Here is a 141365-nt window from a genome sequence, read left to right on the forward strand (position 1 = left end):
CACTGCAAAAGCTACAAATGTTCAATCCAGATACTTGCTCTGTACAGTAGTGTCAACCAATTCTTTTATTTATTCCTGAGATGTGGCATTGTTGGCAAGGTCAGCAATTATTGCCCAGTGCAAATTGTTCTGGAAAAGGTAATCATGAGTTGCCACCTTAAACAATTGCAGATTATTTAATATAGAAGTGTCAACACACTGTTAGATAAGGATATGCAGGAACTTGATCCAGCCATGATGAAAGAACAATGGTATATTTCCAAGGCAGGATGGAGTGTGAATTTGGTGGGTCTGTGCAGCTAGTAGTATTCCCATGTGCCTGCTGCCCCTCATCTTCTAAAGGTTGTACATTTTGGCAGGTGTTGCTGAAATAGCCTGTCACATGCTGTTGCAACTGCTGGCCAGTCAATATTTAATATGGTTGATGCAATACCTATTAAATGAGCAATGTTATTCACCCAGTCACTACTGTTTGTCCCATTTCTACCTACAACTGACTATCTGAACCTATTGCTTCAGTCCACTACAGACTATATCTGTCAGGCATCTGTCCCATCAATAGACTAGAGTTCCCACGTCTTAGAGCTGTAATCTCCCCATCTGGTGCACTTTGCTAAGCATTGCTGCGTTGCTTTGGCAACAACAATAACTATCAGGTTTGTTTTTGTGTCATATGACAAATTATACAATTTTTAACTGGCATAGTGTGTTTCAAATATTGGAACCTTTAAAAGGAGAATGTACTTGGAGGAAGTGTATTAACATTGAAGGCAGATATTGTGTAAAAATCACTCGATTTATATCACGCCTTTAATGGAAGGAAATTAATGATTCAGAAATAGGCTACTGAGTCATCACAATTGCATTGTTTCATATTTCAATTGGTGAATATCAATTAACTCAACAAAGACCTTGAACCTTTGGGCCCATCTAAACTAATTTCCACTTTGCTCCTTTTATGTGTTCATTGTGGGTATTTGTATAAGGTAATAGTTCTGAAGAGGTTAAGGGTGGAACTTAATGTAGTTTCCACCATATGTGGTGATGTCATGGTGGGGGGGGGGGAACAATTAATGTAGTTTGAGATCTCCATGGAGATAGATGTGTCAACTGTGTGTCCTGATAGACTGTTATCTTATCTAACCAGCCAATGCAACTTGTACTACTTATTGTCATGTAATAAACTATGACTCATTTGGACAAACTCTTCTTCTCAATGAGATTCACTAATGTTCACCCTTTGACGCTGTTAAATAAATGGGTGCTAGACTCTGTATGGTGGCAGCACTATAATCATTAGCTGGTTGGTTCCGAACCCCCACACTAAGCATTAGATAACAAGGTATGGAGCTGGAGGAACACAGCAGGCCAGGCTGCATCAGAGGAGCAGGAAAGCTGACGTTTTGGGTCTGGACCCTTCTTCAGGGAAAAAAAATATACTTTAAGCATTGTTGCTTACCTACCACAGGTAACAATGCTGGGTGAAATCAATTGGATCTGGAAAAAAAATTTCAGGAGACAAATGAATATATTACTTTTAAGAATATTCCAGATTTAAGAATGCTCAGGTTGTGCAAGTGACGATATAGTGGTGAGACTTACTGGCCGTCAAGGATGATGCTTAAAAACAAAAGGCTCAGTAGTGATTTTACACACAACTGTATATGGGTCATCAGCCTATTAATCCAAGATCCTGGGCTAATGTTTTGAGGACAAGAATTTTTCAATCTCACCATAGCAGTTAGTTAAATTTGAGTTCAATAAAGTTCTGACATCCCACACCAGTCTAATGGGAACCATGTAACTAACCCCTATTGGTGGTTGTTCTTTAAAAAAAATCTAGGTCATCAATGGCCTGTAGGGAAGAAAATTTGCAATCATTACCTGGTCTGGTGTACATATAACTCCAGCCCCACAGCTGCCCTCTGGGCAATAAATACTGGCCCAGCCAGAAAAACACAAGCCAGTAAGCACCGACAAGAGCTTGAACAAACAAACAGCAGAACACATCGCTGTTTCTGCCTTCTTGTTTCAATGTTTCAGATCCAGTAGGAGAGCAGGGGAAATAACGTGGGCTGACCAGAGCTTTAAAGATCTGGTCACATTTGGCACTTACAAGTCTTTTAAAGAGGAAGGCTCTTTAGGAGCAGTAACTTGAGGTTTGATGGGAAACGACTGCTTCAGAGTAGAGTCAAAAATCCCTACTAGGCAAGATAGAAGCTAAGGAAAGACATAAGTTCACAAAGCACTACAACCATGAGCAATGGTTGTGGTAAAGGGCCCTACTTTTAAGTCATAAAGTGACCACAGAATCATGAACATCGTGAGGCTGATTTAATGAGGTAAAAATAACAGATATTAGAAATAAAGAAAGCCGTGCCAAACAGAGGCAGTTGGAAGATTTATAAGACCGTTATAGAAATGGGTGATCAGTAATTTTCCTCTAAAGACTGTGGTAAGAATTGGAAATCGATAACTGAAACTGGAATTTTGGCCAGAAGATTTGTTAAGGCCGCTGTCATAATGCTTTGTTGGAGAATTTGGAAAGGGACGTGCATTGGAAAGGTAGGTTAGTGTCGGTTTTGATGATGGAAATGTAGAAAATTTCAGTTTGGCTGCAAAAGACTGAAAACCTTGCTTTTTTTCCCCCTCAGAAGGTAGGAAATTACAATTTTTACTGCATGCAGGTAGAATCACCTGCAAGTAGTAGAGAGTGGCAGGTGGAGTTTAATCTAGATAAATGTGAGGTGCTACACTTTTTGCTAGGGCAAATCCAGTAGGACTTAATATATTTACCGGTAGGTCCTGGAGTGTTTTCAAACAAGGGGACCTTGAAGTGCAGGTTCATTGTCCCTTGAAAGTGGAGTTACAGGTAGATGGGATAGTGAAGAAGGTGTTTGGGATGCTTACCTTTATTGGTCAGTACATTGACTGTAGGAGATAAGAGGTCATGTTGCAGCTGTACAGGACATCAGTTAGGCCACTTTAGGAATACAGTGTTCAGTTCTGGTCTCCTTGCTATAGGAAGAATGTTGTGAAACTTGAAAGTGTTCAGAAAAGATTTACAAGGATGTTGCCAGGGTTGGAGCTATAAGGGAAAGGCTGAATAGGTTGGGGTTATTTTCTCTGGAGTGTTAGAGGCTGAGGGGTAACTTTATAGAGGTTTATAAAATATTGATGGGCATGGATAGGGTGAATAGTCAAGACGTTTTTCCCAGAATAGGGAAATCCAAAACTAGAGAGCATAGGTTTAAGGTGAGAAGGGAAAGATTTGAAAGGGACCTAAGGGACAATTTTTTTTTTTTCCCCCCTCCCCCCACACAGAGGGTGGTGTGTGAATGGAATGAACTGCCAGAGGAAGTGATGGAGGCTGGTACAATTAACATTTCAGAGGCATCTAGATGGGTATATGAATAGGAAGGGTTTAGAGGGATATGGGCCAAATGCTGCTAAAGGGACTAGATTAATTTGGGATGCCTAATCGATGTGGACAAGTTAGACCGAAGGGTCTGTTTCTATGCTGCATAACTCATGACTCTATGATAAGAGTACAAGGCTTCTTGGATTTAGAGCAGAACCCAAAAAGAACAGTTTACTTAGGTTAACAATGATGGCATAAAAAGAATTTTTTATACGGTGGAAGAATTGGTACAGCAGATTTGACTTTCATTAGATGATGAGACATGTAAGTTCAGAAGCAAATTTCAGTCATTCAACTTCCAAGGAACAGCTATCAGCACCAGTGACAGAGATAACACTAAAGCAGCAATCTTCCATCACCACAACTGAGGTTAGGATAATTTATCAGGAAGACATCCATGAGCGTCAATGAAGACGTCAGCCCATTCACCAGGCTGAAGTGAACTATTTAGGTTCTTCAACACAGATATGTCGGAAGATTGAGAATGAAGATTTGCTGGCACAAAATGATGAAGAGCTCCAAACAACTGCATGAAAATCAGATCAACATTCACAGATTCAGCATGCAGTTCAGAAGAAATAAACTGGCTCATATCTCCAAGATACTGTAAAAAGAAAGTACTTGTTTTAATGGAACAGCCATTTTCCACGATACATCAGATGGAAAAACTGGTAACAAAATGGTAACACTTGGAAATCAATATACCAGTCATACTGGTGCACTGTTCTAAAGTATACAAAACAAATCTGACCAGTGTGTATTAGTTACAAATTAAAAACTGAAAGAACTGCGGATGCTGTAAATCGGGAACAAAAACAAAGTTGCTGAAAAGCTCAGCAGGTCTGGCAGCATCTGTGAAGGGAAAAACAGAGTTATGTTTTGGGTCTGGTGACCCTTCCTCAGAATTCCTCACAGTTCTGGCATCCTTCCCCTGTACCTTGTCGTAAGGTTACATTAGTTACAAGTTTGGCTGGTTTTTCCTTCTAGGTGGACATTCATGAGATTAAACATCCCCAAGATAATCTTCTGAAGAAACAGCAGAGTTTCGCTACAAGGGAAAGTCATTAGATTTAGGGTCTTCCAGGAAAAGTAATGGATTGACTACTGGGTTTAGAAAGAATAGGCTTCGCAAAACACATCTGAGAGATAAATGATTTACGGACTAATCAAGGTCCAGGTCATCAGTCTTCAAGACAATGACCTACCTACCAGCAAGGTTTGAGGGGAATGCATCCTGGAAGAATTGTGAAATCCTCAGACAATGTGAGTTTGTGAAAGTAGAGATTTGGAGGGAGATGAGGTAGTGGTAAGCTTCAGCATAGTTTTATACCAAAAATGTCATCTTGCAGAAAAATAAATCTTTGACTGGTTTGTGAAGATGAACTCATGGATATCGCAGTGTGTAATCTGCCTATGTGTCTGTTAAAGAATTGAGTTTGGATAGTGCATGAAGCGTGAGATCATTGATAGAATGTGCAGAACAAGGATGCCAGCAAAACCTATGTTTATTAATCTCTGTTCTGACTTACTTTTGTGCAGTATCTTGTCATAGTTTCACTGTGCTGTCACATTATTTTGTATTGAAAGTGAACTGCTGCAATTCCTTGACACTCCAGTGTTAGTCCTCTGCAGGTTGACATTTGAAGGCTTTAATGCTGCTTATTTCCTGAAAATTTTGAAGGGTGTGAACACAGGATGGGCGACTCCAACCAGATATTTGTTGATGTACCTAGTCACAGTGTAATAGCTGTGAAAACTGCGGGTTGCTGAACAAATTGATTTTGTATGACTGCTGTTTTTGAGAAGGTAAGACACAAGGAGTTACTGTCAATGAAAACTCCTTCTTTCTGTAATCCTTTGAGAAAATATTTGGGCAGATCATCTGGAGGAATTCAAAAGTTTAAAACATGTTAATGATAAAAATAATATGCACAACAGTCCTATGATATCTGTCTGGCTTTGGTTATATCTTTCTGTTTCTGTGCACCTTTCACTATCTCTGAAATCTTCTCAATGATGCCTGTTGACTCCCACCATCAGAGATACCAGTGTTCAGACAATTTCATTCACTGCATGTGATCACAAGAATTGGCTGAAAACATCATTTCCAGCAAAGACCGTTGGCCTGGCTGTAGTGCTGGAGCCTTGCCATAGGTAGCCGCAACCTTAGTCAAGTTACTCTAGTACGGCTAGAACAGAGTAACAGAACTACTCTCACAGATCTGTCCCATGCATACAAAATCAGGGCAGATCCAACCCAGCCAACTAGTGCCACGTTAGACTTCTTTTGAGCATCAGCGAAGAAACTGGAAGGTAAGCAACAATCACATCACACAGGTGTTACACATGGCTCATGCTCAACACATGAGAGTCTCATCATTTCTCGTTGACATTCAATGGCATTACCATCGTTTCACCATTTGTGTCATAGGTTTCTAGTCATTGGCAATCCCTAACTGGATCAGTGATATTAAAACTGTGGCTTCAAGTGCAGGGAATTATTCTTCAAGTAACTCACCGCCTGATTCCCCAAACCCTATCTACTATCATAGAAACACTTTAGCAGAATGATAGAATATTTCCATGTCTTCGAAAGTTCCACACAAAAAGTTCAATGTCCTCCAAGAGAAAGCAGCCGACTAGACCGGTGCCCATACATCTCTTTTAAACATTCACTCTCTCCACTACTGTCTACGAGCTTACCAGATATTTGGTGATGTACCTAGTCACAGTTTAATAGCTGTGAAAACTGCGGGTTGCTGAACAAATGGATTTTGTATGACTGCTGTTTTTGAGAAGGTAAGACGCAAGGAAATACATTCATTGCTTCCACAACGTGATGAAACTTCAAGGCAAAAACCAGATTTGTAGTTTGGCCCAAGCCAGAGCTGCCCCTATGTTCTAGATACCTCATTAAAGACCCAAACCATTCATTGCGTGAGAAAAGCTTTTCTCATGTCATTCTTGCTTCTTTTGAACATCCCACTAAATCGATGCTCTCTCATTTTTGTTCCTTTAATGAACAGGTACAGTTTTCCCCTATCTACTCTATCTAGCCCATTTATGATTATGATGACAAATCGCCTCTCAGCCGCCTTCTCTCCAAGGAAAACAGTCCCAAATTCTTAAATCTAACCACATTACTGAAGTTTCTCAGTCCTGGAACCATTCTTGTAAATCATTTATGCGCTGTCTCTAATACGTTTGCATCTTTTCCATAATTTGGCATCTACAACTGTACACAATTCTCCAGAGCTCTCCTGTGAAACAACCTCTATGTTGACTGTACCAAGTCCATTCATTCTCCTGTATGTTTCAATAAGATCACCCTTTATTTCTCTAAACTCCAGAAAATATAGTGGAAATCTATTTTATTTAGCCTTTGATCATTGGTTCCTGGGGTGAGATGGTTATCCAATCTAATGAATATCTTGTGTATTGCTTATAATGCAGTATCCAATATCCTTCCTTAAACATGGAGAGTGAAACTACATATGGTATTTCACACATGGCCTCACCAAAGCAAGACTTCTTTGCTTGTACACTCTAATTCCCCCTGCAATAAAGTCCAAAGCATCATTTGCTTTCCTAACTTGTTTGGTGTAAATGCATGCTAATTTTTTTGTTTTTCTTGTACAAGTATACTCAAGTCCCTCAGAACATCAACATTTACAAGTTTCACACCTCTTAAAAAAGATTCTGCATTTCTGTTCTTATAATCAAACAAAATAACCCCACACTTTTCCATATTATACTCCATCTGCCAGCTTAGGCTGTTTAAATATTTTCATACACTGTACTCTGTCGCCTTCGTGTTTGCATTCCTAACCAGCTTTGTATATCAATAAACTATGATGCATTATATTAGATACTGTCACCACGCCTAACTCAAAGATATAGACTGTAAATATCTGAGGCCTCAACACCAGCACTAAGCTGTGGAAAATTGTGTACAGTTGTAGATGCCAAATTATAGAAAAGATGCAAATGCATTGGAGACAGCACGTAAATGATTTACAAGAATAGTTCCAGGAATGAGAAACTTCATAATGAGGTTAGATTTAAGAAGTTGGGACTGTTTTCCTTGAGAGGAGATTTGTTATCATAATCACAAATGGGCCAGATAGAGTAGATAGGGAAAAGCTGTACTTGTTCATTAAAGGAACAAAAATGAGGGAGCATCAATTTAGAGGGATGTTCAAAAGAAGCAAGAATGACATGAGAAAAACTTTTCTCACGCAATGAATAGTTTGGGTCAGGAATGTACTGAATCACGAAATCCCTGCAGTGCTGAAAAAAACCAATTTGCCCATCGGGTCTGCACCAATCTGCCAAAGAGCAACCCACACAGACCTAGCCATTGACACTATCCCCACGACCCCACACTTACCATGGCTAATCCACCTAGCCTGCATACTACAGGGCAATTTAGCATCATCAATCTACCCGACCTATGCATCTTTGGACTGGAAATGCCCACAGACATTTCTACAGCATGGAAATGTAGTGGAGGCAGGTTCAATTGAGGCATTCATGAGGGCATTAGATGATTATGTGTATAGGAATGGTGTGCAAGGATATGGGGAAAAGGCAGGAGATTGGCACTATTAATGGTGCTTGTTTGAAGAGCGAATGTATTTGACACCACACTTCATCATCATTAGCAACCCCACTAGGTTACATGCTCAAAAGTTCAAATGAATTAATCAAACTTGATTTCTCTTTTGAAAACCATGTTGGCTAATAATACTATGGTTTTCTAAGTGTAGTATTAAACTTCTTTTTTAATAATTTCAGCACTTTCCCAATGACTACTGCAAAGCTAAATGACCTGAGTTCTCTATTGTCCACCACCCTACTTTCTAATTTCCAATCCATTGGGATCATTTCAGAATCCAGGGAATTTCAGAAAATCCAAGTTGCTTTATCCAACATCTTAGTAGCTCTCACTTTTAGAACCCTAGAATGTTGGCCATCAGACCCTGAAGATATGTTGATTTTAGTCCCATAATTTATTCCAGATCTTTCACTCTGATATTAATTACCTTGAATTCCTCATTCTTTTTAGTCAGTGTTATTCTCAACTTCTGACAAGTGATTTGTAGCTTCACAGGGATTACTGCTGACACCTCAACTATTTACAACTAAAATTAAAGGTATGGATAAAGGTACTGAGTGTATTGCAGACAAATTTGCTGATATTACAAATTAGGAAAGCAAGCCATGACAAGGAGGCAAAAAGCCCGCAGATGTGATACAAACATCCAAATAGGGTATGACTTGGCCCTTTGAACCTGCTCCGCTATTCAGTAAGCCTTAATTTTAATCTCAATTCTACATTCCTCACAAACCTCTGTGAGAAAAACAGTTTTCTTCATCTGTCTTACATGAGCAACCTTGTATTTTAAAATTATGACTCCTTGTTCTAGCTTTTCCCACAACAGGAAACATCCATTTCACATCCACCTGGTCAAATCCCCTCAACATCTTATTTATCAGTTAAGTCACATTTGACTCTTCTAAATCACAGAAGATGCAGGCCTAGACTCGCTAGGCTCTCTCCTCATAATGTAATATGCTCATTTCAGATATTAGTTTAGTAAACCTTATCTGAGCTGCCCTTAATGCAGAAGGAGTGACCAGTACCATACAAAGTATTCCAGATCTGGTGTCACCAAAGCCCTGTGCAGCCGAAACATGGCTCCCTCCTCTTGCATCCAATTCTCCTTGCAATAAACCATAATATTTGATTAGCTTCCCTGATTACTTGCTGTACCTACTTACCAACATTCTCATGCACTAAGACACCCAGATCTCTCTGCATCTCAGAGCACTACAACTTCTATTTAGAAAACAGATTCTATTTTATTCTGTCTGCCAAAATGGACAATTTAACACTTTTCCACATTATACTCCATTTGTCAGATATTTGTCCACTCAATTAACACATCCATATCCCTTTGTAGGCTCCTTCTGTCCTTTTCAGAACTCATTTTCCTTCCTAAATCTGTGCCATCAGCAAATGTACTTCTCAAACCTTTCAACAAATTACTTGTGTAAATTGTGTAACATTGACACCCTAGCACAGACCTCCATTGCACACCATTCGTGACATCATGCCGTGACAGCAGTGACTGACGGTAACTTGCCTGCCTGAACCACCACATGCCATGTGGTTTCGGTACACCTACAATGCTGGAAAGAAGGGAGTTCTAGAAATTTGGCCCAGCAACAGCAAAAGAATAGTAATATTATTCCAAGTCAGAATGGCGAGTGCCTTGGAAGGGAATTTGCAGACAGTGTTACTCTGGTGCATTTGCTGCCTTTGTCCTTCTGAATGGCGGAGATTACGGGTTTAAAAGGTGCTGTTGTTAATACTTACCATTCAATATTCTGTATTTTTGACTGTGGACTAAAGTAGAAATAAGGACTGTACTAAAACCGAGGGTGTTGGAAGAATTTGCAATATTTTTAAAAATGTCACTCAAGCTCACTGTGTGGTGTTTATATTGCTGCTTTGTTCAAACAGTAGGGGGAGCTGTTGTAGACAGCAAAGCACTACTGATCTATGCAGAATGAGATTTGGCTAGTGCAAGTCGCTGATTGGTTTGTACAATTGTGACCGGTCATGGATATCAAATGGCATCAACCTGACAACAACTCTGCATACTTTGAATAAATCATTAAGTTTTGTGGTGACCTTGGGAGCAGCAGGGCTTGAGATTCAGCGCAAATTCCCAAGTGGGTCATAACATTGTCTCATTATGCACCTAACACATCACACCCTTATTCTTCAGGTCTTTCTTGCCTCAACTAACCCATGCTCTACAATATTCATCAGCTCTGTCTCCTCGAGTGCCCTCTTGTATTTGAGTAAAGGAGCCTTGGTGAGTTTCTACTGTTCACCTTGGAGATAATACGTACTGCTACCATACAGTTGATAATGCAGGGATGTAAATCAAATGAGTTGCTGCACTCTGAATGGTGTTGAATGTCTTGAGGCTCGTTGAAGCATTAATTCAGGCAAGAGGACAGTATTTTCTTACACTCCTGGCTTCTCCTTATCAATGGTGGACATGCTCTGAGGAGTCAGAAAGTGAGGTACTTACTGCAGAATTCTCAGACTCTAACCTCGTCTTGCAACCACAGAATCTATATGGCTGTCTAGTTCAGTTTCTGGTCAATGGTAGAGTGGGGGATACAGCGATGATAATGCCATTTGGATGTCAATAGGAAATGACTAGATTCTTGATTCTGTCTTGTCAGAGATGGTCATTGACTGGCACAAATGTTATTTTTCCCCTCTCATCCCTAGCCTGGATGTTGTCCAAGTGTCACTGCAGATGGCTTCTTTATCTGAGGAATTACAAATGCTTCTACCATCAGAGAACATCCCCAATATTGACCCTATGATTGAAGAAGGTCGCTTATGAAGCAGTTGAATATGTTTGTGCTTCAGACACTATATTGAGGAACTCAGGCTACAGCAAACAATGGATTGTTAACTTTTATTGAAACTTGCTGAACTAAATAAGGGGGAAGACCTGCTAGAACATATGTATGGTATTATCAAAAAGAAACCTTAACAAACTTCAATTCAATAAAAAAATCTGGAATTAAGAGTCTAATAATGACCATGAATCCATTGTTGATTGTCTGAAAAACCCATCTGGTTCACTAATGTCCTTTAGGGAAGGAAACAGCCATCCTTATCTAGTCTGGCCTACATGTCACTTCAGACCCACAGCAATGTGGTTGATTCTTAAGTGCACTCCAGACAATTAGGGATGGGCAATAAATGCTGCCTTGCCAGCAAAGCCATCATCCCATGAGTGAATTGAAAAAAAATGTGACTGCTCATAGATTTAGATTCATTGTGTACAATGGAGTTTATTTGGCTGGAGGTAACTCAGAATGCTAACTAGATTGTTTCCTGGGATGAAGGTGTTTTCTTATAAGGAAACACTAAGTAGGTTGGGCCTGTACTTACTGAATTTTTGAGAAATGAGAGGTGTTCCTATTGAAGCTTTGCTGAGTTGCTGGAAGTTTAGAACTAGGGGACATGGATTTAAAATAGATTCTGCCATTCAAGATGGAGATGGTAATTAATTTTTTTCACATAGGGTTGTTGATGTTTAGAATTCTCTGCCTTATTCAATACTGGAGGCTGGGTCAATTGAAATATTTAATGCTTAATTAGATTTTTGGTTCTAAAAGGTTACGTGCGGAGGGGTTCAAATAAGAAAACAGAGAAGAAACATGATCAGATTATCCATGATCTTACTGATTGGTACAGCAGGCATGATAGGGCCAAATGACCTACTATTGCTCCTATATCCCATGTTATGATTTCCTTTTGTCCATCTTCAGACCAAAGCTGTAATGACAGAAACCAGCAGAACCTGAACTGAGCAATCAGTATGCAGGTAATTGCTAAGCGAGTATCACTAGTCATCAATTGTGTTATCATCTTTTGTTGTTTTGTTGCTGATTGAAAAAGAAAGATAGGGTAGTAACTGACTGGACTGTATGTGCCTTACTTTTTGTGGGCAGGAATTAGCTGGGCAATTGTTAAGCATCTCTGTTTTATAACTAACCTACAACGACTTGGCTTGGAATGCAGTTAGAACTGTCTTCAGCACTACTTCCAGAATGTTGTCATTAGCCACATCTTGTGAATTCACCATTTCTTGACATCACATGGAGTGAATCAAAGTGAGTGAATCACATGGAGTGAATCAAAGTGAGTGAAGACTGGAAACTGTCTTGTTTGGATCCTGTGGAGGAAACTAAGATCATCCATTCTGGCTGAAGATGGTTGTAAATGTTTAAGCCGAGTCTGTTACATTGACATGCTCAGCTCTGCTATTATCAGGGCCACTCATGTTTTGGGGGCTCCTCCTCCAATTCATTGTTTAGTCACCTCCACCATTTATGACATGACAGATAGAGCTTTGATCTGATCCATTCATTCAGGGATTGCTTTACTTGGTTAAATGGTGTATTGTTTCTGCTGTCTAGCCTGCATGCAGTCCTGTGTTGTGGTTTCACCAGACTGTCTTGGTCTTTAAGTATGCCTAGTTCCTGACATATTCACCAACACTCCTTATTGAGCCAGGGATGACACCTTGGTTTGATGATACTGATGGAGGGAAAACAGTGACGCTGCGGTGGTCCAATACAATACAGCAGCTAAACGTAACCTGCAGCTCCTTGCAGAAGTCAGCATTTGAGTTGCTAGATCTGTTCCGAATCTATCACGTTTAGTACAATGATAATTTGGAGGGTATCCTCAATGTGAAGACTGGGCTTTGTCTTCGCTAGGACTGAGCAATGGTCACTGCTAGCAATGCCATCACAGCCAGATGTATCTGTGACAGACAGAGTGATAAGGACATGGTCAAGTAGGATTTTTTTCACTTTTTATTTCTCTCGTCATCTGCCACCGGCAGCCTAGCAAAGATATCTTCAGGACCACCTCAGTCCATGTTGTACTTCTGAGCTATATTTGGCAATGAGAATTGAAGTCTCCTGTGCAGAGGACATTCTGGGCCTTTCTCACCTTCAGTATTTCTTCTTTCGGGTGGCATGGTGGCTCAGTGGTTAGCACTGCAGCCTCACAACGTCAGGGACACAGGTTTGATTCCAGCCTCAGGCAACTGTCTGTGTGGAGTTTGCACATTCTCCCCATGTCTGTGTGGGTTTCCTCCGGGTGCTCCGGTTTCCTCCCACAGTACAAGGATGTGCAGGCTAGGTGGATCGGCCATGCTAAATTGCCCGTAGTGTTCAGGGGTGTGTGGGTTATAGAGGGATGCTCCAAGGGGCGGTGTGGACTTGTTGGGCCGAAGGGCCTGTTCTACACTGTAGGGAATCTAATGTAAATCAGGTTCAACATGGAGGAGCACTGTCAGGAGCTGAACAGAAGTGCCTATCTTGTCCTTATGATTTTCTGAATGGGCATTAAACTGATGGTTAATGGTGTTAGAAAATACCTATTCAAGTGTTAAAGATGGACCAGTTCTCCATAGGCCTTGGGCATGTTGGCAAAGGACCCCGACCATTGACTCACAGTAGTCCCACCATAAGACCGTGGAATATAATATTTAATGTCCCGAGAGTACGAAGCCATCTGTAGCATTCTGCAACCATGAGCTCATGCGGGAATTCCTTGTACTAAATGAAAAGAAAAATTAACAAACATTTCAGCCAGTTTTATATGCCAAAAGTTTGTTGGCATATTTCTGAATCTATTCAACACTCAAACAACTAAAATAAACTGTACCATGACTAATGAAACTGTAACATTTATCTTTATTAAAAAGCATAAGTATCATTTTTTAAAAATCAGTAGAAACAGCAGCAAATGAATTAACCTAACAAGCTTTATCAACATTCAGATGAACCAGCGAAAGCAAAAAATACCTTGCTGTTAGACTCAACAATTCAATCATTTCCAACTACTGTAAGATTTTCACTGAGAATAAAATAGATTGGAATCTTCAGTCTAGAGTAGCAATGTAAACACAGACTCACCTCATTAAACAAAGTTACTGCATGAGTGATTTCACACAAAACAGGCCAAGTCTGGTAGTGACTGCCCTCTGCTGCCCAAAACTTTTGATTCCAATCACTATTTGTTCAGCTGAAGAATCACAGAATTTGAGTTTCTGCTGTGTCCTTAGTTAAGTGTTAGTCAAGCACTTGCATGTACATGTTGTACAAAGCCTTGGAACTGACCTTACTGCATTCAATTTTGCACACTGTAATTTAGGAAGGATCTACTGGTCGTAGAGATAGTCACCAGAATGGCCTACAGTGTTAAACAGGAGAACAGGTTCAATAAATCGGCTTGTACTCCCCTGAGTACAGGAGTTTGATGAACGATGTGATCAGGATGTTTAAAATGTTAACATAATACAAAAAGATAGATGTAAACAAAATATTTGCTATGGTAAGTCAAATAAGAATGAAGATAGATAATTTCAAAATGAGAGATAAGTCACTTTTCCAAACAAAAGGGTTGGAGAAATATGGAATTCTCACTTCGGAATGGCTATGGCTGCTGGGTAAATTGGAGCTTCAAGACTGAGATCAATAGAGTTGTGTGCGATAAAGGTATCACCAGCTTTGGAACTGAGGTGAGTAAGTGGAATCCAAGTGCAGACTTGGTCTAACCGATCGTAAGAAATAGAAGCTGCAGTGGAACATTTGCCTCCTCAGTTCTGCTCAGCCATTTGGATATGATAACAGATTAACTTCCACACCAACTCCATTTTCCAACATACCCCTATATTCACTCATTCTCCAAAATCCAACAATTTCAGTCTTGAACACACATTTTAATGAAGCATTCTCAGTCATTCGGGATACAGAAATCCAAGGATTCAGACATTTGAGTGAAGAAATTTTTTCCTCATCTTAGTTGACCCTTTATCCTGAATCAACCAATGCCCCCTAGTTCTAACCTCTGTAACCAAGGGAAACATCCTCAACATCTACTCAGTAAACCTTCTAAGAATTTTAACATTTCAATGTGGCAACCTAAATGCCAAAGGATACAGTTCCATACTACATCTCCTCTGAAGCCATCTTTCTCATCCCAGGAGTCAAACTAATGAAACTTTTTTGCATCTACTTTAAGAGAAGATATCCCCCTTTAGCGAATTGAACATTATCGCAAACTCAATGTGTTGAATGGCCTACGCCTTTTCCAATGATGCACTGGGGTTTGGAGCTTGGAATTTCCTGGGAAGAAGCAAAACATGTGCTTGTGTTGATTCTTAAAGCAGCACTTACACTTCCTGTTGGTGTCAGAGTCTGAAACTGGACACTTTCTGTTGCATTTTGTGCTGAAAGGTGCAAGGCTGATTACTGACTGACTGGCATCTACAGCACTGTGTGCAAGGTGTGATCAATGGCAGCAAGAAAAATGAAAACCTAATGATAGAAACCCAATGGAGATCCAGCTCAAGAAAAAATATGGTCACGTATAGAATGAGCTGCCAAAGAAAGTGGTAGAAGCAGGTACAATTTCGACATTTGGACAGCTACATTTTCAGGCAAGGTTTAGCGAGAAATGGGCTAAATCCAGCCTAATGGGACTAGATCAGTTTAGGAAACCTGAACAAGACTAAGGGTCTGTTTCCACGCTGTATAACTCTATAGCACCAATCCATAGAATCGCCACAGTGTAGAAACAGGCTAATTGGCCCACCAAGTCTACACTGACTCTCCAAAGAGCATCCCACCCAGACTCACGCCCCTGTCCTATAACTCTACATTTCCCATGGTTAATCTGCCTAACCCACATATCCCTGAACGCTATTGGCAATTTAGCTTACCAATCCACCTAACCACCCTGGACTGCAGGAGGAAACTGAAGCACCCAGAGGAAGCCCACGCAGATACGGGGAGAATGTGCAAACTCCACACAGACAGTCGCCCGAATCTGGAATTGAACCCTGGTCCCTAGTGCTGTGAGGCAACAGTGCTAACTAGCAAGTCACCCTGTTGCCCCTGCCAAGAAAGGTCTGACTGTGTAGTTCTTAAGATATTACTTCCAGTATGGAGATACGTCATATCAGGGCGAAAGCAGGGGCTATATGGATAAACTTCTCCCACAGGTTTGTTGGAATGTTCCCAGAAAGTAGGGTCTCTCAGCTGGGTGAGCAGGTCAGCAGGTTTGATAGTCTGACAGTGACATACACGATTGTAAATCACTCAGACTAGCAATGCACTGGTCTATTTGAGTCTTGGTAAAGAAATTTACTAATGCTTCAGAAAAGCAAATAAAAGCACCAATAATTTTAGCATGATTATAATTAGGATCCAAAGAAACCTTTAACCTATGCACCATTCATCAGTTTTAGCATATTACATCTTTTATCACAATTTAACCTCTCGACCCCAAAGCTTTAAAGAATAATTCTCCAAACAAACTTAGATGTTTTGCCATGCCAGTAGCAGATCAGAAAGGAATTTTAATTTGTGGGCACTCTCTGTTATTCTGCTGCAGGGTGTGGGGGCAGTCTTTGAAGTCCACTTCTGAAAACTGATGTGTTAAATGCCGGGAAACAGATAAAACTTCTTCATCAGTGTGCCTCTCTCCTTCACAGGCAGCTGTCTGGCAAAGTTATGAAATGACTGTTGGACCTGAAATGGGAGATGCCACAGAAATCCAGTTACTAACTAAGATTACAAATACAGTGCCTAACGGAGCCAACCAACCTGTAGATGTGCTTTCCTACAGTTTATATGACACCCGACACACAGGCGCTACTTCAAACACTTCCCTAATCCTTACGTAACCCTGCTGCACATTTTCAGTATTTCACCAATTTTTATTATCTTATTGCTGATTATTCATACTTATCCAGTCTTACATTAACATCCTCATGTTTTCCCTGCTTCATGTACTTCTACTGTTTGCTGTCACTCTACAGTAACGTTGCTGTTTAAACGTTAGTTTAAAACTAAAAGGCGGACATAAAATAGAACGGAAACTACATTTTTCAGTCACTGAGAGGAAGTTCAGATAAGTGAGAGATTACACAGGCTTCTCTGTCTGGGTATCCCACTTACGACACATGAGGAAATTGTAATTTTTCAAATTATTTTGAGTATGTGCGGTAATTAGCCATTTTTTATAACATTGTACGGCCATGGGCAAAATTGGACAGTTTGTGTGCATCACAGCAACACCTTTCCAATGATTCCATAACTGTCTTTAAACATGAACATACAATAAACACTGACAATAGAAGAAAGGATTGCAATGGGGGCTCTGATTAAAGGGTGTGGGATTCTTGAGAAATCCTGCAGTAAAAAGGGGGAAGTTGTGAGTCACTAATGCAGCCCTACGGAGCCACTGCTGCAGCAGTCAGGAAATCTCATAATTTCCTACATTGATGTTGTACCCAGAATTGCAGTTATGCACCTGTGAGGCAAAAAAATAAGCCAAACGGTTAAAGAGTAGCTTTTATTGCTTTCTAAAGCCATGTGAAACCCAATGGGAAGCTGGGCTATTTAGTCAAAAATTAACTAATTCCAGCATTAAGATTCTAATGTTGGATTCTGCAGGGATCAGATATGGATTTTGGACCAGCATATAATGTGGGTCAAAACTACTTACTTCAACAGCATCTTTGGCTGATATTCACTGCAGGTTTGGTAGGGAGCAGTGGAAGTTCACATATTTTCCTCCACAAGTAACCTCTCTGTCTCACCAGTCATGCTGATGGTGGATGCTGTGACTGGGAAATTTGAGCATATAACACAGGTGAGGTGAAACTCTCCTCTGGCAAGTGATTAGACAGCAGCATTGGCAGAGCATGAAGCAGAGTCCGATGTTCTAGAACAGGGAATGCTCCATGACGTACAGGGGCGCTTCCTGCCTCCCAATAATCCCTTCAGCCCTTGTAATAGCTACCTTCACTTTCTTACCTGGAAAAAAATCTCCTCGACGTCATACTTTGCTGCATTTCGCCTCATTAAATCGACTAATGATTGGATGAATATGCTGCCATTTTGTACATGCCTTAGGGATACATTGTCTGTAAAGCAAAAACGAGAACAGCTAATTGATAACAAAAGCAGGATTCCTGTCACCCATAAAAAGAGAAAGCAATCATGATATTCAATTGACTTCTGAGTTTGACACTTTGAACCTATTATTCAAATTATTGGTAAGCCCTTCAGTCCTGTAGACTTAGAAGCATTCCATTTGTTGCCAGTACATTTGTGACATCTGATTCAAGAACATGCACTAATACCAAAGACAACTACCATGCAGCCTGCACTGCCTAATACAGTCATTTTACAGCCATTCCAATTTACCACATCACGCACTTTCCCAATTTATTCTGTCCTCTAAAGAAAATAAAGGTGTAAGCAGAAGCAAACATGTTCGAAAAATCTTACTCATTTTTTCACTTATTCCTTCACAGGATGAGGGCATCACTGGCTAGACAGCACTTATTGCCCATTCCTAATTGGCCAGAATGCAGTTAAGAGTCAACCACATTGCTGAGAGTCTGGAGTCACATGTAGGCCAGATCAGGTAACCATGGCAGTTTCCTTTCCGAAAGGAGATTAGTGAACGAGATGGGTTTTTCTGGCAATTGGCAATGGATTCATGGTCATCATTAGACTGTTAATTCCAGATATTTACTGAATTCAAATTCCACCATCTGTCCTGGCAGGGTTTGAACCTGGATTCCCAGAACATTATCTGGGTCTACTAGATTAACAGTCCAGCAATAATACCACTAGACCATTGCCTCTCCTCAGGAACACCTAAATCTCTAAACACAAACATTATTATAATTAATAGTAAACTGTTCCACCTAATGAAAAGAATATAACTTGTACTTTCACAACCCTTTAAAGCATATCAAAGCCTTTTACACATAATTAAGTACTTTAAAAGTGTAAATCACAATTATAATGTAGGAAACATGGCAGCTAATTTACATACAGCAAGGTTCCACAATGAGATTAATTAATTTTTCAATGGCTGTAGCGATTTTCAAATAGTGCGATGAGGGGTTGGCACAGTTTTGCTTCAAGAGGAGCTTATATCTGATGCTCTAGTCCAAATAATCTGTCAGTGATGCTAGTTGAGAAATAAATACTGGTTAGGTCATGGAGAAGAACCTGATATTCTTCTTCAAAAGAATGCTCGGAGAAATTTTCAATTGGTTTAAGAGGGGAAGCTGACGCCTCAACATCATGTTTTTGCCATGGCTCGAGCACAGTCTCCCTTCCTTTGCTCTCAAAGTAACAGACTCATTTCAATCTTGAAAACTGCTGTTGTAATGGAGGCTGATCATGAGTGGGCATGAGCAAATCTCAGCCCTTGTGTACAATCAATCAGTCTCTCAGATCTCTAATACTTCTCTTGAACCCAAGCCATCACTGTCTCATCTCTACATTTCTCTCAAATTGTTGGTGTCTCACTACAACAGCAATTTTGCAGCACCTTTATCACAGTAAACTATCCAAAGGCACTTAACAGAAGGAAATCACAAAGAAAGGGAGATTTAAGGCCATGAAGAGATGTGTAAGAAAGGCTGAGAATTTAAAAATTAAGCCAATGCTTAAGGGGGAGGTAATGTAGGTCAGCAAGCAGAGAGGCAATAGATGAATGGGACGTGGTTCAAGTTAAGATACAGGCAGCTGAAGTTTGGATGATGACGTTTACTGGGGAGGAGAAGAGAATTGGAAGTTGGTCAGCAATGTGTTGGATTAATCAAGCCTAAACAAAGGTGTGGGTGAGTGTTTCAGCAAGAGATGAGCTGAGACAGGAACAGAGTCAGGTGTTAGGGGAGGCAAGATGGCTTGGTGTTCAGTATTGCTGCCTTACAGTGTCAGGGTCCTGGGTTTGATTCCAGCCTTGGTGACTCTCTGTGTGGAGTTTGCGCATTTGCCCCATGTCTGTCTGGGTTTTTGCCAGGTGCTTCGGGGTCCTCCCATAGTCCAAAGATGTCCGGGTTAGGTGGATTGGCCATACTAAATTGCCCTGTAGTGTCCAGGGAGGTGCAGGCTAAGTGGATTAGCGATGGTAAATGCAGGGTTACATGAATTGTGTGGACAGCTGGATCTAGGTGGGATTCTCTTTGGACAGTTGGAGGAGAATCAATGGGCTGAATAGCCTCTTCCCACACTGTAGGGATTCTAAGAGATGTTATAGTGGTGGAAATGGGAGGACTTAGCAATGGTACGGATACGTGGTTAGAAGTTCACATTAGATTGAATATGACACCAAAATTATGAATAATCTGTTTCAACTTCAGGCAAGGAGATGTTGAGGGCTATGGAGAAAAGTTTTTGGCGGGGTTGAAGATAATGACATCAGTCTTTCCATTTCTGGAAATGGAAAAGCAGACATTTTTGCTAATCCAGTGCAGGATGTTAGATGAACATTCTGACAATTTAGAGTTAGAGGAAGGGTCGAGAGAAGTAATCGTTGGGTAGGTCTGTGTGTTGTCAACATGCAACTGGCAAATGACACTGCCTTTTCTTAACAACCGGACCACATTGTCTGCTATGAACTGTTGGCCATGACATTGAGAATTAGAGCTTGTTTGCACATTCAGCATAATTACCTGGGGTGGTGGAGCAGAAACAGATGAAATCACTCTCTTTGTGTATTTTGTAAAAGGGTCCCTCTTCCTCATAATCAGCGACAGGCTCATCATTAGCAGAATCATTAACATAGGCGTAGCCAAGGTTTGCTGCAAAGAAACAGCACTGATTATTCAAAGATGCCAACTCACTTCAATTGCACAACACCCAATTCATGGCTGATATTACTTTTCACCTCTGTTTTAGTATCTAGATCTTTGCTAATCAACCTATTCAGAGGTGGCAGTACACACCTCTGGAGTAGGTGGGACTTGAACCTCAGTACAAAATGCCAACAAATTAGCTGTGGCTATCATGTGATAATGTTATTGATGACCCTCTCTCCTGGTCACTGTTTACTTGGTGTAATATTGAATTTGAATGTGGAATTGAGTATTTACAAAGGCAGTAATAATTTTGAATTTATTTATCAACATTTTGAGGACCAAGAGACACTTCAATGAGACAAACAATTCAATGGTGCACCCACTATTTCATACTGTAGGCGCGGTATCAGAAGTTTTCACGTGCACGGACTTGGAAAATTGAACGCGAGCCTCTGGAGGAGATTAGAAGAATGGACGCAGTCTCATCACTTAGGGAAAGTGACATTGCTTCCCTAAAGTACACCTCACATCTTATCACGGCACACAGGTTGAAAAGCACTGCCCTGTGTTATGCCCTGAACTTTATTTCTGCAGAATCTGCAATACACGAAGGAAGGGAGAGATGAATAGGGTGATTGATGGCAATGCATTCAGGTAGTAAAGACTTCCAGGGTGGTCAGGATGGAATGTTCCACTAACAGAGCAGGTGGGCTCACGTTGCCCAACATGCCATCTTTGTAAAAAGCTTGAAGCATGCACTAGGATTGTCTGTTTGGAGGTTCTTTCAAGGACTGTTTTCCATTTAAAATGTTTGCTACTGATCATTAAACAGGTGTCACTAGTTATCTAGGAGTAAACAAGTTACTGATGTGGCCTTTGAACAATACTTAACAGGATATTTACCAACTCATCTTCACTTGCTGCCACTGGTCTGAACTGAAACTCTGAAACAGAATGGGAGGCTCTTGGGCATTTTGTTAAGGCTTCATGATCACTCTAGCAATATTTTAAGCCAGAAATTATTTGAGGGCTTAACATAAAAAGAGGAAGTGTAGTGCTACTCCATCTTTTAGGGGTCATCAGGAGAAAGGAAGTGCTTCCTCATAGACACCCAGCAAAGGGATCCTTAGTCTGGATGCCGAATAGGAAGGAGGGTTTGAGGCGAGGAAGAGGAGCACTAACTGCTATAGGAAGGGGACAGGAGTTTGTGGAGCATGAGGAGGTATTAATTCCAATGTGGAGACAAGACATGCTTCCTTCTCAGAACCTCTTCCAGCAGGACATCCAGTACTACTAACCAAGAACGTATCTATGTAGTTTAAAAAAAATGTTGTGTATATGATCGGGAATAGGTGTTCTATTTATTAAAGAGAGAAGCCAGGTCTAGTCAGTAAGACAGTAATTTTGCTACATCACCTAAGATTCCACACCTTCAGTGAAAGCAAGTGTAAGGAGCAACATATATGACTCCTACTACAGTAAGGGTGTCGATATCAACACTTGAGTGCTGAGCCTGGTTTTGCAAGCAGTGGCAAGTTCAAATTGTCTGCAGTTAAGATCAACATGGTGTGCTACATCCAGACTTTCACACAGGCGCATTTTATTTGTGTCACACGCACTTAAGTATCTGTTCAACATTTGTCCAAATTACTTGCCCTGATTTTATAATGCTATATTCTGTTACACAATAATGCTGCTCTCTGTATTAATACAGAGCTGTTATTCTTCAGATCACACATATGATCTGCTGTGCCCTATATGTACTCTCTAACACACACAAGAGCTGCTGCTCTTATATACACATCAGTTTTCATAATGTAGGAGTGGTGTATTGATGTGTAATTTTCATACATTTTTAATTCAACATTACCCATTTTTTAATATCCTGTTCAGCATTTCCCTGCTAAATGCTGATTTGTCTAGTATTGTCATTGTTTCTTGCCTCTATATGAATGTTTAAATGCAAGCTACACTGCAATTTAGCTTTCCTGAATAAATAAAATTACATGAAAATAACAAAATTATTTCTAATATACCTAGGACTGGCATCGCTCTTTAATATATAGGACTTCTATTCCCTATCTTATAGATAACATTTTTTAAACGAAAGAGAAGGGCTTCTGTTCTCAAATGTATACTTAGGAGTTGCAATTCTCTAACAGATATACAATCTCTGCTACAATCTAATGACCAAACCTGTTACTTCATTTTATTCACACATTGTAAAAGCAGATTGCATAACGGTTTAAAAGGATGCTCACATCCTCGACAGGCCTGCACGATGATAATTTTGGGTTTTCCTCTCAATCCTTTGCAGCTCTTATTGTTTAAAATATTAAAGACATCGTCAATATGAAGAGTATCTTCCTTGGATTCGTTGTGAAGTCTGCCACAGATTTTATCTCGGAGCCCATGGGACATGAGCACAACAAAGGTGCTATCGTTCTGTGAGTGTTCCTCACGATTTGAAAATGCACTCAGTGCTCGCTTCATTTCCTGAAACAGATTTTATGATACGTTAATTTTTTTTGAGCAGTGATACAGTCTGAATTCCACTGGATCCCATTTATAGTAAAAAGACTTTGTCATTTATAATAAATATTAACTAAGAGTTATTGAATTTTTGAGGATCAATTTGATTCATAAATATGACTACTACAGAATAGTAATTGTGCCATAAACTCTCAGTCTTATCTGGAACTCTCAGAACATTTGGCAGAAGAATTGCAGGGATCACTTTGTTCAATACTGAATGCCAAAAGTAAGTCCATTCTGTGTATCATATTGTTCTGTATCTGTGCAACAGGACTCTATGTACTGCAAATTTTTATGGCAGGTAGGTAAATGCCAATTACAATACTGGATGACAGAGATTTATTCATTTATTGTTTATGCTGTGTGTAATTAGTTACCCAGAGAGTGACAATTACTGGATGTTCCTCAAAGGAGTGCGGCTATATGTGCCATGAGTTAACATAGTGATGGAAGGTCCTTTCATCAGAAGAACAGGATCATAATTTTGTCATTGTATCTATTCTTCTGCTGGAAACAGGCTGGTTTAGGGAAAATTACCTAATGAATAACTGTCAGCCAACTGGGGCCAAAGTTTTGTCAGCAGTGTTACGTCTGCTTTTACAAAAAAGGCTGTAGCTGTTAGTTCCAAGAGTCAGGTAAAACTAAACGTTATTTCTCTTTCCAGCTTCAGTATCTATCAATAACATACATTAAAGCAATCAAACACCAGCTCTAAAAAGATTCATATCACCAATGGGAAATATCTAGTCAATGATGCAGAGGTTATAATTACAGCTTAAGACAAAATTTTCTATAACATCCTATTAACATTCTTGTTGGATCTAAGTTCCAAAAGGCTAATACTAAAGATAATACTCCATAACATGACTATTTCTGTCACTGTCAATCTTTGCATCTCTTTGTATTATCACTGCTAAAGGAATGGATTTGAAAGCTTACTATGATAAATATCCAGTATAATATATTTTGTTGTTAGATGGAAGATTCAGAGTAAATTATACAAGTTCCCTATCAGTTTTAGTTTGCCTGCTGTTCAAAATTGTATTTTGCAGAACTCACACGCTGTACAAAATTCAGTTTTCAGTTCTCTATATTACTCAACAGATTTGCTGCTGGAAGACTATGATGGCCAAGACTGACATCAGCATTCTTGTGGGCTTAGGATTCTGTCTATTGGCTTCATGCCTCCACTTAGGACATTGGATGTGAGTTTGCTCACTGAGCTGGAAGGTTAGTTTTCAGACGTTTCGTCACCATTCTAGGTAACATCATCAGTGAGCCTCCGACGAAGCGCTGGTGTTATGTCCCGCTTACTATTTATCTGCTTAGGTTTCCTTGGGTTGGTGATGTCATTTCCTGTTCTTTTTCTGAGGGGATGGTAGATTGGCTCCAAATCAATGTGTTTGTTGATGGAGTTCCAGCTGGAATGCCATGCCTCCAGGAATTCTCGTGCATGTCTCTGTTTGGCTTGTCCTAGGATGGATGTGTTGTCCCAATCAAAGTGGTGTCCTTCCTCATCTGTATGTCAGGATACGAGTGATAGTGGGTCATGTCGTTTTGTGGCTAGTTGATGTTCATGTATCCTGGTGGCTAGCTTTCTGCCAGTTTGTCCAATGTAGTGTTTGTCACAGTTCTTGCGAATTATTTTGTAGATGACGTTCGTTTTGTTTGTTGTCTGTATAGGGTCTTTTAAGTTCATTAGCTGCTGTTTTAGTGTGTTGGTGGGTTTGTGGGCTACCCTGATGCCAAGGGGTCCGAGTAGCCTGGCAGTCATTTCGGAAATGTCTTTGATGTAGGGGAGAGTGGTTATGGTTTCTGAGCCCGTTTTGTCTGTTTGTTTGGGTTTATTGCTGAGGAATCGGCGGAATGTGTTCATAGGGTACCCGTTCTTTTTGAATACGCTGTATAGGTGATTTTCCTCTGCTCTGCGTAGTTCCTCTGTGCTGCAGTGTGTGGTGGCTCATTGGAATAATGTTCTAATGCAGCTTCGTTTGTGGGTGTTGGGATGGTTGCTCCTGTAGTTCAGTATTTGGTCCGAAAGTGTTGTTTTCCTGTAGACGCTGGTTTGAAGTTCCCCATTGGCTGTTCGCTCTACTGTGACATCTAGGAATGGCAGTTTGTTGTTGTTTTCCTCCTCTTTTGTGAATGTTATGTCAGTAAAGGGTATTATTGATGTAATTTTTCAATAACAAAACCTACAGACAAACCAACGGTACACCCATGGGATCTCCGATATCAGGGTTCTTAGCAGAGGCAGTAATGCAGAGACTCGAACAAACAGCTCTGCCAATCATCCAACCCAAACTTTGGGTCCGCTATGTGGATGACACCTTTGTCACCACTAAACAAAACAAATTAGAGAAAACCTTCAAGACCATCAATAATACCTTTACTGGCATAACATTCACAAAAGAGGAGGAATACAACAACAAACTGCCATTCCTAGATGTCACAGTAGAGCGAACAGACAATGGGGAACTTCAAACCAGCGTCTACAGGAAAACAACACATACGGACCAAATACTGAACTACAGGAGCAACCATCCCAACACCCACAAACGAAGCTGCATTAGAACATTATTCCAACGAGCCACCACACACTGCAGCACAGAGGAACTATGCAGAGCAGAAGAAAATCACCTATACAGCGTATTCAAAAAGAATGGGTACCCTATGAACACAGTCCGCCGATTCCTCAGCAATAAACCCAAACAAACAGACAAAACGGGCTCAGAAACCATAACCACTCTCCCCTACATCAAAGACATTTCCGAAATGACTGCCAGACTACTCGGACCCCTTGGCATCAGGGTAGCCCACAAATCCACCAACATACTAAAACAGCAGCTAATGAACTTAAAAGACCCTATACAGACAACAAACAAAACGAACGTCATCTACAAAATACCTTGCAAGAACTGTGACAAACACTACATTGGACAAACTGGCAGAAAGCTCGCCACCAGGATACATGAACATCAACTAGCCACAAAACGACATGACCCACTCACTCGTATCCTTACATACAGATAAGGAAGGACACCACTTTGATTGGGACAACACATCCATCCTAGGACAAGCCAAACAGAGACATGCATGAGAATTCCTGGAGGCAGGGCATTCCAGCTGGAACTCCATCAACAAACACATTGATTTGGAGCCAATCTACCATCCCCTCAGAAAAAGAACAGGAAATGACATCACCAACCCAAGGAAACCTAAGCAGATAAATAGTAAGCGGGACATAACACCAGCGCTTCGTCGGAGGCTCACTGATGATGTTACCTAGAATGGTGACGAAACGTCTGAAAACTAACCTTCCAGCTCAGCGAGCAAACTCACATCCAATGTCCTAAGTGGAGGCATGAAGCCAATAGACAGAATCCTAAGCCCACAAGAACTTAGATTTTCAGAAGGAATTTCATAAGTTGCAAAACAAAACAAAACTTTATTGCAGAAAATAAAGGCCTGTGGCGTAGGGGATAACATATTGGCATGGTTAGGAGAATGGTTAGCTAACAGGAACTTAAAGAAATCATTATGGGGCTTTATCGGTTTGGCAAAATGTAATGAGTTGCATGCCATAGCCATCAGTGCAGGCTCTCAACCTTTTACAATTGATGTAAATAACTTGAATAAAGGGAAGGATAGTTGGTTACTAAGTTTGCTGATGACACAAAGACAGGTCAGAATAAGGTGCACAGAGGACAAAAGGAGGGTAAAAAGAGGTATAGTTATATTAAGTGAGTGAGCAAATATCTAGAAAATGGAGTATAATATGGAAAAATGTGAAACTGTCCATTCTGACCGGAAGAATAAAAAAGAAGCCTGTTATCTAAATGATGAGAGTTTGCAGGGCTCTATGCAACAGAGCGATGTGGCGACCCTTGTACATTAATTACAAAAAATTAATATGCAAGTAGAGCAAGTAATTAAGGTAGTTGTACTTTGGTAGTGTCACTGGACTGGTAATTCAGAACCCCATGTTAATTATTTTGCGTCTTGGGTTCAAATTCCAATTTGGCAATGGTAGAATTTATTGAATTTAATAAAACAAAAATCTAGAGTTAAAAACTAACTAGCCTAATTGCGGCCAAATAATCTTGGTCAAATGTTGCAAAAACCCATCTGATTGGCTAAAGTCTTTGTACTGTAGACAGCAAGTGTCCTAACATTGGCCTGTACATCATGATCTTTGAAACTGCTTTGAAACAGGCTCGATTCTAAATTGAACAGTGCAATGCAATGCAAATATCAAATTGTAGTTCAGAGGTTCATTGAAACTCATGCTGTTTGAAGTTGATATTTATTCCTGGCCTACACTTAGCTTCCCACCTGCTCCTTTCTCCAAAAGCCTAAATGTACATAATAGGGAAATAAAATAGCTGATTCCCAGTAGTAGCATAAGTTGCATTTTGGGTGAAAAAGCATAAAATATAATTATGGCAGTTGGTTTCTTGCAGTAAACGGTGTCTGGACTGCCATTTTAATTTAGTTTTCAGTTGAAACTTGGCCACCTTGTCTTTTGTTTCTGGAACTTTATACAGTATTCAAAGAAATATATCTGTGTACAAGGTAATGAGAGGCATGGATAGAGTCGATAGCCAGAGACTTTTCCCCAGGGCAGGATTGACTGCCACAAGGGGTCATAGTTTTAAGGTGTTAGGAGGAAGGTATAGAGGAGACGCCAGAGGGAGGTTCTTCACCCAGAGAGTTGTGAGCGGATGGAATAGTTTACCAGTGGTAGGCGTGGAAGCGGAGTCATTAGTGACATTTAAGCGACTGCTGGACATGCACATGGACAGCAGTGAATTGAGGGGAATGTAGGTTAGGTTATTTTATTTTTGGATTAGGATTATTCCACAGCACAACATCGTGGGCCGAAGGGCCTGTACTGTGCTGTACTTTTCTATGTTCTATGTTCTACGTTCTTTTCGGGAAGAAAACTTGCTATCCTTAACTGACCTGGTCTGCATGTGATTTCAGACACACAGTTATGTGGCTGACTCATAGCTCCCTCTGAAGTGACCTAAAAAGGCAATTAGGAATGGGCAACAAATGCTGGCCATTTTCGGCAGAAGGAGAAAAAGAATGATATAATTTATTCTGAGGCAAATTGCATAAGAAAGTAGTGAGGTTATCCTCTAGTTATACTGGGCACTGGTGAGACCAGATCTGGAATACACTGTACAATACTGGACACCCCATTTAAGGAATTATGTAAATGTGTTGGAAGCAGTCCATTTCAGTACATGAATTAGGAATACAAGTAGACCATTCAGCCTCTCAGTGCTGCTTTGCCATTCAATAAGATCATGGCCAATTTGTTTGTGTTTCAAATCCAGTATTCCCACCTATCTCCTCATAATCTTTGATGTGTCTGCTTATCAAAAATCTATCTGCTTTTGCCTAAAAATATTCAATGATCCTGTCCCCACCACATTTTGAGGCAGATTTTCAAAGTTGCACAATCCTCAGAGAAAAAAAATTCAACTTATTCTGTGAGGTGAGCCCTAATTTAAAGCAGCATGCCACCCTAGTTCTAGACTGATGCACAAGACGAATTGTCCTTTCCACATCTACTTTGTCAAGACCATTCAGGATCTTACATACTTCAATAAAATTACCCTTCACACTTTTAAACTACAGTGGAAACATCCCAGCCTATCCAACCTATCCTGTGTCAATGTAATAAACCCCTGTGAATCAACTCTAATACATTTACATCCCTCTTTAAATGTGGACCCCAGAACTAAACACAGTTTTCAACATGTTTTCTCCATATAACTGAAGCATAATATCTTTATTTTAATGTTCAATACCTCTCATAATAAAGAGAAGCACCCCATTAGCCTTCTTGTTATTTGTTCTGCTTGCATTCTAACTTTTTTGCGATTCATGCACTAAATCCATCCGCAGCTTGGAATTTCACAGTCATCCTCCAAATAAGTGATACTCTGCTTTTCTTTCTTTCTACCAAAATCAACAACTTCACTTTTCCCCCATTATACACCATTTATCAGATTTCTGCCCACTCATTCAACTTATCTATATCTGTTTGAAACCTTCTTGTGTCTTCTTCACAGCATACTTTCCTACTTATCACGGTGCCATCTGTGAACTTAACTGGCATGCCTCCTTTCTTCTCATCTAAGTCATCGATATAACTCATAAGAAGGTTATAGCCCATCACAGACTCCTGTGGGACTCCAGGCCTGTTAGACAAAGAGCCACTTAATTCAGAGGTTTGCTAGACTAATACCAGGAACAGGTGAAATGAGGAGAGGTTGGACAGGTGGGTTTATCTATTCAGTGGAGTTTTGCAGACTAACAGCCAATTTGATTGAAACATACAAGATCCTGAAGGAGCTTGGCAGGTTGAAGCATATGTTTCCTCATATGGGAGAAACTAGAACTAGAACTAAACATCACAGTTTAACAGCAGAGGGTCACTTATTTAAATAAGAGATGAGGAGAAATGTTTTCTCTCAAACGGTTAGAGACTTTGGAACTCTCTTCTCGAAAGGCTGTGGAAACAGACTATTTGAATATATTTGAACCGGAGGTGGCTAGACTCTTGGTAAGCACGGAAGAGAAAGGCTGTAGATGTCATATACATGGACTTCAGTAAGGCGTTTGATAAGGTTCCCCATGGCAGGCTGATGGAGAAAGTGAAGTCACATGGGGTCCAGGGTGTGCTAGCTAGATGGATAAAAAACTGGCTGGGCAACAGGAAACAGAGGGTAGTAGTAGGAGGGAGTTTACACATTGGAGACCTGTAACCAGTGGTGTTCCACAGGGATCTGTGCTGGGACCACTGTTGTTTGTGATATATGTAAATGATCTGGAGGAAGGTGTAGGTGGTCTGATCAGCAAGTTTGCTGATGACACTAAGATTGGTGGAGTAGCTGATAGTGAAGGGGACTGTCAGAAATTACAGCAGAATATAGATAGACTGGAGAGTTGGGCAAATAAATCGCAGATGGAGTTTAATGTGGGCAAATGCGAGGTGATGCATTTTGGAAGATCAAATTCAAGGGCAAACTATACAGTAAATGGAAAAGTCCCAGGGAAAATTGATGAACAGAGAGATCTGGGTGTTCAGGTCCATTGTTCCCTGAAGGGGACAACGCAGGTCAATAGGGTGGTCAAGAAGGCATATGGCATGCTTTCCTTCATTGGGCGGGGTATTGAGTACAAGAGTTGGCAGGTCATGTTGCAATTGTATAGGACTTTGGTTCGGCCACATTTGGAGTACTGTGTACAGTTCTGGTCGCCACATTACCAAAAGGATGTGGATGCTTTGGAGAGGGTGCAGAGGAGGTTCACCAGGATGTTGCCTAGTATGGAGGGTGCTAGCTATGAAGAGAGTTGAATAGATTAGGATTATTTTCATTAGAAAGATGGAGATTGAGGGGGGACCTGATTGAGGTCTACAAAATCATGAGGGGTATAGACAGGGTGGATAGCAAAAAGCTTCTTCCCAGAGTGGGGGACTCAATTACTAGGGATCATGAGTTCAAAGTGAGAGGAGGAAAGTTTAAGGCAGATACGCGCGGAAAGTTCTTTACACAGAGGGTGGTGGGCGCCTGGAATGCATTGCCAGCGGAGGTGGTAGGTGCAGACACGTTAGCGTCTTTTGAGATATATTTGGACAGGTACATGGATGGGCAGGGAGCAAATGGACACAGACCGTTAGAAAATAGATGACAGGTTAGACAGAGGATCTTGATCGGCGTAGGTTTGGAGGGCTGAAGGGCCTGTTCCTGTGCTGTAGGTTTCTTTGTTTCTTGCTTCTTTGATACCAGAGTAGATATAAATGTGGAGTTGAGGTCACTCCCAGATCATCCATGATCTTATTAAATGGCCAAGCAGGCTCGAGGTCCAAATGATTTATCCCTTCATATGTTAATGTCATTGTGTTCACGTTTAAAATTTGACAATAACATTTGGTTTGTGTGATGAAGCGCTGCATCACTGATTGCAGGCATAAATCTGTCACATGGTAAGAGCATTTTTGCTCCACAATGCAGGTCTGCAGAGTTGCTACTGTCTACAATTGAAGAAATAAGACATTGTGGAGCACTTCATACCTTTAAAACATTGTTATCTATTCTATAGAGCACAGAGTGTCTATTGATAGTCCCTCATTTGTTCTCCTTTTAAACCATAAAGGTAACTCAACACAGTACAAGGGCAAAATGAAATAATACCAAATTAGTATAGCCATCAAATCAGTCTTAATGGGCAATATAAATTGTAGTCGTCCAACAGTGCCTTGTGAAATAATCTCTTTTTGTTTACAGTTGAGACTCTAAGGGAGGGAAAGAAAGGATACTGTGGAATGCAGTCAAGTCAAATTCAGAAGGCGATTTACTGTGAACAGAGAGTTGAATAGAATGTTCCAAATATTAACATTCACCTCGCCTGTTAAATTATTGTGCTTTTCCACTTGGTAGCCAAAGCCATTTAGCAGTTTCTGCATTTGTTCTTCATCTACCTCTGCACCCTTCCTCTTCATTTCAGGTTTCTCAAAATCAATGTTATTAATCAGTATAGCCAAACGTTTCCTTCCCTGTTTTGGCAATATCTGGTATACCTGGAAAAGAAATTACAGTTGTATTTTGGCTTTAAACAGAACGGAACTATTCACTGACATGAGAATGAGTGCTACGTCAAATGAGTGCTACATAACCCAATCCAAAACTAAACCAATTCAATCACAAATTTCAAAGATCGGATAAATTTAGGCCCTATCCAAGCATCTATTACATCATCCAGTTACATGTGCCAAGTATCTGAATAATCCAATCACAGATCCCAGTTATTGAACCAACCAATTTCATAAACAAACTCGAATCAATCTAGTCATACATCCCAAAAATCAACCCGACTACATCATGCGTCTCAAACCCTAAACCAACTAGTCACCCAAGCCAAACATGGGATCCATTCAGTCACATTACCTAAGTATGCAGTAAGGGATTTCCTCTTGGAAATAGATTGGCAAAAATCTCAACAATCAGAAAATACATTGTATAAAATAATTATGAATAAAGCAAATTCATATTTTAATGTCTCATTGTTAAAGCTCAGATATTATAACACAACAGAAAGCACATGCACTGGTGCTCAATCTTCAACAATATGGTAGCTCAGGATATCAGTATAGTACCTCGTTTGTCTTCTGAGAAATCTCCTCATAGTACCGTTGTGTGCACGGAGTTATCCACTCATGAGATGTGGGTAATTCTGGTGTTGTTAAAGTGGAAGTGGTTGGGACAACAGATCCAATGCCTGTAGAGCACAGAAATGGAGTAAGAGATTCTATGTTACCTACAAAATGTGAGCACACATATACTCAGACTTATCCAAAGATTTATTTCAAACGAAATATATGAATGTCAGTACTGTGTATGCAACACTAATAGATGTGTAATAAAAAGTCCACAGATGGCAGTTGTGTAAGTTACACTTCAGTCCATAATGTACAGAGGTCTTGGGACTTTGTACATAATGCATTTGCTTCTTAGCCAGAAGCTCCGGATTCAAGCTCTACTCTGTGGCTTATTGGCCACAGAAAAAATGTTCATCACAGGCTAAACATGTTAACAATCACCCTGCTAGTCCTTCCAACACATCCCTGGCAAACAGATGGAGTAGGAAAGATTTCAGGTCAGCCATGCTTGATCCAGATGGGCGCCCCTCAGGCTTATAACTACTTGTAGCTCTCTAAAGTAAGAGAGATGCTGTTCGTCACTTGTGGACTATGGCTTATGATTTTAAAAATGTGCTGCATCTCATTCATAATTTAACTTGTTAATTTGTATGTAAAAGATGTTTTCTCAATCATGGCCATAAATCAATGCAAAGAGACAAGATATAGGAAGAAATTCCATCTCTTACAAACATTTAGGTGCAGCACAGACAGCAGCACTTTGGTTAGAACTTGTCATTCAGGGTGAAAGCAGCCTGGAAGAGATAGGCAGCTGTACTGGGCAAGCACCAGGCCCAGTCAAAAACCTAAGTGGCCAGGAGAGATTGGTTGTGTTTTTGTGACAAACAACAATAGTTTCATCAGCATCACTACTGATAACTAAATTGCAATTGCAGATTCTTTAATTAATTGGATTTGAAGCCCACCAGCTGCTGTGGTGGGATTTGAACCCATACCATGGAGTGTTAGGCTTTGAATTACTCTCCAGTGAAACTAACATTAGTCTACCATCTTCACAAGCAAGTAGTGTTTCATTAAAGAAAGACACCAGAAAAATATAAGATACAGCACCTGCTGAAGTCTCGGAGGTTTGCTTTGAATCAGAACTCGATGCATCTGCTGAAAGAACAGAAATACCACCAATACGTAATTCACAATATGCCTGCAACAGAACAAATCTCCATTTTTTTTTGCATTCTCCATTACCACTAACTGTGTTAAAAATTCAACCTCACAAACCCACTGCATCTCGTACCTAAAATCCTAACTTTGTCATCTAGTCCTTGTACGTAGAGCTATTGGGAACAGTACCCCCTTGTCTACATTCTCTAAGCTTGTAATAATCTTGTACACCTCTATCAAATCTCCCCTCAATTCTGGTGCATCAGAAAGAACAATACTAGTCTTTCCACTGAGCATGTAACTAAAACCTCTGGTAAATCTCCACAGTGCTAACATGAGGACTGACATATCATTCCTAAAGTGTGGTGACTAGAGCCAGATGAAACCAGAACCTTATAAAGGTTCAGTGTAACTTTCCTACTTTGATACTGAATGGTTGTACTATATTAAGCCCAAGATCTCTCACTACATCTTGCTACCTTTAAAAATCAATGTACATACAACTCTGGCCCCTCTGATCCTTCATCCTTCTTTGGAATTGAACCATTAAGTCTCTACTACCTAGATCATAGATCATAGCATCCCTACAGTGTGAAAAAGGTCCTTCGGCCCAGCCAGTCCACACCAACCCTTGCAGCATCCCACCCAGACCCATCCCCCTATATCCTACCTAATCTACACATCCCTGAACACTATGGGCAATTTAGCATGGCCAACCCACCTAGCCTGCATATCTTTAGACTGAGGAAGGAAACCAGAGCACTTGGAGGAAACCCACGCAGACACAGGGAGAAAGTGCAAATTCCACACAAACAGTCACCCGAGGGTGGAATCGAACCCAGGTTCCTGGCGCTGTGAGGCAGCTGTGCTAATGACTGTGCCACCGTGTCACCCCTCTTGTCCTGTCTTGGCTCCCAATTCAGCAGGTAGGATCCCACCTCTCCTCATCCACATAAATTTAGTCTATATTTCATGTCAGCGTAGGATCACTGATGTTAAATGTTAACTCAATTTCTGGCCTTGCAGGTACTGACAGACCTGCCGTGTATTAACAGTATCTTGAGTTTCAATTTCTGTTCTGTTTGATCTGGTCTTGCTACTGGGTGTAATTATCAAAATTTTGTACAATTCCCAATTGTCAGCGTCAGTGCCCCTTAATTGGGGATTGTTAGTATATGAATATACAACAGCCTGTTTGGAGATTGTTCGTTTCTGAGCACACAGCCCCATGGTTTGGTGATGGTTAGTATACGAGCACAGTTTCTCTCGTTTCCTGGCAGCTGGTTGAATATACCTTCCCATCTCACAATGTAATTCTAAGTTCTATTCCTATCTTGAACGTGTTAGTCATGCTTCTTCACCACTCCCATATTCTGTTACTTACTTTTTACCAGACAAAGGCTCAGTTTCACACATAGCTCTTTGTCTGCTTTGTTCAGACTGTCAATAAATTTTTCACTGGCTCGGGGTCCCTTTCTTGAAATGGTGTCTATGAGACATCGAGCCTTGTTTTTCGTTGTTGCTTGAGCTTGGAGAATTTCTTCTGATTCTGACGTGTTGATCACGCTCGCCTCTTGCATTTCATCCACGAGATCATCAATGACTCCCTTGGTGAGTCCATTCACTAAATCTGTTCTCAGGAGCTTCAGTCTTTGGTCTGAAATAAAGTCAATGAACTTTGATGGTTTTTGTTTTTCTACGTATAGGTGACTTCAATCCAGGTGAGTTAGATACAAGTGTGCAGGTCAATGTATAGAATATTACTAAAGTGTTGCTTACTATATAGGAAGAGATGAAAGTGATCGTGATACCATACTGGATCAGTGATTGGAGGACTTGTACAATGCTGTGATATAGAGTCAGTGAACCCAGGATTTGTAAAGTGGTATTGTATGGTCTCATACAGGTCAAGCATACAAATAATGCAATGTCATCAAAAGTTTATCTACAATGCTAATTAGACGGACGTATGTTGTAGAACAGCATCCTTCATCTGACACTCACTGCTCTCAATCAACTTCTTGTCTCTTTTTTGGCATGACCTTTGATCCTGCTTGGGCAACGAAGCTGAGCCCCACTCACATATCACTTGTCTCAATCATGCTCCTTCATTTAGGACTGGTTTAGCTCCACATGTACTCTGTCTTTCTGTATTTATAAATAAGCATGCTAGGCAAGCCAATCTAAGCCTGTCCTCCGCGTGCACATGCACACATATTTCACAACCAGAACAGTAGCAAAACAGTCAGCATTTAGTGTGAAATTGTACCCTGTGAAATTGACAGCAATATCTAACAAATACACAGTTAGATACAGAAATTCAAGTGCTGCTGTCAATACTTCCCTGCTCTCTACAGGATTAGCTGTTAAATTCCCCACAGATTGTGATCTTTTGAAATTACTGAACTGATTAAACTTTCTGCTTTTATATTGAAATACCATTGCAAAAATCTTTGGGAAAGTTATGCCTTGCTAATAAGATGTAACTGGGATTTTGATTGCATGCTGAGTCAGAACTTCAGCTGAACAACCTTGTCTCGGAAAATTAATTTTTAACTTTTGTTCAAGATCAAATTTTTCAACTGATGAAACAAAGGAACACAGGAACAGGAGTTGGCCATACAGCCAATCAAGCTTGCTTCTCCATTTCACGAGATTGTGGCTGATCATCTGCCTAGGTACTACCTTCCCATGCCATTTTCATATCACTTGGTTATCAGCGCTCTCCAGAAATTTCTGCTTTGAACATGCTCAACAGTAAAGCTTCCACAGCCATCTAAGGTAGAAATTCCTAAGATTCACTATCTTCCAAGTAAAGAAATTCCTACTCACCTCAGACTTAAATGGCCTGCTTTTTAAATTTTTAATCATTTGTTTATAATATCTCAGCTTCTAATGTCCTAAACTTTACTTTGCTTCACACAGAATTTCTCCAAGTGAAGGATAACTAGCACATTTTATTTCCTGGTTTGATGTCTGTGGGAATGCTGCAATTAGATTGGCAGCTTACACTGATAATATTATTGTTAATGGATACTAGGAGATTCCCTTGACCTGACTCCAGATCCAACTTAACACCAAGAAAAGGGGAATCTGGGGCACAGGGACTACTAGATCATGGTAAACAACTTAATTTGAGGTCAGCAGCAAGTGCCATCACTTTGCTACGTGTTATGATCCAAATTTATGGTGCAATCTAATAAACAACCAGCAAAGGCTTGTTTTAAATGGGCAAAGTTTAAAACCTAGATACTTTTTGTTTCATTTTTCCATGGGATATTGGTGTTGCTAGTTCCTATATGCCCCATCCTAAATTGCCCTTGAGAAGGCAGTGATGAGCTGCCTTCTTAAACCACTGCAGCCCATGGGAAGTAATTATATCCACAGCACTGTTAGTGCAGGGGATAAAAAAAAACAAAAGAACTGTGGATGCTGTAGATCAGGAACAAAAACAAAGTTGCTGGAAAAGCTCAGCAGATTTGGCAGCATCTGTGGAGGAGAAAACAGAGTTAGCATTTCAGGACCAGTGACCCTTCCTCAGAACAATTCTGAGGAAGCGTCACCGGACCCGAAATGTAAACTCTTGTTTTCTCCTCCACAGATGCTGCCAGATCTGCTGAACTTTTCCAGCAACTTTGTTTTTGTTACTGTTTGCGAGGGAGTTCTAGGACATTGACCTGGTGGCAGTGGAGGCATGGCAATACATTTCCAAATCAGAATTGTTTTAGGCTTGGAGTGGAGCTTCTAAATGGTGCTACTTCAATATATCTGTTGCTTTTGCTCTTTTAGGTGGGATGTCAGGGGTATGGACAATGCTGTCTAAGGAGCCTGGTTGAGTTGCTGCTGTCTACCTTGTAAATGATGCACATTGATGCCAATCTGCAACAGCACTGGAGGTAGTGAATGTTGAAGATGACAGATAGGATGTCAATCAAGCAGCTTGCCTTTTCCTTTATGTGTCAAGCTTTTGAGTTATGCCAGCACTGCACTCATCCAGCAAGTGGAAAATATACCATCACACTCCTGATTTGTGCCTTGTGGATAGGTGCTACAGATTTACTCATGACATGAATCCAAAACTTTGACATTCTAAGAGAACAAAACCACAAGATTCCATAATTTTGAACACAAAGAAAATAAATGTTTCTGTACAAAGTCAGATGATAAACCATCTACCATATCTCTCCTGTACTATAATATTCAGACATTATAATGTAAATATACATTACCTGGGAACCTTGCTCATTGAATGACAGATGTATTCAAGATAGATCCCACAGATTAATGAGATGTCAATGATCATTGTGTGTCACAAAATCTTATTCACACTCGGTCTTCTTGCAATGGATTTCAGCACTTTATTCCTGAAGATCCAGACTCTGAAATTCTCCCAATAGCTGGTCCAACTCCAACTGCCTCAGGGCCTGCTCAGCTTCTAGTGGTTCAATCACTACTCCTGATACTGTGCTCACCTGAAGATGCAAAGCTGCTTTCCAGCACCAACTCGTGCATTCCCAGCTTTTTATCCACTCTTAGTGAAACACAATTTCTTCAAATGGCCACACTAGCCCAGCACTCCTCCACTATCTTCTCTCTACCTGATGGTTTGTCTTGGGTCTCAACCAGGCCAAATGCCTTCTTTTGCATCTCCTGAGCATAACTGCCAGAATCTGCTGCCAGCAGCTCTATTGATATGGAGCCTTTTCCACTGATCGCTCAGTGGGCTGACTCTTGGTTATGCTATCAGAGTCATTGTGCTCTCTGGTCTTCTACAGATAGAACTACCCCTTTATACAGCCATACTTAGTTTTGCCATCTTCATTTGTTATGTAATTCCACTACATAGCTGCTTTGTTCCCTTTAAACAGTTAAGTCCTTCAGATGTAAAATTAAACCTGCACATCCTGTGACGCTGTGGTGCTCTGCATATGAGTCATAGAAGTTTTACAGCATGGAGAAAAGCCCTTTGACCCATCATGTCTGCACCAGTGATCAAATGCCCAGCTATTCTAATCCCCTTTTCCTGTATCGTATGCTGTGGCATTTCAAGCATACAGATAAATGCTTCTTAAATGCCTTGGGGGTGCCCGCCTCTATGATGTTTTCCGGCAATGAGTTCCTGACTTTGGGTGAAAAATCTGTTCCTCAAATTTACTCTAAACCTGAAAACTCTGACTCATAGTCACTGACCCCTCTACTATAGGGAAAAATTACTCCCTATTTACACGATCCATAACCTTCACAACAGTGTACACCTTAATCTGATACCCCCACTCAGCCTTCCCTGCTCTAAGGAAGACAAGCCTAGCCTTTCTAGTCTCTCTCTACAGCTGAAGTGCTCCAGCCTGGTGCAGCCAGTTAGTGAATCTCCTCTCCACCCTCTCTAGTGCAATCACATTCTTCCTACAGAGTGGCAACCAGAACTGTACATTGCTCTGGCCTAACTAAATAGCTCCCATTGTAAGCTCCTATCTTTGCTTCAATGTCTCAACCAAGAAAGACAAATATCTCATACATGTTCTTAACTAACGTATCTACCTGTCCCGCTGCATTCATGGATCAGCCTGCCATAAGGGACATGGTGAAAAGCCTTGCTGTCAGACACATATTTCCCTCCCTTCCCTTGTCCACCTTCTGCAGGGACTGTTCCCTCCAGGACACCCCAGTCCATACTTACTTCACCCCCAACACCTCCCCACGGCCCTACGGCTGTAACCAGCGAAGGTGCAACATCTGCCCATTTACCTCCTCCCTCCCCGGTATTCAAGGGCCCAAACATACCTTCCAGGTGAAGCAACACTTCACCTGCACTTCCAAGAAACTAGTCTACTGCATTCGCTGCTCAGAATGTGGTCTCCTCTACGTTGGTGAAATGAAGCGTAGACTTGGCGACCACTTCGCAGAACATCTACGTTCTGCTCGCAAAAAAGACCCTGAACTACCTTTTGCCTGCCATTTCAAAGCACCACCTTGCTCCCAGCCCAATATCTCTGTCTTCAGCTTGCTACAGTGTTCCAGTGAAGCCCAGAGCAAGCTGGAGGAACAACGCTTGATTTTCCGCTTGGGGACACTACAGCCCTCCGGACACAATATTGAGTTCAATTATTTTAGGGTCTAAACTCCCCTATGTCCCAGCGCCCCCACCCCACACACCAGGCCTTGTTACCACATAGACTGCCACTACACCCCTGCAGTTGTTAGCCACTAACAGTCCCCATTAATAACTATTCACCCTCCCAGCCTGATTGTTAGCAACTCCTTTGTCTTTCTCTCTCTTTGGGCTCTATCCTATCGTTTACTCCCTACCCCACCCACCTCCCTATTTTCTGCATATAAAGTGACATTTTCCCAGCCACCATCAGTTCTGAGGAAGGGTCACCAGACCAAAATGTTAACTCTGTTTTCTCCTCTACACATGCTGCCAGACCTGCTGAGCTTTTCCAGCAACTTTTTTTTTTACCTCCTCCTGTTTGTGTTGACATCCCCCAGAATATCAACATCCCCCTCCCAAGACTCACCATCCACCATGTCTTTCACCATTCACCTTTGTGAATACTGATGCAATATGTTCATTAAGAATCTCACCCACTTCGTCTAGCTTCACGCATAAATTCCCTCCTTTATCCTTGAGGAGACTACCCTTTCCCTAACTACCCTCTTGCTCTATAGAGTTGTTTCCTTCTATCTTTGTATTCTTCAAGAACTCCGCTGTCTTCAGTTTCCTGAACCTTATGCTTGCCCCCTTTTTCTTTTTGACTAAGCTCTCAAATTCTCTTGTCCTCCAAGGTTCCTGAAACATGGCACCCTTATCCTTCATTTTCATGGCAACATGCTGATCCAAATGCTAATCGACTGGCCTTTAAAAGATTCTCACATGCCAGGTGCAGATTTACCCTCAAACTGCCGTCCCCAATCTACATTCCCCAGTTCCTGCCTAATGTTGTAATAGTTAGCCTTCCGCCAATTTAGCACTTTGACCCGAGGACTATTCTCATCCTTATCGACAAGTAATTTAAAACTTACGGAAATATGGTCACTCTAAGCAGCAGGTGACCAACTATCAAACCCTCTGGTATACCACTGGACACAGGCTCCAATCATAAAAGCACCCTTAAACCATCACCCTCTGCCTCCTGCTACTAAGCCAATATTGTACCCAGCTTACCAAATTTCTCAGATCTCACCGACTCTTAGTTTCTTCACCAATCTACCATGAGAGAAACCTTTACTGAACTCCATGTGGGCTACAAAAATCTCACCACCCACCTCAACATACCAGGTTGATCCCTTGAAAATCCAATCAAATTTGAACAATATGATCTCCTGCTTACAAAGTCATAACATCCTTGATTACTCCTTGCCTTGCCAAGTGGAAATTATTTCTGTCCCTCTGAACCTTTGCCAATAGTTTCCCTAGTACTAATGTTAGACTCAGTGGCCTGTAGTTTCTTGTTTATTTCTACCTCCCTTTTCGAATAATAACACTAATCGTCCTCTGGTCATGCTCTGAGCTCTGGTGCTTTTGGGCTTACTGGGAACTGAAAGTCCCTACCTGTAATGTTCAAGTTTTATAACACACTGAATTCAAATCGGGCCTTTTACTCAAAGCAATTAACAAACGTAATTCATCATGTGTTTGTTTTTTTATATTTGCTTTTGAATTTGATCCTCCCCAAACTACACATTCATCACCTTCCCTCTGAATCAGCTCACAGTGATTGATTTATTTGCTGTCATAAAATCCCTTTGGGCCTGCCCTCTTAATATAAATTTACACATGTAATCTCTTTAAACAGAGTACACTTCTGTCATTCATTCACTCAAATGAGATCCAAACTTTCAGATCTGCTTTCTCGTAAGATTTCTGAAACTAATTCAATGATTGAAAGTCTGAAGTTTTTCCAATTAGGACTGTTACTTTGATCATTCCCTGCAGGAGATCCCCAAAAATCGATTCTAAACAAGATCCTCTTGCAGCAGCTCTCTGACATCCCCTCAGAATCACACTCTCACTGACAGACCCTCCAACATACTGTCATAGTTTGGGAATATTTTCTCTCAAAGAAAAGACCTGGTCACAAACAGTTTCCTTATGAGTTGAACAGGTTTGACCAAAAAAGATTGTTTTTCTCAACCAGTTTCATAACCAGTAATGCATCAACAGACAGGCAAGTGATTCCTTCTCTCAGTCAGGACAGGGTGATCATCTTGGTGTGAATATCCCACTATGGCACCTTGGTTCATCAACTCCAACACCAGCTGATTCATCTCATGTTATTCCATCTTTGCGGTCCCTGAGGCAGTCCTGGGTGAAACAGGAATTTACTCACAGTTCCCTTTACCCAGTGCACAAAATATGCTTTGTTCGTAAAATATCTTTATATACATAGTCCCTAAAACATTTCAGTTCTGTACAAAGCATGTGAAGAAACAAATAAACAACGATTTGCGTCTGACTCTATCCAGCAAACTAACGACAGGCATTTCTTAAGCTCAATGCTGTCTGTAAGGATGACCCTTCCTCCAGTCGTCGGCTACGTTAGTTATCTAACATATGCCTCTTCAACCTGCCCTCTTACAGTAAGGGTTATGCCTAGAAGTTTCATTCTTTCATATTTTCACTACTTTTGCAGATTTAGAAGATCTTTTATCTCTCTCAAATGCCATATTTATCTTTATTCCGCTTTCTATGCGTCAATTGACATTGAATTAACCGGACCAACGAGCACTTCTTGCTTCAGACTCCGCTGGATTTATTGGGAGCGCTTCAGCCTGAGTAGTAAAACAGTCACGTCCATCACTTAAGGCCACGCAGCACCACAGGAGCAGGAAAGCTCAGTTCCTCTGATGCTGCCTGACCTGCTGTGTTCCTCCAGCTCCACAGTGTTTCCTCAGACTCCAGCATCGGCAGTTCTTTGACGCCCATCACTTTGTCAGGTTCACACATGTCCCAGCATACCTCTGTGTTTCGATGTTTCATAATAGATTATAGTGCAAAAGCCGACGGGAAGCCTGTACTAAATCTACCTGGAGTGCACGCCTGGCCAGGAAATCAGTCAGATTTCCTACAGAAGAACACCCACGTTCTCAATGAGATGCCTACGAATGTTCTCTCGGAGTTCAGAAAAGCATTAACAGATCGCTCAGTATTAATGGAATCCGTGCGCTTATACAATGTACTAAATTGACCCGTGGCGGAGCTCGATTGGGAGAAATCCGAGACCGAGTATAGTTTCTACGCTAGTTACATTTACCTGCTGCCTCCATCGTTCGCCGTCAGCACACTTTGTACTGAAGAATTCGTCTCCTCAAGCTTTTCCGGTCTCGATCGACAAAGCGAACTTTCGATTTTGCTCCCATTTCTGATTGGCTAAAAGTGTAATGTCTCAGCCCAAACAGGTCACAATACGTGCAGCAGTTGCCTCTTTCTCAAAAAGGCATTTTTAGCACTTCTTAAAAAGCAAAATGTTGACAAAAGAGGGCGTTGACCAACCGGACAAATTTCAGGAAATGAAAAGGAACTTCCTACAACAAAAGCAAAATGAGCATGACTTTTGTCTTCCTTTATGATTACACATTCCCCCCTCTAGCCCCAATTTCGCTGGCTTTGCTGGACCCATGCTCTCTTGTCATCTCCACATCTTTTAAATCTCTGTCGACTTTACCTCCCTCTGCCTTTCGCTCTAAGCACCCCCATAGTCTGTTCCACTCTCACCAAACCTTTGCTCTTCCAATCAACAGCGTGAAAACACAATTTTTCAGCCTTTTTTAACGCCTAAAGACGTCAGACTCCAAAAGCTAACTTTGTTTCTCTCTCGTGCTGAGTTTCACCTGCATTTTTCCAATTTTATTCATGTTTCAAAGGACAGTTGCCGATTGAATTCAAGGCTGCGAGGCAAAACGTAAGAAATGAGGGTCGAAAATGTAGCAGTAAGAGAGAAGGCCACAGTGACGCGCCCCAATGTCAGAAAATGCTATTTATCAGAAAGAGTTTAAAACAGCATGGAAAGAAACGCTTTGGCCCATCTATTACCAATTTTCCAGCGCTTTGCCTTTAGGTTTGTATACTGCAGAGTTTCAAGTCCTCATTTAAATAGTTCCTATATGCCTTGAGGGTTTCCATCTATATCAGACTTTAAGGTAGTGGGTTTGAGGCACCCATATCCTCTGGGCGAATGTTTTCCCCCTCAAATTCCATCTAAAGTCCAAGGGAACACAGTTCCCACTACGACCTAAGCAGGTGCTGGCTGCAATCAACGCTGGATTGGTCTCTGCTATCTTATATATTTTACAGTTCAGGAAATTTGAATCCAGATTTAATCAAGATAACAAAGTGTAGAGCTGGATAAACACAGCAGGCCAAGCAGCATCTTAGGAGCACAAAAGCTGATATTTCAGGCCTAGACCCTTCATCAGAAAAGGGGGATGGGGAGAGGATTCTGAAATAAATAGGGAGAGAGGGGAGGCAGACTGAAGATGGATAGAGGAGAAGATAGGTGGAGAGGAGAGTATGGGTTGGAAGGTAGGTAGGGAGGGGATAGGTCAGTTGGGGAGGACGGACAGGTCAAGGGGGCGGGATGAGGTTAGTAGGTAGGAAATGGAGGTGCGGCTTGAGGTGGGAGGAGGGAATAGGTGAGAGGAAGAACAGGTTAGGGAGGCGGGGACGAGCTGGGCTGGTTTTGGGATGCAGTGGGGCGGGAAATTTTGAAGTTGGTAAAATCCACATTGATACCATTAGGCTGCAGGGTTCCCAAGCAGAATATAAGTTGCTGTTCCTGTAACCTACGGGTGGCATCATTATGGCACTGCAGGAGGCCCATGATGGACATGTCGTCTAAGGAATGGGAGGGGGAGTTGAAATGGTTCGCAACTGGGAGGTGCAGTTGTTTACTGCGAACCAAGCGGAGGTGTTCTGCAAAGCGGTCCCCAAGCCTCTGCTTGGTTTCCCCAATGTAGAGGTAGCCACACCAGGTACAGCAGATGCAGTATACCACATTGACAGATGTGCTAGTGAATATCTGCTTGATGTGGAAGATCATCTTGGGGCCGGGGATAGGGGTGAGGGAGGAGGTGAGGGAGGAGGTGTAGCACTTCCTGCGGTTGCAGGGGAAAGTGCCAGGTGTGATGGGGTTGAAGGGGAGTGTGGAGCGGACAAGGGAGTCGCGGAGAGAGTGGTCTCTCCAGAAGGCAGACAAGGGTGGGGTTGGATTGTAGATGGTGGAAGTGTCAGAGGATGATGCATTGAATTCAGAGCTTGGTGGGGTGGTATGTGAGGACTAGGGGGATTCTCCTTTGGCGGTTATTGCGGGGGCAGGGTGTGAGGGAGGAGGTGTGGGAAATGCGAGACACACAGTTGAGGGCATTCTCGACCACTGTGGGGGGGAAGTTGCGGTCCTTGAAGAACGAGGACATCTGGGATATGCGGGAGTGGAATGCCTCATCCTGGGAGCAGACGCTGCGGAGGCGAAGGAATTGGGAATATTGGATGGAATTTTTGCAGGAAGGTGGGTGGGAGGAGGTGTAATCAAAATGTGTTTGATAGATCAGGATCACACGTAGGATTCTGACCCTGATTATGAAATCTAAGCCATTGGCTTTATGGAGATCTGACTCACTTACCTGGATAGTTAGCCAGGAAGTGCTAGAGGAAAGACATTTCTAACACCTGAGTGTGGAGCTGGATGAACACAGCAGGCCAAGCAGCAAACACAAAAGTTGACGTTTCGGTCCTAGACCCTTCATCAGAAAAGAGGGATGGGGAGAGGATTCTGGAATAAATAGGGAGAGAGGGGGAGGCAGACCGAAGATGGATAGAGAAGGTAGGTGGACAGGAGAGTACAGGTGGGGAGGTAGAGGGGGATAGGTCAGTCCAGGGAGGACAGACAGGTCGAGGGGGCAGGATGAGGTTAGGATGGAGGAAATGGAGGTGCGGCTTCAGATGGGGTCCTCCCTCAAGCCGCACTGCCATTTCCTCCCTCCTAACCTCATCCCATCTCCTTGACCTGTCCGTCCTCCCCGGACTGATCTATCCCCTCCCTACCTCCCCACCCATACTCTCCTCTCCACATATCTTCTCCTCTATCCATCTTCAGTCCGCCTCCCCCCTCTCCCTATTTATTTCAGAATCCTCTCCCCATCCCCCTTTTCTGATGAAGGGTTAAGGCCTGAAACGTCAGCTTTTATGCTCCTAAGATGCTGCTTGGCCTGCTGTGTTCATCTAGCTCCACACTTTGTTATCTGGGATTCTCCAGAAAATGCAGTTCCCATTATCTCTAACTCCTGAGTAACTTTTCAACTGAAAAGGGACTCTATTGACTCCTAGCACCCTCTGAAAACTCAGCTTCACACCCCTCCATCACCCCCTACTAGTCCAACCTCCCATTCCTTCAAGCCAATTACTTCTCTGCTCCTGACCCCATCCTACCAATGTGACCCAGCTATTACCCTGACACAATGACATATCAGCCTAGCCTCTCATCCACTTACCATACAACTAAACTTCTCTCCATAGCTTCCCAAAGTGGCTCCATGATACTTAAAACACTAGAATATGTCAGCTAGTGCTATAAAAATGGAGCATGGCTTCAATAAAGATTTTTGGCTTCTGCAAAAATTACAGATAAGTAACTGTGCATCCTTGAGACTGACCTGGGTTAGAAATAAGAATTTCAATTGACAATGGAAGATTTGGACCATTGTGTTCCAGAGCCTGGGACTTACACAACTGATGATGTATCCACCAGTGGTGGAGCAATTATTAGAAACACAGGAGCAGGAATAGACCATGAAGCCCATTGAGCCTGCTCCACTGTTCTGTTTGATCACAGCTGATCATCTACTTCAACTGCTTTTCCCATATTATCCCCATAACCATTCCCATAATTAGCATTTAGAAATCTGTCCATTTTCAAACATACCCAATGACTGAGCTTACCAAAGAATTCCAAACATTTTCAACCCCCTGAGTAGAACAGAAGTTTCACCTTATCTCTATCTTAAGTAGCATTTTGAAACAGTGTCCCCTCACCAAGCAAAACAGCTTACAGCATTTACCCTATCTGTCCTTACATATTTTGTAGGTTTCAATGGGATCACATCTTATATTTGGAAAGTCTTGAATATACAGATCCTCTTTCCCCAATCTTCCTTCATTGGTGAGTCCAACCTTTCTAAGAACAAATCTAGTGAACATTTGTTGTAGTTGCTAAATGGCACTGAAATCGTTCTTAAGGAAAAGCATCCATAACTGAACACAATGTACTCCAAGTGTGGTCGACCCAGTGTTGTGCACCACTGAAGCAAGACTTCATTCCTTGTGCACTCAAATCTTCTTGTGATGAAGGCTAACATGCCATTTGCCATATCTGCTTGTTAGCGTTTGTTAACTTATTTGACAAGAACACCAAGGTCCCTTGCTACATCTGTATGTTCCAATATCTTACCATTTAAGTAACATTCTGCGTAGCTGTTATTCCTTTCAAAATAAATAATCTCACATTTTCCACGTTATTTTCCATCTTCCATGTTTTTTTCCTATGTCTATCTAAATGTCTCTGAAGCTGCCTTGCATCTTTCCCACAGCATGTTACCACTTACCTTTGTGTCATCAGCAAACTTGGAAATATTACATTTAGTCCCCACATCTAAATCATTGATATATATTGTAAACAGATGGACACAAGTACTGATCTGTGCAGGACCCATTAATCACAGCCTGCCAACCTATGACCTATTTAGTCACCGTATTTTCTGCATGTTAGCCAATTTTTAATTCCTGTCTGTCTATTACATTCTATCCCATGTATTTAAATTTTGGTTACTAACCTTGTAGGAGTTTTTATTTAAAGCCTTCAGAAAATGAAAGTTTATTACACCCACCAACTCGTCTTAATCAATTTTGTCAGTAACATACTCAAAACACTGCAATAGGACACTCAAACACGATTTCCAATTCATAAAGCCCTTTTGATTGGGCCCAGTCAGATCATTATAATCCAAGTGTTATTTATCATGTCCTTTATAACAGATTCTAGCAGTTTTCCTACAAATGATGTAAACTAACAGGTCTGTCATTGTCAGCTTTCTCTCTCCCTCCATTCATAAATAGTCTGGTGATAATTGCTACCTTCCAAACTGCAGGGACTATCGCAGAATCTACAGAATTTTGGAAGATAATTACTAATGTGTCCACCATATCCATAACTACCTCTTTCAGTGCTCCAGAATGTAGAATATTAGATTATTGCCCTTTTTAATTAAACAGTACACGTAAAATAGCTAATTCTCTAGAGATAATAGGAAAGCTTTTCTGCTCCTAAGATGCTGCTTGGCCTGCTATGTTCATCCAGCTCCACACCTGGTTATCTCCTAATAGCTAATTCTCTAGTTGGGTTCTTGAACATAATCAGAAATTGCTGGAAAAACTCAGCAGTTCTGGCAGCATCTATGGACAGAAAGCAAAATTAACATTTCAGGTCCAGTGACCCTTCTTCAGGTGCGACTGCAGCTTGGAAAAGGTCGGTACATGTGCTGAAGAAGGGGTAGAGGAGAGAGCGAAGGAGTAAACAATTGGTGGAGATGGAGCTCAGAGAGAAAGAAAAACAGTTGGGCAGACAAAGGAATTGTTAAATGTCAGCCTGGGAGAATGAATAAATGCGAATTAAGACCATGCTATACCAACTATTTTCCAACTACATTCAGTTCTGAAACTGTAAAGGATACTGTGAAGATTGCATTTTCTTAAATTATTTTTGATTGTGCACTGAGTCGGAAAAAGGACTTTTTTTAAAACAACAAAAGTGAGGACGGAATTGCTGTACTTTTACAATGAAAGTTACTGGAATTAATTGTAAGTCTTATTTATGTTGTTGCTCTGCAAACAGTGGGGAAGGAATAAATAGAGGCATGTCACCAAGGTGTGTATAAGAAGTAAGATCCAGCGAGTTTGTGAAACTGCTGAGTTATGAACGGCAGAAGATTACTCAAATTGGTGCCTGAGTAACTGACTAATTTACGGGTGTGAACAATACAGGAGAAGCCCAAGGACCCCGGGAAGGGCAGGTAGTATCTCTTTCTCCAACAAAATACCAAAGTTGTTTTCTCCCACCAGTTCCTCTAAACAATTGCTTTTAACCAATAAGTCTCAGTTGCTCTGTGCTCCTGCGAAGTGAAAGAACCCAAAGGAAAAGTTCACAAAACTTAAAAGGGCTTGGAAAGCAAAAGGAACTCTTCCACTGAACCCTGGGGACTGGTAATAATGAACACTTTTTCCCTGGTATCTTCTTTTCCATTCATCCATAACACCAATGTTTTTTGTCCGTATGTATAAAGCTGTAAGATATAGAAGCAGAATTAGGCCATTTGGCTCATTAAGTCTGTTCAACCATTTGATCATGATGAATATATTTCTCAATCCCGTTCTCCTGCCTTCTCCCCATAACCCATGATCCCCTTAATAATTAAGAACCTAGCTATCTCTGTCTTAAATACATTCATTGACCTGGCCACCAGAGCCTTCTGTGGCAATGAGTTTCACAAATTCATCACTTTTTGACTGAAGGAATTCTTCCTCGTCCTAATTCTAAAGGGTTGTCCCTTCACTCTGAGGCTGTGTCGTCAGCTCCTCGTCTCTCCTACCAGTGGAAACATTTTCTCCACATCCACTCTATCCAGACCTCTCAGTATTCTGTAAATTTCTATCAGATCCCCCCTCATGCATTGAAATTGCATTGAGTACGGACCCAAAGTCCTCAACCACTCCTCATATGACAATCCCTTCATCCTCAGGATCATACTTGTAAACCTCCTTTGGAACACCCTCAATGCTAGCACATGCTTCCTAAGATACATGCCCAAAACTGATTACAAATTCCAAATGCGGTCTGCTTACAGCCTTATACATCCTCAGAAGTACATCCCTGCTCTTGCAGTCTCATCCTCTTGAAATGAATGCTGACATTGCGTTTGCCTTTCCTACTGCCAACTGAACCTGGATGTTAACCTTAACAGAATCCTGAACTAAGATTTTTTTTTCAGATTTCTGAAGCCTCTTCCTATTTAAAAAATAGTCTTCTTCCTACTGAAGTGCATAATCTCACATTTTCCACATTGTATTCTATATGCCACTTCTTTGCCCTCTCTCCTAGCCTGTCTAAGGCCTTCTGCAGGGTCCCCACTTCCTCATCATGACCTGTCCCTCTACTTATCTTTGTGTCATCTGCAAACTTAGCAACGGTGCTCTCTGTTCCTTTGCCCAATTGTTAATGTATAATATTGCGGTCCCAAAACTGACCCTGCAAAACCTCTGCTGGTTACCAGCTACCATCCTGAAAAAGACTCACTTTCTGCCTTCTGCCAGTCATCCAATCCTCTATCCATGCCAGTACCTTGCCCCCAACATCACGGGCTCCTATATTATTTAGTAGCCTCCTTGGCGACACCTTGTCAAAGGCCTTTTGGAAATCCAAATCAATCACATCCGCTGGTTCTACTTTGTCTAACTTGCTCATCAACTCCCCAAAGAATTCTAACATATTTGTCAAGCATGACCTCCCCTTGACAAAGCCGGGCTGACTCAGCCTTAGTACTCTGCAATCTTATCCTAGAAAAATGGAATTAATGCCTTCATAATCTCCTCAGCTACCTCCTTCAGAACTCTGGGATGTAGTTGATCCAGTCTGGGTGATTTTTCCATCTTCAGACCTTTCAGCTTCCCAGCACCACCATCTCAGTGATGGCCATTCCCAACCCTCTGACTTTCTTGAAGTTCTGGTGTGCTGTTGGTACCTTCTATAGTAAAGACTAATGCAAAGTACCTATTCAGTTCCTCCACCATTTCTTCATTCCCTATTGCTAATTCTCGAGCCTCATTTTTTCAGCGGTCCAATGTCCATTCTTGCTTCTCTCTTACCTCTTATATATCTAAAAACTCTTGCAATCTCCTTTTATATTATTAGCCAACTTCATCATCTTCTTCCCAGTTACTGCTTCTTTAAATTATCCTGTTTGTGTGTGTGTGTGTGTGTGTGTGTGTGTGTGTGTGTGTGTGTGTGTGTGTGTGTGTGTGTGTATGTTTCTGAAGGGATTTTTAGAAGGGCTTAGTTTTAACTAGTGGAGTTATACATCAACAGTTCATTGTTGTTTACCTGTGATTCAAACCTATTTATTTTTAACAAATAGTAATTATTTTCAAAGTACAGAAACTTGGTCCATGTTTTCTGTTAATCTGCATCTATCAGACAGATAAATTGGCAAAGTGTACTTCCAATAAAAATTTTAAGTTTTGAGATGGTGAATCTTTAGTTTCAGTATGCTACCCCAGTGCAGCATAAGCGAACAAACGTAGCATATTTGGATTTCCAGGAGGCATTTAATAAGATGCCACAGAAAGGTTATTGCACAAGAAACAATTTTGGGAATAATCACTGGGACCGAGGAATGGTTAACACAGAAGTGACAGTCAAAATTAATGGCTCCTTGCAGGTTGGAAACATTAATGACTAGTTGATGTGCTCAAAGATTCTGCAAAAAACCTATTTAGTAAGTGCCTCACAACTAACTTGGTGATATTCAACAAACAGGAACCACAATGTGCACAACACCGAGAGTCCCAGAGTCATCAAGTATGGAAACTGAACCTTCAATAAATACTCACCCTTCGACGCCAACGGCCATTTTGAGTGCGAGCAGGAGCAGAGGTAAGACGGACCCGGAAGACTGCAGCTAAGGTAAAGCAGTTTATTTTTAAAATTACTTACCGGTAGCGGGCAGCGGTGTTTTTCCTCTTTCAGAGAAGGAGCGGGAGCAGCAGAGGAAGTGACGAGGACCAGAGGAGCAGCCGGGAAGGAAAGCAGTGACCATATATATCAGCAAGGCGGCTAAACCCAAGACTCTACAACTGTAGTGTCTCCCACCCGCCCTCCTCCTCTATCCTAGTTAATAAGGTAAGGTTCATTCTAAACTTTCTCTATTGAATATAAGTTTGTTATTAAGTTGTTATTATTACTTGACGTAAGCTTTCTGCTTTAGTACTGAGTGGGTGTTCAGATAAATGGAGTATGGATGCTAGGGCAGTTGCTTGCTCCTCCTGCAGAATGTGGCAGGTGGGAGACATGGCACACGTCTCCGCTGGCTACATCTGCGGGAAGTGCACCCAGCTACAGCTCCTTGAAAACCGTGTTAGGGAAATGGAGCTGGAGCTGGATGAACTACGGATCATTCGGGAGGCAGAGGGGGTAATTGAGAGGAGTTATCGGGAGTTGGTCACTCCTAAGGCTCAGGACAAGGATAGATGGGTTACAGTTAGGGGGAGGAAAGGGGACAGACAGACAGTGCAGAGATCCCCTGTGGGCATTCCCCTCAGCAATAAGTATACCGTTTTGGATACTGCTGGGGGGGATGGCCTACCAGAGGAAAGCCATAGTAGTCAGTTCTCTGGCACTGAGCCTGACACTGTGGCAAAGAAGGGAAGGGGGCAGAATAGAAAAGTACTCGTGGTAGGGGACTCGATAGTTAGGGGAATCGACAGGAGATTTTGTGGTCAAGATCGGGATTCCCAGAAGGTATGTTGCCTCCCTAGTGCCAAGGTCCGGGACGTCTCCGATCGGGTGTATAAGGTTCTAAAAGGGGAGGGCGAACAGCCAGAAATCGTGTTACATATTGGCACAAATGATATAGCCAGAAATAGGATTGAGGATATAAAAAGTGATTTCAGGGAGCTAGGATGGAAGCTGTAGAGCAGGACGAACAGAGTAGTGTTCTCTGGTTTACTACCAGTGCCACAAGATAGCGAGGTGAGGAACAGGGAGCGGGCACAGCTAAACACGTGGCTACGCAGCTGGTGTAGGAGGGAGGGCTTCAGATATGTAGATAATTGGGATGCCTTCTGGGGAAGGTGGGACCTGTACAAGAAGGACGGGTTGCATCTGAACTGGAAGGGGACCAATGTCCTGGGTGGAAGGTTTGCTCGAGTAGTTCGAGAGGGTTTAAACTAGCATGGCAGGGGGGTGGGAACCTGAGCTGTATACCAGAGGTGAGCGTTGATGCAGGTGAGGCAGTAGCAAGAGGTAGACCAGCTAGTGGGAAGGATTTTCCTGGGAAGGAACCAAGGGATCGGTTAAAGTGTGTTTGCTTTAATGCAAGGAGTATCAGGAATAAAAGTGATGAACTTAGAGCATGGATCAGTACCTGGTGCTATGATGTTGTGGCCATAACAGAGACATGGGTTTCTCATGGGCAGGAATGGTTGCTGGATGTTCCAGGGTTTAGAACATTTAAAAAGAATAGGGAGGGGGGAAAAAGAGGAGGGGGTGTAGCACTACTAATCAGAGAGGGTATCACAGCTACAGAAGCTTCCATTGTCGAGGAAGATCTGCCTACTGAGTCAGTATGGGTGGAAATTAGGAACAGCAAGGGAGTAGTCACCTTGTTAGGGGTTTACTACAGGCCCCCCAATAGCAGCAGGGAGATTGAAGAAAGCATAGGTCGACAGATTTTGGAAAAGTGTGCACGCAGTAGGGTTGTTGTAATGGGTGACTTTAACTTTCCTAATATTGATTGGAACCTCCTTCGAGCAGAAGATTTGAATGGAGCTGTTTTTGTAAGGTGTGTTCAGGAGGGTTTCCTAACGCAGTACGTTGACATGCCGACGAGGGGAGAGGCCATTCTAGACTTGGTGCTCGGAAACGAGCCGGGGCAGGTATCAGATCTTGTGGTGGGAGAGCATTTTGGTGATGGTGACCATAACTGCCTCACATTCTACATAGCTATGGAGAAGGAGAGGATTAGGCAAAATGGGAGGATATTTAATTGGGGAAGAGGAAACTATGATGCGATTAGACATGAGTTAGGAAGCATGGACTGGGAGCAGTTGTTCCATGGTAAGGGAACTATAGACATGTGGATAATAAAATGTGAGGCTGGATGAACACAGCAGGCCAAGCAGCATCTCAGGAGCACAAAAGCTGACGTTTCGGGCCTAGACCCTTCATCAGAGAGGGGGATGGGGGGAGGGAACTGGAATAAATAGGGAGAGAGGGGGAGGCGGACCGAAGATGGAGAGTAAAGAAGATAGGTGGAGAGGGTGTAGGTGGGGAGGTAGGGAGGGGATAGGTCAGTCCAGGGAAGACGGACAGGTCAAGGAGGTGGGATGAGGTTAGTAGGTAGCTGGGGGTGCGGCTTGGGGTGGGAGGAAGGGATGGGTGAGAGGAAGAACCGGTTAGGGAGGCAGAGACAGGTTGGACTGGTTTTGGGATGCAGTGGGTGGGGGGGAAGAGCTGGGCTGGTTGTGTGGTGCAGTGGGGGGAGGGGATGAACTGGGCTGGTTTAGGGATGCAGTGGGGGAAGGGGAGATTTTGAAACTGGTGAAGTCCACATTGATACCATATGATACCAGGAACCCTGCAGCCATATGGTATCAATGTGGACTTCACCAGTTTCAAAATCTCCCCTTCCCCCACTGCATCCCTAAACCAGCCCAGTTCATCCCCTCCCCCCACTGCACCACACAACCAGCCCAGCTCTTCCCCCCCACCCACTGCATCCCAAAACCAGTCCAACCTGTCTCTGCCTCCCTAACCGGTTCTTCCTCTCACCCATCCCTTCCTCCCACCCCAAGCCGCACCCCCAGCTACCTACTAACCTCATCCCACCTCCTTGACCTGTCCGTCTTCCCTGGACTGACCTATCCCCTCCCTACCTCCCCACCTACACCCTCTCCACCTATCTTCTTTACTCTCCATCTTCGGTCCGCCTCCCCCTCTCTCCCTATTTATTCCAGTTCCCTCCCCCCATCCCCCTCTCTGATGAAGGGTCTAGGCCCGAAACGTCAGCTTTTGTGCTCCTGAGATGCTGCTTGGCCTGCTGTGTTCATCCAGCCTCACATTTTATTATCTTGGAATCTCCAGCATCTGCAGTTCCCATTATCTCTGATACTATAGACATGTGGAGACTGTTTAAGGAACAGTTGTTGGGAGTGATGAGTAAATATGTCCCTCTGAGACAGGCAAGAAGGGGTAAGATAAAGGAACCTTGGATGACGAGAGCGGTGGAGCTTCTTGTGAAAAGGAAGAAGGTAGCTTACATAAGGTGGAGGAAGCTAGGGTCAAGTTCAGCTAGAGATGATTACATGCAGGCAAGGAAGGAGCTCAAAAATGGTCTGAGGAGAGCCAGGAGGGGGCACGAGAAAGGCTTGGCAGAAGGAATCAGGGAAAACACAAAGGCATTTTACACTTACATGAGGAATAAGAGAATGATCAAAGAAAGAGTAGGGCCGATCAGGGATAGCATAGGGAACTTGTGTGTGGAGCCTGAGGAGGTAGGGGAAGCCCTAAATGAGTTTTTTGCTTCTATCTTTACGAAAGAAACGAACTTTATAGTGAATGAAACCTTTGAAGAGCAGGTGTGCATGCTGGAATGGATAGAGATAGAGGAAGCTGATTTGCTGAAAATTTTGTCAAACATTAAGATTGACAAGTTGCCAGGCCCGGACCAGATTTGTCCTCGGCTGCTTTGGGAAGCGAGAAATGCAATTGCTTCACCACTTGCGAAGATCTTTGCATCCTCGCTCTCCACTGGAGTCGTACCTGAGGACTGGAGAGAGGCAAATGTAATTCCTCTCTTCAAGAAAGGAAATAGGGAAATCCCCGGCAATTATAGACCGGTAAGTCTCACGTCTGTCGTCTGCAAGGTGTTAGAAAGGATTCTGAGGGATAAGATTTATGACCATCTGGAAGAGCATAGCTTGATCAAATACAGTCAACACGGCTTTGTGAGGGGTAGGTCATGCCTTACAAACCTTATCGAGTTTTTTGAGGATGTGACTAGAAAAGTTGATGAGGGTCGAGCTGTGGATGTGGTGTATATGGACTTCAGTAAGGCATTTGATAAGGTTCCCCATGGTCGGCTCATTCAGAAGGTCAGGAGGAATGGGATACAGGGGAACTTAGCTGCTTGGATACAGAATTGGCTGGCCAACAGAAGACAGCGAGTGGTAGTAGAAGGAAAATATTCTGCCTGAAGTCAGTGGTGAGTGGGGTTCCACAGGGCTCTGTCCTTGGGCCTCTACTGTTTGTAATTTTTATGAATGACTTGGATGAGGGGATTGAAGGATGGGTCAGCAAGTTTGCAGACGACACAAAGGTCGGAGGTGTCGTTGACAGTGTAGAGGGCTGTTGTAGGCTGCAGCGGGACATTGACAGGATGCAGAGATGGGCTGAGAGGTGGCAGATGGAGTTCAACCTGGATAAATGCGAGGTGATGCATTTTGGAAGGTCGAATTTGAAAGCTGAGTACAGGATTAAGGATAGGATTCTTGGCAGTGTGGAGGAACAGAGGGATCTTGGTGTGCAGATACATAGATCCCTTAAAATGGCCACCCAAGTGGACAGGGTTGTTAAGAAAGCATATGGTGTTTTGGCTTTCATTAACAGGGGGATTGAGTTTAAGAGTCGTGAGATCTTGTTGCAGCTCTATAAAACTTTGGTTAGACCGCACTTGGAATACTGCGTCCAGTTCTGGGCGCCCTATTATAGGAAAGATGTGGATGCTTTGGAGAGGGTTCAGAGGAGGTTTACCAGGATGCTGCCTGAACTGGAGGGCTTATCTTATGAAGCGAGGTTGACTGAGCTCAGACTCTTTTCATTGGAGAAAAGGAGGAGGAGAGGGGACCTAATTGAGGTATACAAGAAAATGAGAGGCATAGATAGAGTTGATAGCCAGAGACTATTTCCCAGGGCAGAAATGGCTAGCACGAGGGGTCATAGTTTTAAGCTGGTTGGTGGAAAGTATAGAGGGGATGTCAGAGGCACGTTCTTTACGCAGAGAGTTATGAGAGCATGGAATGCGTTGCCAGCAGCAGTTGTGGAAGCAAGGTCATTGGGGTCATTTAAGAGACTGCTGGACATGCATATGGTCACAGAAATTTGAGGGTGCATACATGAGGATCAATGGTCGGCACAACATCGTGGGCTGAAGGGCCTGTTCTGTGCTGTACTGTTCTATGTTCTCTATGTTCTATGTAATCCAACTAGTCCCATGCTGACCATGTTCCTAAATTAAACTAGTTCCACTTGCTTGTATTTAGCCCATATCCCTCCAAACCTTTCTTATTCATGTACTTATCCAAATGTCTCCAATGGTGTAATTATACTTGCATCCACCACTTCATCTGGCAGTTCATTTCACATACAAAACACTTTGTGTAAAAACATTGCCCCATGTTCTTTTCAAAACTTCCTCTCACCTTAAAAATATGCCTCTAGTTTTGAACTCCCTCACCCTGGAGAAAAGACCCTTGCTATGCATCTTAAGTATGCCCGTCATGATTTTATAAACTTCTATAAGGTCACCCCTCAACCTCCTACACTCCAGTGAAAAGTATCCTAGCCTATTCAGCTTGCGTTTACAACTCAATCCCTCCATATCCAGCACCATCCTGGTAAATCTTTTCTGAATCGTCACCATTTTAGAAATATTTTTCCAACACTAGGGTGACCAGAACTACACACCATACCCCAAAGGAGGACTCACCAACATCCTGTACAAGTTGGTTTGCTCTTAAATCTATTATAAATACCACATGCGAAATGACTCGAATTCTCTACCAGGAAACATCCAAGGCTGATTAGAAGAGAACAACCAGGAGATCCAGGAGTTACTAAATCACAGGGTGCTCCTGAACTGAAATATAAAAAATATGCAAGCAGGTCCACACCAAAAATGGTTGAGGTACAACAAAACAAAAATGAACAAAAGAAAGGATGGATGGTTTCAAGAGCACAGGAAACCATCAATTTGCTGATAGCCATCACATATCTAATTTCTTCAGCGTAATGTGACAATCTGCCACCTAAGAACATACCGAAGGGCCACTGCCTCAGCACAGCATTAACCCAACATGTTTTACACATTAACATCCATACATAGAATGAGAAAGCAAAATACTGTCTGGGATTTGCAAAGATTATTGTAAATCTATAGTACAGTGAGCAAAGTTGCTGTAGTCCCAAAGGAGCATAGACTTGCACTCTCATTAAACAGGTGAGTTTAGAGTGGTGAGTTCAAACTAAGGATGACCATGTCTCAGGCAATACTTGAGGTTGAGTAGATGCGTCCTTCATGGTAACCACAGCCAGTACAGGAATTAAACCCAGGCGGTTGATGTCACTCTATAATGCAAACTAACTGTACTGCCAACTGAGCCAAATGACCCCCAAAGTCACATGCTGAAGGAGCCATTTGTTGCCTGCTTTTAAAATATTGTGACCATACAAAATGCAATACTGCTGCTGCTGTTTATGTGAAATAACAGTCAAAAACATTTCATGGCCACAAGACAGGTTGCAGGAAGCATGTGCATGTGCTAATAACATCACTGCATTCAGTGCATAATGAGTGTCATCAGCACATGTATGGTTGATAAAGGTTTAGAAAGGTGGAGGCTCAGGCCCCAGCTGGAACAGGGCATAGTCCTGCATCAGGAATGCAGAAGAGGATCTGTGGAAGTAAGGCCAGAGTTGAGAGGCACTACTCAGAGACAAGCTGAGTCAGCCCGTATTATTCACACTCTGCCAGCCCAATTTCCTCATGTCACTTTTGTGACACTGGGTCAGGACAGAATGCAGGTGCACTCTTTGATCCTCCTGATGGTGGTAACGACAATAGATGCAACCTTTAAAATATGGAGTAATTACTACAAATACCAAAATAGCCAATGGGCCCTCTGCATTCACAGACAAGGTCAGTGACAACAGCTGGCCATGAAAGTCACTGATTTCTACTCATTACAAGTAATTACACTCTAATTACAGGTAAACAATTATGAACCATCAGTATATAACTACTAAATACAGTAAATCTCTAACGCCTTTTAACTACAGTGCCCACATACTTTGGGAGGAGTTCCCTCAGAAAGCCATTCAACCAGCTGCAAGTCAACTGAGCATCCACATTAATAAGAACAATACTTTGAAGAGGAAGTAGAAATCATCACACCCACAATCTGTTACAACTTCATGTTCATGAAGAACAAATCTCCCATAAATTCATCTACATAAAGCTGCACCGCTTACTGGGAATCTTTTGTTTTACTAGACCTGTATTTCAACTAAAACACCAAATGATTTCAGAAATTATAGGCATGCCACAAAAGATATGGAGAAAATCACAAACTGTTTTATCTTGATCTGTATGTGATCTGTTGTGTGTATTATAGGGTATTTGGGATGAATGACAATGACAGTGCATTTTAAAAATTCAGCATACGTATGTGTTAATAATTAAACTGTCCATTTGAAAACCCTCAAGAAGCTTGCTGCTGGAAATTATTTGAGATAATCACTCTGAGGGTATGAATATACTAATCAATTATATGTCAATGTACTGAACAAAAACTGACACATAGATATTGTCCATGACACTATCACCTTGCTCTGCAAATGATCACTCTGGCTATTAAATTACTAAAATGTCGGTCGTGTTATACATTACTATTTTAAAGTTTTCAATACAGTTAGGATATCACAGCATTTAGGAATGCTTCTTCCTCATTCAGGGGACAGTAATAACAGCGGGATCTCCCAAGATCCCATTTTAAGATGCTTCATTCAATGTCATTTCAGTGTCACAGTTATAGTAGGGCCTGTATGCACACTTAACATTGAGACTTCCTTGTAGCATTGTTTTGCTCCAGGACCAATGTAGTATGCATAAACCATTTTGGAAACATAAACCATTATGCAAACAATCAAAACCATTTTGAAGTAGTCCCTCCTGCTCTCCAACTCGCTGTTGTCAACTAATTCTCACCCATTCGCTGACTCTCTTGTACTTGCTGCCCCTTCTCTTTCCTCAGAGGTTTGCCAAATTCCTCCAATCAGCAACTCTAAATATAGTCCCTTAAGCTCTCTGCATGCTGGCTTCTCCTACTTCCTGACTTGCTCTCACTTTCTGGAATAAAGGAGGCAATAGGGCTCAGTCCATTGGCTGGAGCTGTCATCGCTTCTTTTGGGAAGTTATTGTGCTAATACCAGCCACAGTAACAAGATACGTTTAACTTGGTATTAACTGCTTACTTTTCAAGAATTCAACTACAGTCTAACCAAGGAGTCATGGTACTCAAGTTCCTGATGAGTTGAAAAGGGTGGGAGCGCAGGACATTAAAGAAAATGTTATTACTATTTCAAAAACTGAAAAGGTGATTAATTACACAGGTAATTTAAGTGCATTGTTGTGAAATTACACAGTTATGTTTATTGCCAAACTTTATTTTCACTTGTGCACATTACACTGCCTGCGGCCAGCTAGCTTGGAGTCAGTCCCCTCTACTGAGGAGACCAAACTTATTTTTAAGCTTTATTTTGATTGCCTGACAAAACAAGGTATCTATTAAAATTTGTTGAGACATACCTTTTATAATTTCATTGGTTCCATTTTAAGTGCCCAATTAGGTGGCTTAATTGGTGATAGTCTTTGCACTATGGTCATGCCCTGTCATGGTGGAGGCAGGCAGATGGCAGGGTTCCCACTTGACACTCTCCAGCCTGATTAATTTACCCCATGCACCAAACTTACTACTGGGGAGGGAATTAAATGTATGCCCTAAACTCTTATGCTCCTCAACCTCCCATTCACTGCCTGACTTCCCAACCCTGCCCTGCTCATTATCTCCCACGTCTCTCCACCCATGGGCCAACCACTCACAGAAAACTTTCGAAAGAGGAGTGATGCAAGAGAAAGGCTATAATCATGATGGTAGGCCAGCAGCACTGAGTCAGGTAGTAGGAGAGGAGACAAGCAGTAGAGATGGATAGTGGATGGTAACAGAGAATTTTAAAAAATATTTTCAATTCCATTTAAATTTAGCTTTAAAATGATTTTATTTACAGAAATAGAAATTTAGAAATGTACAGTATTTCAAATTAGAGGGTATAATTTCTTAAAGACTTCTTTGGGTCTTAAAACCTGGTTGTAGATTTTACCTTGATTGAAAAGGGTACATCAGATTCATTTATTCTTGTGTCACTTCAAGGTGCTCTTCTCAGGAATGCCACTACAAGGCTAAACATTTCTGATCCTTTGGGACGTGTAAGGGCACAGGTTTTAAAGAAAATGTTATTGTTGATATTTCAAACACTGAAAAGATAATTGTACAGGCAATTTAAGTGCTTTGTTGTGAATTAAACAATGTTTCTATATTTGTTGCCAAACTTATTTTTAATTCTAACACTAGACAAAAAACTGAAAGAATGGTGGATGCTGGAAACCTGAATCAAAAACAGAAATTGCTGGAAAAGCTCAGCAAGTCTAGCAGCAGCTGTGGAGAGAAATCACAGTTAACGTTACCGGCCCTGTGACGCTTCTTCAGAACTTGTTCTCCAGAACTCCAGCAATTTGTTTTTGTTATTTTTAGTTCTATTTGATTGACGAATGAAACAAGATGTCCATCAAAATATACCTTCTATAATTTCATTGACTTCATTTTTTCTTATTAACAGATGCTTCTTTATTGGCTGGTTCAGCATCTTCTTGGTACATTTTCATTCAAAGCTTTTGTTCCTGCTCGACATCTGTTGATTTCTTACTTGCTCATTTAATTTTCTCGGCCTTGAGAAATGAACATCATAGGCCTGGTCAACATTTATTATTCATCTCTAGTTATCTTGATAATGTGATAGTTTTGGAATTATTTTTTGATGCAAATGAGTAGCTTCCTTAGCCATTTGTGAATCAACCACATTGCAGGGGATTGTAGGTAAATATATGCTAAACAGCAGCTAAAATATATTAAAGGACAATTTGATAGCTCTAATGTCACAATCACTAATTCGGTTTTTTAATTCCAAATTTTTAAAAATTTAAATTCTGACATGATCATAATGGGATCTGAAATTGTTTTCTCTGATTCATTACTCCATTAACAATCACAATACTAATTTGATTTGTTGCTGTCTTGTAAGTAATGTTTGTCACGTTTAACTTAGAGGTGCACGTAACATATACAAAATACCAATTGTGTGTGGTGGACTGGTCTGTATATTTTGCCTTCATCTCTGCATCATGCAGTTACTGTTACCACGGCTGTTGTTTCCAGACTGCGTTTTATTTAATTCAGGCAAAATTAACTGCTTTGATGTTTTTGCTTATTATGTGCTCGTGAAAGGATTTGCTATTTACTATCAGGAAAGACTGTACAAGTGATTCTATTATTCCATTACACCAGCAGAGGGCTGCACCTGCAAGCAGGACTATCTCTGAAGTCAGTGACAATGGGAACTGCAGATGCTGGAGAATCCAAGATAAAAGTGTGGAGCTGGATGAACACAGCAGGCCAAGCAGCATCTTGGGAGCACAAAAGCTGACGTTTCGGGCCTAGACCATTCATCAGAGAGGGGAATGGGGAGAGGGAACTGGAATAAATAGGGAGAGAGGGGGAGGCAGACCGAAGATGGAGAGAAAAGAAGATAGCTAGAGAGGAGAGTATAGGTGAGGAGGTAGGGAGGGGATAGATCAGTCCAGGGAAGACGGACATGTTAAGGAGGTGGGATGAGGTGGTAGGTAGGAAATGGAGGTGCGGCTTGAGGTGGGAGGGACGGGTGGATGAGAGGAAGAACAGGTAAGGGAAGTGGAGACAGGCTGGGCTGGTTTTGTGATGCAGTGGGGGGAGGGGAAGAACTGGGCTGGTTTTGGGATGCAGTGGGGGAAGGGGAGATTTTGAAGCTTGTGGAGTCCACATTGATACCATTGGGCTGCAGGGTTCCCAAGTGGAAGATGAGTTGCTGTTCCTCCAACCTTCGGGTGGCATCCTTGTGGCACTGCAGAAGGCACATGATGCACATGTCGTCTGAGGAATGGGAGGGGGAGTTAAAATGGTTCGCGACTGGGAGGTGCAGTTGTTTGTTGCGAACCGAGCGGAGGTGTTCTGCAAAGCGGTTCTTGCATACCAACCCACCAACATCCGGATACAATGCATCATCCTTCGACACTTCCGCCATCTACAATCCGACCCCACCACCCAAGCCATTTTTCCAACCCCACCCTTGTCTGCCTTCTGGAGAGACCACTCTCTCCACGACTCCCTTGTCCGCTCCACACTCTCCTCCAACCCCACCACACCCAGCACCTTCTCCTGCAACCGCAGGAAGTGCTACCCCCACACCTCCTCCCTCACCCCTATCCCAGGCCCCAAGATGACCTTCCATATCAAGCAGATGTTCACCTGCACATCTGCCAATGTGGTATACTGTATCCACTGTACCTGGTGTGGCTTCCTCTACATTGGGGAAACCAAGCAGAGGCTTGGGGACCGCTTTGCAGAACACCTCCGATTGGTTCACAATAAACAACTGCACCTCCCAGTCGCGAACCATTTAAACGCCCCCTCCCATTCCTCAGACGACATGTCCATCATGGGCCTCCTGCAGTGCCACAATGATGCCACCCAAAGGTTGCAGGAACAGCAACTCATCTTCCGCTTGGGAACCCTGCAGCCCAATGGTATCAATGTGGACTCCACAAGCTTCAAAATCTCCCCTTCCCCCACTGCATCCCAAAACCAGCCCAGTTCTTCCCCTCCCCCCACTGCATCCCAAAACCAGCCCAGCTCGACCCCTCCCCCCACTGCATCCCAAAACCAGCCCAGCCTGTCTCCACTTCCCTAACCTGTTCTTCCTCTCACCCATCCCTCCCTCCCACCTCAAGCTGCACCTCCATTTCCTACCTACCACCTCATCCCGCCTCCTTGACCTGTCCGTCTTCCCTGGACTGACCTATCCCCTCCCTACCTCCTCACCTATACTCTCCTCTCTAGCTGTCTTCTTTTCTCTCCATCTTCAGTCCGCCTCCCCCTCTCTCCCTATTTATTCCAGTTCCCTCTCCAATGAAGGGTCTAGGCCCAAAACGTCAGCTTTTGTGCTCCTGAGATGCTGCTTGGCCTGTTGTGTTCATCCAGCTCCACTCTTTGTTATCTCTGAAGTCATTTAGTCTTCAAGTGTAGCTCCCTGGTGGCACAGGGTAGAATTACTGAATTAACCTTACATGGAAATACACATGATGAACAGATTTCTGCCATTTTTTCTACCTAATTATGTTGAGATCTTCACCATAAAAAATGAATACATTACCCAGCAATCCTTTTGAATAATAGTACCTTACATCAGGGTTCAACAGCATCCTTGAATCCATTTTCTGGTTTTGAGTAGAAACCTTAATCGATTTTCAAAGTACCAAATCTTCCAAAAGAAAAATGCATCACAGATTTCTATAACATGAACAAGAGATTTTTGCCTGTAGATGCAGATTAAGGTCCGTTAAGCCTCTCAAGGCACACAATCTGAAATACAAGTGCCTTTCAAGAGTACACTCAAATCCAAATGTGTTATCCAATAAAAGTGATCAAATTCACCATCAACAGCAACCACTAAGCTTAGACAATTAAATTGCATAACTAAGAAAATCAAATGGGCACATGTAGAAATCTTTATTCCCTGTTATTACTTATTTTAGGTAGACACTGTATGGGCACGTACATTTTTTAACATCTGACAAATCAATGACCACTCATGCTGTAACTAACGCACATAGTCATCAATATCCCTGGCAAATTTTCCACGAGAATAATATTCATACTCCCTTTTCTCCCTTTCTTCATCTAATGCTTTTCTGGTTCTGTGCACACGTTGCTTAGATTTAGTTTTTGTCTCCTCATAATCAATATCGGAATCTTCGTCATCATCATCATCATCATCCTCATCCTCATTATAGTCCTCAATGCCATCTAAATTCCTCTTTGCCTTCTCGTGATAACCACCAGCAGGAATTCTTTCATCAACAGCCCTCTTTGTCTTCTCATAATAGTCTTCAATATCTTTTATGGCTTTCACTTGGAATACTAGAAAACAAAACATGGTGATCTAAAAACTATAAACAAAGCTCAAATGTATTTTATGATTTTAAAAAAATCCTGAAATTTCACATGATGCCAAATATATTTCAAGATATTTTAACATTATGTTATAATTGAGGGCTTGCACGCTGTGGCAAAGTCCCTCTGTCTGTCAGTATTCTTATGTTCTGAGTCTTTCGCTACTGAAAATGCAGACTTTTAGCAGCTTATAGTTTCACAGGTACTAATCATGTATTACTGACAATTTTGACACTTGCTCAGAGTTGTTTTCAACTGGAGAGCATCACAATAAACATCAATCCTTCTCTAATTTAACATCCATACTTTCTGACAAGTAATACTGTAATATTTCAAAGCAGTATTCTGAAAAAGGGTTATCCTAACTTGATCATAACTTTCTCTTCATACATATCAATCAACCTATAGTATACTTCTAGAATTTGCTTTTAAGTTCCTGAACACATTGAAATATGCAAATAACACAAGGTCAAAGTCTTGCCACATAACACAAGTGAACAATGGTTAGAAACTAAATAACAGGGCAGTGGAAGAAGGCTACATGAGCATACCCATTAAAATTGATGATGAAAACTGACATGTGACTACAAAAAGGCTGAAATGTTCATAACCCCCTTTATCCACAATTGCAAAATTAATGCTCCTTGGTTTCATGTTTCTGTGGTCTTAATCATCATAAATACCAGTCATCATTCAATTTGAGTAATCCTGCTGCTCATTAAGAAATAGCTGAGTACATTTGTCATAGAAAAGTCTATGGAAGCTGACATTACACCGACTACTTGCATTCCAGCATGAACCACATCATTAGTTAAGTTGTTCTAGTGCCAATACAACAAAGGTAGAAAACAGAGAAATGAAAGAACCAGCCAGATATTTGCCTTCTGAAAAAACCTAACCAGATCAATCAACCTACTCACCACACCAATGGACCTGATCAAATGAATTCCAGAACATTGTGGGAAGCTAGGGAAGAAATTATAAGGACTGATTAGAGATAGCCAGCGTGGCTTTGTGTTTGGGGAATCATGTCTCACAAACTTGATTGCAATTTTTGAAGAGGTGACCAAGGAGATAGATGAAGGCAGAGTGGGAGACGTTGTCTACATGGGCTTTAGTAAGGTTCCACAAGGTAGACTGATTAGTAAGATTACATGGGGTCCAAGGAGAGCTCGCCAATTAGATACACAAATGCTTTGACAGTAGGAGGAAGAGGGTAATGGTAGAGAGTTATTGTTCAGACTCAAAGCCTGTGATAAGCAGTGTGCCACAAAGATTGGTACTGGGTCCACTGTTATATAGGAGGCATGGTTAGTAAGTTTGCAGACAATACCAAAATTGTTGTAATAGTAGACAGAGAAGAAGGTTTTCGAAGAGTACAATGTGATCTTGATCAACTATCCTAGTGGGCCATTGAATGGCAAGGTGGAGTTTAATTCAGGTAAATGTAAGGTATTGCATTTTGGTAAGACACATCAGGGCAGGGCGTAACACAGTTAATGATAGGGCCTTGGGGAGTTTTGTCAAAGAAAAACCCAGGGATAGAGATACAGACTTCCATGAAAGTGGCATCACAGGTAGACAGGGTGATGAAGACGACATTTGGCATGCTTGCCTTCATCAGTCAAAGCAGTGAGTACAGGAGTTGGGGTGTTGTATTACAGCTGCACAAGACATTGGTGAGACACATATGGATTACTGTGAACAATTCAGGTCCCCCTGCTATGGGAAGGATATTATTAAATTGGAAAGGGTACAAAAAATATTTACAAGAATGTTACTGAAATTGGAAGCTTTTAGTTATAGGGAGAGGCGGGATAGTCTGGGACTTCTTTTTCCTGAAGCGTACGAGGCTTAGAGGTGACCTTATAGAGATTTATAAAATCATGAGGTGCATGGTTAGGGCGATTGGTCTTTGTCCCAAGGGAGGGGAGTCCAAAACTAGTGGGCATATATTTAAGGCAAGAGGAGAAATATTTAAACCAGATCTGAGCAGCAACATTTTCACACAGAACATGGTGTATATATGGAATGAGCTGGTTGAAGCAGGTACAATTAGAACATTTAAAATACATTTGGACAGGTACACAGGATAAAAGAAGATTATAAGGAAATGAGCCAAACGCAGGAAAATGGGACTATTTCAGTTTAGGAAACCTGTTTGGCATAGACAAGTTGGGATGAAGGGCCTGTTTCTGCACTATATGACTCTATGACTGATCGTCAGCCATCATTACAGTTTTTGTTTAGATATGGATGCAAGCTGAGTTCCAAATGAGGCAAAAGTTTTTGTACTTGGTATTAAGAACAAAGAAAATTACAGCACAGAAACAGGCCCTTCGACCCTCCAAGTCTGTGCCGATCCAGATCCTCTATCTGAACCTGTCGCCTATTTTCCAAGGATCTGTATCCCTCTGCTCCCTGCCCATTCATGTATCTGTCCAGATACATCTTAAATGACACTATCGTGTCTACCTCTACCACCTCCGCTGGCAATGTGTTCCAGGCACCCACCATCCTCTGCGTAAAGAGCTTTCGACACATATCTCCCTTAAACTTTTCCCCTCTCACATTTATTTGAATTAAACTCCACCTACCACTCAATGGCCCACTAGCATAGTTGACCAAGATCACATTGTAGTCTTCGAAAAACCTTCTTCTCTGTCTACTATTACAACAATTTGGGTATCATCTGCAAACTTACAAACCATGTCTCCTATATAACAGTGGACCCAGTATCAATCATTGTGGCACATTGCAGATCACAGGCTTTGAGCCTGAACAATAACCCTGTCCCATTACCCTCTTCCTCCTACTGTCAAAGCAAAGAAATCGTAACCCCTGGTATATTAAGACAGCAATCTACCAACTGTGGCACCAAGAAACTTAGTAACACTGAAGTCAGTCAGTAAACCTTATAGATACAGAAACTGGAAATCAATTCGATCAATCCCAGATAATTGTTCCAGGTGTCCTTCACAGCCCGGTGACATTGTAAGGTTATATTTGGGGCTGTTCACTGATGAATATAGTTAAGCTCAATTCATAATCCTTCACAATAAAACGGCACATTTCTACAATTTGCAAGCATGGGAAAATGGTGGCATTACCAATGGCAGGCTTCCCATCAATATTCTGAGATTCAGCAGTGGCCAGAAATTCAGCTGTTTAAATGCCCTTACTATATGACCATGGCCTAAGGCTGGGTATTTTGCAGGGTTTTTCTTGACTCCCCAAAGCATTCGTATCAGCTACAATTTTTAGGTATGATAGGGAATTTTCTTCACTTGCCTTGGTAAGTGTGGGACAGATGGACAGATTTACATATTCTTTCCGGATCCTTTAAACAATGATGAGTAGGGATACAGAAAGGAGATAGGATGCTTCATGTCAGGGTGCAAAGATAACCCTCCCTCAATGTCAGCTAATTATCAACTTCAGGAAGAAAGACAGAGGAAAAGCCCTTATCTATAACAACAAGTTAAGTGAAGGTTATCAAGAGTGTCAAGTTCCTAGGAGTGACAATAACCAACAATCTGTCCTGGTCCTCCCATGTAGATGCAATGGTCAATTTGGCACAACAATGCTTCTTCTTCCTCAGGCGACTTAGGAAACTCGGCTTGTCCATAACGATCCTCACCAATTTTTACAGATGCACCATAGAAAGAATTCTGTCTGGGTGCATCACAGCTTGGTATGGCAACAGCTCTACCCAGGACCATAAGAAACTAAAGAAAGTTATGAATACAACCAGACCATCAGACAAGCCAACTTCCCATCCATGGACTCCATCTATACTTCTTGTTGCTGTGGAAAGGCAGCCAACAACAAAGACACCTCCCACTTTGGTTATTCTCTCTTGGAACCACTTCTGTCATGCAGAAGATACAAAAGCTTAAACACACGTACCAACAGGTTCAAAAACAGCTTCTTCCCCACTGTTTTGGACTACTGTATCGACCTAACTAATTTCAAACCTAATGCTGATCTTGCTTTTGTGCACCTCTTTTATGCCTCACTCTGTGCGTAATCTTTTATGCCTCACTCTGTTTTAACACCCTATGATCTGTATGTCCTTGTAAGTTATGATCTGCCTATACTGTATGCAAACAAAACTTTTCACTGTACTTAGGTACATGTGACAACAGTAAATCAATAAATCAATAATTATTGTCTAAGGTTTTGTTGTAACTCAGAAAAAATTATCAACTCAATTGGTTGAGGCAGTGCCATGGAGAGTGCACCGGCTAACCATTTGCCCTCTCCTCTTATTTAACTGAAAGAGGTGCAATGCCTGCCATTTATTTTTCGTCTGCATGGGACAAGGTCCTGTGTATGAACATGTGTAGCTTCAAGCAAGCATGAGTGAGCCACTTTGTGGTAAGGATCGCTTTGTGAGGTCAGCTTCTGATTTTAAAGTTTTTTTTTGTGTAACTGGACATTCAGACATTGTGCCTTTTTCAACTAAACAACAATGTAGGGAGAATGGTTCCCTGGCATGTTATCCATTGCTACACTTCTGTCAATCAGAGTCTGTTTGCCAATCGATCAGAACCTTCTTCTCATGCAGCATAATTATTGTTCACTTTAAACTTTGATATTCTTGCCTGTTTCCTGATGAATACAGGATGGAAGCATTGATATCATGTCCCTTTTTTTAAGCAAAACAGTAATTAATTTTTTTTTGTAAGCCATTTTTGCCCGGGATAGTCACTTACTTGCTTGATAAAGGTGCTTTGTAGAGAATTGGGCTTCATTAATCCCATGTCACATTCATTAGCGCAGATGGATGCCGGACCCCAGCCTGAGAAAGCAGGCAGTTAAGTTTGATGATCTCACCAATTGGTGTCCCATAATCCCTTGTGGTTTGTTCATGCACCAGCCTCGAACCTTTCTGCAGCATTTCAGTTAGTGATCTAGAAACCAGACAAAATAATCTAGGAAGGAAGATATTAGGCCAACCAGAAGAAAGAATACTGCAGTGAAGGGTTGGGACGGTATATAAGGTATAGTGACAAGCAAAATTAAAATTGGTGTACTCCAGTGAGGAACGATTTTCTTTTAAAATGTTGGTGCTTCACTAATTCTGTAATATCCTTTTCAGTAGGTGATGCAAAGTAAAGGCAAAATAAACCAGGCTTGGATGAACGGCAAATGGATTTTACAGCTGAGATGCAGATGATTATGATATACTATTTGTATGGAAATTGCCTGCTTGGATGCTGCAAAACTCTTCAGTTTGAATGCAACAAACTCTCAGAATATCAAAACAATTGCTTGAAAAGTAATTCACAAGCCAAGACTGAAACTTTAATTCTAACCTGCATAGTAAAAGACAAGCAGAATCTAGGTAATAAGTATGACTCTGAGGTACATGGAAAAACCTACCTAGAGAACTGGAAATAAAGTAATTTGACTGTAAGTGCATCTATCTCAACACTGAGCTAGAAATTGCTCTAAGGTCATGTTTGAGTGCCAAATATATGCAGGGACAATGTTTATGTTGATAAAGAGATCTCAAGAAGGTATCAACCTAATAACAGCGATGCTGTATACTAAGAAAAACTATACAGATTTAATCTGGTTTGAATGCCATCCCTGTCCGAAGCAATAACTTAAAAACAGAAGAAGGATTCCCGCATCCTCTGCCCCCAAATTGAGGTGCGCAAAGAATAACGTTTTTGATTTTTTTTGATGGACTCATGCAATTCCTTGAAGATACTCAGGTTAAATTGCTGTAGATCTGAAGAAATTAGTCAGAATTTGAGTCCAAGCTGCAACTAGTTTTTATAAATTCGAAAATGGGGCATGAATCTAGTGCAGGACTTCATTTAAATATGGGACACAAATTGGGTGCAAATTCTTGCACTACGAAATATGTCACTATTGTGCCCAAAACTGGGTAGAAAGTATTATAACTTCTCACTTATTGTCTCCACCATCTGAAAGACATTGAGAATTCATTTAAGATCTCATAAGTAGAGAATAAGATGTTGGATTCCATACAGGAATGGAAACATTTTAACGCCAGCCAAATACAGGTCAAATGATGTCCATATCCAGATAATTAAAGAACTGAAAGTGACATAAATAAGTTCCAACGCAGGAAATGACATCACCAACCGAGGGAAACCTAAACAGATAAATAGAAAGCGGGGCATAACACCAGCGCTTCATCGGAGGCTCACTGATGATGTTACCTAGAATGGTGATGAAACGTCTGAAAACTAACCTTCCAGCTCAGCGAGCAAACTCACATCCAGATTGTCATCAAGTGTTTTTCCAATTTCTCTTAAAAAATGCATTGCCATATAGCAAAGCATTTACACTTTAAGAAAAATGCCAGAGGCAGTTTTCAATTTGTGAAATACTGGCAAACCTTCAGTTTTTAATCTTTGAAAGTAAATGCTCAAAATGTAAACTCAGAAATATATAAGAGGTATTAAATTGTATGTAATAAATAATTCTACAACAATAAATTAAACTGAAAAGGTAAAACAGGGAGACGTGGCTGCAAACTAATAAATTACAAATTTTGAACTTCCCATGTGAGCTCTTTATTCATACAGCGACCAAAATATGTGATAGGTTCTGAGATAGAGTCATGGAGACTAAAATTCTGGAATTATTTATGGCTGCTCCTACGAGTAGATGACAATGCGACATTTTCTAGAAAGATGAGTAAAGTGCCAGATGTCATTCTTTTTCAGAATTATCGTGTCAACTATGGACTGTTGGACCACAGGGTCTGTTTCTGTGCTGCATGACTCAATGACACTATAATTGACTGTCCACAGGAAAGTTGTTTCCTATTAATCTCATTAAAATACTTGCCAATTTTAAAAACATGTAAGGAACCTCCTCAGCCATCTTTGCTCTAATTGAATGGTCCCAATACCAAATTTCCTCCTCATAATATAGTTTTTGATCCCCAATTTCCTCTTGATAAATCTATACCATATACATCCTCTTGACTTAACATCCTATCTGGTAATAGTTTGATTTTCCATTCTTCCCACTAAACTAATAATTACATTTCATCTGATATTTTCTCCACTCACTTATTTATAACAATTTTTAGTTTCCAAGGCAGACTTGCAACTTGCTTTTCCACCCGTCTTTATTTCAGAAACTTCAGCTCCATTACACTTGTCAGCATTGATTCCAAAAACTGTCGAATACTTTATCTCTAGTAATAATATTTAACTTTACTCCTCTCTTTTAGACACAACTTGCTATTATTTGGGTATTTTTAGTCTATTCTATCATGAATGCAAATGCATCCCTCACACTTGCAGGTCACCCCTCAGCCTGTGCCAGAGTAGTGAGCCTCAGAGTGCTAAAGGAAAATTGTTGAAATGTGCTGCTTTATTACTGGGAATTAGCTTGTTATTCATTGAGGATAATCAAAGTTTGATTTTAGCTTAGAAAAGGACAGATTTTAGATTAGAAAGCCTAGAGATTGAATGTTTTTGGGCAGTGTGGAGGAGACCTGACTTAGGTCAGAAGCAAATATACTTTCTCTCCCATAAAAGTAACATAGATCACCAGTTACATTTGGGGAAATGTTTTGTTGGTGTTATCTTCTTACCAGGAGTGTTTGGTTCAAAATCTGCAGTTTATTAAAGAGTTAAGAAAGTCTAAGCTCTTAATTTTGTGAGTGTTTGTGTAAGGAGACTTCTCAGTTCACAGAAAAGAATGGAGGACGTTGAATTTAAAGATTTAATCTTTAAATGTCGTAGAAGGGCAATTGCTCTGGATTTGAATTGCTACAAAGTAGTAGTATTGCAAAATGGAGTGAAATGTTGTTTTGCTGGGTATTAAAATGTTTTTCTAACTGTTTATCTTGGGGTTTTTTTGACTTTTGTGTGACAAACTGTTGTTAAAGAAGCTCTGCTACTACACTTCAGTGAACACCATCACATTAACAAAAAAAAATGATTATGATCTATCAGATGATCACAGGCAAAGAAACCTCTGGCTGATTACAACCGACTTGCCACCTTAGCTGATGAATCCTCTTTGTCGAGCACCGGATAGAAGAACTGAGGGTGGAAAGAGAATGAAATGCAGTCTGAGTAGGGATTGTAAATGCCTACCTTCAGGAGTGACTCAGTTGTACCACTACTGACTAAGCACCTGAGTCTCGATGGACACAGCTGCCAGTCTGGGCCTGCAGCGGGAGTTAACAGAACTAACAAGAGGGAAAAACTTACTTGATTAGGCCATTCCTAACAACATCTGTCCATGTCATTATAAGCATTCAGATCACCACACAGGCTTTGTGAAGACAACGTCTCATCTTCACATTGAGGATACCTTCACTGTGTTCTGTGGCATTATTACTGTAGTTAAAGGGGTAGATTTAGACCAGATCTAGCAACTCAAAACTGTGATCTGGAGGTGCCAGTGTTGGACTGGGGTGGGCAAAGTCAGAAGTCGGACGACACCAGGTTATGGTCCAACATGTTTATTTGAAATCACAAGCTTTTGGAGCCTAGCCCCTTTGTCAGGTGAAGTGAGTGTGCTTCTCTCTCACTTCATCTGACAAAGGAGCTACGTTCGGGAAGCTTGTGATTTCAAATAAACCTGTTAGACTCTGACCTTGTGTCGTGTGACTTCTAATTCAAAACTGGGCATTCAGGAGTTGTTGAGGGGCCATCAACCAAAGCAGAATTGTGTATGGTCACAATCTGCAACATCATGGCTGGCATCTTACCTCATTCTACTATTACAATGAGACCACGGAATCAAACTTGGTTCAAAAAGGAGTGCAGGACTGCATGCCAGAAAAAGCACCAGGCATACCTAAAAATGAGGCATAACTGAAGCTACAACACAGGACTTCTAGCAAGTCAAACAACACATGCAGCATGTGATGACAGAGCTAAGCAATCCCACAACAAGCTCTGTAGTACTGCTGCATCCAGGCATGGAAGGTGACAGACAATTAAACAACTAACTGGTGGAGGAGGCGTAATAAATATTCCCATCTTAATGGGAAGCTAAGCACATTAGTGCAAAAGAGGAAGTGGAATCATTTGAAATCATAAATGGAGGATCATGCTCAGCCACCTCTTTAAGTTCAGCGCTTTCCAGCAATTACACATGATATCAAGAAATATTGAAGGCACTGGATACTTTAAAGGCTAGGGGCCCTGATAATATTCCAGAAGTAGTACTGAAAACATGGCAATCAGCACACAGCAACAACACTAACCAACAAGATGGAAAACTGTCCAGGATATCCAATTTACAAAAAAAAACAAATTCAACTTAGCCAATTGCTTCAATATTCTCTCCATCATTAGCAAGGTGATGGAAGGTGTTGTTGACAGTGCAATCAAACAGCACTTATACACAAATAACCTGTCCACGGAGTTCCACCAGGGCCATTCAACTCATGATATAATTATAGTCTTGATTCAAACATAGATCAAAGGGCTGAACTCAGAGCTAAGGCAAGAATGATTGCCTGTGACATCAAGGCAGCATTTGGTCAAGTGCAGCATAAAGTACTTCTAAGAGACTGAAAGTTAAAATTAATTAATGGATGCAGTCATATCTAGCACAAAGGTGGACAACTGTGGATGACTGGAGGCCTATCATCTCAATCCCAGGACATCACTGCAGGGGTTCCTCAATGCAATTTCTGAGGTCTAACCACCTTTAACCACTTAATCTTTTCCTCAATCGTAAGACCAGAAATGAAGATGTTCTCTCATGATTGCACAATGTTCAATTCCATTTGTAACTACTCAAATATTGAAGAAGTCTGTGTTCCTTTTTGGAAGTCCAAGGAAATATTCAGGCTTGGGCCTGAAGTAACATTTATGTAGCTTATTGCCAAGCAATGACAATCTGCAATAAGAGAGAAACTAATCATCTCTTCTTGACTTTTAATGGTATTTAAATCATTAATTTCCTGGGAGTTTTCATTGACCAGAATCTGAACCTGACTGACCATATAAATACTGTGGCTAGAACAGCAGGTCAGAGACTGGGAGTTCTAAGACAACTAATTCACCATCTCGCTTCCAAATCCTTTTCACCACCTTCAGGACACAAGTGAGGAGGGTGATGGAATACACTCCACTTGCCTGGATGCATGTAACTCCAACAACATTTAAGAAGTTTGACACTGTTCAAAATAGAGGAGCCCACCTTAAACAGTCATTCCCACTACCGCAGATGCATAGTGGCAATATTGTATCCGATATTCAAGATACACTCGCAACTTATCAAGCTTCCTCCACAGCATGTTTCAGATCCGTGATTTACTTGGAAATATATTACTGTTCCTTTGGTGTCATTGGGTCATAATAGGGATAGGCAACAAAGACTGGCCTGGCCAGTAATACCTACATCCTGTGAAAGAATAAGAAGTCGGCATATAATTCAAAAAAACAGAATGCACATTTAGGCTATTATATTAAATATTTTTGTACTTTATCTGAGAATCTTTAATATTTAGGTTTCTCAGGAGGTTATGTGTCTCACCTTTAAGAATTATAGTTCAAGAATAAAAAAGAATTGAAAGCTTAACAAATGCAGAGACTTCCAGGTTATGATGCTGGTTTGAGAAATTATAGAAAGACTGTCATTTTGCTATTACACAGTACAACTGTAGATGTCTTGCCTATCAAAATGTAACTGAAGGAGTCTACTTTGGTCAATATGTGGAGGGGTAGGGAAGGGAGTAAGAGGAAACTGTGATGTTTCTCAATAGGAGACAAAGAATTCCATAATAAAATATTATGGATCATGCATTTATGATGTAATCAAGCTCTTCAACTGCCTTCTGTCTCTGGTGGGGTCCAGCATCCATCTACTGTAAAGAATAGGACAGGATTAGTGAGGCACCAATATGAATACCAAACAGAAATGGCAGTGGTAGTGGTTTACAGGGTTTGCTACTAAGAGGTTTCTGGAAGTTCTTGTATATATTTAAATATTTTCTATGAATCTTTGCTGTTAGTCTGCTGCAAAAAGCTGGACAAAGCCAGAGGATTGGAAATATTATAATTTTGATGTCAATTTGTTCAATAACTAAATGCCATCTGTTAAAAGTTTCATAAGTAAGTTATTCAAACATTAAACATATGTTAAAACACAATTAATGTAATACAAAACACCGCAACAGTTCATTAAAAATTCAGTTTGGAGCCAAGGTTGGTGCGTATGTCTGATGTATTTGCTCAGCTAGAGGCAAATGTGATTGGTTAAGCTAGGAAAAACAAATTCAAATAATGATTCCAGAAATGAAAATAAACAGAACTTCACTTAAATACATAGCTTTGAAATGCTCAAAAATCATATCTGAGCAGCAATTATTTTCACGCTTTTAGTAGATGTGGGCCAGGTCAACACTTTATCACCTATCCCTAATTGACCAGAGGGCAGTTAAGAGCATTCAAGAGAGTCTGGAGTCACATAGAGGCAAACCAGCTAAGGATTGTTTCAGATAATAAAATGTGGCTGTTTCAGATTGTTTCAGAGATAGTAGAAACTGCAGATGCTGGAGAATCCGAGATAACAAGGTGTAGAGCTGGATGAACACAACACAGCAGGCCAATTCTGAAGAAGGGTCTAGGCCCGAGATGTCAGCTTTCCTGCCCCTATGGTGCTGTGTGGCCCGCTGTGTTCATCCAGAGCTACACCTTGTTATCTCAGGTAAGGGGATTGTATACATTTCCTTCCTTAATAATTATTTGTCTCAGGTTTTGGATTGCTATTACAGTTACATTGCCACTTTGCCACCACCTCAACATTAAAGCACTGCAAAGACCCCAACCGTATGAATATTCTGCCTAAGTACTGGCCTGTGTTCTCCTGATGTATCCTGGCCCAAACTGCTTTTCAATTCTCTTCTACTTCCTCTTCAACTCCACATCAACTGAACCCAATGTTGTTAATAATTCTCATCTCAGTACTAAGGGGATTCAGTACTTCACTGTCTCATTTTTTTCTAATTTTATTTATTTTGCATTAAGTTACAAAGCACAGTATTGCATGTTATTCTATGAAATGTGTTATTAAACTAGAATATTGAAATAAATATGTCACAATAATTTTACAAATATAGCAATCATCCAAGGAGGTTCTCAATATACAAAGCTAGTAGACTCATTTGTACTCACTAGATCTTTACATATTTTCAAAAATTAAAGTTGTTCTTACCCTTCAAATCAAGTGGAATGTATGTGGACAGGGAGACAGAGCTACTACTTACAATAACAAAACAAATTGCTGAAGAAACTCAGCAGATCTGGCAGCATCTGTAGAGAGAATCAAGGGTTAATTGAAGAGTTATTGGATCCAAAACATTGACTCTGCTTTCTTTGCACAGATGTTATCAGACCTGCTGAGTTTCTCATGCAATATCTGTTTTCGTTTCAGATTTCCAGCATCTGTATTTCTTTGTTTTATACTATTTAGAATATTTGGACTTGTTGCTTAACACTTAGCAACTAGTACTGAAAATTTATTTAGTGTAGTTTGTTGAATCTATGAGATTAAATTACGTTGAGGGTCACTGTATTACATTGAAGATGCTCATCTTTAAATCATGTTTCAAAAGAAATAGAAAAAAAGTTGGTTTCCCAATGATCATATAAGCGAGGAATTTAAAACATAGTTAACATTAGAAAACCAAAACCCATTAATGATTCCAAATCTCTATTCTCAATTGAGAACAGTTTTATAAACTCGGGGTTTAAGTCAATCTAATTTACAGCTCATCATATAACACTATTTGATGAAAACATTAACATAACTTCCGAACTTCTCAAACTGTAATACGTACTTACTTAATCAGTAACGTTTTCTTTATTGGCAGATATATTATTTCAAGTGTTTGCAAATTTGATAATCAAACAAAGAACATGCACCAACACGGGAGTTCAAATGCTTGCGAAACAAGGCCATTCAACCAATTCACTCATGGCAGTAAATCAACATTATTCACAGGAATTTACCCACCCCCACCACCTCCCCACTTCCCAATGGTTTCAAGATCTTTGCTATAAAATATTGATGATATTTTTACAGAGATGGTAGGAATATTTTGTTTGGTTAAGATAAAGACTAGTTTAGCCTTAGTTTTACCACTATATTAAATACGAACTTGAGTTGGGGTTCACAGTAGGTTAATATCTTTTCTTTTTAAACCTATATTTTAAGAGGTAATCTACCTCTAATACACAAAAAAGTCACTCACACATATAAAATGACTTAATGAACTTGATTTGAGCAGTTTCTTACAAGCTGTGTGTTTACACTGAACCAGAGTGGCATTTTGGCTTGCTTTTCCAGAAGGAAGTTAGCATATCAGTTAGAATAATGTTTAGACAGAGCTTTGAGCTCTTTAATTGCTGAAGCAGAAACTACTAAAATGAAATTCAATAAATGGATGAAAGAAAACAGGGTAAGAATTTGGGAAAATGTGTTGATCACATGATTACTTGCTCATTAGGTTGGAATAAAGAGTGACATTGTCTGCCTGTCCCAAAAGGCCTATTTTTGTGCTGTTTATTTCTAACTTTATGTGATATGAAAAAGCTGCCCAGCACTTGTAATTACGAGCGAGTTTAATTTTTGTGCTTTTAAACTTATGGATTGAAATGAGAAAGAACTGTTTTAAAAACAGTTTGCAAGGATTTTCAAGGACTGCTGCATGTTTTGAAAAGCAAATGACCTGGCACTCATTGCCAAGGGGCTGTGCACAAATGGAGCACTGATTTGCAAAAAGAAGCTGAATGGTTTGTGGGCTAGTGATCTGTTATCAATGTCAAAGGTCTTCCGCCTGCCAGCCATGTGATTGGTTGTCAGGTAGTTGAACAGCTTGGAGCTACAAACCGACACCAGCCCAGGTGTTATACTCTGTAGAAAAACCTACATTATGCCTGAAGAAAACCAGTTTATCTTTCCTTCAGCAGTTGTTGTATTCTGTAGCTTTTAATTAATAAGCCAGAGATATCAAATAAGACTGAATCAGTCATCAGGAGATAGCAAGAAGTACAGATGCTGGAGTCAGAGTCAAAACAGTGTGGAGCTGGAGGAACACAGCATTTCAGGCAGCATCAGAGGAGCAGGAAAGTCGATGTTTTGGGTTTACAGCTTTCTTTAAGTATGCTTTCGCCTTCACGAAGCCATGTGACTCTACTTGATCATATTATGTATTTGAAAATACTCTGCTACTGAGTCCTTTTTAACAGACTTGAACATTTTCTTAATGACAGATGCTCAGCTAATTTGCTGATAGTCATATTTCTTTGTCCACTGCCCTTTTATAAGGTCAAAATGTCCACACCAGCCCAACACCACATTTCCATATCATGGCTTCCCTTTCATAATTAAAGATGTTACAGAGACAGTTTTCCATTTGCTGGATGTTGTTCAAAATGTAAGGATTGTTATAAGAATAACACTAATACATCATTGCCCTGTGTAGCTATTTCTTTTAACATCCACGGATGCACTCATAGGAGCATAGGAACAGGAGTTGGCATTCAGTCCCTTGAATCTGTTCCACGATTCAATGAGATCATGGCTGATCTGTGGCCTAACTCACAAAGCTGTCTTTGGTCCATATCCATTAACAACCTTGTTTAACAAAAATATATCTATCTCAGATTTACAATTAACAACTGATCCAACATCCACTGCCATTTGCCATCATGTCCACGGGACTTCTCAGTCTTTAACCAAATTAGAAGTGTCCAGACCTGAAACGTCAGTTTTCCTGCTCCTCTGATGCTGCCTGGCCTGCTGTGTTCATCCAGATGTACACCTTGTTATCTAGATTCCCTCGTAAATCTTTTTAAGTGATATTTCTTGAATTTATTTCCTCTCCCCCTTGGTCCGATGATTATGCATTTTTGGAATGGTATTTGCATCTTCTCCTATGAAGACTGACTGGAAACTATTACTTCAACTACTTTTTTCCTGGTTCCTGATTATATCCCCAGTCTCCTGTTCTAAGGGTCCTATGTTCATTTTGGCTTCTCCCTTCCTTTTCATATATTTAAAGAAGTTCTTGCTGTCCATCATGATAATGCTTCTAAGTTCACATTCAGAGCTTATCTTCTCCATTTTTATTTTTTTTTTATTCCTGCAGAGAACTGGAAGAATTTGAGTGATGTCTTTTACATTCTATAAGATCTTCTTACCATATTACTTCTTTGATGCATTCCAAGCATTTATATAGTGTTCAGAGTTAGCTGCTTGGAAGCTGTCCTTGCTTAAGACAGGCATTGTTGTAATGGCAAATCTGCCGAATTAGTCAACCAGAGGCCCAGACTCATGCTGTTGGGGACAAATCCGACCAAAGCAGCTTCTTGCAAGCCATAAACTATTCTGACTTGGAAACATACTATCATTCTTCCACTGACGCTAAATAAAAATCCTGAAACTTCAACAAAAGCAGTTTTTATACCTATGCCATTTGGACACCATTGGTTCAAGGGGGCAACTCACAACCACCTTCTTAATCACAATAAGGGATGGGTAAGAAATTTCTGGCCCAACCAGCAGTACCCAAATCCTGTGAAAGAATAAATTTTAAAAAGATAACTGTTTAAATAATAGTGTAATCTTTCCTAAATATTGGATGAGGGTCCGTGAAACCATATTCATTTCTTTACAAAATGAATTTAAACTTGAAGTTGTGCAACTTAATCATTATAATACATATGATGTCACATTTAATTTCTCCCTATGTGATTACATTATGGAGATGCACAGAAAATATTATTGCACAATTAACAGTACTTCCATATTTAATCACAAAACTCCAAAGTGACCTACCTGCTATAGATAGTAGCTGCATTGTCAAAAGGAATTTCACATGTTTCATCATCACTTTCACAGGAGGATATAAACTGTGGACATAAATGCACAGTTGTAAGCACTATATATTTTATTTGATATAGAAACTGGAAAATGAGTTTTGAATGTTGTGCTGTAGGGAAAGAACTACTTGCTTCTTTGAATGACCAAGTAAAAGTGGAACAATGTGGAGGCACTTATTGGGTACAAACAGCATTAGAAAAGTTTGGTTTGATATTTTTATGGGATACACTGCCAACAGATACTTTTTGGATAAAGAACTATTCAGCAACAGCTTCTGCATAGTTTTAAGTCACAATTTTGTCACAAAACTGAGAAAAGAGGGCAGGGTACTCAAACTTTCAAAAGCCTGCAAGAAAGCAAGTTCTGAAAGTGGAAGAAAGCAGCATTTAAAAGACTTGCAAAGAGAATTTTCTGGCTGCCAAACTGAGGATCACTGTAGCGAGCAACAACATCTTACCACAAAAAAAAGAGCAGTGAGAAAGTCTCATCATTCTCCTGCGGTTTAACTCATGATCTACAAACTCTGTTCCTTTTCGCTTATAATTTCCACTCACAATCTTCTTGTAAACTATTTCTCTCATCCATCCTATATTTGTGAATAAATGTATGTGCATGTTTGGGTTTAAAAGTATCATGGTTTAAATTTGCTTATTGTTATTACTCATTCACGTTGACACATGTTTAAGGACAAGTTTGATATGAGTTTTTGATTTTCTATTCGTGAGTGAAACTTGGTGTGCATTTATTTTATGTTTGATAGTGGTCAGCATCAACTATATAATCATATTTCACATTCGTAATGACTCATGGAGTAGAGGCTTAATTTTCAGTGCACTCGTCCCATCAGCATCATGACAAGAGATTTGGGAGCTCATTTTGATTCTTTGAACAGAGACAATATGGGACTTAATATTATATCGTAAAGGATAAAAGGCAGATATTAGATTACTCATACTATAAATAATGGCATTGGAAGTAGCTAAAACGATCCTCGAGAAGGTGGAGGTATCGCTGATTGTTTAACAAGATTTACAAAATCTGAATTATCAAAGGAGTTTAAAAAGGGAATTTCCTGTAAAGCTAAGAAGGCAGATATAATTTACAGGGTTCAAGACAAAAAAAAGGCTGCATTTGCTAGAATCCAAGGTGAACGAACAGGAGACTGGAAGAACACAGCAAGCCAGACAGCATCTGGAGGAAAGTAGCAGTCAAAGTTTTTGGTATAGCCCTTCTTCAGAACTGGGTGTGGGGGTAGGGGGAGCTGCAAATGAAGAGAGGGGTGGAAGTGGAATGGTGGTGATAGGTGGACACTGGCAGTAGGTATGACTTGTTTAATCAATGGGAGGGATGAATCCAGTTCGTGGTTGGAAGGGAGGGTAAGAAGGTGGGATGGAAGACAGGAGGTTGGGCTGGAAGAGGAGCTGGGGGATGGATGGGAATGTTATTTGAAATTGGAAAACTCAATGTTGAGTCCTCTGGGCTGTAGGGTGCCCATGTGGAAGATAAGGTATTGTTCTTTAAATGTGTGTTGCGAGTCGCTGCACCAATGGAGGTGGCCAAGAACAGGCATGTCGGAGTGGGAGTGGGGTGGGGAGTTGAAATGGGCAGTGACTAGGAGGTTAGCTTGGCTGTTTTGAGCCAGGCGAAGATGCTCGGTCTAACAGTCACCTAGGTGACATTTGGTCTCACATACATAGGGAAGACCACATCAGGAGAACTGAATGCAATAGACAAGGTTGGAGGGGATGCAAATGAAGCTCTGTCTCACCTGTAAGGACTGTTTAGGGCCCTGAATGGAGGTGAGGGAGGCGGTGTGTGGGCAAGTGTTGCATCTTTTATGGTTACAGGGGAAGGTGCCAGGCAGGTTGGAATGGTTGGTGGGGAGTGTGGCATGAACTAAGGAGCAGCAAAGGGGAATGGTCCTTAAAGAAGGCAGAGAGGGGTGGGGAGTGGAAGATGTTCTCGGTACAGGGATCTAATTGAAGTTGGCGGAAGTGTTTGAGGATGATACCTTGGATGCGGAGGGTGGTGGGGTGGAAAGTGAGTTCAAGGGGTACCTTATCTTAATTATTTTTGGTGGGGATGGCGGTTAAGAGTCGTGGAGCAGGGAATGGAGGATGTGCAATGCAGGGCTATCTGGATGACAGGGCGGGGGGGGGGGGGGGGGGAGAGCATTGTTTGAAAAAGGCAGACATCTGATGCTTGGGAGTGGAATGTCTCCTCATCAGAGCAAATGCGACGGAGACGGAGGTATAGGGAAAACGTGATGGAATTTTTGCAGGATATAGGGTGTGAGGAAGTATAGTCTCCCAAAAGGAGCAATGGCCTAGTAGTATCATTGCTGCACCGTTAATTCAGAAACCCAAATAATGTTCTGGGGACCCAGGTTCAAATCCCTCATTGGCAGATGATGGAATTTGAATTCAATAAATATCTGGAATTAAGAATCCAATGATGACCGTGAATCCAAAGTCAGCTGTCAGGAAAAACCCATCTGGTTCACTAATTTCCTTTAGGGAAGGAAATTGCCATCCTTACCTGGTCTAGCCTACATGTGACTCCAGACCCAAAGCAATGTGGTTGACTTTGAACTGGCCTCTGGGCAATTAGGGATGGGCAATAAATGCTGCCTCGCCAGCAACACCCTCATTCCATGGTTGAAGAATGAAAGAAAAGGCTAGATAGCTAAGGGAATCTGTAGGTTTATAGTAAATGTCGGTTCGTAAACTGCCGTCAGAAATGGAAACGAGGAGGCCGAGAAAGGGGAGGGAGGTGTCTTAGTTAGACCAAGTGAATTTGCGGGCAGGGTGGAAGTTGTTGGCAAAGTCAATGAACTGCTCCAGCTCCGTCTGGGTGCAGGATGCAGCACCAATGCAGTCATCGATGCAATGGTGGAAGTGCTGGGGAACATCACCAGTGTACGTACTGAAGATAGACAGTTCAAGAAAACCTACAAACTGGCAGCCATCGCTCGGGCCCATGTGAGTGACCATAGTAACCCACTGGATTTGGAGCAAGTGGGAAGAATTGAAGGAAAAGTTATTGAGGGTGAGGACTAGTTCAGTGAGGAGGAAGACGGTATAGGTGTGGGGGATCTGGATGGGTCTACTGGAGAGGAAAAACTGAAGATCTGTAGGCCGTCCTTGTAGGATATAGATGTTTATCGGGATCAAATGTCGATTGTAAAGATGAAGCGCTGGGGGTCAGGGAACTGGAAGTTACCAAAGAGGTGGAGGGCGTGGTTTGTGTCCCAGATGTAGGTGGGGACTGCCTGGACCAATGCGGACAGAATGAAGTTGAGGTAGAAAGAGATGAGTTCAGTGGGGCAGGAGTATGCGGAGTCAGTGGGTTGGCAGGGGTAGTTGGGCTTGTGGATCTTGGGCAGCAGGTAGAACTGGACAGTGCAGGCTAAGGGACTGTAAAGCCGGGTTTGGTGGAAATCCAAGAGAGGCCAAGTAATCCAATCAGCAAGTAAGTGGAGATAGTTATGATTAAATTATGAATAAAACAGCTTGAACGTGAAAGGGAAATGGAGCAGTTTGAGAGGGAGAAAAAACAAACACTGAAATTGAAAAAGATGGAGATGAAAATACTTGAACTTGAGGAAAAAGAGAGAGTGAGAGGAGGATTTAAAGGCTGAAATTGCAGACTCATGAGAGAAAAAAGGAATCCTCAGATTCGGACGAAGATTTTGATCAGGAAAACCTGTACTATAATCTAAATGTCAGTAAGAAAATGTTTAAATTTGTGCAATTCTAATTAAAACCAAAACTAGAAGGCATAGGTTTAAGGTGAGAGGGGAAAGATTCAAAAAGGAATTAAGGGGAAATCTTTTCAAGCAGAGAATGGTGCATTTATGGAATGAGCTACCAGAGGAAGTGGTGGAGCTGGCGCAATTACAACATTTAAAAGGCATGTGGAAGGGTATGTGAACAGGATGTGTTTAGAGGGATATGGGCCAAATGCTGGCAAATGGAACTAGATTTATTTACGATATCTCGTTGGCATGGACGACTTGGACCAAAGGGTCTCTTTCTGTGCTGTATACCTCTATCGCTCTACGACTCACTACCTTCAGTAATTACAACACAGGTTGGAGAACAGAAGGCTGTAACTGGGTATGCATCAAGAATGGCTGACAGTTATGGGCTGATCCATGAATTAGATATTGTTCCATAAACCCAAAGGGATAAAAGGTAAGACAGTGAAAGGATGGCAAGTAACAAGTGAGTAAAGAAGGGAAAGCTGGGAGTGCGCCAAGATCTCCTCCGCAAATGAGAAAGGAAGGCACTGAAGTTCAAAGTGAGAGTTATGGGCCTAAAGTGGGGTGCCTTCATTCAGAATACTGCAAATTATGTGAAAAGGCCATGAAATCTGGCTGGACCTCATAACAATCCATAAAGGGGAGCCATAAGAAATGTAATACAGATCAAATTGCTTAATTACAAAAAGTGAATTACAACAAAGAACCGAATGTTAACACTGTTTTGAATGTAATAGAGTTGAATGAGATATATAGAGTATTTTTGTCAAAGGAAATGATACATAGCCATTAAAGGACACAGGAGCTACACAAACTCTTTTGCTTAAGAAAGACATAGTTCTTCCTTCGGCGAAGGCATCAAAAACCAAAATTTTAATAAAGGGACAAGGTGAATATATAGCAATGCCTTTATATAAAATGCACTTAGAATGTGACGTAATGCTCAGAGCAGTGGTAATAGGAATCATTTAGAAATTACTCGTGGATGAAGGTGACATCTCCCTAGATAAATAATTGGCTAGAGTGAAAGTAATAGTTTGACCTATAATCACTGAAATTCTAGTGGAGCAGTTGCAGGAACAATTCTTCTATCCTATATGGTGACTACAGCAATGGTTAAACAAGGTCACTACCAGTGCACAAAGTAATACCACAAGCAGATGGTAGAGTACCTGAACCTTTTCTTCAAGGTTGGGCACAATTCAAAAGAAATGTTTAGTATGTCTTCTTTAATTGAAGCATAGAAAGCAGATCCATGTACACAATAAGCATACATGCAGCCAAGATTACAGCAGACATGGGGCATTGCAGTACTATGTCAAAAACAGAGCTCTTATCAAGAAGTGAAGACATTCTCACAAACCTGTAGACAAGGATGGTTCCCCATCAGATATCAGTACTGCCCAGCTTTCATAAGAGGATATTGTGAGTAGTAAATTAAATTTCCAAGGTAGGGCATGTATGAATATGGAAAATGCAAGCATCAATAAATAGACATTTCACCTGGTCCAAACTTCATAAGGACATAGTGCCATCCTGTTACACATTCCATAAATGTTTTTCATTATTTTGTTCCGTTACATGGATTTTTGGGGCTGCACTGCATGAACTTACAGGAAATATTGATGTCAAATAGTAGAAAAACCTCGGTGTGTGCCAATCCAGCATCTCTGATACCCATACTAGTATTTGAAGAGCCATTCAGTAGAACATTAGTAAACTTTGTAGGTCCATTATCAAAACAGCTATGGACATGAAAACACGATTTCCAGGAGCTATTCCTTTGAGCCAATTACAGCTAAAGTACTGGTGGAAAAATTAACTCAGCATGTCTGTTATCATGTCAAATTAAACACTGTGGTGTCAAAGAAGTCAATGCCTTCCTAGTTCATTGTGTCTTTAAAATTAATGGAAGATTAACAATTATGGAGGACATTGATGAATTTTCTAATTGTGTTTCTGTGTGAGAATACTGCTTATGTCAACAAAAATACAAGTATTGTACTGTGTAGCTGCATTAAATAATAAATGATGAGCCAGAATGAAAAGGGAACACTTAAAAACCAACAAAAAACACTTCAAGAAAATCTCAAGAAGAAGCCTCTAAAAAAATGTTATTGAGTACCCTGTCTATCAACCATCACAGACAGGTCCATTGTCCACTGAAATAAAAGTGAATGCATTTGATTTACTGCAATGGCCATAAAGTTAATGAACATTGATAAATGGTCACATTATTACTTGCAGAACCGTTCAGCTTGATGCCCTCAGAGAAGCAAAGGAAGGTGGTATTCCAGAATATTCCAGGTGACGCACAACATTAATGAAAAGACCAAGTTAAGACTGAAATTTTATTTTCTGACACATCTGATACCATAGTTCAATGATAACAATCAAATTCTACCATTTTTCATCTGCCATCAAGAGAAGAATGTTTAATTAGCCAAAGTGGAAATATGAATGAAGCAATGAACTTTGATATACGAGCAAACAACATCATTCCCAAGATAGGTGAAAATACCAAACTTGTAATGACAAGTGGCCACAGGAGGGGACAGTTCACATCAGTTCCATCCTGTAAGGCAGATGCTACAAAAGGAAAGCAGACGGTGACATTCAAACGCAAAACTCTCCACAAAGAGAAATTCTGAAAGTGACTGTCATCTATGTTCACAAGAAAGGCTGCATTGATAGTGACAGTTGCAAGAAATTGATCAAAGTGATATGAAATTAGAGAACAGAAGGATTGCATCACTGATCTTTCTTGAGCCCAAATCAGGCAGAAAAATCCAAAAATGGACAAAAAGATGAATTCAAGAGATGAGATGAGGACGACTACCCTTGATAGCAAGGCAACATTTGCCCAGGTTTCACAGCAAAGAGCGTGAACAAAATGAAATCAATGGAAATCAAGGAAAAACTCTCACTGATTGGGAGTTACACCATACACAAAGGATGATGATGGTGGTTATTGGAGGCCCACCATCTCAGCCCTAGGATACTAATGTAGGAGTTCTCAGGGTAGGTATTTTCTCATCAACCTATTCAGAGATGTTATCACACGCCTCTGGAGCTGGCAGAAATGAACTGAGGCCTCCTGGTCCCTAGGCAGGGGCATTACCACAAGAACCCTAGTTCCTCAGGGTAGCACCCTTGGCCCAACTACCTTCAGCTGCATCATCAATGGCGTTCCCCAGCCCCCAAGCATCATAAGATGAGAAGTGGAATTGTACATGTTCAGCACCATTTGCAACTTTTCAAAATCTGAAGCAATCTTTGAGTCCATATGCAGCAAGACCCTAACAACACACAGGCTTGGACGGTTCAGTGGCTGGCAAGACCTATGCCTTGCATTTGCCAGGCAATGACCATCTCCAACAAGTAATCATCTAACCATTTCCTTCTGACATACAATGGCAACACGATTCTTAAGAGCAAATTACTCACCACCAGACTTCCCAAAGCCTACCCACCATCTACAAATCACAAGCCAAACAGGCGTTCAAATATGCTTCACTTGCCTAAATGCTCCAGCAACAGACAAAAGCTCACTAAAGCTGGCCGAATGAATGGCACTCCATCCACCATTTTAAACATCTGTTCCCTCTATCGGTGATGCACAGTTTGTGACATTGACAAGATGCACAGTAGCAACTCATCAAGGCTTCTTTTATAGTACCTCCTTATTGCATCAACTCTGCAACACAGTACAAGAAGAGAAATAGCTGCATTGGAATGCATTCACCTGCAGTTACATTCCCAAATGTTTCTCCATTCCTTCACTGTTGCTGGGTCAAAATCCTAGAACTCCCTTCCTGTTAGTATTTGGGCCACTCAACGCTAAACTATGTGACTTACAGCAGTTCAAGAAGATTACTCACATTGGATTAACATCAACAGTATTCCAACTCTACTGCAGTAGGCAAACAAGATCAACTCAAGCACACTTACCTGGCTACTATCTCCAAATAATCTGAAATGTATCTGGGTCATAAGCCTATACAGCAGAACATATGGCACACTTAGCAATTAAAAAGAGTGTCAGAAAAGTCTGACAACATTTCCTTAAAAAGCCGACTGAAGAAAGCAATAAAATTAACAAATACCTGGAAAGTTGCATTTTGACTATACAATAGTTTTATCACCCTATTCTGTATTCATTTTGTTTAGTTTCTAAGTCGTGTGCTCCTCGCTATCATACTTAACATCACATCCATTTTTTGCTTTGAATACAGGTTAACAATAATTTACCCATAAACCTTTTGGTTTTGGTTTTGGTTTTCGGATACACCTAGGTCAGTTTGGCTGCAATAAAAAAATTCACTTTTGGGTTTGTTTGGGCCATGTGAAGTTTCTTTTCCCCAAAGGGCCCAAAATCAGGTTCAAAACTACTTCATGTTAGTCTTTTTGGTTTTCCAAGAAAGGATAGACAACCTGTATTATTTAAATAGTTGTAGTACGTTTATGGCATTTATTTCTTGAATGTATGCTTTGGAAACACTGCTAAAATTTCACGCATTGACATCAAATGGAAGTTTGTCAAACCAGCAGCAGACTCCAGGATAGCCCCATTTTTTTTGCTTTAATACCTGCAGTTCATACTCCTGCAAACATGTTTATTTTAGAAAAGATTAGTATCATTGGAGTAGGAGGAGGGTATTCAGCTGATTGAACTAGCCTTGCAGTTCAATACGATCATATGGCTGATCATCTAGGTCAACGCCTTTTCCTCAGAGTATTCATATTCATGTTCCTCCACATTCATTTATGTCATTGGTATTTAGAAATCTGTCAGTCTCTGTTTCTAACATACTCAATGACTGAGTTTACACAGCTCCCTGGGTTTGATCATTCAAAAGATTCACAACAGTTTAAGTGTAAATTGTCTTCTTATCTGTCATATCCCCACCCACCTTGGTTTGAAATTTTGGGTCAGATTCTAGACTCCCCAGCCAGAAAACAAAACATCCTACCTGCATTGACCCTGTCTGTTCCTTAAGTACTTTGTACGTATCAAAAATGCCATTCTTCAAAATCTAGAGATTTTCCATTCTCTCTTCATAGGACAGTACCACCATCCCAGGAATCAGGCAGATGAACCTTCAGTACCTTCACTGTATGACAATATCTTCCCAAGAGGGTTAAAATTGCATTCTCTTGGTCTGGCCTAACCAAGGTTCTAAACAACTGAAGTAAGAATTCACCACTCCTAGTCTCCTGTCTTATTGTGTTATAGGTTAAAAGTTGCCTTCCTAATTGCATGGAGCACATGCATGTTTGCCTTCAAAGTGGATAACCTCAAATTTTTCCACGTTGTATGCCTTCTGCCATGTTCTTGCTCAGTCATTACATCTATCCAAATCCCACTGAACCTGATCTGCATTTTCCTCACAGCACACATTCAATTCAAACCTAACTTTATGGCATCTGCAAACACAGAAATATTACAATGACTAGGAGACAATAAGGACTGCAGATACTGGAAGCCAGAGTCTATAGGAGAGAGACTGGAAAAGCACAGCAGGTCAGAAAGCAGTTAAGTCAATATTATGAGCCGAAACCCTTCATCCACATCATTGACATACATTTTGAACAGCTAGGACCCAGGCATTGATTCATGCAGTACCTCAGTAGCAACAGTTGACTGACCATTTGGGTTTTCTGCCTTGAAGAAATGTATAGTTCCTGTAAACTACTTTGTAATTTTTTAAGACTATCCATTGCCTATGTGCTATCAGAATTTTACTGTATTTTCCCAATCATCTCAATCAATTTGCTATTTATATCTTTATGATTTCCTCTGCTCAAATTTATTACCCTGGCTCCCACTTGAACTACTTCACATTCAAACATAATGTAAAACTCTGAAGTTACAGTCACAAATATGGATGGCACAGTGGCTCAGTGGTTAGTTCACTTCAGTTAACTCTATCCTTATTTCGTTGTAATTACCTTTACTTAAGTCAAATGCAGTTGTTTCTGACCCAAGTTTCTCTCATGGATTGAATATTAAATTCTAATATGTTATGGTCATTACTTCCTAGGGAATCTTTTACTCTGAATTGACTTATTAAGCCTGCCTTATTACTCAGAACCAGATCCAAGGTAGCCCGTTCCCCAATTGGTTCGATGACATATTGCTCTAGAAAAGTATCCCTAATGCACTCTACGAATTCATTGTCATAGCTACCTTTTCCATTGTGATTAACTCAGTCAACATGAAGATTAAAATCATCCATAATTATTGCTATATTTGTTTTGCATGCTGCTATTATTTATTGATTTATAACATTTCCTGCAGAGTGGCTATTGTTAGGAGGTCTGGTCAGTGCAACCCTGCCACTTTTTCCATCCTTCTTGTCTCTCCAAACAGTTAAATATCCCTGAATGGTAAGTTCCCAGTTATGATCTCCTTGTAACAATGTTTTCTGTAATTGTTATGAAATCATATTCAATTAACTTGTTTTGCAACATCGGTTTCTCTGCCTTTTTCTGAATCTGTATTTGTCATGCATTGTGATACAAAGCCTTTAAGTTTGTTCTATCAAATGTCCCTACAATTTTATGTTTTCTTTGTTCGATATGGCATTCACATATTCTGCCCCTCCCTTTTGTTTTCTGGGTAACAATCAGCCCCATTAATAATTTACAATCTTGCCTTGTTCTTTATTTTTGATTTTCTAATTTTCCATGCAACTCCCACTACGTAGCCCTGTCTATGCAACTCACCAGGTCACTGATCCCAGCATGATTCAGGTGGGGCCCACCTTACTGAAACAACTCACAGAACAGTGTGTATACCCTGCCTGTACTATCCCCAGTTGCAACTAGATTTCTCTTTTCTCCCATTTCTTGAATGGCTCCCTGTGCCATAATGCTATGGTGAGTTTGTTCATCTTCCCTACGCCCTGCTGTGATCCACACAGGGAGCAAGAATGTCAAGCCTGTTAGACAAGGTCTAGGCCCGAAAATTCAGCCTTCCTGCTCCTCTGATGCTGCTTGGCCTGCTGTATTCATCCAGCCCTATACCTTGTTACCCCTTTTTTGGAGTACTGTAAGCAGTTTTGCTCCCCTTATTTAAGGAAAGATATGATTTTTACTGGAGACAGTTCAGCCAAGGCTCAGTAGGATGATCACAGTGAGGAGGGAATGTCTCATGAACAAAAGTTAAGCAGGCTGGAATTCTACTCATTGGAATTTAGGAGAATGAGAGGTGATCTCATTTAAATATAGGATTCTTAACTGGTTTGACAGAGTAAATGCTGAGAAGACATTTCCCCTCAAGGGAGAGTCTAGAATCAGAGGGCATGAACTTAGAATTAAGAGGGCTCAATTTAAGATTAAGATGAGGAAGAATTTATTCTGTGGGCTTGGAGTCTTTGGAACTCTCTGTGACAGAGAGTTGTGGGGCACTGTCTGTGTGTATATTTAAGTCTGAGATAGATTCTTGATCAGTAGGAGAATCAAAGGCTCTAAGGAAAGGGCAGAAAAGCAGGTATAAGGAGTGTCAGTTCAGTAGACTCAAGGGGTGAATAACCTACTCCCGTTCCTGTTTTCTATGGTCTTATTATCTAGCCTTCAGAACTCTTTGAGGTAGAGAATTCCAGGCATTCACTACTATCTGACAGGAGAAGTTCCTTTTTATCTCAGTTTTAAATGTGTCTCCCCTTATCCTGTATCAATAATCCCTAGCTTATGATTTCCCCCTCAAGGAAAAATTTATTTTACCCTGTCAAGCCCTCGCAGAATCTTTATGTTGCAGTAAGATCAACTTTCATTCTTCTAAACTCTAATAAATAAAATTGTTATCTGTGTAGCACTCTTGACAGGTAAATCCCTTCATCTCAGGAATCAGCTATGTGAATCTCTTTTGTAAACCTTTCAATGCCAGCATATTATTTTCAAGTATGGGGATTAAAACTGTCCACAGTACTCCAAATGCAGCTTCATCAACACCCTGTATGCTTAAAAAGATTTCACTGTTTATAAACACTAATCTCTAAGCAATAAAGGCCCAAATTCCATTTGTCGTCTTAATTATTTGGTGCACCTGTATGTTAACTTTTTATGTTTTCATGCAATGGAACACCCAAATCCTTCTGCACTGAACTTTTTCCGAATCTCTTTCCATTTAAATTATAGTCTGTCTTTTGATTCTTCTTACCAAAGTGCATGAACTTCATATTTGCCTGCAATAAACTATAACCTTTATTCACTAACGGGATGAGGACTTGCTGGTTAGGTAGCATTTATTGTCCATCCCTAGTTGCCCAGACTGCAGCTCAGAGTCAACCACATTGTCAGACCAGGAATGAATGGCAGTTTCCTTCCCTAAAGGACATTAGTGAACCAGGTGGGTTTTTCCAACAATGGATTCATGGTCATCATTAGATCCTTAATTCCAGATATTTTATTGAATTCAAATTCCACTATCTGCCGTGGCGGGATTTGAACCCAGGTCTCCAGAGACCCAGAATGTCATCCGGGTATCTGGATTAATAGTCCAGCGATAATAACACTAGACTATTGCCTCCCCTGCCAAGCTTTTGCCCATTCACTCAACCTATCCTTGCAAATTTCTTATGCCTTCATCTCAAGAGGCCCTCTTGAATATTACTGCATTGTCAGAAAATACAGATGCATTACACGCTGTTCACTCCTCCAACTGTTTTGACACAGATAGTAAATATTTGAGGCCCTCAGATTGATTCTTGTGGTGCTCCAATAGTTACATCGTTTTATATTGATAAAGACTTAATGGTACGAATAGCTGTCTCTTTTGTGTGTTAACCAATGGTCAATCCAAACTCTTACATTACCCCAAAAGCTCCTTTCTTGGACAATAACCAACATGTCACTTTATGAAATGCCTTCTGAATATCCAGATACACAAGTATCAGTCTCCTTGATCAATTCTGTTTGTTAAATCCTCAAAAGAATTCTACGAAATTTGTCAAAGATGATTTCCCTTCAACAAAACCATTTTCTCCCTGTTTGAGTGCATGGAGTTTTTCTGAATACCATGCTATTTATTCCTTAATAATGGATTCAAGTATTTTCCCAACAATGTCAGGCTAACAGGCCTATTAATTCCTGCTTTCTGTCTCTCTCCTTTCTTGAATATGGCGTCTCATTAGCAGTTCTCCAATTTGCTGTAACTCACCAAGAATCCAGTGAGTTCTGGAATATTTCAACCAACTCTCCTTTATCTCTGCCACCAATTCCTTTAAAACCCTTGGATGCAGGTCATCAGGTTCAAACGACTCATTTGCTAAAGTTCTATTAGTATGTCAAATGCTTTGTCCCTTGTGATAGAAACTGGAATCAGATCTTTCATCCCATTAGCACTTTACATAAACATCTTTGGGGTGTCGACAGTGTCCCCCACCATGAAAAGCAATGCAAAATATTGCTTTACAATTATCTAACCTTTCCCTTTTCCATTATTAATTTCCCAATTGTGACCTCCAAGGATTCCATGTTTATTTTAACTCTTATTTAACTACAGAAGCTCTTGCTCTCTCTTTTTGCATTTCTTGTCAATTTTTTTATAGAAAGCCCACAGTGTAGAAATAGGCTATCTGGCCCAACAAATTCATGCCAACCTCTGAACAGCATCCCATCCAGACCCTTCTCCCTACTCTATCCCTGTAACACTGCATTTCCGATGACTAATGCATCTGACCTATAAATGCCTGAACACTATGGGTAATTTAGCACGGCCAATCCACCTTACTTGTACATCTTTGGACAATGGGAGGAAATCAGAGCACCTGGCGGAAACCCGCGCGGATATGGGGAGTATGTGCAAATGCCACACACACAATCCTCCAAGGATGAAACTGAATCCAATTCTCTGGCATAGTGAAGCAGGAGTGCTAACAACTGAGCCACCATGCTGCCCTGATTAATTGACTTCTTCTTTATTAACTATTTCATCATCTGCTGGTGGTTCCTAAAAGCTTCCCAATCCTTTGGGTTACCACTTCTCATCACTTTGTACGCCTTAGTTTTTGATTGGATTTTTGTTTGAAGTCCTGTCTCTATGGCCAAATACTTCTCATATAATACCAATAAAGTATAAAGCTTCAAAATTCTAGGGCATTTTCTTTTTGCTTTCAGGTGTACAATTCTAAATAGTCATCAACTGTTTAATTTAATTTTTGGGTCATCTATTCGTCTATACACTCACAGATTTGGATTTAGGTATCTAGAACATACCATTGATGAAAATGAAAAGTTTCATTTATCCACAATTTTAAGTGATGGAGACAAAAGACAGCAGGAAAAGAACACTTGCTGACATTAAGAAAATCATTATGGGGAATCAAAAGAATGCAAACAGTTTGAAGATAGCATTCCTTTATGAAAACCAGCAAAGAAAAAGGTGAAAATAAAATTGAGTTACCACATCAGATACACTTGTGAGAGTTTCATATAAAATAAAAAAAATCAAAATACACCACAGCATTGTCACACTTCACCTTACTGAGTATTTATAAAACAAATTCAATCCGCATTGCTCTTTCAGTAAAACACCTTGAAGCAACATATGAAAATGCATGTGGGATTCTTGGATCTGACAATGCAGTATGTTTCAATTTGACTCCCGAAGTAACACATCCAGATGATATGGATGAATAGCCCTTGCACACCATCTGGTACATTCCTATTTGTTTGACATTAAAACAAATCAGATATCATGTTCCACAACTTCTTGTAATACTGCCAGTCAATTAATAAAAATGATAAAAACCATATCATTTTACATGGAAATCATTTTGATTTAAAATATATGGAGCAGTTCTGTCTGATCTGTTCTCAAGTTGAGAAATACTGGGAGAATGAACATGAAAATAAATTGTCAAGTTGTAAGAACAGTAAGAAATTTGAAATTACAGATTGCTAAAGTACTGCATAACCATATTTTATTTAGTAAATGACATACCTCTGTAGTTATTGATAGTTTTAGTCTTTCTTTTGTTTCCGACTAGTGATTAGAGGCAGTTTGGAAGCAAACTTCTGAGAAAAACTCTTCCTCTGTGAATCATGAAACAGAACAATTGATTGTGGGTCTACTCCCTACTGTGGCATCATGAATAAGGACAGAATACCCCTTTCATGACATCAGAGTAAAAGAAGTTCCATACAAAACCCAGCTCTTATAACTGCACAGAACATGATAAAGGAGCTAAAATATATGTAAGTACAGTATCCTTTGAAATATTTTGCACTGAGCAGCAAATCAGCAGAATATCAAAGGTGCAGAATGCAAATGATAAGCCAACAGGGGAAACTCAGGATGCAACAAGTGAGAGAATCAGAAGAGAGGCTTGTAGTTTTAAGAACACAGAATCATGTGGCAATATCTTCAGAACGAACACTAACAAGGCTTACAGTGGAACACTTCTTGATCTGATACAGCTGAACCACTTTCCATACCCTCAGCTTAGGCACTGACTTTACCTTTCAGTGTCACATTCAAATATTGTCTCCAGACAAATAATAAGGAATTAGGATGATGCACTGAAAAGATGAAGTTTATTTTGAAAACGCAACTGACGTGCAAACAATATTCAAGAAGTTGACACCCCATCCAGGGCAAAGCAGCCCACTTGATTGCATAGATAACCACTCTCTCCATGCTCAGTAGCAACAGTATGTACTAGCTATGCGCTGCAGAAACTCATCCAGGATCCTTAGGCAACACCTTTCAAACACATGACCACTACCAAATGGAAGGAAAAGGGCAATAAACACAGCGGAACACCAAGACCTGCAAGTTTCCCTCCAAGCACTCACCATCCTGACTTGGAAATATACTGACATTCCTTCTGCGTCGCTGGATAAAAATCCTGGAACTCCCTCCTTAGCGGCATTATGAGTGTACCTATACAAAATGGACTGCAGTAGTTCACAAACGTAGCTCACCCCAACCTACAGGACAAACAGATTCACAATAAATGCTGACGAAGAAGCAAATTCTATTTCCCATGAATGAAGAAAGCAAATGTAGGTCATGTTGGACAAATTTCTTTGCAAACTAGACATAGTTGAATAAATACGTTTCTGTCAGTTCTCCTGTTGCAGTGTTCACAATAAGTTAGTGAGATAAACTCTTTCACAGTAACATTTGTCATTTTTTTTCTATTTATTCACAAAAGTGACGTTGGCAAACTGCCAAGCTTGAAGCTAATTTCACGGCTTGAGCTACCTTTATTAAGTGCTACAGTTTCACGTAGTTTACTCCAAAGTGGTGTCTGGAAGGGACTTCCAGGATCATAGCATAATGACAACAAAAGGGAATTTGCGGGTAATTGTAGTCCTGTACTCTCTGATGTGACAGAGGTAATAAATTTTTGAAGTGAAAAGTCGCTAGAATGTGCAATACACTTTACATGGTACATCTGTGGTCATTTTGTGTCAGTGGTAGAGCATGTGATGCTGAGGTGCCATGCTTGCTAACATAATGTGCCCTGCCAAAGGACACTGTTCAGTAAGCCACCAACATTCCAAACACAGGAAGTAGAAATGAAAGATTCTGTAAGGAGGCCCTTCTCCAAATAGAGGATATTTCTTTCTCGTGTTTGCTGAAGATAAGTTCACTGATTGAAGTGGAGGCAAGATTTGAAATTTATGATCATTAATGCAAAACTGCAACATTCAACATACGTAATGGAAAATCAGAGGTGGCGCAACTACAGAAGCACCCCAAGCTCCACCAATGATTGCATTAATTGCCAGTTTTGTGAATATGCACACTAATCTTGCATCAAGCTCTTCAGTAATGAGAGAATCCATTGATGATGAAAATTCACTTGCAGCTTGGAGATACTTAACTAACAAAGAATCTACCATCACAACTTAAATTTCCCCAACTTAGAAAAAAGTAAATTTTGTGCCTGAAGACAGAATAGATGCATTGGTTTCATTTTGTTGGACTGTCCCACTGATGCTTTGAAAACTATACTGGTCATTTTAATTGTTACTACAGGCATGTAACTTTGTTCTGACTGGTATAAAGCAATATGTAATACAACTACTCTGCTTCCCAGGTTATATAAACAGGTCCCTCTAGACAGCTTACAGTTTTTTGCAGGAGACAAGAATGGGGAAATGTAGAGGAGTGCAAAGTAAAAGAAAAATGGAAAAAACAGCTTGCATTCACATTGTCCTCTTTGTGTACAAAAGTCCCCTGAGGTCCTCCACAATGTGTGAAAAAAACCAATGGATTTGAAGGAATGAAATACTGGAAGGGTAACCAACAACTTCGTCAAAGAGGTGGCTTTTACAGAAAATCTTAAAAGGAAGAAAGATGGAGGGAAATACAGAGTCAGTGACCAATTTAGCTGAAGGCACAGTTATTAATGTCATAATATAGGGAAGGGGGAGGTGCATAAATCAAGAGTTGCAACAAAATGAGAGTTTGACTTTGCAGGAACATGGGAGGGTGTTGGTAAGAATTTCTAGAGAGAATTTGAGGTAACTGAGAAACTTTGGGAATAGGATGACCACTTAGGTCAGAAAAAGTTTAGGATTTGGTAAAGGATAGGATACCAACATCGGAGGGTTAGGTTAATTTAAATTTCCTGGTTTGGAGAATGTCAAAATAGCCTCTTCATTAACAGATGCATGGTGATGCAAACAGACAGTGCATGAATATTGGCAGCCTCCATGTCTAAGAGCTTAGCTTAGATAGGATACTGGGGTTTTCAGCAGTCCTGTTTACCCTGAGATAGTGGCCAGCAATCAAAATGGAACTATTCACAGGGTTGTTCAGTTTGTGATTATGTTATTTATGGGGCCAAAGTTTTCAGTCGTCCCATTGTTTAGCTGCAGAAAAAAATGTTAATCATTTCAAACTGAATGTTAGACCAAACAGAAGAGTTCAGGGAGCGAACGTCAAGTTTATCAGGAAGCCTACAGTAGTTGAACAATTGCAACAAGCAAGGTACTGTTCATACCCTAACAGCCCAACTTGTCAAATGCAGATTGTTCAAGCAGCATTCCCTCTAATTTCCTTACTGCTGCACAGGCCACTGAGGTCTGTGTGCAGCATTGACTTCTGGAACTGGAAGTTAATGTCATGATGGCATGTTGATGTCAATCACTGTGCACACAGTCTTGCAGCTTAGAGGGAACATTGTGTCCAATCATATTCAAAGTTGAGATATACAGAATTTTAATCAGTAAAGGAATCAAGAGTTTTAGCGAAAAGGCAGGAAGTGGAGTTGAGGATTATCAGTTCAGCCATGATCTCACTGAATGGTAGAGCTGACTCGATGGACTGAATGGCCTACTTCTGCTCCTATGTCTTATGAACAACACCTGGGTAATTCTGAATGTGCAAAGAATTACACTGACAATTACGCCAATTTAGAATTGCCACTCGAGCTCACAATGCATACTAGGAACTTATTACATTAGCATACCGGGCCCTGTCCTTTGTAACAATTGTTCCTGTTTCAATTCAAAATAACTGACAGCCATTTGCTACTTCACTTTTCAGGGTACTTCCCTTACCAATCAGAGACAACATGCTTAGTTTAAAGTTTGAAGAAGTCTGCCCATTAATCGTTGCATTTTCATAGCTATGTCTTCACCAATCTTGCCAATAAATTAGTGCCCTCCCTTTATGCAATACAAATGTTGGTTGAACTGGCACCATCCTGACACATGCAGGATGAGAAACTTCAACAAAAACCATCCTTTATTCAGTGATTCTCAAGTTTTGTCCCACCAACAGGCTAATTATTATTTAACAGCATTCAATGTTAAATCTGTAGGAACGCTGCAAATTAGCCATATAACCCTATTTGTTACCCTGGGTATTGACTTAGCTCAGTTGGACGCAGTGTGGTGCTGACACAGTGGGTTCAATTCCTGCACTGGCTGAGGTTACCATTAAGGACTCTCATTCTTAACCTCTCCCCTTGTCTGTGGTGTGGCAGCCCACAGGTTAAATCACCATTAGGTGCCTCTCTCTAATAAGATAGCAGTCCAGTGGTCTGGTAAGACAACGGTGACAACTTGATTTCTTACTCTGGTTGACATCCCCAACTCCTCCATTCAGCTGTCTTCACGGCCAGCAACCAATCAGTTGTTGACACAATCAGACAAAGAACTGACATGGATTTGAGGCCCTCAAAGATATTATTCACATATGAATCAATCCACTTCTTTTGCCTTAGCATTTGGTCTCAAAAATGCAAAATTTTCACAAATCTTAATGACATATTACAGGAAGAAAAATGATTTAAATCTTTGAGGAAGCATCTCAATTTTTAAAAGAAAATGTATCCTAAATGTTATGCTTTATTTTGAAAGAATACAATGGATTTTTTAAGTATGTAATTTGAGTTGGCAATTACAAAAAAACAGAAGGCAACAGAACAAAGGAACCCATAATCTTCACCATGATTATAGGGCATCAAAATTTACTATGCTTTGTAGAAAACATTAACATTTAATAATATTTGGTGTACAATATGTATTTAGTATGAACTAATGATCTTTCAAAATGCTACACCTTACGTTAGAATCAACAGGAAAATGATACCTTTTCAATTTCAACATTGTGGATTACGAACTACAGAATACAAAGAGCTGATCTCTGATTCTGAATCATCTAAATAACTTAGTATGTACATGCTAATACCAATTTCCATTCTCAACACAGTTGCTTCATAAAATGAGTGATATACAGGAATTAGGAATTTTCTCACCACTCTCCTCCGCATATCATGAATTATCCATCAAAGAATTAAACTAAAGAAATTAACAGAACAATGCCAAGAAAACAAGTTGGAAAGCCTGTGACTTCTGATTCTGAATAATTGAAATAACATTACTTGTACATTCTTGCATTTAACTAACGACAGTTACCATGCACATACCATAGAGGTATGAACTGGCTGTGAAAGGCACATTCATAAGTCTTTTTTTCCATTTATAGGAGGCATCATATATTGCCCATCCCGTTTTACCCCAAAGAAGGTGGCCTCAAACTATCTTTTTGAACCACTGACATCCATGTGGTGTAGGGACACTCAGTGTTGCTAGGCAGGGAATTCAAAAGTTTTGATGGAATGACACCAAAAAACCAGCAACATAGCTCCAAAAAAAGGGTGGTGTTTGGCTTGGAGGGGAACTTGCAGCTGGTGATTTTCATGTATCCACTGCCTTTGTGCTTCTAGGTAACAGAGGTCAGGGGCTGAAAGATATTGTATAATGAGCCTTGATGACTTCCTGCAGTGCATCCTATAGATGATACACATTGTACATCGATGGCGGAGTTAGTGACCATTAAAGGTGTTAGATGGGGCATAAATCAATCTGGTTGCTTTTCTTGTATGATGTCAAATATCTTGAGTGTTGCTGTTCCTACACTCATCCAGACAATTGGGAAGCATTCCATCCACACTTTGGGGAATCAGGTGATTTTACTTGCTGCAGAATTCCAATAAAGACCTGCGTTTGTAGCTACAGTATTTATGTGGCTGGTCCAGTTCAGTTTCTATAAATATAAGCCTTCCCCCAAAATGTTGACAGTAAGGAAGTCAGCAATTATAATGTTGTTTCATCCACTATTAAGGACTGCCAGAAGCGAAGTGCCCTGTAGACAGCTAAAGATCGAGAAGTATCGTCAGAATGGGAGCAGGATGAAGAACTGAAAGTACAACACACATGGTTTAGGGATACACTTGGCCAAAGCACAGCAGTATCTATAATCTGGTCTGCCCAAAAGACATCACAAATAAAGTATACTGGTTTGGTAAAAGCAGATACCGTGGATGCTGGAAATCCAAAACAATCACAGAAAATGCTACAGAAAGTCAGCATCTGTGGAGTAAAACAGTTGACATTTCAAGTCTGGTATGGGGCTTCTGAACTGACAGTTTTAAGGGCTGGAGGCTGAACTGAAGAGTAATACGTAAGTTGAATTGTTAGCCCTGTTTCTCTTTCCACAGATGCTGCAAGTCAAAGTGACTTTCTCCAGCCTTTTCTGTGATTGATAGTAGTTTGGTGAACACATCAACAAATTACTGTATCACCAAAGAATGGTCTTTGAAGCCATGAATAATGGCGTTGAACAAAGGCAGTAAAGATGGGATTATAATTAACATTTCCAGTCAAAGAAATGCAACTACCTGAAGTGTTAACTCTCCTTCTCCACAGATGATGCCACTGCTGTGCATTTTGGACATGTTGTGGTTTTAGACAAGGTGTTACATTGTGCTGTTCACGCTCGGATAAAGTTGGGAGACCATACTGTGTTTTGGGATTATTTATGTTCATTTTAAAGAGCTAAACACGCAGAGGAATTTTCAATGACTGCATTAAATGTTTGTCCCTTAAAGGTCTCCAGATGTAACTTGATTTTAGCATTATTTTGGTGCTTATTGGGAAAGAACCAAAAGGAGTAGGATCACCAAGTTAATCAAAATCCTCCAACAAGACAACCAATTGGTGAGTGAGACAGATACCTACTATATTGGGGGAGGGGGGCACAAATTTCAAGATCTTGCCATATTTGTCAAGTACCTATTTGGGACATTCTCCCAACTACTCACAGGTGCACTTCTACCCTGGGTAAATGTGCAATTCCGAGCGTCCCTCCTTCCCCGCTCCGCTTCGACGTTCTCCAACCGTCCCCTGGCCCAGCCGCGGCATTCAAACTCAGCGCGAGAATCGCTTCAGAGGGTAAAAAACGAGCCCCCGGCGACAACCTCCAGAGACACCACCCCCCCAGCGGTAACTCCCGAAAATACTATTAATATTCGCCCCTCGTCAGGCAATAGGCAGAGATAACAAGGCGCTGAGCTGGACGAACGCTGCAGGCGAGGCAGCGTCAGAGGAGCAGGAAAATGACATTCCGGGCCCAGACTCTTCTTCAAAAATGGCAAGGGGGAAGGGGGTTCTGAAATAAATAGGGAGAGAGAGGGAGGCCGATAGAAGATGGAGAGAAGACAAAATAGGTGGAGAGGAGGCAGACAAGTCAAAGAGACGGGTGTGGAGCTAGTAAAGGTGAGTGTAGGTGGGGAGTTAGGGAGGGGATAGATCAGTCTGGGGAGGACCGACAGGTCAAGGGGGCAGGATGAGGTTAGTAGGTAGGAGATGGGGGTGGGGCTTGAGGTGGGAGGAGGGGATGGGTGAGAGGAAGAACAGGTTAGGGAGGCAGGGACGAGCTGGGCTGGATTTGGGATGCAGTGGGGGAGGGGAGATTTTGAAGCTTGTGAAGTCCACTTTGACACCATTGGGCTACAGGGTTCCCAGGTGGAATATGAGTTGCTGTTCCTGCAACCTGCAGGTGGCATCATTGTGACACTGCAGGAGGCCCAGGATGGACATGTCATCTGAGAAATGGGAGGGGGAGTTGAAATGGTTTGCGACTGGGAGGTGCAGTTGTTTAGTGCGAACTGAGTGTAGATGTTCTGAAAAGTGGCCCCCAAGCCTCTGCTTGGTTTACCCAATGTAGAGGAGGCCACAACGGGTACAACAGATGCAGTATACCACATTGGCAGATGTGCAGGTGAACATGTGCTTGATGTGGAAGGTCTTCTTGGGGCCTGGGATAGGGGTGGGCAGATATAGGGGCAGGTGTAGCACTTCCTGCGGTTGCAGGGAAAACTGCCGGGTCTGGTGGGGCTGGAGGGGAGTGTGGAGCAGACAAGGGAGTCCTGGAGAAAGTGGTCCCTCCAGAAAGCAGATAAAGGTGGGGAGGGGAAAAATGTCTTTAGTGGTGGGGGCGGATGGCGGAAGTGTCAGAGGATGATGCATTGGATCTGGAGGTTGGTTGGGTGGTGTGTGAGGATGAGGGGATTCTGTTTTGGTTGTTATCGCGGGGAGGGGGTGTGAGGAATGAGTTATGGGAGACATGGTCAAGGGTGTTCTCAATCACTGCGGGGGGGAAGTTGCGGTCCTTGAAAAATGAGGATATCTGAGATGTTCGGGAGTGGAATGCCTCATCCTGGGAGCAGATGCAGTGGAGGTGAAAGAATTGGGAATAGGGGATGGAATTTTTGCAGGAAGGTGGGTGAGAGGCGGTGTATTCTAGGTAGCTGTGGGAGTCGGTGGGCTTGAAATGGATATTGGTTTCCAGGCGGTTGCCAGAGATGAAAACAGGGAGGTCCAGGAAGGAGCTAGAGGTATCAGAGATGGTCCAGGTGAACTTAAGGTTGGGTGGAAGGTGTTGGTGAAGTGGATGAACTGTTCAAACTCCTTGTGGGAGCACGAGGCGGCGCTGATACAGTCATCAGTGTAGCAGAGGAAGAGATGGGTTTTGGGCCAGTGCAGCTACAGAAGAGGGATTGTTCCACATAACCTACAAAGAGGCAGGTATAGCTTGGGCCCATCTGGGTACTCATGGCCACCCCAATTATCTGTAGGAAGTGAGAGGATTTGAAAGAGAAGTTGTTGAGGGTGAGGACGAGTTGGGCTAAGTAGATGAGGGTGTCAGTAGAGGGGGACTGGTCAGGCCTGCGGGACAGGAAGAAGCTGAGGGCCTTTAGGCCATCTGCATGGGAAATGTAGGTGTATAAAGACTGGACGTCCATGGTAAAAATGAGGTGTTGGGGACCAGGGAATTGAAAGTTTTAGAGGAGGTGGAGGGTGAGGGTGGTGTTGCGGACATAGGTTGGGAGTTCCTGGACCAAGGGGGAGAAAATAGAGTCGAGACAGGTGGAGATAAGTTCAGTGGGGCAGGAGCAGGTGGAGACAAAAGGTCGACCAGGGCAGGGGGGGGTTTGTGGATTTTGGGAAGGAGATAGAAGCGGGCGGTGTGGGGTTGGGAACGATGAGGTTAGAGGCTGTGGGTGGGAGGTCACCTCAGGTGCTGAGGTTGTGGATGGTTTGGGAGATGATGGTTTGGTGGTCAGGAGTGGAGTCATGATCAAGGGAGCAGTAGGAGGAGGTGTCAGAGAGTTGGCGTCTGGCTTCGGCAATGTAGAGGTCAGTGCGCCATACTGCAACTGCACCTCGCTTGTCCACTGGTTTTGTGGTGAGGTTGGGATTGGAGTGGAGGGCTGCATGTTCTGTAGGGGAGAGGTTGGAGTGGGTGAGACGGGTGGAGAGGTTAAGGCTACTGATGTCACGATGGCAGTTGGAGATGAAGAGGCCGAGGGAATGTAGGAGGCCTTGGGGTGGTGTCCAGGAGGAGGGGGTGTGTTGGAGGTCGGAGAAGGGGTCAGTAGAGGGAGGGTTAGCTCATGATTAAAGAAGTAAGCACGGAATATCCAGAGACATCATCAACTTCCTCTCCCTGTGAGGCAACCGCTAGAAACATCACTACCAGCGGCAATGTCCAGACACACCACCAACAGTCTTCCACCAGTCAGGCAACCAGAGGCAATGAAAATCAAAGTGTGGAGCTGGACCCTTCATCAGAAAACGAAACATCAGCTTTTTTGCTCCTCTGATGCTGCTTGGCCTGCTGTGTTCATCCAGCTCCACACTTTGTTATCTCGGATTCTCCAGCATCTGCAGTTCCCATTATCTCTGATACAATTTTAACCAGAAGCAAATGAGCCTTTTTGAAAACTGAACAGAGAAGTTCTGCAAACCAAATTTGAGTTCTTTTAATTGGGATAAAAGAATTCCAAAAGGCAGTTGATCAAGTACAACCTACAGGCCTTTCAACAATATGTTACAGCTGTTAGGATAGTTGTAAATATGACCTATCAAATTCAAAGCCCATAATCTGATTCTCTGCAGATGAAGCATAGCATAAATACACCTGTTTGCAGCTAGACGGGTTGCTCACTAGATTTCCTGTTTGTCTCCCGAACATTCTCAGTCAGATCCACTCATGTCAAACTGGTCATTCTTCTCTGACCACTGCCTCCTTCTGACCAAGTGTCACCTACAGGACAACCAAGGGCTGGCAAGGGAACATGGAGGCTGAACTTGAAACTGTTGACCCCAGAAAACATTGAGGATCAGTAAAGTCTTTCATGCCAGAATGTATGATGTGAATTCTGCAGACAGCATAGCCTCCCAGCCATTCCTATCCTCTATAACAGAAACCTTAGGTGACAAAACTGGACCAGCTGTTATCTCTGGATGAGCTGACCAAGTCATTTGAGAAGAGTAAAACTCCCAGAAGTGACTGCGGGCCAGAAGCATGTATGAATCCACGAGAAAGGCCATCATTACCCTGATCTACAAGCAAAAGTGGGAGAAGGAGGAAATCAGACATTGGTGAACAATTTTTAATGGACCCCCTCAAAATATAATAAAAAGGTAGCCTAGACCCTAACTTTTTTATTTTAAAGGCAAATGTAAGGTGCTGTATTCCAGATATAATTTGATTTGTCAAACTACTCGACATTAAGCAAAACACAATTTATTCATACACCAAAGTTAAAATACAACTACAGTAGCTATTAGTAATTACATGTGCCAATACAGAAACATTCCATAAACACAGCATTGGCAAAATGCAGATTCAGAAAAAAAGATTGTCTCACATGCAGTTCTCCAATCCAGGAGGAAAGAATATCAAAAGACAATTCTGAGAGACAGTGTAACGGTTGAGAGAGATTCGCTGCCTTGTAACTCCTGAAACTCCAAGAGCAACTACTGGAAACTAAACCTAAAATCCTTGGTTCTGTGGGTGGGAGCTTGACCACACGTAATCAGGCTGCTTCTATTGGTCCAACTTTAAAAAATAACACCCAAGGCTTTACAAGTTGTCTATCTTCTCATAAACTGCCTGGCACCTATCCCTCAATCTCTCTGTAAAGGAATCCAGGACAAAACACACCTCTGAAAGCCACAATATCGTCACAATGTGCTTGCTGCTGTCCAAAAATGCTGTCCAAGGTTATCGTCAACTGGGCCCAATCTGCTCTGGGGTCGGTGGATTTACCCCAATCAAATCTGTGCTATACCAGGAATGAAGATGTCTGAGAACTTCGAGGCCCTCAGGGATAGGATTGCCCACATGTAGTACAGGTGAGTGGACACCAGCCTCATCAGCCTGGACCAGAAGAGGTGATAATGGGAACTGCAGATGCTGGAGAATCCAAGACAATAAAATGTGAGGCTGGATGAACACAGCAGGCCCAGCAGCATCTCAGGAGCACAAAAGCTGACGTTTCGGGCCTAGACCCTTCATCCTCTCTGATGAAGGGTCTAGGCCCGAAACGTCAGCTTTTGTGCTCCTGAGATGCTGCTGGGCCTGCTGTGTTCATCCAGCCTCACATTTTATTGTCTTGAACCAGAAGAGGCCTTTGAGGGGATATGGCACACTTACATGAGGGATATGGTCTCCAAAACGGACTTTGGAGAGGGAATCTGTTACTGGATTTGACTGCTCTATATCAACATTGTTAGTGTTGATATCTTACAGGAAGGATACAAACCTGAAAGGGGTGACTATTCCAGGCAGCAAAGGGCTGCAGTCAAAACCTCCCTGTACATGCATGATGTAGCCATTGTCTGCTTGGATACACTCTCAGTGCGCAGAGTCATAAGCAACTGCAACCAGTTTGAACAAAAGCAGAAGTCGCTGGAAAAGCTCAACTGATCTGGCAGCATCTGTGAAGAAAAAAAATCTGAACTCCCCCTTCCTCAGAACTGCAACCAGTTTGAACTGGACTAAGGAACCAAGATAAATTGAGGCAACAGCGAGGCCATGTTCTTTGAGAGCTGGAATGACCAATCCTTTATGTCCCCCACTATCAGATCAGATTTTCCAAAGGTGCTGAGAATATGGTTCAGAGAAGCTAGGCATGTGCATAAACTTAGGAGGACTATGTCAGCAAGGTGAGGCAGAAACTGGGACTATGGGAGTGCCGCTCCCCCTCCATTGCAGGTAAAAGCCTGGCCATCTGGTGTGAAATACCGTTGCTGCTGTTGTATGTGAAGAGATCTGGCCCATTTCCAGAACTTGCATTATTACATTCATCCAAGCCACCTTCCACTTCATCTGGACCGAGTCCACAGGAATACCATGTACAAAGCTCTGAATGGATGGGGTGAGGGGACACGGGAAGGATGTACCTAATGCCACCCTCATCCTGATGGCTACCTTTGTATGTGGCTGCATCAAGCTGTGCATAGACCCTCAGTACACAAACATCCAGTGTCACTACATACTGAGGTTCTACCTGTTTCTGGTGTTCTGAAGGATTGGTCTGACCTTCGCGTCATGCAACTGCCCAAATAGTTGGACCGTTCCATAATACCTGTCCTTTATGGAGAAATTTGTAAAGAAACACACCTTAGGCCACAAATCCATCAGGAAGTGGTCAGTATGTACCGTTCTCAAGACTCTGCAGGAAAAGAAGAGGGTTCATTCCGTCAGCTGGTTCCCTGAGCAGACTATCAGAGACATTTGGCGGAAAACCGCATCACCAGGTTTTCCAACAAGTACCAAGGCATCGCTTGACTGATAGTAAGAAAAGCAGTGTCCATCAGATCCGTCATGCGTGCACGGACTCTCTGCGCCACTGCACGCTGACCGCTGCTCTGAACAAGCTCATTCTTTCATGGGTGCCCCTGGTAAAGCCAGCCTTTGTTGCCCATACCTGATTGTCCTTAAACTGAGAGGTTGACTCACCTATTTCAGAATCAACCTCTGAATACAGGGGCTGAAGTTACAGTGGGAGGAGCATGAAACAGCTAATATGGCCTATGTAGGCACTGGCCGTGCATCACTGAAGAAAGGTCACTAGACCCAAAATGTTAACTCTACTTTCACCCCACAGATGCTGACAGACTGGCTGAGCTTTTTCAGCAATATCTGTTTTTGTTTCTGATTTCCGGCCCTCACAGTTCTTTTTTTTTACCTTTCCTTTGCAATGTATTCCAGTTTTGACCTTTGGAAATCTGGTCTGTGAATATGCAGGATACAATTTCCAAATGGCAAAGTTCAGAAATCCTGGATTTGTTGTGAATTATTAGGACTTAAATGAGTGCAGCTGAAAAAACTGAGTATATACCAAAGAGTTTGGTTTGGGGAGTGTGGTGGGGAGGAGAGGTTGGAGTTTTGTGAAAGAGAGAGTAAGGAAGAAGGTGTTTGTTTCAGTTTGCATATATGTTTTATTTTCCATACTTTTTATCCTGCAGGAATTGGTTAATGGCAGACAAACAGGAGGCTGGAAGAACACAGCAGGCCAGGCACTATCTGGAGGAAAGGAGCAGTCAGTGTTTCAGGTATTGCCCTTCTTCATGACTGAGTATGGAGCATCAAAGGTAGGTCCAAATTTTAAAGTGTTAAAATGCACCAGTAGGCCTTGAGGGATGAGATGGTGGCAAAGACAGGAGCTCAGGACAGTCATGTGGCCGTAGTAGCGGGTTTGTTTCATAGTGTAGTTGAAGAGCTAAAGGGCTGAAGAGATCACAGCAGTGTGGCTGTGAGAAAGAGACTCACTGAGTTGATATCTGAGGGAGGCAGAGAACTTCTTCAAAGTGGGCGTCTTTTGATGAGACTTCACAGTGGTAAAACTTAGTTAGAGACAGGGATTGAAGTTAGACAAACAGGAGGCTAGAAGAACACGGCAGACCAGGCAGCATCTGGAGGAAAGGAGCTGTCAACGTTTTGGGTATTACCCTTCTTCAGGTTAATGCTGTACTGCGAAGGGATGGTGAGTATCTGATATGTAGCTAAGATCTATTCTATTCTTAGAGTTTAAAATAATAAACAAGTTAGAGCTAAAGTTAATAAAATGTATAGAAAACAGCATAATAAGTGAATGATATAATTTAGAAATTAATTAATTGGGATGATGCGTCACTGGTGCTGCATGTTGGAGTTACTGATTACGATTGTGATCCAGAACAATGTGGAGTCAGTGTTTGCAGTCAAGGAGCACCAACTCAGTCTCATTGTGCTGGAGGCCGTTAGTGTAAACTTTGCAACACAACAGGGATGTTGCAGGTTACCTGGATATTTTATACCAGGAGGCAATGACACTGCTTACGGTAGGGTTTACTGATTTGGTTAGTGGTAAACCTAGGCAGGTAAGGGGAACCACAGTGTGGGAGTGTTAATATCTACAATCGTACATAAAAGTTTGAGGGTCTTTCAGCATGTTTGGTTGAGAGTAGAACCTGCAAGTTAGATAGGCACTTTGACACTGGCACTGTATGACCATAAGATCAGAAGACATAGGAGCAGAAATTAGACCATTCGGCCCATCGAGTCTGCTCTGCCATTCAATCATGACGAATAAGTTCCTGAACCCCATTCTCCCACTTTCTACCCATAACCCTTGATGCCCTTGATAATTGAGAACCTATCTATCTCAGTCTTAAATGTACTCAATGACCCAGCCTTCACAGCCTTCTGTGGCAGTGAATTCCATAGATTCACCACCCTCTGGCTGAAGAAGTTTCTCCTTGCCTCTGTTCTAAAAGGTCTTCCCTTTACTCTAAGGCTGTACTCTTGGGTCCTAGTGTCTCCTACCAATGGAAGCATCTTCTCAACGTCCACTCTGTCCAGGCCATTCAGTATTCTGTAAGTTTCTGTAGTACAGGAAGTACTGTAGTACAGTAAGTAGTGCAGTACAGGAAGCTATTCAAGTAAGGGAAACAATAAGAAATGTAGTGTAATTGGGAATACTAAAGTAAAGGGCATTAACAGTGTATTCTGCAACAAAGAGCAAGTGTCCACACAGCCCTGTGTCAGGATTCAGGACACCTGCTGAAGTTACAGCAGGAGGGCTACAGAGACTAGATTCATGTAGAGACTGCCAACTTAAGTAGAACTAAAAAAAAACATTTTGTATCAGTGACTGAGGAACTGGGTAAAAAGTCAGAAAGCAAAACCTCAACGATATGATCTCTGAGCTGTGTGCAAATTTACATAGGATGTATAAGATTACTGAGATGACCATTTGACACAAAGACTGGTGTCTTAAGTTCAGAGATAATGGGAACTGCAGATGCTGGAGAATCCAAGATAACAAAGTGTGGAGCTGGATGAACACGGCAGGCCAAGCAGCATCTCAGGAGCACAAAAGCTGACATTTCAGGCCTAGACCCTTCATTAGAGAAGGGGATGGGGAGAGGGTTCTGAAACAAATAGGGAGGGGGGGGGGGGGGCGGGCCGAAGATGGAGACGGGAGAAGATAGGTGGAGAGGAGAGTATAGGTGGGGAGGTGGGGAGGGGATAGGTCAGTCCAGGGAGGACGGGCAGGTCAGGGAGGCAGGATGAGGTTGGTAGGTGGGAAATGGAGGTGCCGCTTGAGGTGTGAAGAGGGGATAGGTGAGAGGAAGAATAGGTTAGGGAGGCGGGGATGAGCTGGGCTGGGTTAGTGATGCAGTGGGGGGAGGGGACGAGCTGGGCTAGTTTTGTGATGTGGTGGGCGGAGGGGAGATTTTGAAGCTTGTGAAGTCCACATTGGTACCATTGGGCTGCAGAGTTCCCAAGCGGAATATGAGTTGCTGTTCCTGCAACCTTCGGGTGGCATCATTGTGGCACTGCATAATGATGGGATAGTGTAGGGCGAGGGGCTTAGATTAGTTCACAGGTTGGTGCAACAACTGTGGTGCTGTTTTTCAGTATTTTGCCAAGCTCACTTAATTTCACTTTCATGACACAGCTCTTCCTCTACTTACATCATTAGTGCCAATGTGGACTGTGACCCTCCTCACCCTCCCAAAAAGAAGATCCTGTAGCCACTCTGTGTCATTATTAACCCTCACCTAGGGAGGTACATACCACCCTGGAGTCATGTTGACTGCCACGGAAATTACTGACTGTTCCTCTATTGTTTATTACTTTGCCTTTCCATTCTTGATCCAGCACCTCGTTCCCGCCACCATCAGGATAGCTCAGTCAATTGTGGTTGACATTCTCCCACCACTATCCAAATTGGAAAACCAGTCAGTGAATGAGGCAGTGCTGGAGGCTCCTGAGTCTATCTGCTTGATCTTTCCTGGTCTTTCAGTCACATATTCCCACTCCACTTTCCTGATATTAACCTGTAATTTCACTGCTTTGTTAAACATGCTTTCACATAGATCTTAGCTTCGCCAGTGCACCACAAGTTGCCACTCATTCCAAAATCTGGCGCTTAAGATTTTGCAACTGGAGGCACTTTTTGCACAAGATTGTTCAGGCAACTTGGAATGTCCACAAATTCTCACATGGCACAGAATGGGCATTCCCTACAGTTGAACTGTTCTGCCAAGCTTTAAACCTACTTTCAGACAAGCTGTTAAGTGTATTCAGATGGAGTTGCATGAGAATTTGAAGAAGGCAAAGTCTGAAGTTATGAAAGCCCATGAACCACTACAAAAGAAGATTGTTCAACTCTGGAGAAATTAGCAAATGGGCTGAGCAGGGGCAAGGACTGAAGTGAAAGAAATAATTGGATATATAGGACGGAGAAGAAAGCAACAAAGGGTCCAATAATTTGGCACAACAGAAGGTTATATGACATAGTTACTGTGAGACACAGGAGGGCTATAAAACCGACAGGTAGAGAACAAGATTTATGAATTGTAGGGCTGAGCACAAATGGTTATCAGGCAATTGTGGGAAGGTGAGCTAGAGTATGTATGAAGGAAAGGTGACCAAATTAATTTTAGGGCTAAAGGGCCAGAAGGGGCCGGAGTGAAATCTGTTTGGTTCCCACTCTTACACTATGACACCTAGTGTCCCTCAATAATTTATCCTTAGTTTCTAGCTATTACTAATCCACATGCTGCCCTTCAGTGAGATCACCAGTACCAGATGAAGACGAAGTTCCTCCAGTTAAATGTTGGAAGACTAGAACATAGAACATAGAACATAGAACAATACAGCGCAGAACAGGCCCTTCGGCCCTTGATGTTGCGCCAACCTGTGAACTAACCTAAGCCTCTCCCCCTACACTATCCCATCATTATCCATACGCTCATCCAAAGACTGTTTAAATGCCCCTAATGTGGCTGAGTTAACTAAATTGGCAGACAAAGCATTCCACACCCTTACCACTCTCTGAGTAAAGAACCTGCCTCTGACATCTGTCTTAAATCTATCACCTCTCAATTTGTAGCTATGCCCCCTTGTGCAAGCTGAAGTTGAAGTCTAATTCTTAAACATACTCAATAAACTGAGCCACTGAGGTCCTCTTGGTAGAGACTTCCAAAGTTGTACCATGCTCTGAGTGAAGAAATTCTCCATCTTTCTCCTGAAAAGTCTGTCCCTTGTTATGAGACTGTGTCCTCTAGATACAGTCCTCCTGTCAGGAAACCATCCTACCTGCATCCAACTTATCGAGGCCCACCATTGTCTTAAAATCCTACCACAAATTTTGTTCCCTGCCACTGACTCCATCCCTCTCCTAGCAATTATCAGAGACCAAACCAGTCTGTTCTCAAACCTAATGGCGCCTTTGAAGCTGACCTGAGCTTGCAACTATCAATTTGTGCCAACACTGAGAGTATCTGTTTCCACCTCTAACTTTGCTCCTGCTTCAAGTCTGCTGCTGCTGAAGTTCTTACCCATTCTTTTATACCTCCAGATTTAATCATTTTAACGCATTCCTGGGCAGACTCCAATATTCTACATTCAATCCACTTGTCGTTTTTTACAACTTTGCCCATGCCCTAATTCATATGGAATGCAGTTTGCTGATCTATATGGGCTCCTGGATAAACAATGTCCCCGTTTTAAAACCTTACTCTTGCTCTAAATTCCCCACATATTCTCACCCTCCTCCTCACAATTTCTATATTCTCACATTCATACACTCTCCCTGATACATGCACTGATTTAATTCTCACCTCCTGAGTATCTCCAGTACTGTTGCTGTACAATTGATGACTTTGTTTTTTTGTCACCTGGGCTCAAGGTTCTTGTATGCCCCCGGTATTCTGTATCTTCCTTTCTACCTTTGAGGTGCTCTGTAAAGTCCAATGTTTTGACAAAGCTTCTGCACATTTTACCCAAAATCTTGTATTTGGCTCATTGTCACGTTTTGTTTTATTGTGCCTCTGTGAAAAGCCATTGGACCTTTACTAAGTTAAAGTTGTTATTGGTGACGAAGTGATATTGTCATTTCATCCAGAAAAATGGCAGCAAAGCACCATAAGGATAGGCAGGAAACTCAAAAGCCAGAAAAACAACGCATGTAATACCATGTGGGTTCAGCACATCAGCAGGAGAACATATGGGAAGTTCATCTACCCCATGAGGGGTGCTCAATTCTAATTAGCCACGTATGTGGGCAGTGTTCGGCTTCCAAAAGAAATGTGCCAGAAACCCACGTCTGGCAGCTGCAGCCAGTGGTGTTCTGAGGCTTTCACGAGGAATGATTTCTAGAATATTGAAGATAGGTGAGTGGATCAAGTTGGGTGTCATGTTGAGGGGCTTGCTAGCAAATGTATTGTGATAACATCTACTGTCTTTATCCTTTCACGCTTGTGGGCTGAAAACCTTTCATGATTGTAAAGTTTAAGCACAAGTCATTCCATTTCTTGAAACATTTATTCATGCCTGAAGCAAGGATGGGACATCCTTAGAGAATTTTGATTAATCATCCAGCTGTGTTCACAGGTCAGTGAACAGTAGTTTGAGAGTCAGTTTTAGTCAGTGAAGGAGACTCCATGTCAGTTGAGAGAGACGAAGCAGATGGTTGCTGGTCAGCTGGAATTATATGGGTGAGAAGATATTGGAGTGTTGCTTTGGAAATCCAGCCTTGAAAAAGACATTGAGCCAACGGGAGTGAGAAATTTTAGGGGCAGCCCACGATGGAAAGGCTTTTAAGTGAGTTTGAATGCCAGAAGTTTGAAAATGAACAATTGCAATCCCTTGCAAAATTATAAAGTTTTAACACTATTTGAAAACTTATAAGGTAACTCTTGTGTGAGCATGTTGCTGAGAAATCCATAGGATCTGTTTTGTGTCATGTCTCACTGGGGTAGTGGTAAGAAATCAAGACTCTGTATTCTGGGATTTGTCACAAATGTGCATATTTCATTAACCTCTGAATCACCCCGAACTTCACTGAGCTGTCCAATTCAGTTTAAACAATGTGCACACCCAGTTTAATCTACTAACAAGAAAATAACAATTTATTATAATCAAAATGTTTTTAAGCAATGACAAAAAGTAGATCAGATGAGCTGCTAACCTATAGCTATATAACTTAAACTTCACAGCAGGTCAAGCAGCATCTCAGCAGCACAAAAGCTGACGTTTCGGGCCTAGACCCTTCATCAGAGAGGGGGATGGGGAGAGGGAACTGAAATAAATAGGGAGAGAGGGGGAGGCGGACCGAAGATGGAGAGTAAAGAAGATAGGTGGAGAGAGTATAGGTGGGGAGGTAGGGAGGGGATAGGTCAGTCCAGGGAAGACGGACAGGTCAAGGAGGTGGGATGAGGTTAGTAGGTAGCTGGGGGTGCGGCTTGGAGTGGGAGGAAGGGATGGGTGAGAGGAAGAACCGGTTAGGGAGGCAGAGACAGGTTGGACTGGTTTTGGGATGCAGTGGGTGGGGGGGAAGAGCTGGGCTGGTTGTGTGGTGCAGTGGGGGGAGGGGACGAACTAGGCTGGTTTAGGGATGCAGTAGGGGAAGGGGAGATTTTGAAACTGGTGAAGTCCACATTGATACCATATGGCTGCAGGGTTCCCAGGCGGAATATGATTTGCTGTTCCTGCAACCTTCGGGTGGCATCATTGTGGCAGTGCAGGAGGCCCATGATGGACATGTCATCTAGAGAATGGGAGGGGGAGTGGAAATTGTTTGCGACTGGGAGGTGCAGTTGTTTGTTGCGAACTGAGCGGAGGTGTTCTGCAAAGCGGTCCCCAAGCCTCCGCTTGGTTTCCCCAATGTAGAGGAAGCCGCACCGGGTACAGTGGATGCAGTATACCACATTGGCAGATGTGCAGGTGAACCTCTGCTTAATGTGGAATGTCATCTTGGGGCCTGGGATAGGGGTGAGGGAGGAGGTGTGGGGACAAGTGTAGCATTTCCTGCAGTTGCAGGGGAAGGTGCCGGGTGTGGTGGGGTTGGAGGGCAGTGTGGAGTGAACAAGGGAGTCACGGAGAGAGTGGTCTCTCCGGAAAGCAGACAGGGGAGGGGATGGAAAAATGTCTTGGGTGGTGGGGTCGGATTGTAAATGGCGGAAGTGTCGGAGGATGATGCGTTGTATTGTAAATGGCGTAAGTGTCGGAGGATGATGCGTTGTATTGTAAATGGCGGACTCCGACACTTCCGCCATTTACAATCCGACCCCACCACCCAAGACATTTTTCCATCCCCTCCCCTGTCTGCTTTCCGGAGAGACCACTCTCTCCGTGACTCCCTTGTTCGCTCCACACTGCCCTCCAACCCCACCACACCCGGCACCTTCCCCTGCAACCGCAGGAAATGCTACACTTGTCCCCACACCTCCTCCCTCACCCCTATCCCAGGCCCCAAGATGACATTCCACATTAAGCAGAGGTTCACCTGCACATCTGCCAATGTGGTATACTGCATCCACTGTACCCGGTGCGGCTTCCTCTACATTGGGGAAACCAAGCGGAGGCTTGGGGACCGCTTTGCAGAACACCTCCGCTCAGTTCGCAACAAACAACTGCACCTCCCAGTCGCAAACCATTTCCACTCCCCCTCCCATTCTCTAGATGACATGTCCATCATGGGCCTCCTGCACTGCCACAATGATGCCACCCGAAGGTTGCAGGAACAGCAACTCATATTCCGCCTGGGAACCCTGTAGCCATATGGTATCAATGTGGACTTCACCAGTTTCAAAATCTCCCCTTCCCCTACTGCATCCCTAAACCAGCCTAGTTCGTCCCCTCCCCCCACTGCACCACACAACCAGCCCAGCTCTTCCCCCCCACCCACTGCATCCCAAAACCAGTCCAACCTGTCTCTGCCTCCCTAACCGGTTCTTCCTCTCACCCCTCCCTTCCTCCCACCCCAAGCCGCACCCCCAGCTACCTACTAACCTCATCCCACCTCCTTGACCTGTCCGTCTTCCCTGGACTGACCTATCCCCTCCCTACCTCCCCACCTATACTCTCTCCACCTATCTTCTTTACTCTCCATCTTCGGTCCGCCTCCCCCTCTCTCCCTATTTATTCCAGTTCCCTCTCCCCATCCCCCTCTCTGATGAAGGGTCTAGGCCCGAAACGTCAGCTTTTGTGCCCCTGAGATGCTGCTTGACCTGCTGTGTTCATCCAGCCTCACATTTTATTATCTTGGAATTCTCCAGCATCTGCAGTTCCCAAATTCTCTAACTTAAACTTCACCCCTTTTAAAAATTCTTGTTCACACACACAGATATAAGAAAAATTCAAGGCATGAATAATATGGGTAGACAGTTGAAATAATAACAGTTCAGGCTGCAGATATCAATGAGTTATTTCCCTTTGATTTCTTCCAATTCTTTGCTGATTACACAGGTTGCGTAGTGCTGTAGCCACATGCTCATGAACCAATCAAGAGGCTATTACTCCGCTGAGCTCTCCTAATCCAGCAACAATTGTGCCAACTGGAATGCCAGCTAGAAGACAGTCTTTAGGCAGGATTGCCCGGGAACACAAATCGTGCCAATTTGTCTGCACTTCCCTCTCACTGCTACAATGAAACAACATTACATATCCAACCCACAAGTGCACCATCAACTTATTTTTTAAAAAACTGAAAACATCTTCTTGCACAGTTTATTTAGTTTAAACCAGTATATTTTCCCTTGTTTAGTCTCCAGTTCAAAATGGTCTTTATCTGCTTCCACCCTTAAGAGAAATAAAACATCATTTCAAAAATGTCTCTGATCACAAGGAATATGAAACATGGGCAACAAAACACACAAGTAATATCCATTCACCCTCACTCATCTCTGACACAAATCTTAAATGATCTTCTATCATCTTTCTCTTCGATTCTTAAATTATACAATCATTTTTAACACTTCGAAAAAAAGTTTCTACTGCGTATTATTTTTAGCAAAAATCCTTACATTGAATAATTGAATCAATGAACTCCGTTGGAACAATCTCACATTATAGCTATTGAATTTTTCAGTAACCATTAGTAGATTATGGTCAGTACATATTCATGTTTGTGCACAACCATGATGGACATTGATTTCAAAATGTTGAAGGGCCAATAACAAGAGCATTTCTGAAGAAGGGTCTCAACCCAAATTGTCAAACTTTCCTGCTCCTCTGATGCTGCTTGGCCTGCTGTGTCCATCCTGTGTTATCTCAGATTCTTCAGCATCGGCAGTTCCTACTATCTCTGTAACAATAGCAAGGTATCCTTTTATTTTGCTGTTCAATACTTCTTCTGATATCGGCTTAGTTCCTTAGAAAAGTACTCCACTGCTTTCTCCATTTCCAACTTATCATTTTACAATAAGACTGTACCTAACACAAGTGAACCAGCATCAATTTTCATTTTTAAAGGTTTGGTAAAGTCAGGGGGGGCTACCACTGGTTTATTAATTGGGATTACTAGAAGGCAGTTTGGATTTCTTCTGACCCAACTGTTTTTGCCTGTTTTTCCATCAAATATATGAAAGGTGAAGACATTGTGCTTATGTTAAACATAAATATCTGATAATACCTACACATTTCTAAAACATCATGATTTCCCATTTAGTTTAGGGAATTGATCAGAGCCTTCACTTTTGCAAATCTTGGCAACACTTGCCCTAGTTCTACAATAAGTGCTAGGTAATTTAACTTGGCTTTTGTAAATTCACTTTCTGCCAGATTTATTACGAAGCCAAATAACTGTAGTTCATAACGCAGGTCTTTTAGTTACTTCCCATGTGTTACTGTGTATTAGAACATCATCTAAATAATCTGCACAGTTAGATACTTCAGTTATGACTTTATTAATAAATTTTTGGAATACAGTTTTGTTTTGGTTTGCTTTATTATTGTCACATATACTGAGATACTTAGAAAAGCATTGTTTTGTGTGTAAAGGCAGATCATACCAAACCAAGTACAGCAGGGTGATTGAACAGAGTGCAGAATACAAGTTACAGTTATAGAAAGGGTACAGAGAGAGAGATCAACATTAAACTTTGAGAGGATAATTCAAAACTCTGAAAGCAGCAGAGAAGAAGCTGTTCCTGTATCTGTTGGCACTTATATTCAAACTTTTGTATCTTCTCCCAATGAAAGAGGGTGGCAGAGAGTATGACCAGTGTGATAGGGGTCTTTAATTGTGTTGGCTGCTGTCCCAAGGCAATAGGAGTGTAGTTGGAGCCATGATGGAAGGCTGGTTTGCGTGATGTTCTGGGCTGTGTTCACAACACTAATTTCTTGCAGTCGTGGGCTCAGCTGTTGCCATTCTAAGCTGTGATGCATCCAGATTGGATGCTTTCTATGGTGCATCTATAAAAGTGTATAAGTATCATTATGGATATGCTGAATTTCCATAGCTTCCTGAGGCAGTGGAGGCAATATTGTGTTTTCTTGACCGTTGCATTGATGTTAATTGTTGGTGACGTTCTTGATCATCTCCACCTCAGTACCATTGATGCTGACATGGGCGTGCCCTCATCTCCTCTTCCTAAAGTCAATAACCAATACTTTCATTTAGCTGACTTTGATGGAGAGATTGTTGTCTTTACGCCATGCCACTAAGCACTCTCTTTCCTTTTCACTGTAATGTCGTTTTGTGAGATCTGAACAACAACGGTGGTGTCATCAGCAAATTTGTCAATGGAGTTAGGGCGAAATTTGGCCACACAGTCACACAGTTGGGACATTGACATTATATAACCAATCTGGTGTGACAAAGGCAGGTATCTCCTTAGTGCTTGATTTTAATGGCACTTACAATAGTTCAGTCTTAGGGGGAAATGAGGTACTGCCAAACTTATCAATATAATCGTCCAACTGTATGCATCTGTTTTGATATTGGCTTGCATTTTTGTTTCTACCTCAGCTTGTTTTTCTGGGCTTAAATGATAAGGATATTGTTTAGTTGGCATTGAGTCTTCTATGTCTAGTTATTTATTCATATCAAGCTAGCATCGCACATCCAGGTATATCTCTATAGAGTTCCTTATTTCCTAAGTGACATTATTTGATCTTCCCATTACCACAGAGTCATAGAGTCATATAGCATAGAAACAGACTTTTTGGTTCAACCAGTCCATGTTGACCATAATCCTAAACTAAACTAGTCCCACCTGCTTGATCCCTGCCCATATCCCTCCAAACATTTCATGTTCATGTACTTACGTTAAGGGAAAGTATATAGTTCTCAGCAGGACTTTTATTAGCATAATTGTACAGATGGATTTTGGGGTCTTGTCCACATTTCACTGAAAGTGGCCACACAAGTAGATAGGGTGGTAAAGAAGGTGTATGGCATGCTCACTGTTATTGTTCGGGGCAGTTAGTACAAGAGTCAGGAAGTCATGTTGCAGTTTTATAAAACTTCTGTTAGGCTGCACTTGGAATATTGCAATCCGTTCTGATCACCACTTTACAGGAAGGATGTGGAGGCTTTGGAAAGGTTGCAGAAGGGGTTTATCAGGATGCAGCCTGGATTAGAATGTATAAGCTGTACGGAGAGGTTGGACAATCTCGGGTTGTTTTCGACAGAGCAGCAGAGACTGAGGGGAGATCTGATAGAGCTTCAAAAAATTATGAAAGGTACAGATAGTGTTGACAGTCAGAATCTTTTTCCCAGAGTTGAAATGTCTAATACCAGAAGGCATACATTTAAGATAAGAGGGGCTAAGTTCAAAGGAGATGCAAGTGATAAGATATTTTACACAGAGATTAGTTGGTGCCCAGAATGCGTTGCCAGGGATAGTGGTGAAGATGGATATGACCAGCGCATTTAAGGAACTTTTAGATAAGGACATGAATGAGCAAGGAACGGAGGGATATGGACCATGGGCAAGCAGAAGGGATCGGTTTAATTTGGCATTATGTTTGGCACACCATTGTGGGCTGACAGGCCTGGTCCTGTGTTGCACCTTTCTACGTTCTACTGGTCCTTCACAGTCTGCTAACAGTTAATTGAATGATTCTTCAAAAACTGGTATGGATCAATTTGATTTGATATTTTCTATCTGCTGAACATATATGACATTTTACAATACTGCCCTACATCATAATGAATTCTTGACTGGGTAAAATGTCTGCCTATCGATGTTTAAGTTTTTGTAATTATATATGTCCTGCCATACAAATTTCATATGCTACTAGCAATATCTCCTTACAATATATGGGCAGTATAGCTGTCTGACAAACAACAATTCATTCCCCATCACAGGTCTGTGATGGGTTTCTCTTCCTCATTGGAATGCTATTTTTAACAGAATAGCACTGTGGAAAGCCTTCAGCTTCAGCTTCTGTATGAGCTGAATGTGCTAGGTTACTTAATTGCTTTCTGAACCAGTAATAACGAAGACATGGCAGAAGCTTCCTTTGAAATATCCCTGTCTTCACCTCTTACTCTGCTTGTGGCATTTGCTTTGATGTCTGATCATTAGCTTTGATCATGAGTGACTGGTCACTAAACATCATAAAAAAAACTGGAACTTATTCTCTTAACTGTTCTGTCTCTTTAGTCTCATTTTGAATTTTTGTTACTATGGATGGAGCTATAGCTTTTATTCTTGCTAAAACATTACCTTGGAGTAAGTCAACTCCATCCTTGTGAAATTTCTTAACTTATGCCACTGCTCTTGATAACCAAAGAATATATATCAGATGGAAACATTCTCCTAGTTGCAATGAAAGGTCAGTGACCTGATGGTACATGAGTGGCTGAGTATTGCAGATCCTTTTCTGTTTTAAGTGTAAAATCTGGCAGATTATGAGAGACAGTACCACAGTAATGTAAGTAGTGCTATTTGGTGACCATAATACAACATCATTTAGGATTCGTCTTTTTGTTGACATTGACTGAGGCAACTGAAAGGGACTTCCTGTGTATTTGTCCAATGCAATGGCCACTTACAATGTAACTCCAACGAAGCATTGAATATACAGTAGTACTTAACCTTGCAGAGTGCAGCAGATCATTCATCCATATGCAACACCGGAACTAGATTCTTTTGAATCACCTCTGGGCAGAAAACTCCATAGCTACCTGTGTCCAGGCCACCACCTTCAGTTGGGATGTCTCTCATTGCCAGTCATTGGAAAAATTTGCCTTCTCTCTTCGACAGCTTTCAGGAGGACATTTAGAAAGGCATCACAGGAGCCTGGTGTCATTCTTTATCTGGTGACTGACATTTCTAGGGGTGATTGGAGGTGTTGAGCAGAATAGTAAGGGCTTTGTAGTGCAGACATTTTTTATGCATTGTTAAGTCTGGCCGAAATAGTCAATAAAGCTATAAAGAAAACATAAAGGTTCTAGGGCTTTAAAAGTGGGGGTAAAGAGTGCAAAAACAACAAGGTCATCTTCACCATGGACGTCCAGTCCCTATATACTTGCATTCCCCATGCAGATGGCCTAAAAGCCCTCCGCTTCTTCCTCTCCTGCAGGCTCAACAAGTCCGCCTCCACCGACATCCTTATCTGCCTAACCAAACTCGTCCTCACCCTTAACAACTTCTCCTTCAACTCTTCCCACTTCCTACAGACAAAAGGGGCAGCCATGGGTACCCGCATGGGTCAAAGCTATGCCTGCCTCTTTGTATGATTTGTGGAACAGTCCCTGTTCTGCAGCTACACCGACCCCATCCCCCACCTCTTCCTCTGGTACATCAATGATTGTATCAGTGCTGCCTCATGCTCCCACGAGGTGATCAAAAAGTTCATCCATTTAACTAACACCTTCCACCCCAACCTTAAGTTCACCTGGACCAACTTTGACACCTCTCTCTCCTTCCTGGACCTCCCTGTCTCCATCTCTGGTAACCACCTGGAAACTGATATCTATTTCAAGCCCATTGACTCCCACAGCTACCTAGACTACACCTCCTCTCACCCGCCTTTCTGCAAGAATGTTATCCCCTATCCCCAATTCCTCCGCCTCCGCTGCATCTGCTCCCAAAATGAGGCGTTCCGCTCCCAGACATCCCAGATGTCCTCGTTTATCAAGGACTGCAATTTCCCCCCCAACAGTTGTTGAAAACGCCCTCAACCATATCTTTTGCTTTTCCTGCACTTCAGCCCTCCCCGCAATAACAACAAAGACAGACATCCCCTTGTCCTCACGTATCACCCCATCACCTTCCGGATTCAATGCGTCATTCTCTGCCACTTCTGCCACCTGCAATCTGACCCCACTACCAAGGATATATTTCCCTCCCCACCCTCATCTGCCTTCCATATAACCGCTCCCTCGTGACTCCCTCATCCGGTCCACACTCCTCACTAGCTCCATCACCCCCAGCACCTTTCCCTGCAACCACAGGAGGTAATGCACCTGCCCCTGCACCTTCCCCCTCAGCCCCTTCCCAGGTCCCAAGAAAACCTTCCACATTAAACAGATGTTTGCTTGCACATCTGCTAATATGGTATATTGTATCCTCTGTTCCCGATGTGGCCTCCTCCACATCGGGAAAACCAAGCGGAGGCTTGGAGACCACTTTGTGGAGTGCCTACGCTCAGTTCGCAACAAACAACACCTCCCAGGTGTGAACCACTTCAACGGCCCCTTCCACTCCTTGGACGACATGTCCATCCTGGGCCCCCTCCAGTATCACAACGGTACCACCTGAAAACTGGGAGAACAGCACCTCACATTCCACCTGAGCACGCTACAACCCAAAGGTATTAATGTGGACTTTACAAGTTTTGAAATCTCCCCACCCCCGACCTTATCCCAAGACCAGCATCCCCTCTCGTCCCTGTCTCCTTGCCTGTCCATCTTTTCTCCCACCTATCCGCTCCTCCCACCTCACTGACCAACCCCCATCCCAACTCCCTACCTACACATCCCCATCTCCTTGACCTGTCCATCTTCTCTCCACCTATCTGCTCCACTGTCTACCTTCTATCACTGCCTCCGTCTCTGTCTATTTATTTCAAAGACCCCTTCCCCCTTCCCCATTTCTGAAGAAGGGTCCAGACTCAAAACATCAGCTTTCCTGTTCCTCTGTCGCTGCCTGGCCTGCTGTGTTCATCCAGCTCCACACCTCGTTATCTCAGACTCCAGCATTGGCAGCTCCGATTGTCTCCGAAAGTCATAGTGAAGCTTTTCAAGGAGTGAGAATGGTGAGAGAAAACCTGATAATGATGTTTAAATTATGGAAGAATTTGGAAAGATAAAGAAAGCAATATGGTTCTGGATGTTTACTAAGTCAGTAATTAGAATCTATCAATGCATATTTGCCATGAAAAGAGGCAGATGTATTTTGGCACAGATTTGTTAAGTTTTTCATCAAAAGAAAAACCACAAAACCAGAATTCATAATGACTTTTCAATAATAGTTGCAAGGATACTTGAAAAATGGAAGTGAGAAAAGTATTGAGAATAAAGTGAATTGAACTTTTAGAAATCCAGCATTGGATATAGTGAGCTGATTAGTCTTCTCTGTCGTAAAATATGATGATTCTGTGCTGATGGATTTCTCTACAGGGCAAAGATTTGTCTGCCTTCACAAAATATATCCTTAATTTCTTTGCTGTGTTGATTTCATTTTCCTCTGAACAGCTTTCCCATACATTATCTTCCATCGGTATTTCTCTGTTCTACTTTTTCAGCATTTATAACAGTCTTAGTACAGGATAGAAACTGAGGTTGCTTTACTATTGTGTAGGTACGTGCTTGGAGGCCAGTTGGCTCTCAGATGGTTCGCTTGTAATGCAGAGTGATGCTATCAGCATGGGTTTACTTCCCACACTGGCTGAGGTTATCATGAAGGGCTATCCTTTTAAATCTCGCTCCATGCCTCAGGTGTAGTTGCCGTCAGGTTAAACTACTACCAGTCCATTCTCACTGATGATACATCAGCCATGTGGTCTGGTAGGACTGTAGTGGCTTTGCCTTTACATGCTTGTATTAATTTCCACTGAACACTATTTTAATACATTTATATTAAAACGTTTGTAACAATCCCCTCTAATAATAGCTCTTCCATAGTCTTGGTATTAAAGTGTGCTTAGTTTTAGATTCATCATGCCTGAACTTGATATTTTTTCTGTTGATGCAAGTGTTGACTCAGGCACACATAACAAACAAAAAGAATTTTGGTGAGAGAATGAATTGACCTGGATACTGTGACACTGAGCATACAAATTCTGAATGAAATTGTTTAAAACTGCTAACAGTTGACTATACTGAGTAATTATATGGCAATTTCAGTCACAAAACGCTCATATTTTCAAGCATCAGGCCTTTGCTCACAAAAGTTTATTGGTTAAAATTACAGTAATCAAATATACACTGATAGTTAAAATAAGCAGATCTGGAAAAGAGATAAAGCAGATTTGTGGAATTCTTGTTTGATTAGAATAAGTGCTGGCCCCAATTGAATCAACCTAAGTGGCAGTCAGTAAACTTTCTGCACAAATTTACATATTGCCGTCGATTATTTTTCCAGACTTCCAGCATGTTCACATGTGCTTTGGTGTATAATTTTTTGCATTACAGTCTTGCAAAAGTAGATTAAGCTGTGTAAAAAGTCAAAGTTCCCTTGCACATAGTGTGATGCAGTGTTTATATGGTAATGTGAAAGATCAGAATATATGAACATGCTGGATTATATCAACTTTTAACATCCTGAAATCAAGATGACACCTCTGGCAAAGAACTTGATTTAATTTATTCAGTGATCATCAACCTAAGGAATGAGAACAATGATATAGAACATAGGAAAGTACAGCACAGTACAGGCCCTTCGGCCCACAATGTTGTGCCGTGGAATAATCCTAATCCAAAAATAAGATAAACTAACCTACATTCCCCTCAATTCACTGCTGTCCATGTGCATGTCCAGCAGTTGCTTAAATGTCACTAATGACTCCGTTTCCACGACTACCACTGGCAAAGTATTCCATGCGCTCACAACTCTCTGGGTGAAGAACCTAGATAAATATTGTGATGCCCACAAGGAACAGTATCTTGGCACTTAGCATCTATGAATGGCTCCTACAGGTAGAAAATATCAACAGCTGGGGATAGTAAATGCATTTGGATCCAGGAGCATAACGAATAATGGGGCAACTAGGAGGGAGAGGAGTGGTAAATATTTAAGGCTCCCAGTTGAAATAATTACTGACGCATATAGTGGAGCTAAGAGTAGACTGGAAATTCTAGAATTTTGTAATAATGGAAATAATTTGTTTTTTTTCCCCCAAGAATAGTGATGTAATGTTAACGGCCACTGAATAAACAAGTGATAAACAAACTGATATTTTTCCTGAAGCCACAGTTAACACAGTGCTTGAACCATCATGGTGACTTTATTAATGCTAATTCCAGCCCAGTATGGGGACTTGTTATTAAGATATGCATAACCACAGGCATCAAACCACCATCCACCACGACTCGAGGGACAACAGCTTTTGTAATTATCATTATCTCTATCCTTTGTACTAAAAGCCTGGTTAACAATCATTTGATTGGTTGTAAGTCTGGACATTTGGTCATAAACATTCCCAGAAAATTCACCCAGTCTGATGGTGTACTTCCCACTCTCAGGTTCTAAATAAAAAAAGGAATATTCTGCATATTTAATTGCATTGCGATTATCTTTAAACTCTATTCTCAGTTTGTAATGAGTCTGCATGGTTAGAAGATAGATGTACTCATTACCCAACCAGTGATCACTCAGCACATCACCGAAGCCATATTTATATGTGGTCCAGCTCTCCTTCCACGTGATCTTGCTACTTCTGGTGTTACTTTGAATTACTGTCCAGCCACCATCATGTCTCATGACACAGTTGACCACAAGCGGAGGGGATCGGACAGGTTGAATGACGTAAAGCCCAGAAGTAGCATTCCTGTTCTTTTGTAGAATTTCTGTGTAGTCGTGTGGCACTAAAGACAAGCACAATCATGACAATAATTTTATTCCATACACTATAATCTCTAAATAGTACAGAATTAGGTTTCTGGTTACTCTCAAATAATAGCATCATCCCAAATGAATACAATAAGCTGAATAAGTCCAACTTTTTTTTAATTCAAGGATGAAAAAGGCTAAAGACCTTTAATCTCATTGAAGCAATCCATCTAATATATTAATCTTCACTACTTTGCCTGAAAAAGTTCTAAGTATTTGTTGGTCTTTCTGTGAAGAAATTCTTTCTAATAACTTTGCAAACTATTTCTCATTCATTTAAGTTTATGCACTTTGATATATTGAAATAATAATACATGCTTAGCTGCCATATAACAATTAAATCTTTATACATCAACAAGTTTGCACTTTTATTATTTGGTCTTTAGATTGTAGATGCATAACCTTTCTTTATAATTAATCCGCTTTCTTTGGAAGTGGACCTGTTACTGCTCTGCTTCTAGGTCAGCAGATGTGTATGCTTTTGTAGTTTGGGAATTCAAACTACAGTAGAACTAATGTAAACAATATGGTTTTTATCAAAAAGTTTAGAAATACAAGTGACTGATCTTAATATCAATTTTAGTTGTAATATTTCTTACCTGCTGAAATTATTTCCATGAAAGCTAAAAGGAAGAAGCCAATCTGAAAGGAGGTTCTTTGCTGCATTTTCATAATTCCCTTGTGAAGAAATGATCATACTTCAGAATTTGGCCACAGTTTCCTACTTCTTAAAAAGCTCAAAGAAGAAGTGACTTAAAATCCACATATCACAGGAAATAAAAGTATCAATATATATTTTCCATTTGTGGCTGTTAATTTTCTGGCTTAATAAAACTAATTCCACTTTTTTCCTATTTAATGGTAATCACAGCATCTCCAAAAAAGTCTTCTCATCCGTTACTGCATTGTTGCCTCTGCAATTTGAAGTCTTGTTAATATGAAGAAGCAGGTTATAGATGCAGGAAGGTATTGAATCAGAAGTCCATAGCTCTAATGGCCTATACTCACCTTACTCCAACAGAAATGTGACAGAATGGCCAAAAAAATTAAGATAACATGGTGTGAAGCTGGATGAACACAGCAGGCCAAGCAGCATCAGAGGAGCAGGAAAGCTGACGTTTTGGGCCGAGACCCTTCAGAAATGGGTGAGGGGGAAGGGGGTTCTGCAATAAATAGGGAGAGAGGGGGAGGCAGATAGAAGATGGATAGAGGAGAGAGACAGACCGGTCAAAGAGGCGGGGATGGAGCCAGTAAAGGTGAGTGTAGGTGGGGAGTTAGGGAGGGCATAGGTCGGTCTAGGGAGGATGGACAGGTCAAGGGGGGCGGGATGAGGCTAGTAGGTAGGAGATGCTGGTGGAGCTTGAGGTGGGAGGAAGGACTTAGCACACTTTATGACCTTGTCCCAGAATTTCATGGACACAATGAAAGTGGAACATTAGCTGACAAGAAAAATGACATTGATGCAAGAAGAGATGTGACCTCAGATCAGAAGTTCCACATCCCTGGCTGCTTAGAGAACAGGATGAGCTACATGATAAATCCAGACAACCGGGGCATTGAATGCTAGATTAGAGCTCCCAGTCTTGATGGAATAGTTTTGGGATGCTGCATAGTAATTTTCCTGAGAACACCAAGCAAACCTCTCCTACTTTGCTTTTTAGTTTTCAGTCGGATCTCTGGCTTGTTAACCACAATGAGTCACTGTGCTATTGGCTACCACCATTTGAGTGAAAATTAGGGTTCCTCCCTCAGATACCCAAGGTTAGCAGGGAAAATTTTCTGCTGTCATTGTTCTGACATTACTGTGATACAACTTCAATAATATACACAATGAAAACAGAAGTTGCTGGAAAAGTTCAGCAGGTCTAGCAGCACCTGTGAAGAACAATTCAGAGTTAATGTTTTGGGTCCAGTGACCCTTCCTCAGAACTGATGGTAGCTCGGAATATGTCAGTTTGTGTGCAGAAGAAAGGGAAGGGGATGGGGTAGCAAGTAAATGATAGGATAGAGCCCAAAGAGAGAGAAGAGCAGTTAGATAGACAAAGGAGTTGGTAATGAGCAGGGTGAATAGTTGTTAATAGGGACAGTTAGTTAGTGACTAACAATGGGTAGCGTGTAATGTTAAGCTATGTGATAACAAGGCCTGGTGTGTGGGGAAGGGGGCTAGGACATGGCAGAGTTTAGGCCCTAACATTATTGAACTCGATATTGAACCAAGAGGGCTGCATGGTCCCCAAGCACAACATAGAACATTACAGCGCAGTACAGGCCCTTCGGCCCTCAGTGTTGTGCCCTATGAAACCAATCTGAAGCCCATCTAACCTACACTATTCCATTATCATCTATATGAATATATGACCATTTAAATACCCTTAAAGTTGGCAAGTCTATTACTGTTGCAGTCGGGGCATTCCACGGCCTTACTACTCTCCGAGTAAAGAACTTTAGGTATCTGAAATGTCCACCTTTTTACTCAACCGAGGATTCCCCAGCACCGTTGTCGCTAGGGCCCTCAACTGGGTCTGTCTCATCTCCCGCACTTTTGCCCTTACCCCTTCTCTTCCTTCCTGAGGTAAAATGAGGTGTTGTTCTTCCAGCTTGCATTGAGCTTCGTTGGAACACGACAGCAAGCTAGAGACAGAGATGTGGGCTACGAGGGAGGAGCTGGCCAAAGTTCAGTGGTACAATACCCTCGCAGGGATGGCAGTGGAACAACAATGGCAGGTATTTCTGGGTATAATGCAGAAGGTGCAGGATCAGTTCATACCAAAGAGGAAGAAAGATCCTAAGGGGAGGCAGGGGCGGCCGTGGCTGACAAGGGAAGTTAAGGACTGTATAAAAATAAAAGAGAAGTATAACATAGCAAAGATGAGCGGGAAGCCGGAGGACTGGGAAGCTTTTAAAGAGCAACAGCGCATAACTAAAAAGGCAATACGCAGAGAAAAAATGAGGTACGAAGGAAAACTGGCCAAAAATATAGAGGATAGTAAAAGCTTTTTTAGGTATGTGAAAAGAAAAAAATGGTTAAGACTAAAATTGGGCCCTTGAAGTCATAAACGGGTGAATTTATCATGGCGAACAAGGAAATGGCAGAAGAGTTGAATAGGTACTTTGGATCTGTCTTCACTAGGGAAGACACAAGCAATCTCCCAGATGCAGTAGTGGCTGAAGGACCTCGGGTAATGGACAAACTGAAGGGTATTTATATTAGGCAGGAAATGGTGTTGGATAGACTGTTAGGTCTGAAGGCTGATAAGTCCCCGGGACCTGATGGTCTGCATCCCAGGGTACTTAAGGAGGTGGCTGTAGAAATCGTGGACGCATTGGTAATCATTTTCCAATGTTCTATAGATTCAGGATCAGTTCCTGCGGATTGGAGGGTGGCTAATGTTGTCCCACTTTTCAAGAAAGGAGGGAGAGAGAAAACAGGAAATTATAGACCGGTCAGCCTGACGTCAGTGGTGGGAAAGATGCTGGAATCAAATATAAAAGATGAAATTACGACTCATTTGGATAGCAGTAACAGGATAGGTCAGAGTCAGCATGGATTTACGAAGGGGAAATCGTGCTTGACTAATCTTCTAGAATGTTTTGAGGATGTAACTATGAAGATGGACAAGGGAGAGCCAGTGGATGTAGTGTACCTGGACTTTAAGAAAGCCTTTGTTGAAGTCCCACATAGGAGATTAGTGAGCAAAATTAGGGCATATGGTAATGGGGGCAAAATACTGACTTGGATTGAAAATTGGCTGGCTGACAGGAAGCAAAGAGTAGTGATAAATGGGTCCCTTTCAGAATGGCAGGCGGTGACCAGTGGGGTTCCACAAGGTTCGGTGCAGGGACTGCAGCTGTTTACAATATACATTAATGATATAGACGAAGGCATTAAAAGTAATATTAGCAAATTTGCTGATGACACAAAGCTGGGTGGCAGTGTGAAATGTGAGGAGGACGCTATGAGAATACAGGGTGACTTGGACAGGCTAGGTGAGTGGACGGATACATGGCAGATGCAGTTTAATGTGGATAAATGTGCGGTTATCCACTTTGGTGGCAAAAACAGGAAGGCAGATTACTATCTAAATGGAGTCAAGTTAGGTAAAGGGGAAGCACAACGAGATCTAGGTGTTCTTGTACATCAGTCAATGAAAGCAAGCATGCAGGTTCAGCAGGCAGTGAAGAAAGCTAATAGCAGCTGGCCTTCATAACAAGAGGAATTGAGTATAGGAGCAAAGAGGTCCTTCTGCAGCTGTACAGGGCCCTGGAGAGGCCGCACCTGGAGTACTGTGTGCAGTTTTGGTCTTCAAATTTGAGGAAGGACATTCTTGCTATTGAGGGAGTGCAGCGTAGGTTCACAAGGTCAATTCCCGGAATGGCGGGACTATCATATGTTGAAAGATTAGAGCGAATGGTCTTGAGCACACTTGAGTTTAGAAGGATGAGAGGGGATCTGATTGAGACGTATAAGATTATTAAGGGATTGGACGCTCTGGAGGCAGGAAGCATGTTTCTGCTGATGGGTGAGTCCAGAACCAGAGGACACCGTTTAAAAATAAGGGGTAGGCCATTTAGAACAGAGTTGAGGAGAAATCTCTTCACCCAGAGAGTGGTGGATATATGGAATGCTCTGCCCCAGAAGGCAGTGGAGGCCAACTCTCTGGATACTTTCAAGAAAGAGATGGTTAGAGCTGTTAAAGATAGTGGAACCAAGGCAGGAACAAGACACTAATTGTGGATGATCAGCCATGATCATAATGAATGGTGGTGCTGGCTCGAAGGGCTGAATGGCCTACTCCTGCACCTCTCGTCTATTGGAACAAGGTGTTGTGTTAAAGTGGCAGGCAACAGGTAACTCAGGGTCTTTTTTGCAGACAGAACGTACATGTTCTGTAAAGCAGTCACCCAGTCTATGCTTCATTTCCCCAATGTAGAGGAAACCACGTTGTGAGTGGCGATTCTGCGAAGTGCAGGTGAAGTCTGGCCAGTTACAGGGGAAGGTGCCAGGTGGGCAGGGGCGTGGTCTGTGACAGGGATTGTAAACATTGAAGGCATTAGCTTGCTTTTGGATCAAAATTAATCAAGGACTGAGCTGAAGTGAAATCAAAACCGTGAGATTGAAAGCTTTTAGGCCAGATTTGGAGGAGACCTTTCTGAGTTCAGATGCAAATATAGTTTTATTTTCTTGAAAGGAGTATAGGGCAGTTTTTGTCAAAATTCTATGCCAGGAATGTTTGGTCAGAAATTGCAAGTTAGTAAAAAACAGAAATCTAACCTTTCAGTTCTGTGAGTAAGAAGACTTCACAGTTCACAGGACAGATCTGGGGAGATTAAATTGAACACATAAATTTGAAATTGAAGTGTAATTTCTTTAGATCTGAAATGCTGTAAAGTGATGCTGCTGAAGAGTAGATAAGACTTTGTTTTGCCATGAGTTTTAAGATCTTTCAAACTGAGTTCTGTATTTAAATAACAAAGTGTAGAGCTGGATGAACACAGCAGGCCAAGCCACATCTTAGGAGCACAAAAGCTGACGTTTCAGGCCTAGACCCTTCACCAGCTCTGATGAAGGGTCTAGGCCCGAAGTGCTCCTAGGATGCTGCTTGGCCTGCTGTGTTCATGCAGCTTCACACTTTGCTATCTGGGATGCTCCAGCATCTGCAGTTCCCATTATCTCTGTATTTAAATAGGTGTTTTTACGTCTAAAACTTCTGTCATATTGTTAAGGTAAATCTGTAGTCTTGCGTACTTACGTTAAGTGATTGACCGCTATGTTAAACTTAAGACAAGTACACAAAAATATATAGCTTGACTAGTAGGAGCATCAGTTGGGATTAAAACACATTTACTTCCTTCATTGCGAACAATTTTTTTGCTGAATCTGCAGCAAAAAGTGTTGCTGAATACATGTATCAATCTAAAATTTCTCTTCGATATTGTGTGACTTATGAGTGACTCTGACTTTTGACACTGAATCTACTGTAGACCTGACATTATTCAGATGAGAGACTTGCATGTGAATGTAACTTTGTAGGGTGGTCAGAATAAATTAATTAATCACATTACCTTCCATGCTGCTGTAGGCTGCCTTGTGTTTGTTTATTTAAACAAAAAGCATCAGAGTTTTGTTCAAAGTGTTTATGATACTTCTACAGTAAGTGAAGAGCTCACTCACTTGTTGATTTGATAGATTATTTTAAACTTTTATTTCATAAGGATTGTCTTTAAAAGGTTGTGTCCAGGGAACCATTTGCAGCTGTGAAACCTAAATGGTATCAGATTGTCCCTTCAAGGTGATTATAAGTTGCTTGCTAAAATTTAGTATTCAATGAGACAGATCTGTCATTGCTCTATCATTCAGTACAACCATAAATTATTAATAATATAGCCTAAAATTCATAAACTTAAGCTCATTGAAATCTCTTCTCCACATAGCTTAATGCACACCATGTTTAGTTAAACCATCACCCCTGTCCTCGCTTACCTACATTGGCTTATTCTCCATCAGTGCCTCAACTTTAACATTGTCATGTTCTCAGATCTCATGGCTTTGCTTCTCCACATCTTAGGAACCTTCTCTAGTCCCACAACGCTCCAAGGACCCTGGGCTGATCTAATTCTGACCACCTATTTCCACAATTTTAGTTGCTTCAACATTAGAAAATTTGACTGCCTAAACTTTAAGCTTTAGAACTTCCCCCGTGACTCTCTTTCCACTTTTTAAGATGTTTGTTAAAACTTAACACTTTGAGAATGTTTTGATTACCTGTTTTAATATCTTCTTATGTTGCAGGGTGTCAATATTTGTTTGATAAAGTTCTTGTTCAGCATTGTAGGACATAATACTATGTTAAAGACTTGATATAAATGTAAAGTTATGTTTGCACTACAAATTAAAACCTCACCAGCGTATGTTTCTATAGTAATAAGTTATTCATTCCCGTTAATTAAATACCTGTCTGTAAACCAGTTATGTTACTTAGTCATCTTATTAATACATATAAAGTGTCATTACTGTTAAAAATATAACCCTATATTGTGCTTCCATTGTGTAAAAACACTAAGCATACGCATATCAACGGCACATATAAATTCAAGACCAACAAGCACAAAGTGTGTTGACCATAAATTAGACCTCTCAGAGAATTTTAGACACTGAATGTGGTTTTGAAACATACAAGCTAAAAAAAAGTAATCCAGCATTACACCGTGCTTATTTCATCTTTTTTATACTATATAACAGATTGCAAATTGCAATTCAGAACAAGCAAAGCTACAGACGTACTGAGTTACTTACAGTGTGAACAGGATTCCAGTCACACAGAGCTTAGAAGGCACACTGTATTTGAAGAGCTTGAGCGATGCGTATTAAAGCAATATGCATGTGACGTATAATAAAGGTGTTGACATTCTCTCAACCACTTGTCAAACCAGTTTCACCAGAGCATGATTCAAATGCAAATGTTCCATTAATTTAACATAGTGATTATAAAGATGTAAAGTGGGTAGAAGTACCATGGCAGTAAGTATAAATGAGCATTGAAAAGTGAATGACCACTTTATTAAATATACCAATTGTAGAACATAAAGAGTAAACTTGCACTGAAATTTCTGCAGTATGTTTGAACATTGTTTTGTGCCTTTTGGATCACTGCAGACTAGTCTGGTTCAGGTCTTGGCTAACATAAGTTTGCTACTGAGAATTGGCTTATTTTGTCAGTGTGTTGTCAGCCTTGTCAGTGTGGAGTTAATTTGATTCTGAAAAGTCTGCTTGCTTCCATCCTCTGTCCCCAAGGATGGATATTCTGTAGTGAAATTTGTTTTCCATTTTCCAATGCGCTTTTCTGGTTTGGTTAAAAAAATTAATCATTGAGTGCAGAAATATATGCAATAAAACAATGTTGAATTATGATCCCAATGTAAACCTTTTTTTGACCTCTCAACACTTGGTCCATGAAACCCCCAAAATGCTGTATCAAGCAACAGAAATGTCACCCAATTATAGATGAGAGAAAATTCAGGAATGAGAGAGCAGCGTGCAAGCATTTGGTTTGAGTCAGATACCTTATTTTCTACATTGTAATGAAATCTGAGCTAGGTATGAAATACTTGTTCTTTGCAGTAAAGTACATTGAATAAACTGGCAGTAGAGCATCAAACCTTTTCATTCTTTGTTCCACTTTAAACATTTGTGGGGTATCCATAGAAAGACATGAAAGCCAGGGAACTCAGGGAATTAAATAGTGATATATTGAAAATAGTCCACATTACAGAGGAGGAGGTGCATAATAGTATATTCCTGGGATCTGATTAAGTGTATCCCAGGACATTGTGGGAACACAGGGAAGAAATTGCAGGGCCCCTAGCAGGGATATTTGTATCATCAATAGCAACAGGTGAGGAGTCAGAAGACTATAGAGTCGCCAATGTCATGCTATTATTTAGGAAAGGCTGTGAGGAAAAGCCAGGGAACTAGAGACCAGTGAACCTAACGTCACTTGTTGGAGGGTATTCTGATAGACATGATGCACATGCATTTGGAAAGGTAAGGACTGATTAGGGGTAGTCAAGATGGCTTTGCGTGTGGAAAATAGTGTCTCACAAATTTTTTGAAGGGGTGACCAAGAAGATAGATGAAAGTAGACCAGTAATCGTTACCTACATGTACTTTAGCAAAGCCTTTGATAAGGTTCCACGTTGTTAGTAATGCTAGATCACATGGGATCCAGGGAGAGCTAGTCAATTGAATACAAAATTGGCTTGATAGTAGGAGACAGAGGGTGACGGTAGAGGGTTGTTGTTCAGACTGGAGGCATGTGACCAGCGGTGTGCTACAACAATCAGTCCTGGGTCCACTGTTGTTTGTCATTTGTATGAACGATCTGAATGAGAATACAGGGGCATACTTAGCATGTTTGCAGATGATTCCAAAATTGGTGGTATAGTGGACAGAGAAGAAAGTCATCCAACAGTACAACAGGATCTTGATCAGCTGCGCCAACGAGCCAAGGATTGGCAGATGGAGTTTAATTCAGATAAAGGTGAGGTGTTGCGTGTTTGCAAGACAAACCAGGGCAGGATTTAAGCAGTTAATGGTAGGGCATTAGTGAGTGTTGTTAAACAGGGAGATCAAGGGGTGCAAGTATGTGGTTTCTTGAAAGTGGCTTCACACGTAGACAGGATGGTGAATAAGGCATTTGGCATGCTTGCCTTCATTGGTCAGTGCATTGAGTACGGCAGTTGGGATGTCATAGTATGGCTGTACAAGATTCCGGTAGGGTCACATTTGGAGTGCTGCATATAATTCTGGTCACCCTGCAAGAGGAAGGAAGTTATTAAACTGGAAAGGTTGTGAAAAGATTTACAAGGATGTTACCAAGACTAGATAGGTTAGACCCTTTATTTTCCTGGAGCGTAGGAAGCCGAGGGTTGACATTCTAGAGGTTAACAAAATCACGAGAGGTACAAAGAAGATGAATAGCCGAGGTCTTTTCCCTAGATGAGGGGACACTGAAACTCCGTGGCATAGGTTTAAGGTGAGAGGGGGAAGATTTAAAAAGGGGAGCAATCTTTCACTCACAGTGGTACATGTGTGGAATGAGCTGCCATAGGAAGAGACAGGTACAATTACAACATTTTAAAGACATTTGGGTAGGTTGTTGGATTGGATAGTTTCAGAGGGATATGGGCCAAATACAGGAAAATGGGACTAGTTCAGCATAAGAAACACGGTTGGCATGGACAAGTTGACCTAAACGGCCTGTTTCCATGCTGTATGACCAAATGACTCATCATCAGTCCCGTGCAGACAAAGATGACTCTCTTCCACTCTCAGGGTGAGTCCAAAGGTGGCTGTACAGACCAATGCGGCTGTTGCAGATTCTGTTACACTTGGGGCAGAGGGTAGTCATAGGAAGGGGTTGGTGGGGTGTTCATGTGGCAGTGTGCTTCTTATGCTGTTTCCATCTGGCTTCTGCTTTGTCACAACAGCAAGTTTCAAGGTACTTGACACCTTCCGAGATGCTTCCCTCCACTTGATACTGTCTTGGGCCAATAATTCCCATGTGTTTGTGGGAATGCCACAGTTCGCCAGTGAGGCCTTGAGGGTATCTCTGAAGCATTTCCTCTGTCCACCCGGGACTCACCTGCCATTTTGGTGCTGGGAGCAGAGCACCTGCTTGTGGAGTCTCATGTTGGTCATGAGGACAACGTACCCAGTCCATCACAGTTGCTCAAAGGTGGTCAGTGCCTTGGTGCTGGGGATGTTGGCCTGGTCAAGGATGCCAGTGTTGGTGTGTCTTTCTTCACAAGGGATTTGCAGGATCTTGTGCAGGTAGCATTGGTGGTACTGCTCCAGCATCTTGAGGAGTCTGCTGTAGACAGTTCACATCTCAGAGCCACGTAGGAGGCCTCTGTAAACCATGAGTTTGGAGTTGGATCTGGTGTTGTTGTTCTCACAGACCCTTTCCCTAAGACGGTTGAAGGCTGCTCTAACACACTGGAGACAGTGCTGGATTTCTTCATCAATAGTTGCTTTGACTGACAGGTCACTCCTGAGATATTGGAAGTGGCCAACATTCTCGAAGGCCTCCCCATGGATCTTAATGATCGGGAGTTCCCTCCACAATGCCAGGCCAGGTTTGTGGAGGACCTTCTCTTATGGATGTTCAAGTGAGACATATGCCTCCATAAATGTGCTGATGATGGTCTGGAGTACATCATCTGAGATTATACATGTACAAGCATCATTTGCATCCTTCAGTTCAGTAACACTGGTTGGGATGACTTTGGTTTTGGCTTGAAGGCAGTGAAAGTTAATAATTTCCAGCTGGTTCTATAAGTTAACTTCATTCCAGCGGGAAGCTTGTTAGGGGTGAGGCGAAGCATTGTAGCGAGGTAGATCGAGAACAGTATTGGGACAGTGATGCAGCTCTGTTTGACACTAGTCTGGATGAGGAAGGGTTTTATGGTGGAGCCATTTGTCATTACCATGACTTACATAGCGTCATGGAGCAGGCGAAGGATAGTGACAAACATTATGGTGTGACCAAAGCAGAAAAGAATGCTCCATAATTCTTCCCGATTGACGGTGTCAAAGGCCTTTATAAGTCAAAGAAGGCTATGTACAGGAGTAGGTTCTTTTCTCTACATTTGTCCTGTAGCTGGCGCGGGGTGTTTGGGGCCAGTGGCAGCAGCAGAGGGGTTGGGGTTGTCCTCCCAGTGTTGCGGCTGTTGGCAGCAGCAGAAAAGCTCCCTCCAAATTAGGGATGGGGATGCTGTCATCAGCAGACTGTCTACGATGGTGGCGCTGAAAATGTGACATCTGCAGCTGGAGTGGGACTTGTGGCCTGGTGGCTGCCTGGCCTGACAGCAGAGGGCCAGAGACACTCGGTGCGGTGGGTGTGGGTGCTGCCACATCAGCAAAATGGACCCAGTGGCAAAGAGATGGCACCTAAAGTGGGGTGACTTTGGTCGTTCCGGTATGAGCAACAACGAGGTGGTGGAGGTCTCCCTTGAGGCTAGGTGTTGGCATGGACAGGGTCAGAAAGACTGATATTTTGAACTTGTTACTTCATTGCTTTTCCGATTTATTCCTTTGGCCTGTAATGCTGGACGATTCATTTATTTACTTTTCTAATTTTTTTTTAAGTTTCCTAAGAACTTGATCTTGAGTATCTGTACGTAAGTACCTTGGTGCCTAGGAATGGTGACATAATGCAGTGACTGTAAATTCTTCACTGTACTGATTTGAGTATGTGACAATAAAGCTAATTCAATACTCAATGAAGTTTAGAAGGATGAGGAGATTCTCACTGAAGCTGATAGAATACTGAATTGTTCAGTTAGATTGGAGTGTAAAAGGGCACAACCACAGAGTGAAGGGACGACGTTTTAGAACCGAGATGAGGAGGACTTTTTCCAGCCAGAGGGTGTTGCATCTGTGGACCTCATTGCCACAGCAGACTGTGGAGGACAAGTTATCAATTGTCTTTAAGACAAACACACATGGGTTCTTGATCAGTTACGGGATGAAGGTTTTTGGGGAGAAATAAAATGGTGTGAAGAAACATCTGAGATAGTAGGAACCGCAGATGCTGGAGAATCTGAGATAACAAGGTGTAGGGCTGGTTGAACACAGCAGGCCACGCAGCATCAGAGGAGCAGAAAGGCTGACGTTTCGGGCCTAGACCCTTCATCAGAAGGACGGTCTAGGCCCAAAACGTCAGCCTTAAGAAACATCAGCTGTGATTGTGTGATAGAGCAGACTGGGTGAGTTGAATAGCCTAATTCTGCTTCTTTTTATGATCCTATGTACTGCATGCATAAAAGGAGTGATGGAAAAACACGCATTCCTCCAAACAGGGTCTGTGGATTGGCCATAGAGCCATGGCCATGGCAAACTCCTGCACATTCATTTTAGCGAACTCTATGACACAGGCAAAAAGGCTAACCATTTTTTCCAGTCCTGTGGGTATTCATGATAATAGATATTAATCATAATTCTGGAGGTCTCAAGGTACCTCTCCAAAGCTTCCTGTACTTGCAGATGATAGACAGCCATCTTCAACTGTGTTATACCCCGATTGTTGATTATATCCTGAAAACGTTCAGACATAAACTGAGATTCGCTCATTTGATGAATTTTAATTTGTAGTCCACTCAAATGGAGGCTTTTGAGGTAGACATTCAGATGTAAGCAGATTCCTCCTCATTGATTGGTGTCATTGTCACAAAAATACAAAGCATGTTCCTCATTGAGGGCAAAGGAAAGAACCTGTTTAGTGGAGGCGTCACTGATGATGTTACCTAGCATGGTGATGAAATGTCTGAACGAAAACAAGCCAGCTGGGCAAGCAAGTCAGCAACCTCATACGCAATCTGAGCTACAAATCTTTTCTAAAACTTGAAATACTGTGGCTGTAAAAGCAGCCCAGAAGTTAAGAATTCTGCAATGAATAACTGACTTTTCGTCTTTACAAAGCCTGTCCACCATCTGCAAGGCACAAATCAGGAGTATGATAACAAGGTGTGGAGCTGGATAAACACAGCAGGCCAGGCAGTATCAGGGGAGAAATAAAGCTGACATTTTGGGCCTGGACCCTTCTTCAGAAATGGGGGAGTGAAAGGGTACTCTGAAATAAATTGGGCGGGGGGGGGGGAGGCGATGATAGAAGGTGGATAGTGGAGCAGATAGGTGGAGAGAAAACAGACAGGTCAAGGAGGCAGGGATGGAGCCAGTACAGGTGAGTGTAGGTAGGGTGTTGGGATGGGGGTTGGTCAGTAAGGAGGAAGGGGCAGTAAGGTGGGAGGGAAGACAGACAGGTCAAGGAGGTGGAGATGAGGCTAGTAGGTAGGAAGTGGGTGTGGGGGATTGGTCAGTGTGGTGGGAGGAGCGGATAGGTGGGAGAAAAGACAGACAGGTCAAGGAGGCGGAGACAAGAGGGGCTGGTGTAAAATGAGGTTGGGAGTGGGGAGATTTTGAAGCTTGTAAAGCCCACATTGAGAGCATTGGGCTGCAGGGTTCCCAGGCGGCATATGAGGTGCTGTTCCTCCAGCCTTCAGGTGGCGTTGTCGTGGCACTGGAGGTGGCCCGTGATGGACATGTCGTCCAAGGAGTGGGAGGGGGAGTTGAAGTGGTTCGCGACTGAGAAGTATTGTCGTTTGTCACGAACCGAGCGTAGGTCCTCCACAAATAGGTCTCCAAGCCTATGGTTTCCCTGATGTACAGCAGGCCACATTGGGAACAGCAGATACAATATACCACATTAGCGGTTATCCAGGTGAATATCTGTTTAATGTGGAATGTCTTCTTGGGACCTGGGATGGAGGTGAGGGGGGAGGTGTAGGGGCAGGTGTAGCACCTCCTGCGGTTGCAGGGAAAAGTGCCGGGGGTGGTGGGGTTCAAGGAGAGCGGATGAGCAATTCACAGAGAGAGTGGTGTCTCTGGAAGGCAGAAAAGGATGGGGAGGGAAATATATCCTTGGTAGTGGGGTCAGATTGCAGGTGGCGGAAAATGATGCATTGAATCCAGAGGTTGATTGGGTGATACGTGAGGACAAGGGGGTTCTGTCTTTGTTGTTATTGTGGGGAGGGCTGAAGTGCGGGAAATGCAAGAGATATGGTTGAGGGCATTTTCGACCGGTGTCGGGGTGAAATTGCGGTCCTTGAAAAACAAGGACATCTGGGATATCAGGAGTGGAATGCCTCATCTTGGGAGCAGATGCAGCGGAGGCAAAGGAATTGGGAATAGGGGATAGCATTCTTGCAGGAAAGTGGGTGAGAGGAGGTGTATTTAGGTAGCTGTGGGAGTTGGTGGGCTTAAAATAGATATCAGTCTTCAGGTGGTTACCAGAGATGGACACAAAGAAGTCCAGGAAGGAGAGAGGGATCAGTGTTGGTCCAGGTGAACTTAAGGTTGGAGTGGAAGGTGTTGGTAAAGTGGATGAACTGTTGGAGCTCCTTGTGGGAGCACGAGGCGGCGCCGATACAGTCATCAATGTAAAGGAGGAAGAGGTGGGGGATGGGGCCAGTGTAGCTACGAAAGAGGGACTGTTTCATGCATCCTACAGAGTCGGAGGCATAGCTTGGGCCTATGTGGGTACCCATGGCCACCCTTTTCGTCTGTAGGAAGTGGGAGGAGTTGAAGGAGAATTAATTAAGGGTAAGGATGAGTTCGGTTAAGCGGATAAGGATGTCAGTGGAGGGGGACTGTTTGGGCCTCCGGGAGAGGAAAAAGCGGAGGGCTTTTAGGCCACCTGCATGGGGAATGGAAATATATAGGGATTGGATGTCCATGGTGAAGAGGGCCAGGGAATCAGAGGTTTTGGAGGAGGTGGAGGGCATATGTGGTGTCACAGACAGACATGGGGAGTTCCTGGACCGGGGCGGGGGAGAAAATAAAGTTGAGATAAGTGGAGATAAGTTCAGTGGGGCAGGAGCAGGCGGACCCGATGGGTCGACCAGAACAGTTGGGTTTATGGATTTTGGGAAGGAGATAGAAATGGGCAGTGCAGGGTTGCGGAATGATGAAGTTGGACACTGTGGGTTGGCAGTCACCTGAGGTGGTGAGATTATGGATGGTTTGGGAGATGATGTATTGGTGGTTACAGGTGGGGCCATGATCAAGGGGGCAGCAGGACGTGGAGGTCAGAGAGTTGGCATCTGGCCTCAGCGATGTAGAGGTCAATGCGCCGTGCTAGAACTGCATCTCCCTCATCTGTGGATTTTATGGTGAGGTTGGGATTGGAGCAGAGGGAGCGGACGGCTACATATTCTGTGGAGGAGAGGTTGGAGTGGGTGAGAGTCATGAGATTAGATTAGATTCCCTACAGTGTGAAAACAGGCCCTTCAGCCCAACAAGTCCACACCGCCCCTTGGAGCATCCCACCCAGACCCATCTCCCTATAACCCACACACCACCTGAA

The 141365-nt window shown here is 41.8% G+C and overlaps 3 protein-coding genes across 4 annotated transcripts; all 3 read right to left on the reverse strand.

Annotated features, from left to right (window-relative positions):
- Positions 1–13747: 13747 nt before the first annotated feature.
- Positions 13748–51417, reverse strand: LOC125464728 (caspase-1-like). Its single transcript, XM_059655525.1, has 9 exons — positions 51283–51417; positions 34911–35183; positions 33476–33523; positions 32363–32484; positions 31610–31786; positions 22914–23148; positions 20527–20655; positions 17864–17973; positions 13748–16573 (listed from the first exon to the last, which is right to left on the reverse strand). Exons 1-9 carry the CDS (start codon positions 51383–51385, stop codon positions 16481–16483), a joined length of 1290 nt encoding a protein of 429 aa, XP_059511508.1. The 5' UTR covers positions 51386–51417; the 3' UTR covers positions 13748–16480.
- Positions 51418–63698: 12281 nt separating this feature from the next.
- On the reverse strand, positions 63699–101747 carry LOC125464736 (uncharacterized). The gene is made up of 3 exons (XM_048557497.2): positions 101631–101747; positions 80250–80323; positions 63699–64409 (listed from the first exon to the last, which is right to left on the reverse strand). Exons 2-3 carry the CDS (start codon positions 80299–80301, stop codon positions 64090–64092), a joined length of 372 nt encoding a protein of 123 aa, XP_048413454.1. The 5' UTR covers positions 80302–80323; positions 101631–101747; the 3' UTR covers positions 63699–64089.
- A 22578-nt stretch (positions 101748–124325) lies between these two features.
- On the reverse strand, positions 124326–133305 carry LOC125464735 (fibrinogen-like protein 1-like protein). Of its 2 annotated transcripts, XM_048557496.2 has the most exons (4): positions 133238–133295; positions 131216–131261; positions 126543–126621; positions 124326–125918 (listed from the first exon to the last, which is right to left on the reverse strand). In XM_048557496.2, the coding sequence occupies exons 3-4, from the start codon at positions 126613–126615 to the stop codon at positions 125308–125310; spliced, it is 684 nt and encodes a 227-aa protein (XP_048413453.2). In that variant the 5' UTR covers positions 126616–126621; positions 131216–131261; positions 133238–133295; the 3' UTR covers positions 124326–125307. The 2 variants fall into 2 exon arrangements, with proteins under 2 accessions (XP_048413453.2, XP_048413452.2); XM_048557495.2 differs by lacking the exon at positions 131216–131261 and having other exon boundaries at positions 133238–133305.
- Positions 133306–141365: the final 8060 nt, after the last annotated feature.

Source organism: Stegostoma tigrinum, chromosome 27 (genome assembly GCF_030684315.1).
Source record: "Stegostoma tigrinum isolate sSteTig4 chromosome 27, sSteTig4.hap1, whole genome shotgun sequence".
NCBI classification, from domain to species: domain Eukaryota; kingdom Metazoa; phylum Chordata; class Chondrichthyes; order Orectolobiformes; family Stegostomatidae; genus Stegostoma; species Stegostoma tigrinum.

What these genes read in the sequence shown, in the direction of transcription:
- LOC125464728 (XM_059655525.1), bottom strand. Translation starts at nt 51,385, where the DNA reads ATGGTCACTGCTTTCCTTCCCGGCTGCTCCTCTGGTCCTCGTCACTTC. An exon ending in GAGCCTTTGTCTGGTAAAAA is followed by an intron (nt 33,524 to 34,910) that starts GTAAGTAACAGA and finishes CTGTTCTTTCAG; the next exon opens with CAGATGCATCGAGTTCTGAT. An exon ending in TCGAGGAGATTTTTTTCCAG is followed by an intron (nt 16,574 to 17,863) that starts GTAAGAAAGTGA and finishes CTCCCATTTCAG; the next exon opens with GTCCAACAGTCATTTCATAA.
- LOC125464736 (XM_048557497.2), bottom strand. Translation starts at nt 80,301, where the DNA reads ATGATGAAACATGTGAAATTCCTTTTGACAATGCAGCTACTATCTATA. An exon ending in GCAGCTACTATCTATAGCAG is followed by an intron (nt 64,410 to 80,249) that starts GTAGGTCACTTT and finishes TTTGTTTTCTAG; the next exon opens with TATTCCAAGTGAAAGCCATA.
- LOC125464735 (XM_048557495.2), bottom strand. Translation starts at nt 126,615, where the DNA reads ATGAAAATGCAGCAAAGAACCTCCTTTCAGATTGGCTTCTTCCTTTTA. An exon ending in CATGGAAATAATTTCAGCAG is followed by an intron (nt 125,919 to 126,542) that starts GTAAGAAATATT and finishes GCTTGTCTTTAG; the next exon opens with TGCCACACGACTACACAGAA.